General features: G+C 40.0%; 2 protein-coding genes and 1 long non-coding RNA gene across 10 annotated transcripts; 2 read left to right on the top strand and 1 right to left on the bottom strand.

The window, feature by feature from the left end:
• LOC110396717 lies at positions 70,709-90,648 on the top strand. Of its 6 annotated transcripts, XR_002437196.1 has the most exons (8): positions 70,709-71,043; positions 71,126-71,243; positions 78,155-78,293; positions 81,941-82,061; positions 85,790-86,067; positions 86,668-89,442; positions 89,542-89,617; positions 90,565-90,648. It is a non-coding gene; the product is annotated as an uncharacterized LOC110396717 (long non-coding RNA). The 6 variants fall into 6 exon arrangements; XR_002437194.1 differs by having other exon boundaries at positions 70,709-70,836; positions 86,668-89,617; XR_002437197.1 differs by lacking the exon at positions 86,668-89,442.
• Positions 91,929-114,604, top strand: HSF2 (heat shock transcription factor 2). Of its 3 annotated transcripts, none has more exons than XM_021390240.1 (13): positions 91,929-92,274; positions 95,517-95,625; positions 95,863-95,990; positions 96,768-96,892; positions 100,228-100,303; positions 101,565-101,626; positions 101,736-101,820; positions 102,667-102,836; positions 104,025-104,294; positions 104,767-104,872; positions 109,941-109,994; positions 113,203-113,287; positions 113,645-114,604. In XM_021390240.1, exons 1-13 carry the CDS (start codon positions 92,044-92,046, stop codon positions 113,932-113,934), a joined length of 1,791 nt encoding a protein of 596 aa, XP_021245915.1. In that variant the 5' UTR covers positions 91,929-92,043; the 3' UTR covers positions 113,935-114,604. The 3 variants fall into 3 exon arrangements, with proteins under 3 accessions (XP_021245915.1, XP_021245916.1, XP_021245917.1); XM_021390242.1 differs by lacking the exon at positions 91,929-92,274 and adding an exon at positions 92,584-92,731; XM_021390241.1 differs by lacking the exon at positions 109,941-109,994 and having other exon boundaries at positions 91,931-92,274.
• SERINC1 (serine incorporator 1) lies at positions 115,748-132,519 on the bottom strand. The gene is made up of 10 exons (XM_021390243.1): positions 132,370-132,519; positions 125,879-126,040; positions 124,738-124,931; positions 122,145-122,224; positions 121,835-121,972; positions 119,875-120,044; positions 119,659-119,749; positions 118,365-118,506; positions 118,024-118,254; positions 115,748-117,332 (listed from the first exon to the last, which is right to left on the bottom strand). The coding sequence occupies exons 1-10, from the start codon at positions 132,406-132,408 to the stop codon at positions 117,194-117,196; spliced, it is 1,386 nt and encodes a 461-aa protein (XP_021245918.1). The 5' UTR covers positions 132,409-132,519; the 3' UTR covers positions 115,748-117,193.

The following is a 144,179-nucleotide window of genomic DNA, read 5'->3' as shown; positions in this document are numbered from 1 at the left end:
TCTGTTCCATGATCTTTCCAGGCACAGAGGTGAGACTCACCAGCCTGTAGTTCCCCGAGTCCTTCTTGCTCCCTTTCTTATAAATGGGAGCGACGTGACCCTTTCTCCAGTCACCCAAGACCTCGTTTGACAGCTACGACTTTTCAGATATGATGGAGAGCAGCTCAGCAACCACCTCAGCCAGCTCCTTCAGAACCTTGGGATGCATGTCATCTAGCCCCGTAGACTTGTACGCATTCAGCCTCATGAAGCCATCTCTGACTTGCTCTGCCCCTACAGTCGCGGGGGATTTACTCCCCCAGTCCCCACCTAGAGGTTTAGGGATGCAGAGTTCAGAGACATATAGGAATCCTGGCTGCCAGTGAAGACCAAGGCAAAGAATACATTCAGTACTTCAGCCCTCTCCACATTTGTTGAAGCCAGATCTCCTTTTACATTTACCAAAGGAGGTACACTCACTTTGGTCTGTCTCTTCTGGCCAATGTACTTTTAGAATGTCTTATTGTTTTTAACATCCCTCGTCAAGTTCAGTTCTACCTGTGCTGTAGCTTTCCTGATCCCACATCTGCAAGTCCGGATAGCATCCCTGTATTCTTTCCAGGTGACATGCACATGCCCTTGTTTCCAAAGCTTATGTGTACCTTTCTTTGCCCTCAGTTTGCCCAGCAGGTCTTTGCTAAGCCATGCTAGTTTCCTGCCTCCTCTGCCCACTTTCTTATTCAGAGGGACGGAGAGCTCTTGTGCTCTCTGAAAGGCATCCTTGAAGAGTAGCCAGCTTTCCTCAACATCTTTGTCTCTAAGGACAGCATCCCAGGAGATCTCAGCCAACAATTCCTTAAACAGCCTAAAGTTCGCTCTTCCAAAGTTCAGGGTCCTGACCCCACTCTTTTCCAGGCCCACATTCCTCGAGATCACAAACTCAACCAGGGCATGGTCACTTCAGCAGCCCAGGCTGCCTCCATCCTTAAAGCCTTTAATGATTTCCTTCACACTGGTGAGCAGCAGGTTCAGCAATGCTTCACCTCCGGTCAGCCTGTCCAATACCTGAACCAGAAAGTTACCATCAATGGATTCCAGGAGTCTTCTGGATCTCTTGCAGATCGCTGTGTGGTTTTTCCAACAGATATCTGGATGGTTGAAGTTGCCCACCAGGACAAGACTACTTAATCCTGACCTTGATCTCAGGGAGAGCGTTTTTTTTATTAGAGAGAGGAACACCAGCTTGTTGCAGTGTTTCATGTCCCAGTTTCAAGAAGAATAAAGACATACCATAAAATGCAAGCCCACATCACTTCTGATGAAGAATATGTCTGTTAATAATGCACTTTTGCCTGTTAATTGTTCTGTCTACTAGGTCATTAGTGAGCAGTTTCTCCTAGGAAGCCCAGGTAAAGTAAGGTGATTTATATTTGGACTTCTGCTGTCAAGCTTTTGGACACTAAATGCTTGTAGGAAAATGACAAGGAAAAAATTGCAAAGCTGCATTCATTCCATCTTTTTGAAGAACATATTGTAAACCAAAGAGGGGAAGCAGATATAAGGAGAGAGCTGTATGAGGAAAGCAGGGGAGGGAAAGCTCTGGTAAGCTCCACTAACTGTGGAAAGAGGATGGAAATTAAGATCAATAATTATTAATATAATGACAGTGAGAAACACAACACTATGTTAAGATAACAGGTTTTACCCCCAGCCATGGGTTAAATTGAAGACCAGGTAACCATTTAACCCACATTACCATCACAGAACTCTTTGAAATGCATTTAACAGAACAATGTTTGTTTAATCCCTGTTTCTCTATTTCACATCTTCCATCTTCAATTAACACTTACTGCACTCTACGTTGGAGACATTGGATAATGCTTTCTGTTGTATCACTGGGGTAAAGATGTAGTCCTACAATAGAACATGGTTCAGCACAAGGCAATCATTTTTTATTTTTATTGTGCTGTGAAAAATCAGACTAAATATAGTCAGAATTAACTGAGAGAGGAACCAAGACTTCCAGTGTAGCTTCTTAAATCACAAAGAACCAGATGGGAAAGCTCTTCTAAATAAACAGGAGAGTTCTCACTTTCACTCACTTGACTTGTTTTCTGAAAAGAATAATTACAGCAATAGTCAGGATGCTAAATGTGATGCTCCTCTCACGAAATACTGCAGTGCACAGAGTCATACTACATGGAATCTCTTCGTAAAACATTGCTTTTTATTGTCAGCAATGTTATTGTTTTAAAACAATATTGGAAGCAGTTACATTGTTAACACAGATTGTACTAAGTCTTCAGCCTGAACTTGCACATTTTTATAATAAACACTTGAGGAAAAGAAATAAAAAATAGGCAGGTACACCAAACCTCATAGCATTACTTCCTACCTTGGTTTATGTCTACATTCCTGCTGCTGATTTATACACCAGAACCTGCACAGACTCAATATCTCCACCTCAAACACATCAGAAATACATGTTTTGTAAGGAACAAGTTCATCTTTATCTGGGATCTTCTGAAGTTTTAAGATATACCTCACAACTGCCACTTTGTTATTGTTAAACCCTGGCATGAGCATACATTTAATTTTGTGAGAGTTCTACCTTAACCACAAATCAAATGAGAATGGATAATGGAATTGCATGACTATCTCTAAATGGAAATTTGCTGTGAGATACCAGTAGCATTTAAAAAATGCTTTCACAATCGGCTTATCAGCATTATGAGCTATGTGCCACGAACTCCAAGTACTGAACTGCACGTCATTAAAGTCAATGAAAGTAAAACCCAATCTGAGTGGTTAATTGTGAGGTAAAGGAACAAGAAAGTGAAAGGTACCCTTGATAAGCAAAAATGTTAGTCTAAACAAATGTCCAAGATCCAAAATGGTATAACTTAATTGTCCTACCTAGATTTTCAACAGTTTCAGCACGATACTCTTCTATATATCCATCCAAAAATAGATTTAATTTTGCTCCAGATTTAAATGAGGATCAAACTCAGAGGGACTTGAACTAGATGCAAAATAGGTGCTTATTTTTACTTTGGTGTACCTGTTCATTTCTTTTGCTGGGAAAAAAAAAAAAAAAAAGCATATTCTTAGTATATACATGATAGATTTTTGCTTTTGAATTGAACGTGCCTTGGAACACTAACAGAAAGAGAATCTCTAATTTAAATCCAAATAATGTACTAAAACACCTAAGTTAATATTCTCCTATAAAAAGACCTGAAACATTTCTATTTTCATTGTCACCACGCCCAGGAGGATCTGATGAACACAGTCATTGTTTAACCTGTCTTGAAAGCTCCGTGCTTCTACACAGCTAGTTGTCCCACAGCTGATCTCATTTAACAAGCAATACTACAGAAAAGGTGAGAGATAGATGTTCACAATAAATCTGACAGATCATCAATGAAAGTGAGAGGAAAAGCTGAGGGACTGCATCCTGTTGAAGAAGAAAGTAGTAGAAGTAGTAGTAGCTTCCAACCAGATCACCTGAAGCTGCCAAGCAGCAAAGTTGCTGCTTTCATTCTTGAAAGGCAGGGAAAATCATATGGTAGCTGAAAGCTGCACATCTTCCCTGATATTTCTGTCATTAAGGAGGACTTCATCATCCACAGTGTTTTGTGCATGAATCATGTGAGATGACTAACCTTCGGTATTTTCAGACTTAAGATGGTACTAAATTTGTTTTATTTTGCTTATTTTCTGTTACACGTCACTAGTAGCAGGTTTCATTTGGAAAGATTGAATGTATTCAAATTTTTAAACAAACTAATAAAATCCTTTACTGCTAATGAGTAGGGTGACAATCACAAAACAGGGGCAAATAGGTGCTACCTCAGAGGCTAAATATTCAAGACTGTAACCACTTTATATTGTTTACAGATTGCAAAATCCTTGCAAACTTTGGCTTAAATTAACTATATTTCCATTAGCTTGTGTTCCAAATTAAATTTAGCATAGGAAGCATGAGATTCCACTCAGTTTTAAATGTTTCAGGAAACTCGAGGAGATGAAACTGAGACTGATAGTTAAAATTCTTTCATACTATTCATTTAACCATAGGAAGCTGAATGTTCTGCATGTGTAGTCAGCGTAGATCAGACATATACTATGTAGAGTACCTTCTATTTTCCACTGAGTAAGTTTGTCTGCATGTGTTTATCTTTCTGTGCATATTTATCTTAGAAGTATTTTCACATATCTAAAGATATATAGTGTTGCACACACTTTTATTACATGGAAACTGGGCTTGTATGCTACAGCTAGCTCAATGTACAGATCAAATTAACCGCTAGTTCATTAAAATTCCTGTAAATATGTATCATAGAATCATAGAATGGCCTGGGTTGAAAAGGACCATAATGATCATCTAGTTTCAACCCCCCTGCTAAGTGCAGGGTTGCCAACCATTAGACCAGGCTGCCCAGAGCCACATCCAGCCTGGTCTTGAATGCCTCTAGGGATGGGGCATCCATAACCTCTTTGGGCAACCTGTACCAGTGCATCACCACCCTCTGTGTGAAAAAATTCTTCCTAATATCTAACCTAAATCTCCCCTGTCTCAGTTTAAAACATTTCCCCCTTGTCCTATCACTATCTACCCTCACGAACCCCCTCCTGTTTATACTCTCCCTTCAAGTACTGGAAGGCCACAATGTGGTCTCCCCGGAACCTTCTCTTTTCCAAACTAAACAAGCCCAGTTCCCTCAACCTTTCTTCATAGGAGAGGTGTTCCAGCCCTCTGATCATCTTGGTGGCCCTCCTCTGGACCCGTTCCAAGAGCTCCATGACCTGGTGGCCCCAGGCCTGGACACAGTACTCCAGATGGGGCCTCACAAGAGCTGAGTAGAGGAGGACAATCACCTCCCTCTCCCTGCTGGCCACTCCTCTTTTAATGCAGCCCAGAACATAGTTGGCCTTCCACGCTGCCAGCACACACTGCTGGCCCATGTCCAGCTTCTCATCCATCAGGATGCCCAAGTCCTTCTCCACAGGGATACTCTCAGGTAGATTTTCCCCCAGTTTGTATAAATACCTGGGATTTCCCCAGCCCAAGTGCAGCACCTTGCATTTGGCCTTGTTGAACCTCATTAGGTTCTCATGGGCCCACTTCTCCAGCCTGTCCGGGTCCCTCTGAATGGCATCCCTTCTTTTCATTGTGTCAAACGCACTACTCAGCTTGGTGTCATCAGCAAACTTGCTGAGCGTGCACTCAATTCCACCATCAATGTCATTGATAAAGATGTTATAGAGCACCGGTCCCAAGACAGTCCCCTGGGGGACACCACTCATTACCAGCCTCTACCCTGACACAGAACCGTTAATCACAACCCTTTGGCTGCATCCAGCCAACCAATTATTAATCCACCGAACAGTCCATCCTTCAAATCCATACGTCTCCAATTTAGAGAGAAGGATGTGGTGAGGGACCATGTCAAAGGCTTTGCAGAAGTCCAGGAAGATGACCTCCATCGCCCTTCCCCCATTCACCGATGCCATCACTTCATCATAGAAGGCCATCAGATCGGTCAGGCAAGATCTGCCCTTGGTGAAGCCATGCTGGCTGTCTTGGATCACCTCTTTGTCTCATACGTGCCTTTACATAGCTTCTAGGAGGATCTGTTTCATGATCTTCCCAGGCACAGAGGTGAGGCTCACCAGCTTGTAGTTCCCTGGGTCTTCCTTTCTACCTTTCTTAAAAATGGGAGTAATATTTCCCTTTCTCCAGTCACCGGAGACTTCATGAGACAGCCATGATTTTTCAAATATGATGGGGAGCAGCTCGGCGACCACATCAGCCATCTCTCTCAGAACCCTAGGATGGATATCATCTGGCCCCACAGACTTATAGACATTCAATTGCATGAGGAGATCTCAGACTTGTTCCGCTGTTACAGTGGGATGGAATCCACTTCCTACACCCTCACCTAGAGGTTCAGGGTCCTGACAGTCATGAGGCAAAGCACTCATTGAGTACCTCAACTTTTTCTATGTCTGAGGAAGCCAGCTCTCCATTACCTTTCATAAGAGGGGGAACACTCTCCTTGGCCTGTCTCCTCCTGCATATGTAACTGCAGAACCACTTCTTGTTATCTTTTGCATCCCTCGCCAACTTCAGCTCCGTATGTGCCTTGGCTTTCGTAATCCTATCTCTACACATGCAGACAACAGCCCTGTATTCCTCCCAGGCTACACAACACTGCTTTGACTTCCTATACATTTCCCTCTTTTCCCTCAGTTTAAGCTGAAGATCCTTGCACAGCCACATTGGTTGCCTGCCTCCCCTGCTTGACTTCTTCTGCGGGGGGATGGAGAGCCTTTGTGCTCCAAAATTTGTTCCATGTACCTGGAACAAATTAATTTTTACGGTTCATATCTTTCAACATAGACAATTAGGAAAAACTTACATACTGCACATCACAGAATCACAGAATCGTAGAATCACCAAGGTTGGAAAAGACCTCCCAGATCATCTAGTCCAACCATACACCTACCTCTATTATTTCCCCACTAAACCATGTCCCTCAGTGCAACAACCAAATATTTTTTTAACACCTCCATGGAATGTGACTCAACCACCTCCCTAGGAGGGATTGAGAGAACCTGAGTAGCTTGGGGACAAGTGGGACAGTAGTCCTTCCTTACTGACAAAAGCATTAGTAAGATAGCAGGAGAGAGTCTTGTAAAAAATCTTCTCAGGAGATTCTGGAGCTTACTACTTTCACTTCTGACCCTGGATCCTGTTTCTCCTTGCTCAGTTTTCATCATTAGTTTCTGGCTCTTTACACCCTATTTTCTGGTATCCCTGCTCTACTGTCTTTTCCCAGTTCTGAGCTCCAGCTCTGCCTTCTTGGTGTCTGCTGATGCCAAAAATCACTTTTAATATCAGTATGATGAGATTTGGAGGAACAGTCCTTCCTGGCAGAAACTTCCTATACTTTTACAAAGTCTTCATAATACCTCCCTCAAAGATCAACAGTTCTCCTTGCAGACCTTAGTACAGACATAGCACACGCAGTCCATTTCAACAAACAGGATGGACATTTATTGTATTAAAGGTGTTTTACAAAGTTCCAGTTCTAGATATGATGGGGCTTACTGTTTTTCCACTGGCCTTTTGAAACTGCAGCTATGTTTTTCCTTTGACACAAATATTTATACTTTCTCAAATCCAAGATGAAATACCTTTTTTGGTCAGTGTTAGTAATATTTGATGGCACCAAGGGTGTCCACTGAACAAGCACACACTGCCTTTAAAACAACAGTCTGTCTTATAAACCATCTGAGTCATCAACAGTATCTGCAAGCATTTCTTCCCTTGAAGATATAATTTAACCAGCATGACTCCCCAACCAGGAGAAACAAGAAATATTTTTCAAGTAACTCCCACTTTTGGTTCCACAATGGCTGAAAGTTATTGATATAATAATGGAAGAGAGCAACCAGATGCAGTGCAGAGGACCATGCCTTTGGGAGGCTCTGGCAAGAACAAGCAAAAACAGTGGTTGCATTAGGCCGTGATGTGTTGGCCTTGGGCCCTGTCCAAGCACACCTTGCTGGCCCTCCTAAGAGATTGCTGATCCATGTGGTTGCTCCACCTTCAGGAAGCCTTTCCACATAGGAATGTAGGTTTTTACCCTTAGAAAGTCAAGTTAGCAGAGCCTGTCAAATAAACAAATCTGCCTGCAGCCTCCTGGTGCCAGCACTACATTAAATGTTAGACATAACAACATTTTTCTTCTAGACAGTAAAATGCGCTGTCCCTCACCAGCGCTCAGCAGAACTGGCTGGGTTCCCCACGGTGCTCCCACCCAGCTTGAGCTCCCAGCACACCAAGGAGGCTGGTGTCCCACAGCATTGGGAGGTTGGAGGGAGCACGGAGCCGTGGGCAGCTTCTGCACCCCAGCAAGCTCCCCATTGCCCTCCTGGAGCACTGCCAGCCCCAGGCTGGGCTCAGGAGCTGAGCTTGGCAGGGCATCCACCTAGGTGAGCTATGGTCACAGAGGCACCCAACCCTTAGGCTATTCCTTGTGCCCACACCGCAGGAAAACGAGCAGAGTGGAAAGGCTCTTCTTGATTCTGTGGACTGCAACAATGCTCTGAGCTGGAGTAATTTGGTATCAGAAAGCAGAACCTGCAAACCTTTGCTTTCTTCTTGCTCTCTAGCTTGCAGCAGTGATGTTTTAGAGAGAATTTCTCAGGATATGATCTGCACATTCCTCCCTCTCTGTGCAACAATGAGCTCACTACTGGTATTTAGCATGTAGTATATTGCTTTAAAGTACATAGCAATGGTTATTAGGATAATAATCTCCAAGAAGAGGCATGCTCTTCTCCCTGGCTTATTCAGCCAGATAGATTTCTCTTCAGTGTCAGAAAACACACTTCCTCCAATCTCTCACTGTCATGTCATTTTTTCCAAAAAGAACAAAGAATAATAGGAATTTTCAAGCTCAGTTTTCACTGGAGTGTTATCTGACTTAGCCAAATTGCAGCTTGGCTGGAATATATGCCACCTTTATGGAGTGGGAAGCAAAGCAAATAATGCTGACTCAACTGACTCAAAATTTTTTGGCCCTTCCCACCATCTTGTCTCAGAGGCCCCTGGTCTCCCCCCACACCTGCTCTGCTCTCCCTCCCAAACAGTGGCGATCACGCCAGCTCAGCTCCCCTCTCATAAATGTGGACGAGCTAATGAGCGTTTTGTTGGCTCAGAAAAGCAAGCACTGCTTCAGCTGCACTCAGAGTCACCTAGCTCAAGTCTCTACAATCTTCTGCTCAGTCAGACACAGGCAGTAATTTGTTCAGCTGGTTTTGTGAAAGTGAGATGCCTCTAAAATTGCCAGCCTTTCTGTTCCCTGCAACACTCCAGCTGACCTACTTTGCTAAGCTCCAGGTTATTGTTTTAAATTCTGGAATGAAAAGCTGGTCGGTCAGATCTTGTTCCTTCATCACTTTGTGTTTTTTTTGTACTTTGAGCTCTGCACAGAATGCTGGAGGGACATGTTGCGTTCACATGTTTTGTGTCCTTTCTGTACTTTTCTGAAAGGAGCCTCTTGGCATGCAGAAGGAAAAGCCAAAGGAAAGTGTTGTATTGTTTGGGAAAAAAAATGCTTTTATTTAGTGAACTATTTATCCTTTTTTCCCCTCTGAGTAAAGTTTACTTTTTTGGCTAAATATCACATCATGCAAAAATAGGCATAGAAGCTAACTAACCTGCTTCAGAAATAGTACAGTACATATTAGGGCAGTGCTACTAGCCCTGCCCTGGGCTTTCTAGGTTGTGCAATGTTTTACTGTCCTTATGAGTCCTCACTTTCACAAGGGCAAGTGATTTACCATTTCAATCCTTTTCATCTGTGATCTGCTTTAGACTTTCCAGATCAAATCAGCTGCTTGCTGGTTTGTTTACCACCACTCTGGGTCTCAGATATTCCTAATTTATCCATGGTATACATTGATGACCACAGGATTTGGATCTCAGCTGTCTCTTACGACCAATCTTTCTCATTAAGACATACCCAGGATCTCCTTCTTGAACCAGTGCAAATTCTCAGTACCTAAAATATGTGCAGATTCCTGTGATACTTCGTCTATCCATACATTCCTCTGCAATTCTCATAACAAGTAGGATGTCAGTTTCTACTACTACAAAAGTAGTGGGTTTAAGTTTTCAGTCAAACTGGCTGTCAATAGATTTGGGATCACATCTCAACTTTGCTGTTTTGAAATTTTATGAGGTAGAAACCAAATAGTTATTTTGAAAAAAGTTAAAAGGATGTTTAATTTTCATACTTTTTTTCTCACAATTAACTGTTTTAGTCACACTTAAATGCAAGCATGCCTATGAGTCTACATCTCATGTCTGCCATGTCAAATGCACTATGGACTGCAAAAATCATATGATGTGTACAGTCCAAGATGGTAAGATTAGCTTTGTGTGTAATGAAACAAAATAGTTTGGAACTACTACACACATGTTTCCAGCTAACAAAATAAAGCTGTGCACACTTTTTCCAAGAGAACAGAATTTTTAATAAGTTAATATGAGTAGTTTGACTCAACTTGGCCTTTATTTTCAGTATTTGTGATAAGGCTTTACAGCTTTCTCAATGTCAGTGTTTACTGAAGTCAGCAGAAAATACCTCTGGACCTCAGATTCTTCTTTCCCTGAGTGACCTTCATCCTTCCTTCTGTGTTTTTTTCTGCAACACATTATAAATCACTAGGTGGGCCTGCAACAATTTCTCCCTTCAATTGATAATACAGGTGGAAAAATGCCGCCCAAGCTACCTATGTTCCCATCTTCAACATTTTGTCTGTTGGGTTTCATCTGAGCTGTAGCTATGGCACTTCACTTGCTTGTCCTCCATCTGAGGATAGACAGGAATTGATAATCAGACTGGCATAAATACAGTCTAGATCTGTTCTTAGCTTCTTTGACCTTTTATTGAATGGTCAAGAGAATAAAGTTGCATCTACCAAATATTCCAAGGTTCATTCAAAAAAATGAAATCTTGTACTTTACATTCAGAATAACATTCTTCATAGTCTTATATTTCAGCTAGATATATTTCTTTCCTTGGGAAATTTTCTTTCTTGGGAAATTTTCAGGAGTTAATTACCAAAAATCTGGTATTCTTTCTTTGGTTGTTTTTTTCTGGATATTAGTTCAAAACCAAAATCCTATCATGTTGCCCTCTTTTGTCCCCTTTCACTTTAACTGCAAAATAGCTCTGCCAACCTTAATTTAGTTGCTACATATGTTATGTGATGGAACATCAGTACTCCAGATACCTCTGCAGAAAAATTTCATTGTTATCTTTTAAATGTAAAAACATCCAGGCATTAGAAACAACTATGATCAGAAATAAACAATCTTTTGCCAGTATGCTTTTTGTTTATGTGCACATGTAACTCTCTGTCCAGACATCTTAAATGTTCTCCAGATACTCAACTGCATTTTGTTTTTTTTTAGGGAATGAGGATGCTGTTTTTCAACAAGTCAGTGTATAGTGCTTCCATTTACAAAGAAAGCCTCAAGAATGTAGCTTACTGTCTGAATTTACAGGACACCTGAAATAACAAGTCAAGGTGTAAAAAGATTTTATTTATTTCTACCTATGCTAACTCTGATGATAGTAAGGACATTTTAAATGTCAGTAATACAACTGTTTATCAAAGCATGTAAGAAATGCAGGAATAGCTCATACAGACAGAGCTACTTACTATATTTGAATGATTACCTCTTGCAGTGGATCTTCAATCATGCATTAATTAAGTGGTTGCCAAGAAGTGCTGCAAAAGGGATCTTCTTTTCCAGAACAAGGACACAAAGCTAACAACACTTGTCCAGCAAGTTTTGCTTTTTTCCTAATATTTTTGCAATTTCATAAGTTTTTTCTTAGTATCTAGAAATGAGTAGCTAGAAATTTACACCTTGAAACAGGTTTGCTCACAGTGCTTGTAAAGAAAGATGAGGCATTTCTCTGCCTCAGATTTTCGCTTTATTTGAAGATTTCCCTGCTAAGACATTCCTGTATGAACATTTTTCCTGTGCTATTTTTCACCATTACGTTGTATATGGGGTTGATTAAGTCCACTGACTTTTTTTTTTTTTTTTTACTTTCTGCTCAGTCTTGCCAAAATAAGTGGTTTTAAAAGTCTTTAAAAATTATCTGTTACTGAACCTCAGGCACAAATTGCTGCTACTGGAAAGCTTGAAAATCAAAACATTTTATCTGAGTAAAAATTAGCTTGTACCATACTTTGTTGTCTCTTTGCGAGGTATACTCATTCAAATAATCAGAAGCTGTAGGAAAGAAATGGAAACATCAAGCACCTCCTTGATGCTCTAAATAATGGCAGTTCTCCTGAAACAGAAGGAGCCTGTATGGCAACACTAACAACAATGGGAGGACACCTCTCCAAGAGCTTCAAATACCTCAGGAAAAAATGAAGCACTGCACCTCCAGAGGTTTCCAAATGTTTCCAAAGCATTCAGTATGATTCATCAGGAAGGCAAACCTCATATCTTTATGTTAAACCTATGCAAAACTGCCAAAGCTTTGTGCCAGCAGAACCCTTGGAACAAGGAATAAAACTATATTTTAGTTATGACCAGTCACATTCTGTGGAATATGAAATGAAAGTAAGGTGGGTATGAAGTTTGGCCAGTCCAATTCATAATTCCATGAAGAAATAAATCCAAATAGCTGCCCTATCAATAAAGAGAGAACCATTCCTCTCCAGCAGGTCACAGGGTGGCTGTTGATGGCTGCTGTTCATTTGTTGTGCCCAGTTACAAGCAAATGTGATACCCCACTGATTCCTTTTCTGCAAAAAGGTGGGGAAGTCTGCTGAACGTTTTTAATATCTCATTATTAAAGTTAACTTTGGAGACATAGTGTTTTATAAGCTAATGACTGCGTGCCAGATGAATGATTGCTGTACATGTGTCAGTTAAAGAGTCCAGTGACAGCTCCATATGTGTTCTATAAAGAAATTAGTAAAGCTTGCCCTGATCAAAAACAGAGTGATTGACTCAATATTTCAGGAGCTCAGAAATACAAAGACTGGTTAGAGATCTGAAATAGACTTAAGCAGATTACCTAATACCTACTGCATCAATGTGCATGTCCTCCAGACCATTCTCTGTTTCTGAATGCACAAACTTACCAAATAACTTGAAGATCTCACTGCTCCTGGGTTGCTTTATGACCACCTACCCAAAGGAATTGTCATTGATGGGGACTGTGGGAACGACTGGACAGATCCTCTTCTGCAAGCTTAGCGCAAAAATCTCATTTCTCTGCAGAGGTGAGGGCTTTCTCAAAGAGCAGTATGGCATAGAAGAAAGGTAACTCTCAAAGCAGTGTCCTGTGCACTCAAAGGCAGGTCATTCAGACTTCCCTGTGCACCTCTGCCACTCTCAAAAAAGCAATTTCTGGTGGCAAGTACTTTAGATTAAGAGAATGCATGTATCTTAAGTCCCATTGTATTTCTTCCAACAGAAACTAGAGATTTTACAAAGATGGTATTATGTTTTGGGTCAGCTTTGGGTTAGGTTTTTGAAGTAGAGTAGGAGATAACATTAACTGAAATAGTTTGGTATTAGTTCCAGAGCTAATTCGTTTCCCTCATGTCATCAACTTCAAGAGCTTCAATATGTTATTAATTTCCAGCCACAGAGCATGGCCTTTTTAAGAAATCAGATGATGAAAGAGCCTGTGCATGTTGCTTTTGTTCAACAGCAGACCTGACTTTTATATACTTGAAGACATTTGTACTGAATAATTTATTTTTAGGATTTTCAGACTCTGCTTTTCAAACTACAGTGATCACTTGAAGGTTAATACCTTCTCCATCAACTCCTGAAAACCAATGATTTCTATTCATCTTAGCAGAGAAACGAGAGACCATAGACTGACTGTATGTTCTTCAGCATTACCATGCATAGTGGGTTTAATCAAAAAAAAAATCTGCAATAGCTGCAATCCCTACTGCAAAGCACAAACTCTAAGTTAATTCAAGGTAAGCTTCACAGACATTTAGATTTGATACTGACCAGTCACCATCAACTAGTCAGAACCACCTTCTTTGTATGTATCTTAGCATGAAGCTTCCATCAGTCTTCTGGAAGCCATTTGTCTTCTGCCCACTGGCAGCCAGAAGAAGAAAAAAATATTTCCCCAATCAAAATAAACGAAGAACTAACTAAAAGCCTCTGTGTCCCTAACTGGTGAGAAAACTCAAGCAAGTATTCTCATGTCCTGTGCCTACAGTAGGGCCTACTGAAAAAATGTCCCGAACAAGCATAGAGCAAGATGGAATGGCTCTTTACTGGTCTGTAGCCTGTTTGAACTTAAATTTTTTGAATCATTTTGCATGCATGCTAAATAAGTTGAAGTAATCAATTCTGAAGTGTCACCATGGTTCACTTCATTAATGAAATAAGACTGTGCAGTAGGAGTAACAATGCACAGTTTACCGCCAGTATGTTTCCTAGGCCCACAGTCTAAATAGGCAAGTAATTTCTCTCTGAGGTATTGTTTTACAATGAGCAAAGTATTGCTTTTAAAAATAAAATAAAATAAAATAAAATAAATAGATTCACACTTGACTTCTGTACTTTGCTGGCATATCTTCAAGCATCACATCTTCCATGCCTGTGAAATGAACAGCTGCTACAGCTATAGACTTGTGGCTTGGCTTGTTAAAATTTCATGGAACTGCAACGTTTTTCCAATAATGTCTGTTTCTGTGTTGGTTGATTATGGTTTCTTTTGAGGTACCTCCACATTTTTATGTCCTTCCTTAGTGTCTGGTCTTTCTTTCCATGTATTTACTTAGCTGTGGTGTCTCCTTATTCTGAAAATTGACTTCTCATCCCCTCTCTCTAAGCTGTTCTTATGTATTTTAAAGCAAGTACAGTTGGTGTTTAGGTCTCCAGATTTATGAATTGTTGAGTTCTTTCTGATTCTAGCAACAACTACTCTTCTGTTTCTGCTTTCTGAATTTTAGCAAAGACCAGTCCTCTTCTTCTGACTGCTGAAGAAACAGCAGCAGCAAAGAACTTGGTTGTTCTGTTCCATGTTTACTTTGTGACTTATTTATGGTGGGTTTTTTTTTTTTGCGTGTGTGTGTGTGTGTGCGCGTGTGTGTGGGTGTGTGGGTGTATGTGCGTAATGCTACAGAAGCATTAAAAAGCTCCAAAAAAATGATGGTCCCTGAATTAAAGTGTGCATGAGTGATAGTGTCAGAAGTATGATAAGGGATAAGAAGTAATGTCAAAACACGTAGTAGACAAGTTGCTAAATGACAGAATCATAAAAATAAAGCAAAGGCAGTGGATGAAATCTTGTTTCTGTTAAAACTATGTCATCACATATGAAGCCAGCAGTTCCCTTTTAAGGAGAACAACATCACTAAAGCAATGTGGTAATCAAAACACTAACACAATCCTTAAAATTATTCTAAACAGATACTTTTAGATAAGATATGGAAGTATTAATGCTATTGTACATAGCAGCAGTAAGGTTTTATCTAAAGTACTTAGTACCATTCTGTTTACAAGAAAAAAGTAAACAATTTTAACTTGTTTAGGTGAGCAGAATAATAGCTGAAGGAATATGTGTGCTGCCTGAAATATAAATTACTATGAGGACAGACACAAAGGAGACAACAGTCTCCTTTAGCTATTCAATTGAAGGACAGCGATAGATTGTGAACAAATGAGCAGAAGATGAACAGGACAAACTGTAGGCTAGAAGTCAGAAGAGGCTTCCTAGCCAGCAGAGCAGAGATATTCTGGAACCATAGCGGTAGGACCAAAACTAGACTACCATCAGGGGGAAATGGGATAAATTTATGAGGGTCTTTGCAAAACGAAGCACTGCAACAGCAGATGTAATTTCAGCTCTGATCTAAATACTGGGAGCAATAGGATCACTATTGAGAGCTTTCTTCTTCCCACATGGAAATTTTGCTCTGATGAGCTCTGAATGATTACTAGATGGAGGGGCCACATAACAGACACTTGTTCATAGCGCTGAGCCTAACCCCATGATCAGCTGGGAAACAAAAGTACTCAGTATGTCACAGAAACTGCTCAGTGTTTTAAAGGTTTAGCACCTTCTAAATAAATGATTTCTCTTTTACAGTTTGGTCCTAGCCTGCTGAATAAAAGGTAGTGTTTTTACTGATGTCAGCAACAAAAGGAACAGGACAATTTTTTTAAATAATTACATTCACAATAAATCAAGTGGTTAATTCCCACCATTCATTATTATTTTTAAGCCAGATGCAATGCTTCATTCAAAAAACAGTATTTCTACTTCTGTAAAAATGGCCTGCTTCTAAACTCTGAACTTTCATGAAAAGTTTTAGTGTCATATCTGGGAAGACAGCAGATAGCATGATGCAGATAGCATTTTTGGGGATTTCCTAAGATCTCAAAAAATACTTTAATTGAGCCAGTCACAATGGAAATGAATTGTGATTATCAAAAAGGGCACCCTCTCACACTTTCTATCACTAAAGAATTCATTACCCCAGGAAAAATCATATCAATTATTAATGAATGGCAAAGACAGACAATCATTAATGTGGGCCATACAAGTATTTCAGTTAATTACTAAATTAGTCCTAATTAATTCAGTTACTCCTACCTGAAGTATTGCATAACACCAATAAGGAAATTTAACAGGTATATAAAGGCCTGAACTTCAAAAGTCTGGTCATGTAGAACATCCTTGAAACTGAGAAACCTTGTGCTGAGAATTTTGATTCAGGTCTATCTCTGCTAGTAAAAAAAGGGTGCTGAGCATCAGGATCTGGCAGGAATAGGCTTAGCAGGAGCAGATCTGCTGGTGCACTGGTGCCATATGTATACAACTCTGAGAGGGCTCTCCTTTTCACTACAGGAGGTAAGGATTTTCCCAGAATAGTGTGGGGCAAGTGTGAGGAGGTTGGGAGTTACTAACTGAGAATCACTGACAATATTTCTGGCTTGCTCGCCTCAAGCCAGATAGATAGCAGCACCAATATTTCAAGAAAACCTATCTGTGTAATGATTAATAAGGATATACTAAACACCCCAGAGGCAGAATTGTTTTTGAAAAATGATAAACCATTTCCATAACAATATCTGTAAAATCCTGAAGGCTGTGAGTAGTATAAAGTTCTGTGTATTTACTCAAAGGAAAAAAGATTGTGTTCATAGAAAAACAGTAATTAATAATAAGGGCCAAGGGGGATGGAATATCTGAAAGCCATAGGAAATATTTTTTTAACCTATTAATCATTTAAATTGTCTCTAAGTGATTTCGAAGTAGAACAATGTTTCCCAAACCTGTATTTTTCAGCAGTTTCCATTCATTCTGAAATTCAGTCTTTTTTTTTGTGGAAATACATTTATTTTATTTTTATTTTATTTTGTGACACATATGGACAGAGGACAGAACACTCAAGGTAAAATCAAAAGTTTATCTCATCTAAGAGTGTTACTGACTTAGTTCTCTTCAGCACAGACTGCTGCGGTTTAACCTGGCAGGTAGTTCAGTGCCACACAGTCGTTCTCTCACTCCCCTCATTCCTAGTGGGATGGGGGAGAGAATAAAAATAGTAGAACTTATGGGTTGAGACAAAACTATTTACTAAGATAGGAAGAGGGAAAAACAGGATAATCATTATGACAAATACATATATGAATGTATATAACAAGTAATGCACAAGCAATCCACCAATGGATGCCCAGCTAGCCCCCGAGCAGCAGAAGGAAGTCCGATGAACTTCCTCCCCTTTCAAAACTTTCCTTCCATATGATGTCATATGGTATGGAATATCCCTTTGGCCAGTTTAAGTCAGCTGTCCTAATTCTATCCCCTCCCAGCTCCTTGCTCCTCCCTTCAGCCCCCCACCCCCAGACTGACCCTCACCAAGAAAACCAAAATGTCCTTGGCTTTGTACAGCACTGCTCAGCAAAAATTAGAAACATCAGTTTGTTATCAATGTTGCTTTTCTCCTAAAACCAAAACATAGCATCATACCAGACACTATGAAGAAAATCAACTCTGTCCCCGCTGAAACTAAGGCACAGACTTAGGATACTAGAACTATATGGCACAGAAACTGTAGTGTGCTATAAGGCAATACGTTCACAGGCATGTGGGCACAGTCTGAATAAGACACACAAAACGTATGAGACTCCATATCTGAGGCAAAATGTTTTGTTCCTGTCTTTGGAATCTTCAGTATTCTTCCTTCCTGAAGCAGGGAATGTATCCATACCTCACCTCCCCTCTCCCCTTCCCTCTCTTCCCTTCCCCTAGGTGGACTTTAAAAATATCCTGGTCTACTTCCACTTGCAGGATGAAACCTCTTTTAAAAGTAGTTAGATGGTCAAACGTTCTCCCACATCTATCTTACTTCTTCAATAAGCTACAGCCTAAACAGCTTCACAGTTTTCCATCTTTCCTAGGGTTTCTTCAGCCTCCTTGCACTACCCTTCAACACCTCCACCTTCATATTTCCAGCTCTTCAGGTTTTGGAGCCCTGAGATGTCAACATTCTCATAGTTTCTTTTCTATTGTTTCTTGACAGCTGTGTCTACTTTAATCTTATACAGCATTTCTCAGTCATGTGCTCTATCTGGATATTAAAACACCCATAGAAAACTAGCTTCAGTGGAGTCAAAACCCCCATAAAAAAAAAAAAGGCAAAAGAACAGAGAGAATTATGGGTTACAAGCCCAAAAGACATCATTATACCACCCACATAACCCACTCCTTACCAGCTTCACTCAGTAACTCATGAAATTACCCACTAATTGCTAGTTTAGCAAGAGTGCAACTTCAAGAAGGCTTGGGGCTGCCTTTCATAACTGCAGTTTCCTTCTCCCACAGAGACTTTCATTCTAATCAACACAGAGAAATGAATAAAATTGGTTCATTTCAAGTATATATAGACACATTGGTCTCACAAAGGAGAACACAACAAAATGCTTTTTCACAAATATAATAGCACAATTGCATTTCTAAACGGAAAGAAAAAAAGAAAAAACAACACATTCTTTTCTTGCCTGTAACAATTCTGGACTTATCACTTTGACTTCTGTTAGACTTACCTCATAATTTATTGAAAAGAGAATTCATTCCAGTAATGAATTAAAGTATTCATAAGCACACTGGGATCCTTTAGGCTGAAAGACATTTCCATAAATATAACACATACACTCCCAACAAGACAAACTACTTGGATATATCCAACTATGTGCAGACAGATTTAGATGCAAAACAAACAAATTTAGTAAGCTCCTGTAAGTTAAAAACCAGCACTTCTGTTCCAAACATAGTTTAAGTTGGCATTTTTTCAGTAAAAGGCAGATTACCTTCTGATTTTGTCAAGAACAAGAATGGCTGTTTTCCAAGGAAGTGTTCATCCTAACTGACTCATTCATTTCATCTAAGCAAACTGCTCTGTTTTAAATTTTCACTTTTTTCTCAGTTTCCAGCAAGACTCAGAGTTTGGCTTTAGGTTGATAGGACTGAGCTCGTGACAGTATATACCTAAGCAATTTGCCTGTGCTAAGGATTTTACAGCTCACCAGAACTGAGCACAATGTTAGAGGAAAAGTCTTTGGGGATAGGTAGCTTCTAGAAAGAAGCTTAATCTGACTACTAGCATTGAAGTTAAGGAAATACTGCTAAGGAAGAAAACTTGATGAGTTACAGGACTGTTTTCCACTGTATAAATGTAAGACCATAATTCATGTTAAAGATGTGAACTGATTGTGAGTAATAGTTCTGCTAAAAGTCCAAATGTAAGTGAGCAAAAGAAGTGGTAAGTTTTGGAAAGAAAAAAACTGAGAGAAACCTCTCTTGAAATGCTGTTAATAAAAAGGAGAAAGCTTTAAAGTGGTACCTCTCTGCACTTTTTCCCATTCATTATATGTGCCCAGCAAAGGAAACTCCACTGATAGCATTTTCCGGAACAGTCACTATGCCTGCAAAGACAGGATTGGTAACATACAAGAAAACATGTTTACATGAACATGTTTAAAGAAAATGTTGGAATTAAAAACTTGTTCCTTGAAATAGTCTATTCCTATTCCTCTGTTCCCTACAATATTTGGTCAAGTATGGTTCTTCTATTGATTAAGCTTGCATGACAGCTGAAATGAAATAATCATGAGAAATCCACAAGATCCAGATATACCTATTTGAAGGTTTAAAAAAAAAAAAAAAAAAGGAAGGAAGGAAGAGAGAAAGAAAGGCAGACATGAAACTAAAGATGAAAACCAGAGTATAGAAAGAATTTTTCTATTTCAGGCTCAGCTCAGCCCCAAAAAACTCACCACAGGAACTCTGCTTTTCGGCTTCCTACAAGCTTTGCATGGGACCAATTAGCTTGAAGCATGTGACTCTGCACAGCACAATTCAAATCGCACAAAATGTGGAAGCTGAGAATTAGCTTGCCATTCAGAAGACATATGTTAAAATCTCATGGTTAATTTCTCAGCATTTTTTTCCCCTGTCTGAGGAGGTGCACTGCAAGAAGTTATGTTCAGATACAGTATTTTTAATAATGCAAGTTTTCAGTACCACACACAGAATAGAAGAAATATCAGAGAGTGGACTTTTGGTAGTAAACCAGACAAATTCAGGGTACAGGGTTAATATGAGACAAACTGTAAATGAAATTGTATTCACATAAATCAGACAAGAGTAATGCAGAATCGTACTGTTCCAAAGGAAAATGAGAAACATCTCAAGTAGAGAAATATTCTTCAAATCCTGCATTGTACATTGTTAGGACATCTGGAGATTCTTTGTTCTTTGCAATTCCCAGTTCTCTCCTAAACATCATTATTAAAGTGTCTAATAAAAACTTCTGGCAAGCCCTAAGTATTTTGTAATAGATTGTGCTATCTTATAAGATAATATCTTGTTAGGGTGTGAGGGGATGAAAAACAATATGTGGAAAAACATTCAAATCAGAGAAGTCAATACAAAGCAGAACAAAAGTAGGAAAAGTACTCTTTTTGCTCAGTTGCAGTGTTCAGACAAGCTCCTAGAGGAAATGGCAGGAGCCTCCTTGTGCTGAACAATGCTCCGAAGAATACACTGAGGAAAGAACAATGATGAACTGAGGGAAAGATAAATAGACACTCAGGAAAAACATGTCCAGACCTTACTTTCTGTATTTGTTATTTGATAAAGATCTCCTGAAATATTAGCATCCATGTCTTGGGAAAAAATAATAACAGCAAATAAATGAATAAAAACTGCCTATCAATTCTGCAGATTTGGTAAGTTTTTTAAATGGTCTATGTATTTCAGCTGCTATGTTTCACTCCCTGGTCCTTTAAATCATTTCAACACCAGCATGACTCTGCTGAAACCAGCAGGGTTACATCATAACAGAGTAGAGAAGGAGGCCTACTAGTGTGATTGCTGGTTGCTAGACTGAAGGAAAAACAACGTTGTTTAAGCTTCACATAAGATCTTTTAATCACTACATGGACTAAACTAATCCAAGAGACATCAGGCAATTCCTGTGTTTGGAGGACATCAAGTGAGCTGCATTTATGGTTTCCCAGTCAGGGACATTACTGAACTAAGACAACAAATAGCTTGGACATCACAGCTCTCAAAAGACATTTCTAATCCCACAGATGTAATAAGCAAATTCGTAGAAGGGGAAGCCTGGAAGAGCCATCAGGTCATCTTATCTGCCCTTTCGCACATCCTGTGCCAAAAAATGTCCTCCAGTCTTTGAGGGCTGTAACTTGCATGTCTAAAAAGGCATTCCTCATGCTTTGGTTAAAGCTTGTTTTCTCAGATGATAACCAGATCTGAGGATTCTGACAGATATTCACTATCTCCCTGTGGTTACATTTCTGTTAAAAAATAATATAAAAGAGATTGAGAGAGAGAGAGGCTTTCCAGGAACATCAGTGCTGTACAGAGATAAATCTGGAAAGTGTGCCAAATCACAGACGACATGCCAGCAATCAAGTTAACAAAATGTAGAAAATCTGAAAAATGGCTTCTACCCTTAGCAAGCAATGCTTTGCTGAAGGTGGAGGGCACCAGGCGGCTTCCAGGACTGCAACTGCAAAAATTAGAATCCCGATACAATCCCTGAAGAAACATCTCGCTTGCAAGCTAAGTAATTCTCTGCAGCTGCTCAGGCTCCATGACACCAACTTGTAACTTGTATTTCCCAGGATTAAGTAGTTTGCTGCAGCTGCTGACAGTCATTCGGAGGAACAGCCAGGGCTGAGAGATATTTAAATCTGCAGAAGTACCAGCCTAGGACCTTTCCCCACCATTTAAAATCTGCCTGTAGGGGTTGCATTACTTGAATCAAGTGTTCTTAAAAATCAGCATTTACTGCTCTGCTAAACCCATTATTTCTCTCTATGTATCTAAAGATACTATCTTGTTCCTATTACACAGTGACAACAGATTTTTGTACTTCTTAATTTTTCCAGGCACACTAACTCAAAGTGGCAGAAAGTGCAGCCAAAGACAGAAACATTATTTGATTGCTGATATACTTCCAGTGCCCTGCTCATTACGTGACGGCTTTCTGTTTTGTCTTTTTTCTTTAGGATAAAGACTGTAAAAAGCATCTACCTGTTTAATGGAACTGTTTTCATTTCATAAGCTCAGATGCAGGGAAACTGCATTGCTAACATGGAATATGTGATAGAAAGGCAGGAAATTACCACTCTTCCCACTTGACTGGAACACTCATTGTTACTGAATGCAGGCAAGTCTCTCTCCTTGAGCTTGCACACAATAATTACAGATTGTTGCATAAAGTTGTGTAAATTATTGTGGGAATGGTGACAAGTGGCTTAAAGGAGCTCATATCAGTAGGCAGCTTTAGCAAATCCCTCTCTTCAAGTTCTGGTGATAGCCATGTTACTGTGCTCTATTTGGATTAAGGTATATGAGGCTATATAAAAGCTCAGGTAAGGTTTTGCCAGGTTTGCAGAAAAAATCTGAAAAAATTCTAGGTAATCAACTTGCACAGCACTTTGTAGGAAGTGTCCCACATCATTTTAAAGTGCCATAAAAGAAACTCAACCTAAAATTTGTCATATTTACTTTCTTAAATAAGATGTTTTTAGGAAGGTCTAGAGAAAAATTGCAACCAAAAAAAAATTATACTTGTATTTCACAAACAATTGCATTACTGGCACATATACTCACTTTTGATGCCTCCGACAGGGTGATATGAGCAGGTCTGGCTCTCCTAAAGCATCAGACCTATATGCTGGTCCCTGCCTTGTTATTCCCTGAGAGAAATCCCCCCTGTACAGCCACTGCCAGCTTTTCTTGTGAGACAAAGATGGAGTCAGTGGCTGCCACTACAAGGCCTAGACTTTTATATTTGGCAGATTTGGGAACGGAGAAGGTCTTCAGGATCTTTTCCTGCCCTCCACTGTCCACTCAGATGTGGAAACAGCTGCAGCTGGACAGGTGAGACTATGAATTCTAGAAGATGGCCAATCTTAGTGTCTTTTGGGAACTAATTATGAAGGAACTGGTGACATTTTTAAACACCCCCTTCCAGTTTGTATTTCAGTTTGTGTCCATTGCCCCTTATTCTGGCATTGGACATCATTGAAAAGAGTATGGCTTCATCCTTTTTGCACCCTCCCATCACATTTATAAACATCAGTGAGATAGATCCCCCCCCAAGCTTTCTCTTCTCCAGGCTGAACAGTTGCAGCTTTCTCAGCTCCTCACAGGACATGTTCCCCAGCTCCTTTGTCACCTTGGTGCCCCTTCTCTAGACTCTCTCCAGTAAGTCCAAGCCTCTCTTGTACTGGGGAGCCCAGAATGTGATCCAGAACTCCAGGTGTGGCCTCATCAACCATGAGAAGGGAGTAAGGATCACCTCCCTGGCATCCTTCTTCCTAATTCAAGATGAGGAAGGAAATGCCAAGGGCATTTATTTTCACACAGAGAGAAATAAGCAGTGATGAACACAATGTTATTCAAAAATTGTCCTGATTCCTCCTGTGCATTTCAGCACCCATCTCATCAAAGTGTCTTACAAAAGTCTGCAGTCAAGAGCCTGAGCTTCGCAAAGCCAAGGTAATGCTTATGTACAAAAACCAATTCTATCACTGCGGATTTTGCAGCATGAATGTACTTTGCTGGGAAATGACAGATTCACATGGCAGATCCCATGGGAGAGTATCACTCTCCCTGATAATGCCACCCTGCAGCACAGTTTGAATTGAGCTTTCTTGTTTCTCCTTTTTTTTTTTTTTTTTTTTTTCTTCCTGGAGAACTGGTAAAATTGGAAATTAATAGTAACTATGAAAAAAGTCCTCTTCACCTAAATCTTGAAGAATCTCTTCTGGTTTTTGATGTTGGGTCCGTTTATGGAATTGAAATATTGCACAGTTTTTCTGTTTATTAAGAATTACGGAAAAGAAGTGACATACAAGCACCTCTCAAGAACTATAAAGCCATATAGAAAGTTTTTATGCACTGTATAATTATATTATCACCTGATGATAACCCAACATGTTTTACTAAAAATCCTTGATAAAAACTTCATAAATTGTAATTGTATCTGCAATTTTCTCTAAAAGTTTTCTTATCTTTGCCTACTGCTAGTAGGAGATTACTGACTAATTGACTTCAGAGTGAATTCAATATTCCTTAGTTTACAAAACATACTCTGAAGATTATGTGGGTTTTCAATTGCAAAGGAAAAATATGAGCATGTGATGAAGAGAAGGGCCTGAGGTCCTTCTCCCTGGCATGGAGAGCAAAGGCCTTCATGATAGCTAATAGAAAAAAACGGAAAAAAGAAAAGATAATAGAAAGAAAAAGATTAAATACCTTAAAACCTGAAACATTTTTGGAAATTATGTACTCAAAACCTGTGTATAGATTAACATGCCTAAACTTTCTAGATTTAGAAATTCTAAAGATGTTTCTTGCAATCAGACAAGTATATTGGTTTTCTAAGTAAAAATGAGCTCAGATTGCAATCTGAAAAAGAAACAAATTTGCAGAAGGCTGCTAGCCAGGTGAATGTTTTTGCACATTTCCTGTAATATATATTATATTTTATACCAAAGATTAGAAAGAAAACACTGACAGCTCTTCAGATCATGGCATGTGCAGTATCATTTCACAGCAGGAACTAAAGATGAAAATCTCCAGAGTCAAAGTTCATAGGGAGCTCTAAGGATCCTTCCAGGTGTTTTCATGGAAATTGATACAATAGAGCACAGAGATGAAAGAGCAAATATATATTATTTTAAATCATAGCTGCAGGGCTTAAAGTTAAGCTCAGCAAGTACTAGGAGACCCAGCATGGATTTCAAAGCAAATGTACATCTGAAGAAAGTAATTTTTCATTACAGTCATATTTTACATAGTATTGACTTTCCCCCCCCACACACAGTTTTCTCTTCCTGCACTATCACAATCTTTTCTTCCAATACTTCTTTAAGGAAAAAAAAAAGTCTCCGAAAGTGAAAAAAAACATTTCTTTTTGTCTTTGTGGCCTCTTCATTTGTTGTTTCCTGGCTTTTCAGATATAATTCAGTTTAGAACTTGGTATGGCAACATGCCATGCTCTCCATTTAAAAAAATAATAATAGTGTTGTAATAATAATAACTAATGCAAGATTTCCTATTTCAGATGTGTGTTCGGAAAGAGAGTGAAAAGTCCCAAACACACCTAAGGCCTAAGGTTTAGAGAAGGCAGGATTTTGAAAGCTCCTTCTGTGAGGATATTACTATGAGAGTTCTGTGGTGTTCTGACAGCCACATAAGAAAAATAATACATTATTCTGGATTTTTGAGAGAAAATACTTCATCTTTCACATGCTTACAGTCTGAATCAAGGAGAGTGGAATCTGAGAGCTGCTTGCACCATTTCTCACACTTCTAGACAGATTTATTACACATGCAAAATTCTCCAAACTCACAATACGCAATTTACAGTTGAACAGATAACTGTTATGCTGGGGTTGGTGAACTCTTATTTGTGTATGCAGACAAGGATTTTATAGACAAGCATGTGGAAAAATGTAATGATGGTTCAATTTGATTTCAGGGAGCACTTTATTGATACTTTTGGATAACCCACTCCATCTCTTAGATCACTATGAATACTTCCAAGATCTTGATGCTTTTCATATGGATGGTAGGTAGTATGAGCATGACTATTATGGACCTTTGCATTACACAGAAGAGACATACAGCCCCGAATGCCATTTACAAATAAATACACAAAGTAAGTTGTTGGGCTGTTTTTTGTATTTCTGGGATTTTTTTCCCCAAATTTTAGCTCTTTTTTTTTCTGTTATCAAAAATTGAACAAACAGCATTCATTTCACCTGAATATGTTAACACAATCCAGTCTTTTATTCAGTTACCAGCAGTAACAGCCTCTTTACAACAGTTCCTTGGAATTTATAGATTTTTCCATTCGCAAATAAACTTTTAAAAAGTTGTAAAAAAAAAACCTTTGAATAATTAGGAATTGAATGCCTAAGAAAAACTTCTTTGGAAACACACTGAAGACAGAAACTATGATTTTATTACATTTTCCCCTGGGTTTCTGCTACCCTGGATGCCAGAAACAGAAATATCAGGAAATATCAACTCTACGACAGGGAACACATAGAGCAGTTCTTTCCAATTCCACTTTTATATGAGTTGAGCACTGATATGGGGAGTTTTTATTCATCACAGGTCTCAACATAGAAATAATTTTTTGTGTTCTAATTGAATGCCGGGTGTACTTCCATTACCATATTCTGTTTCAGATATCTGCAAAGCTATGATATACAGAGAATATTATTTGGGTATAAGTAAAGAAGCATATAAAGACATATTGGTTGCCCCCAGATGGATTCATATAGTGTTGTGGCAGATCATAATACTGCACACTGTTCAGCAAATACATCTACTTGGTAAACTCATACAGTCCTGGATGAAGAAACTGTGGGTTAAAAGTAGAATGCACGCTTCAGTTTTAAGAGCAATAGAGACAGTGACATTTTTGATAATGGGAAGCTAGATAGAAAGGAAAATGGAAGAATGAAAAAAAAGCAAGAAATCAGAGACATATTCAGGCACAAACAAGATATTTATCATCATTATCATTGCATACTACAATGTTTCAAATTTCTTAAAAACTTTCTGCTAAAAGACTCTGAAGCACTAGCAGCCTTTTAGGAATTAATGAAGGTGAAAGGCAAGGTCACTGGAAAGAAAATTGAGTCATACTACAATTATGGGATTTAATCAAAGGTCAGGTATTGAATTGGTGATGTGGAAATAAAAGCAGGAAGTTGCCATTTCAACACCCTCACCTCACTGATATACTTCATACAAAAGTTTTGCTACTTTTCATGGACATTCTGGCAGAAACTGAGGAACCTGAAAAGAGAAAAGCAGGAGCACTTGCAAGTTTTTTTTTTTTAAATGTATTCATCTGCCTTGCTCTCTCTATATATACATTTATTTATTTTTTCAGAAACAAGATGAAGAAAAACTACCTGTAAAGATGGCAGCTCCACAGGGGAGTTGGAACTAGATGCTCTTTAAGGTCACTTCCAACCATTCCTAGCCATTCTGTGATTCTGTAATGTTCTTGCTTCAGTGTCAGCTGAACAACTACCTACCATGGAACTTTTAGGCATATTATCAGCATGACCAAAGTAGAATCTACTAAAACAAGAGTTATGTAAAACCACCTCTGTTTCCCTGGGAAATTAACTTCAGAATATATATACAAAAACTGAGGCACAGCTGCACATAGATATAGATCTGTTTTTACATTCAACATCAGTTAAATTATCTTCTGTCTCCCCTAAGTATGTCTCACTGGCCACTTTCCCACTAATGATCCCTTTTATTGGCCTGACCTGAATATAACAAAAAAAAAAGAACAAGTCACATGAACTGAGGCTACTAGTGATACCATGTAACATGAGCACTGTTGCAGCCCTATTTAACACAAAAAAAAACAAGGTCTGTTCAGAGGTAGTGCTGAGCAATCCAACCACATTTGCAATTTCTGCTGACGGGGAGCGCTGCACCACAGTTACCCCATGAGTCTGTTGTGAGCAAGAAAAGCTGTATTCAGCATAGCAGATTGCTGTAGCTGACAGGAAGAGGATCAGTGTCAAGGGTCGAGAATAGAAACCTCAAAATGTACCATATATCTTGGAGGTTCACAGAATCATCACAACTTTTTCAGGATTAAGTGAGCCAGATCAGTTCCTTAATTTACTGTGGTTTGTCAGTCATCATTTTCACATGTGCCATGACTACTCCGTGAAAAGTTACCCATTAGAAAAGCTAACCCCTTTATTAAGGGGCAAGCCTACACCACATATTGTAAAAGAACATGGAACAAACAGAATCTATTTTCAGCTTTTAAATATCTAAATGGCCTCTTGTAATTTTCATTTTAAACAACAAACACAAGGTATTCTCCTTTGTACACTGCCAGGGCAATCTCCAGAAACTTCCCACAGTATATCAAAGACCTATGCTGCACATACTAACGTGTATCTCAATGCACACACACACAGACAAAAAAAAAAAAAAAAATTGTCTTCAAAACTGACACACAGTGGCTGATTTAAACAATCAGTGCTGACTGGGTCCACATTAGAAGATACACCATTATTAGGACAGGTAATATTGACTGCAATTTACACACCCAGGACTCTGGCTGAATCTAGTTTTCTGTTTGCTCCTACAGCAATAAGCTGCCAAACTGTAGTAAGAGACTAACTGGCATATGTGTGAGGTGTCTCACAAGCAGTGCTGCATTCAGCCACCGGTAATATACATCAGCAGATTATATATTCTCAGCTTAATGTGGCTTACTGCTATTTAAATAGGTATCATATGTATAGTTATAATGCTTAACTGCTTTCATAAAGTGTTTGGGGGATCTGTGGGAGGAAAGGTCGTGTGACTTCAGGTTTACTCTCCACAAACAAAAGGCCCATTGCACAGCCACCTGTGATTGCAGGGGCCAGGTTCTGCAACTCAAAGCATTGCTGGGACTTCTGCACACATCTAATAAAACATAATCCCTATTCTCAGCTCCTCTAGAGAATCTAGGGATCCTGTTACTAAAACATAATATAAAGCAGTGGTGGATGGTTTAGCCATAGACCCATATTTTAAGCATATGCAGCTAATGCTTTAAAATTATGCTTCAGAAATCAGCATTGGTTAGGTAGCCAAACTGATCCTCACTGATAATTTAAATAACTTTGGTGAAGTAATGAATTTACATTTATCCTAGCAAATGAGATCAGTGCTGGCCCTTTTAGCAGAGCAGATCCCCACGTGGTGTTATTGTTATTGCTCTGTAATTACTAATGTTTGTTAACGTTCTGGCTGCCTGCAGTTTTAGTCATAATAAGGTGTTGACAACTCTTTACTATCTAAATAATTTGGCTGATCAAGACAAACTACTGATCCACTCATATTCATCTTTACTACTTCTTAGGAAGTGGTGCTTATTTACTGCTGAGTGTAAAACAGTGACGTATCCCTATCAATGACATACCACTGATGTCACACACCACTGAGTTTAAACAATGACATCAGTGGCAACGGCACTGACCAGGGTGTGTGTGGTGTGTCACACAGCAGCAAAAAACAGCTCTGCATAAACATACATCTTTACCTCATCCCTTCTCTCACTTGGATTTTCAAGTTGTAATGATAGAGCTTCATACAATCAGGAATATTTACTGTGGCTTGTCATCCCTGCAAGCTTACCGACAAGGTGTTCTGCTTCAAAAAAAAAATATTTATTTTGGTTACTTGGATCACTGCCTGGACAGGAAACGATGAAACAGATGTCAGGGAGTTGGATGAGTAATCGAATAAATTTGAAGGGTGATTTGAGCTGCTAAGAAGATGATACTTGAGAAGTCAGAAGCACAAAACACTTTCCACTTTCTTTCCTTCTGAACTCAGAGCTTGAAGCACAAGCTGTGTGTGATTCAGCCTTGTCGAGCTGATGAGACCAGTGCAGCTATTGTTGAGATCTATTCAGCCACTGTGAAGGTCTTCAGCAGTACCAGCTCAGAAAGTAATTTTTAAAATAAAATCAAAAATGAAAAGCAGGTAGATACATTGCAGCTAGCTAAACTGTTTCCTGCACTGTTGTGCTATTACAGACTAAGATCTACCCAAGGGGCTGAGAAGCTATTAGCTACCCGGTCTGTCCCCAGCAGCACAGCCTTCGTTCTCACAGCTGTGCAGCTTCCCTCCCCTCTCATTTACAGAGGAGCTGCAGTTGGGGCTGTCCTAGTGCTAAGTGGATGTTGAATCACTATTTATGTTACAGAGATAATGACAGGGTTTCACAGTCCAGATGAGGAGCTTTCCCTCCCAGTACTTGTTGCTGGCCAAATGATGGAGGCACACCTCCTGCTCCCAAAGTCTACAGCATGGACTGGCAGGACAAAAGAAAGGAATGTGTGAGACAATATTGCTCTCTCTCCTCATGAACTGGGAAAGAGAGGCACTCAGAGCTGAATTCCCAAGGAAGGGTTATGAGAGAATGGAGAGCCACCAAAGTCCCAGTCCCTGAGCACTTTGATCACAAAACCATCTTGGAACAGAAGTTTGTAAAATTGACAATTCTTTACCCAGGGGTAGTCGGTCTGGGTTCTCAAGTTGACAAATCATGTGTGATACCTGCAGGAACAGACACAAATGCCTCTGCTGCAAGGTGATGGGGCCACCTCCAGGCCCTCCCATCCTGATAAGCCGAGCAGCCAGAACCCAGAGTAATGGAGGATGCAGTGCAGCAAGAAGGGCATCCCAAATGTACATGCTGCCATGTGGGGTCATAGCAGCTGCCATCCTATAAGAGTGTGCTGGGGAAGTGGTAGCTGCAGTCAGGGGGCTTCTGTGACAGTATTACCACAGCAATAAAATATAAGTAGCAAAAGACTCCGCTACTTTGCTTTTATTACTGTACATTGCAAGTTGCCTGTAGACAACTATTAGTAAATATTCAAGGGATGTTCTATCTCACAGTGAAAACTCGTTGCTCCAGAAAGCAAGCACAGAGCACGTCTCCATTTACTTGGCTAGAAGAGTCTAATGTACAGAGCCTAGACAGTAACAGGATTAATCTACAACACAGCCATAGGCTTAAATTTTGTATTGAAGGAACTTGCTGCCACCTTCAGGCGAAATTGAGGATTAGCAGAACACCAACAGAAATAGAACATATTCTGAAAAACCATAAGTCCGAGGAAAAGGTGAGAAGTAGTAAGTCTCATGATGCTGTATCAGTATTACTTAGTTACATGTTTTTATGATAAAACAGTTATCTTTATGTTGTAAGATGTCAGAATAAATGAAGGGCAAGCTTCCTTCAGAGCTTAACACCTACGGGTTTTTTTCCTCTTCCGTATAATGTTTTTTTCCTCATAAAGAAAGGCTTCCAAAATAATTCAAAATAAGTACATGTAGGTTCTGTGTATTGCTGCTCACTAGTGAGAAGTCTTTCTCCTAAAGTGAAAATCAATAGAAATGAGATTGGGAATTGTAGGTAACTAAACTTTCATTGTTCACATCAGGCTTGGGCTAAAATATGGAGTTTTCTTGCTCATTACAAAGATGGCATGGATTTGTTAATGGCTGTAACTTGAATGAGTAAAATCAATGAGAAGAAAAACATAAAGTAAATTTTCCCTGAAATATTCCTATTTCATAGGAAAATGGCACTCTGTTTTTTTCTTTTCACCTTTACTTCAGAGAAACTCCACAGGTTCCTCTGGTATTTCTATGGACTTCAGGGATCTGGTGGAAACTCAGAGCTATTGAAGCTCAACAAAAGATGCCCCAGGTTCTTCACCTGGGGGTGCAGGTGGCAACAGCTCAGCAGGAGCCAGCAGTGTGCCTGGCAGCCAAGGAACAAACCACATGTTGGGGTGCATTTAACAGAGCCCAGCCAGGTGGTCAAAAGAGGTGATATTCCCACTGCATTTAGCACTGGCGCAGCCTCACCTTGAATGTTCTGTGCAGTTATGGGCTCCAAAATATAAAAAGTATTGTAAAGTCCTTGAAAACAACTGGAGGAGAGCAACAAAACTGGAAACAAGGTTGGAAGGCATGTACTGTGAGGAGAAACTGAGAACACTTAGGCTGCCCAGTCTGGAAAAGAGGAGTCTGAGAGGTGACCTCACTGCTCCCTGCAGCTCCTGAAGGGGGGGAAGCAGAGGGCTCTGCTCCTGGTCACTGATGGCAGGGAGAGAATGGCACAAAGTGCACCATGGAGGGTCAGACAGGCATTGGGAAACAGTTCCTTACCACAAGGGTGGTCAAACACTGGAACAGTCTTCCTAGAGAGGTGGTTGATGTCCTATCTTTGTCAGTGTTCAGGAGGCATTTGGGCAATGCCCTCAATAACATGATGGAACTTTTGTTTAGCCCTGAAGAGGTCAGGTAGTTGTACTGGATGATCTTTGAAGGTCCCTTTGAACTGGATTATTCAATTCTGTGCATGAGGAAGCCCTTATCTCAGCTTTGGGGTTGGAGTGCCCCCCTCTGCCGGACTCTTGACAGTGTGCCTCCACTGGAGTCAGGATCCCAGCACCTCACCAGCCAAAGTATTACAGAGCCATCTGTAAGATGGGCTTCTGAAAAGTGGAGAGGGCATGCAGTAAACTTACTGAAGCCTTAGACTATAGTTACTGTAAGTGTTTGCACAGAGCTGGCATTTGTATATTCACTCTGCACAGGATAGCCCAGAGAACTCTCAGTTGCAGTTCAGGACAGCAGAATGTTTGTCATGTCACAGATATGGCTGTCACTCTGTACAAATCAGACAAAAAAATAAGCAATGAAGGTTGTCCTAGTGGTGTAGATCAAGCAAGCCTCACTGAAAGCCTCAGGTGATCAGCACCTCAGAGTCCACAAGATGGTACTCACAGCACTGTCCAGAAAGGGCCTGCTGCATAAATCCCAACACTGTTCCTGGCAGGCTTCAGAAAATTATACTTAGCTGTAAGGTCAAAGCACAGGGAGCAATCTGTGCCTTCCAAAGAAACATAGCCAAGCATCAATACTGGGTTTCTTCCTGAAAAACAGGACCATGTCTGCAGTCCCGCATGCAATACTTTGCAGAGAACTTTTTATGCAGACATAAATACTTTCATAAAATACATAGTTTTTGTTAGCAGGATTTTTTAATGATGACTTTAACTTGTTCTCAGACTTCAGTTATGCTGAAAAAAGCAGAGCAAAGATCAGGCTGCATGAAAGTCTCCCCCAGTCTTTTTTATCTGCAGGAATACATCAAAGGGCTTCAAGGGGTTTAATAATGGAACTATGACAGCCCAAGGAATAAACAGAATTTGAGTGGACAGTTGCACAGGACTTAGAGCTTAACCTAGGGAGCCTACAACTTACTGAAAGGAGCCAATATTAAAGTAATTATGTATTTAAAACAATTACTATTTATTCTTCAAAGAGTCATACTCAAGTGAAGTAACCCACTTTAAATTATTTCTGGTAATTGCATTGCATCCCCAAATTATATGTCTACATTCTCTTTGAACTAGGCTTTCCAAAAAAACCCTTGTATTTTTGCTAAAGGACTAACCTCCCTCTTGAATGCTTCCTCTCGAACTTATAATTTCCTGCAGTTGTAATATGGGGTGTTAAGCCTGAGTAAATATCTATAATTTTACTTCTTCTATTTAGAACAGAAGTACATTTAATAATGAACAACTGCATATCACAGAAGCATAGAATGGTTTGAGTTGGAAGCAATCTTAACTTACCATTGACTTTTGATAATGTGGGAAATTCTGTGAAAATGTCAGCGCATTCCTGTTAAAATTGTAGTAGTTCACCAACATATAATTGCACATAGCAATATGACTGAATTCAAATTTATGAGGAATCACTGTTTTGTTTCTTAAACATCTTTCGCTTTCCTTCATTTCTCTCTCACTTCTACATGCAATATCTGATTTAAAGTAATTCCCAATATCCATCATTTCTACTGAGGTATGATCACATTATTCTTGTGTAACAGAACCTAAGGAAAAAACTCCACAATCTATATCTTCTGCTCAATGGCCAGGACAATAGTGTCAATTTTACTTCTATTTAACAAAGTTAATGATAGTTTGTGGGGAGATTTCCAGTGCTACGCTTAAGAATATATCTTCCTCATACACACATGCAAAGGTTAATTTCAGCAGCAGAACAGACTCAATACAGACTCTACTCATGGAACAGGGTCATTTGAGGCATCTGATCCATGCCAAGATCTAGCTTACAGCCACCAGCACTGCGAGCAGTACCCACCCTTAACAAGCTGACAGCTGGCTCACGAGCGCAGTCTCAATAGCAATTTCATATTTGCACTGAATGCAGAGATGTTCTAGAGGAAATGGTTTGGCATTCTGAAGATATGACACTCCTTCCAGCCTGCCTTGAATCTACTAGGTCTGCTCATTCTATCTGAAGAGTAACTCCTTTCACTCTCCATGCCTTATTATACTTCCCATTTTCTTTGGTTCTATTTTGGGACCATGTCTAGGCTAGATTTATCTCACATAGCTATGCGCAAGCTTAGCTAGTTGCCTGTTCTAGCTATATCTACTACTATATCAAAAAAAAGAAAGATCAGCATATTTCTGAAGGGAACGTTACCTCTACCTCAGACCCTGTCTGAGGGGAGGGAGACCTGCCCATTGAAGAACAGCTTCCACAGCACAGAAAAGCTCTGAAGCAAGATTAAAGAGACTTATTTTTGTAACATTTTCATTTTTGTTTTCTGAAGCAGAGACACAATTCCTCTGCCTATAGGCAGGTCACAGATGAGTTGCTTAGGCTGGTTCTCTGAAGCTGAGTTCAGCTTCCTGAACATCGGCACTTAGTGAGATTTGAGTTGCCACACAGTATTTCACACATGCTATGACTTTAGCAGAGATGATACAGGACATAGAAGAAACCCACTCCTTTCTGGTGTGGCAGCCAGCAGCCACACTGGATGCCTCATAGCAACCCAAATTATGTAGGTGCTTGCACAGAAGCAACTGAATACAGTCTCTACTGTTCACATATTTAGAGTTATTTATGACTATTCCTATGCTTATCTTCTAAGAGCATCTCTTTCCTATTTAAAGAGTGTGTGATTTCTGTTTTCTGAATAACTAGAACCTGTGAACTGGCCTACAGTAAAAGCACAGTAAGAAGTGTGCACTTCCATTTTACTGTGGGTGAGCCTCCTTATGACATGTGTGTCACGGACGCAGAGTCATCAGGTTTTGCTTCTTGTTATCTCTGGATGGATAACATGTTCTTTTTACCCTGGGTAAAACCCTCAAAATGAGATCTCAGTATTTATTGGACATCTAATCAGCACATTGTATGTTAGTTCTTGGTCTATTACAGAATTTAATGAACATGAATGTAAAGCATAAATATCTGAAGACCTGATAGCACATAGGCCTCTTCATAGAATCAGCTAGGTTGGAAAAGACTTACAAGATCATCCAGTCCAACCATCCACCTACCACCAATAACCCCACTAAACCACATCTCTCAACACAACATCTAAATGTTCCTTGAACACCTCCAGGGACGGTGACTCAACCACCTCCCTGGGCAGCCCATTCCAGTGCCTGACCACTCTTTCAGAAAAGTAGTACTTCCTAATGTCCAGCCTAAATCTCCCCTGGCGCAACTTGAAGCCATTCCCCCTTGTCCTGTCACTAGTTACAAGAGAGAAGAAGCTGACCCCCAGCTCACTACAACTTCCCTTCAGGTAGTTATAGAGAGCAATAAGGTCTCCCCTGAGCCTCCTCTTCTCCAGACTGAACAATCCCAGCTCCCTCAGCCGCTCCTCATAAGGCCTGTGCTCCAGACCCCTCACCAGCTTTGTTGCCCTCCTCTGAACACGCTCCAGGGCCTCAGTGTCTTTCTTGCAGTGAGGGGCCCAAAACTGGACACAGTACTCGAGGTGCGCCCCCACCAGTGCTGAGTACAGAGGGACAATTACTTCCCTACTCCTACTGGCAACACTATTTCTGATACATTCAGTAGCTGTTATGCCCATATGAGGACTCATTTCTTAAAGTAAATTCCTAATTTCAAATGCTTCTAGATCACTTCATTTCCTAAGTTCCTTAGAAATTCCTTCATAAGCATTCTGATTGCCATCTCATTTTTTTAAAATATATTTTAAATTAAGGGAAATTTAAGCAATCCATTAATGTATTCCATAGTACTATTAGCCATGTGATGCCTAAGGCTTTTTCCACAAGTAAGGAAATAAAATATCATTACATTTTCTCAACAGTCTTCTACTCTGATTCACTCTTCTTCTTGAAAGTACTCAGTCATAGAATCATAGAATGGCATGAGTTGGAAGGGACCCCAAGGATCATCAAGTTCCAACCCCCTGCCACAGGCAGGGCCACCAACCTCCAGATCTGGTACTAGACCAGGTTGCCCAGAGTTCTATCCAACCTGGCCTTGAATACCTCCAGAAACAGAGCATCCATAGCCTCTCTGGGCAGCCTGTTCCAGCACCTCACCACTCTCTCTGTGAAGAACTTCCCCCTGACATCCAATCTAAACCTTCCCTCCTTGTTGTCCCCTTATTTCTGCCGGGGGCTAGCGATCTACCCTCGCTAGGGCCATCACAACACAGACACCAATATGAGGATGCAGCAAATGGCATTTATTGGGCTCGTAAAAGCCTTTTAGTACATCTTTGTTAACACTGATAACATCTGTACACGCATCATTCTACCAATCCTGGTTTAGTCACGTATCCTTGTCCAATCATTCTTTATGTCACGCGCTGCGTACGAGATACTGGGTCAGCATGACCTCTCCTGATTGGTGGGTGGGATTGCCCAATGCTTGCTGAGCAACTTGCTGTCGGTGCTTATCCATCCTTCCCAGGAGGACCAGGGGGGCCTTTTGGTCCAAGAAATCCAGTTAGTCCTTGAGGCCCTGGTGGTCCCATGTTTTCCTCAGATAAGTTCCTCCAAGCTGTTTATCGTCTTTCCAAGCACAGTTCGTCCTTGCCCGTTGCAGCATGGGGGGGGCCCTACATCCCGTTATATCTCGAGTCCCCGCCAGCACTTAATACAACATCTCCTTGAGCTTAAAACCATTCCCCCTTGTCCTATCACCATCTACCTGAGTAAAAAGTTGATTCCCCTCCTCTTCATAACCCCCTTTTAAATATTGGAAGGCTGCAATGAAGTCACACCACAGCCTTCTCTTCTCCAGGATGAACAAGCCCAGCTCCCTCAGCCTGTCTTCATAGGGGAGGTGCTCCAGCCCTCTGATCATCTCTGTGGCCCTCCTCTGGGCCCACTCCAACAGCTCAACATCTTTCCTGTATTGGGGGCCCCAGACCTGGACACAGTACTCCAGATGGGGCCTCAGAGGGCAGAGTAGAGAGGGACAATCACCTCCCTGTCCCTATTGGCCCCCTCTCTTCTGATGGAGCCCAGTGTCACCACTGCCTTTATTTTAAGGTAAAAAGATGCAATCCATACTGCCTGAGGAATTATACATGGGGCAGATTGCTCTTCTAATCCATCTTTTAAAGCAGGCTCCTTCTCTTGGTCACCTGGTTTTCTCTCCAGAACGTATCACATCTTCCAGGACTCTCCTGGGTCAAAAATTTCTATCTGGTCAATTGCTGGCTGCTCCAGCAAGGGTGGATGCTCTCCAGCATCCCTCCTACAACCCAGGTTACTCCAGAGCATCCTGGTGGCCAGCTCCAGGCATCCAGGGATAACAGTGGTTCATGCTGGTGAACACATCTTCCTGCTTGAGGTCACTGCTGATCCTAGAACACTGCTACTCTTCCAGCACTTCAGGCTAACTGGCTGTGTCTCGTCAGTTCTCTGTAATTCAAATTCCTCTCAACAACTTCTTGAGGTGAACTTTCCTGTGCTGTTTATAATTCATTTTTTTCCCCACTCTGCCTTTTCTTTCTGCCTTCTGGAAAAGGACACAAGAAAAAAAATATTATTCACTTGATTTTTCTTTCAGCAATACTGTTTTTTATTAGCACCACTTTTTTCCATTAGTCAGACAGTGCCCATTAAAAAAAAAAAATGAACTCAATATTTTCATTTCACAGCAAGAAAGAGTTTTGTGTAGAGTTCAGAGCTAACCTGCTGTGTAGAAAAGATGTGAAGCATCTGTCTGGGTGCCAACAGCACCTAGGCTTCATGGGCTCTCCAACCTGCCCAGGGCCCAGGAATCCATTTCAGCCCCCAGTACCATCAGTCCCTGCAACACAGCTGTGTTGCAGTGGGGCTGGTCTACAGCCATGACCCCACCAGTGGGCCAGGCCACACCATCCTTCTTCCTTGGGATGCAGATGAGACACGAGAGAAGTGAGTGGGCACAGGACACCTTGCAGGTGAGGGCACTTGAAATGCCTTCGAGCTGAGCAACATAAGCAGGACTGCTGCTTCTCCTTTGAAATGATATCACACTGTATTTTCCCCATACTTTCCAGCTTCGGTTGACAGACCGAGATCTGACAGGAATTTCTTTTCCTGTATTTAACTACTGTTATTACCATATTCTGGACAATCAGAGTCCAAAACATAGTCTGCTACTTAAGGAGACAACACTGGTCTACCTAAGAAAAGGCCCACGTAGCTCAGTGTCCCACATCTGATACAGGAAAGCAGTGGAAGGAATAAAGTAATTGTACAAAGATACTTAAACTTACAGCCTGCAAAAACATGTTCCTCAGGACATCATAAGCCAGAAGTTCTATCCTCATATTTGTATTTAATAGCTCTAGGAAAATTTTCTACCATGAATTCATCTAGTTGGTATTTTTGGCTCCCACAGTATTCTGAGTTCCCAGATTAAACTGTACATTGCAAGACATACTTTTGTTTACTTATCTACTGTTATCCTCAGAGTTCACAAAAAGGTAGTTGTTACCTAACAGCACAACTGGGAACTCACAGACAGGATGCAAACTGCCTCCAGCTCGGGCTGCATCAAGGAGAGATAGCACTTATGCCAAGTTTGTGAGATGTGGCAGCTAATAGAGCATCCCATTTCAGAGGAACTCGGTTCTTTTTAAAGAAAGAAATACTGAATTTTCAGACTGAAACATCGATTTTATATTGCACCATAAACCAAAACACTATCTTCCTAACAGAGGAATGAGTATTGCCATGGATGCAGATAGAAACTGGGACATGATATGCAACAGACATAACTGTCATCCTCAAAACTTGATCTCTCCAGTAATATCTCATTATGCACATTGGAGAAGGGAGTAAAGGAGGTCTCTAAAATAACATACATGCAGAAAACCTCTTATGCAAATACATAAGCAGTAGCATACCAAAATAAATTCATAAACAGACTGAAAACTTGCAGACAAGGAAGGCTATAAGAATGAGTAATCTGCAAGAACTCCTTGTGATAATTTTGCTGAAACTGCTATGTTGACAGCAAATAAATGAACTGAAGTCCATATTGTCCCAAGAAATAAGTAACATGCTGGGCCGATGATTTTCATAACGAAGCAGTGAGTAATGTTAAGATCACAGTTTGAGAATAGTTGTGTTGTATCTTTCATTTTATGCATATAAAGATTGTTTTCTTCTAGTATGAAAATGTGAAAATGATTTGGCACTTTAGAGCACCTGTTTATAATTGAGAAATATCATTGCTTCTCTCTGACAGTGCACACTGGGTATATTTTGCTCTAATTATTACTGTTACTTATTCATTAAGTACACTTCAGGCTCATTTCCATAATTGTATATCAAGAAGACATCTGTGTGAGTATCAATATCATGTCAAGTGAGGCTAAGAGTGATTGCAGAGCATACCAACATCCTTTGCAGACAACTACAAAATTGGCACTGTACAGTCAGCTGAAGCAAATGGGATGGCTTCTGCAAACTTCTCTCCTGCCCAAAGAAAAGCAAAGTCAAGGATAAGTATTTATGAGTCTTGAGTTGCACAGTTAAGCATTTCTACTAACATCTTGAGCTGCCTCAACATAAAGCATGCACAAGTGTTCAATCAAGCTTATTTCCTACGTAAAATGAGGTTCAGAACAATGTCCAAAAAGCTTTGCTCCAAGGTCAGTAAGCGATGCCATTCAGTTGCTATCTTTGGATCTAGCATATTTTAAACAAAGCTGACTGTTGCTCTGTGAGGCATATAACAAAACCTTCATCTGAGAGTCACGATGTATATCACAACCTTTGAAGCAATGAGAAGGGAAGGAGTTCCCAGAATTGCTTGCAAATGGGAGAGAATAATGGTTCCTTAGGGGACCACTCTGAGGTTAGGTTGGGAAGCTGGAAGAGCCATTGCCTCCTCAGAATGTTCACATCATAGTACTTGAGTACATTCCTTCCTTCAGTAAAAACTGATTCCTTTGAGAAGCACTTGAAGTATGTATGTAGCACATGCGTAGCACTCAAAAAGTGCAAGCAGACAACCCCTACTTTAAAGTAAGGTAAAGACTGGACATCAGCTTTTTCAGTGCTTAAGAAATTTTAAAAGTTTAAACAAGTTGGGACACAGATTCCTTTCTTAAAAATATTTTTTAAAATCCCAATAGTTTCCACTTAAAGTTATTTTTCTGCAGAATTCTTCTGGGGACAGAAAAAAAAGCATTTTAATAGATATGCATTAAGGGACAAAAAATATGCAGTTTAGTCACTTTGTAATCAACTTATAGACAAGGTAATTTTCACATCTTTATAAGAATTGACTTTTGAAGGAAATGCATTGTGATGACTATGAGTGGAATACAGTTGCATAAGTTGTACAAAGCGCCTTGTGAAAAGTACTTTCACCAGGATGTTCCTGTTGTCCCAACTGAGTGATCTTTTGCCTGTATTTATAAGATGAATTAGAGTGATTTATGAACAGAACTTTTTCTTTCTTTTCTTTGTGTTTGTATGCTCATGTGGTGCCACATTAACTTGACAGGCAAAATGCCAGAGTTAGCTTCTACGGTTCTTAGCAAAAGTTTAATCCTATCATCTAAAACTGATTTACTTGGAACAGCAAACTAGGAGCTAAGAGGTGACACAGGCTTATCAGGGAGCTCCAGGAATCCGGACCTGTGATCCTGCTATTCTTCATTGGGGAATAACAAGTGTTTACCCAAGCAGCTGCCTTCTCACACATTCTGAGACTGCTGTTTGTAACTGTCACACCAGTGAATTTGATTTCCCCAGTCTCTGATGCAGGCAAGCTCATTTTTTCCAGAGCCTGCAATCATAGGTGATTGACTACTTGCCCCTCTCCAGAGCTGACCTTGCCTCCTGTGTGCTTAGGAGGTAGCCAAAGAGATAGCACTCCTCAAACATCAAACTGTATTTGCTGTTCCTTATCCATCTTTTCCCTGGAGGGACAGGTGAGAAAGAATTCATCCATTTGTGCTACTTAGGAGTCCTTGTATCTGTATTCTCATAAGAAGTACAGTAAAATGGGAGCTATTTTGCCTTCTACAAGCCGCTTAAGGCAACTCAGATATATTGGCAATGGAAAACAATACCATGGACGGTAAATATACTGACATGTAACTTTCCCACCAGGTCATATGCTGACTCTCAGATAAGGCATATACAAAGGAACAAGAGTATAAATGAACAGCAACAGCAGTATTTTAGAGATCAAAAAGAGAAAGAAGAGAAAAATGAAACATTCCCTTTTCTCCCCAAACCTATAGAGAGGGAAGAAGCAGAAAGGGAAGGATTTCTGTCACAACCCAGGGAGTGGAGGAGGAATCTAGGAAAAGCTACATAAATGTCATATCTTAATGTCTGTGTACAAGATGATGAACTAGAGAGTTCCAGAAAGAATTTGTCAACATTAATTATCTACTCTGAAGCAGAGCTGCATCCTGGGGAATACATCCAAATGTGACAATTAAAAAAAAATCCATTATTTTAACCACAAACTTAGTTGAAAAGCCACAAATAGGGGCCTAGGTTTTCCCAAGTACTATAATGTAGACTGCAAGCATAGGGCAACACTATTAACTTCATGCCACACAGGAGATAACACATTTTACAATTCTTACAGTAAAAGCAAAATTTAAAAAAAAAAAAAAAAAAGCCTGTTTCTGTACAATAAAGTGTTTTGTATGTTTGTTTGTTTCAAACAGAAAATAATTAAAATATCCAAATATCCATTTGTGAATACTGTGTTGGCATATATTGTGACATGCTTTAATGCCATATTGCTATACTATACCTTTGAGCCATCGAGCAAACCTATTTACTGGCTGCTTCCTGTTTTGGGATTGAAGCAGCTTCAGAGTAAGAAAGAAGCTTCAGACCATTACTTTGAACATGTGGATATTGATTCTTAAACATGTTTCAGAACCACCCACTCCAAGCTGACTGTTCTGTCACAACATAGACCTTAGGAATAGCGCATATCAGACATGGCAGAAGTACCTGCACACAACTTCTTCATGGGAGAGAGGGAAATCAACAACCCTAATGGGTTGAATCCCAGCAGAAGGAAGCTTTAGGGATCTGGAGAGGAGGTGGGCCTTCCTGAAATCGCATCAGGTTAAGCAAGTTGGGATGAAATACTCAAGATCTACCTGAATGCCCTTGAATGAAATACTTGGATAAACTGCCAGATGAACAGAACTACCATTTACTGCTTTGCCTGTAAAAATATTCCATATGCCCAGAGAGAAGTTTGTCAGTAACACCACCTACCTCCAAGTCACTGTTCTGGAAGTTCTTGCCAGTGGAAAACACAAAGCAGATTTTATGAACTGTAACTACACTGCAAGTGTATTCCAGTCTCCTGTCAGTGATAGCACCTCCAAAGACACTATGAACAGCAGTGATGTTGAGAAATTGAGTAGATTATGGATGCGTAATTAAATTCAGTGTCAATAAAAGAGTCATTCAGCTGCAAGGCCAGTCATAACCATTCATTTACACAAGAATACTGAAATCACAACACCCAGAAGTTTGGCAAAAATCACAAACACGTTACTTTGGAATGAGAAGTTTGTAACTGGGTTCAGACACACATGTAATGAAATAACCAAATGACAGAAACCTACTAAGTAAAATAAAAACTAACTAGAGTTCTGCAAAACTAACTGTTCTGTAATAGTTTAGAACTATATTTTGAACTATAGAACAAAATTTAGGAAGCATATTAACTCTTTCATTGATGTTTGTTCTCTGAGAACATACTATAACATACAAAATTATTTGAGAAGTTTCAGGAGAATGAATACTAATACTGCCATGACCAGTATTTACTTATTCTCTATAGTCAGCTACTATGCACAAGTGAGCATATTAATTTCAGACTGATATTATGCTCTTATCTCAGCTGAACAGAATTCAGCCCATGAGTGTATAGCTACCAACCAGATAGATAAACACACAGAGCTACTGCAAGCACATTCTAGATGTCCTAGACACTGATCAATGATCCAAAAACTGAGTAATTAAATCATTTAGCTACCTGAAGCTGCAGTCATACAGCAGTCTGGGAGAGCAATCTTATCACTGTGAGAGGCATCAGCAAGGAAACAGCTACAGGTTATAACTCTGGATCCCTTTCAAAACCTGGATTAGAACACTTCACTCAGAAGCACTGCTTTCACTTAACTTTATCTTACACACTCAGACCTTGAGTGATATGCATAGCAATTAGAGTCCTTTGCAAGATGCATGCATTTCATGATTGCTCTAGCAGTGTGGGTTTTTTTCTGACAATTAGTCAGACTTTCCTAGTGCATTCTCAGTTTTACTTCCATTTCCTTACACAAATGAATCAAATCACTGACAAGTTAGCAGCTCTTTTTACTCATTGTGCTTTGTTTGACTTACTGTATTTTAGCTGGTCTGAGGAAAAGGGCCTTTTGATTTTGTTTCAACCCAGCAAAATTCAAAATTAACCTTCACTAGTTTCTTTTGCTTTCCACAAGCTTTAAGCCTGTTGAAGTCAATATGTACTTTAAAAAGAGACGTAGGTGACCCAGATGCCTTCTTCCAAGCACTTTTCATGAATGCCACACGCTGAAGTTATAGGACTGTCAGATGAATGCTCTTTGAAAGTTTTTGTTCTGAATCTGTAACAAAGCACAGCAATGGCTCATTTCCAGCAACTGCCTATCATATTCCATTCTGACAATTGTTTTCCAGCTACATATACAGCTAGAATCTATGACTTAAACAAGAGGGAAAGAACAAAAAAAGATACTAGAAGATTAATGGTCTTTGGAACTATATCACCACAATCCCAGCTTCAGTCACCACAAACAGAAACACATGAACAAAATCAATATATCATGTTGGCTTAGTGACTGAATATGCTTTCTATAAACTTCAGAAGAATAGCATTAAGCTAACTTAGGCCTCTAAGCACCACCCTGAAAATCAAGCACAGAATATTCAAGAATCTTCTCAGAAACGCCTCTTATGATGCAGAACTTCTTTCCCAATTATTTATTCCCATACAGAGTAAATGTTATTCACTTGAACAAATAATCTTTGCAAACTTGTTTTTGCTTGCATGACTGCACCAGCTGAAATGTCTGAGGGATGCACATTTGCCCCATACATCTAGCACTAACTAGGTCTAACTAACTCTTCCTTGGTGTGCCATCTCTACACCTGATAACTGGCCACATGAGTGCATGAGGGATAAGGGTAAGTTTCATCCTTCTGTTTCAGAGGTAGTTTAAAGTACAAGGAAATACCTGTCATGAAATATGCATACCCATAGTTCACCTCCATCTTGAGGGAAAGAAAGTGAGAAATGAAGAGCCAGTGAGGATGTTCAACAGCCTAAATCAGTCAAACCTACACCACAAATTCTTCGACATCTGAGCTCATATTTACAATTAAAAGCGTGAAAGTTGGTAGAAGGCTCTATCTTCCTTCCTGGTGCAACACTACCTTTGAAAACAGTAACGGTTACATAGTAAACACTGCACAGCGCAGCTGCTCAATCCCAAGCTAAAAAACATTCCCTAGTAAAGGTGATAGCATTGCATTGCTGACTTGAACATACTAGGAAATTCTAAAGTATGTTTTAGTCATTAGAGATTTTTTCTTACATCGAAGAACTCAATCCATAAAAGGCTTCTGAGATACGAGAGTGTTGGTCCTTGGAAACAGTAAAATTGCTTCTGATAAGTTCTTTGCAATACCAGGCAAAGTATCATAAGGAATATCAATAAACATATATGGGAATAAATTAACATACCCAACTGATGATAAGGTTCTAAAAACTGTAAAACACTCCTTCTCACAAAGTAGCCTTCATTCACAAGACCTTTGGAGGCTTGCCCTTAAACGAGCCCAAGGCACCTCCTGGTCACCTGGGAGGCACAGGAGAATTGCTTGCAGCTCTGCTTCCTGGGCTAGCCCCCCCCCCCCCCCCTTCACCAGGTGCTCAGTCATCAATTTAGGCCATGACATAGCAATTCCCTTACAGAGAGAAAAAGAAAACATAATTAGATTGTATGGGAAATCAGAACAATAGATGGACTCATTATTCCCAATTAACCCTGCCCAGGAACTCACACACAAGGTAATCATACACAAACAAATTTGATCGTGGTGACAGAGAATAAAATCCTTGTAAATGTATATTGGTGTCCTGCCTTATACGTCTCCCAGCTATCAGAAATAGTGTTGCCAGTAGGAGTAGGGAAGTAATTGTCCCTCTGTACTCAGCACTGGTGGGGGCGCACCTCGAGTACTGTGTCCAGTTTTGGGCCCCTCACTGCAAGAAAGACACTGAGGCCCTGGAGCGTGTTCAGAGGAGGGCAACAAAGCTGGTGAGGGGTCTGGAGCACAGGCCTTATGAGGAGCGGCTGAGGGAGCTGGGATTGTTCAGTCTGGAGAAGAGGAGGCTCAGGGGAGACCTTATTGCTCTCTATAACTACCTGAAGGGAAGTTGTAGTGAGCTGGGGGTCAGCTTCTTCTCTCTTGTAACTAGTGACAGGACAAGGGGGAATGGCTTCAAGTTGCGCCAGGGGAGATTTAGGCTGGACATTAGGAAGTACTACTTTTCTGAAAGAGTGGTCAGGCACTGGAATGGGCTGCCCAGGGAGGTGGTTGAGTCACCGTCCCTGGAGGTGTTCAAGGAACATTTAGATGTTGTGTTGAGAGATGTGGTTTAGTGGGGTTATTGGTGGTAGGTGGATGGTTGGACTGGATGATCTTGTAAGTCTTTTCCAACCTAGCTAATTGTATGATTCTATGAAAAGTTTTTAAGTTCCACTTGTGATGGCATCTGATGATTCAACAAGAGTTAGTAATTTAAAAGAAAGGAGGTTTTCCTATGATGCAGCAAACTTGCCACAGTGGAAGTATATCCCTTTTTGCTGTGGTATGGTACTTCAATTCTGTTTGCTACTACTATTAGTGCAGAAAGAACAAAAGTAGTGTGTACATGGATACCTTATTTTCCTTTCACCCAAGTAAGATTAAGCAAACTGGAATTAAACTAGATGAAATTTCCATAGATAATTCTTTATCTTTGCATGTGCTACAGCCAGGAATACCTGACAGGCAGCTTCAGATAGTCATGTTGAATTTACACACACTGGCTCACAAAACCAGTATAGCAAGAAGACCACATAAAGAGAAACAGCATTTGATTTTCTTTCTTGTTGGATTTAATTCTCAAAGATTTTCAATGTTTCTGCTGTGTTTGATTTAAAGTTTAAAGATTTCCAGCAGTGGTAACTTTTAATACTTTGCCTGTATGCAATATAGAGGTCGGACTATATGCAATATAGAGGTATATGGATGTTTTATTGACTGCCCTTCTTGAGAAATGATAGAAGAGATTCATATATTGTTTTCAGTCTTAGCTGCCTAGTAAATCATGTACATTTTCCTTGCCCCAGTGCATCTCAGAGTGTTGCCTGCTGCATCTCTCCTCAGACATGGACTGTTGTGGGAGACATCCCTGGAGAGGATATGCTCCAATCTTTCACCCTTGATAATTGCCTGGAAAATGAAGAAGGAAACTAGAGTTTTCAAGAGAGTGCGTGCCTTCATTCTACTTCAACATAAAATTGCCATAGTCTGTAATTGACACACACACAAAAACAACACACACAACAGTTTTCAATAGAGTTACTGCAGTGATTTTTTTTTTTTTACCATCACTGTTTGTTTTCAACATCCTTGTAGTGATTTTTAATAAAAGCAAGGTCATTCGGTAAGATTCAAATTGCGTGCAATGGCTCTGGCTTGCCCTTCTCTATAGAGTAGTTAATTGCCACAAAGCAAAGAACGAAACCTTTGGCCAGTATGCTCAAAATGGTGTTACGCGAAAACTAAGGTAGTGAGAAGACTTTTAAAAAATCTCATTATTATTAAAGTATTATCTATGTTAAAACTTAAGGAAAAGTCACAGTTACATATTGTTTATAGGAACTGTGTAGTGCTGTTTTCCTGGGAAACAAATATTGTATATTTTTTTAATGATGTTTTTATCCTGAAGAATCAATGAATGAAGGAAAGAAGGAATGAAAGTAATCAAAATGGCATTGGAAGTATTTATAGTTTTCTTTTCATTATTCAATTTGTGCTCCCAAATTCATTCTAGTAAAGACTAGAAATTAGTAGATTCGTTCCTATAACAATGAGAGTATTTTCTTCTGTGTATGAAATGGTCATAGCTTAAAATCTGTTACCTTTTTCCTCTTATCCCACTTGTAAAGAAACATTCCTGAATCTCTTGCATGTGGACCAAGAAGGTTTCTTGTATCAGACCTCGAAGATGTCACATTTCCATTAATGAATTATTCTGAGTTATATAAAGGGAAGGAGAAAGAGAGCATATGGTTCCCTTCAAACTTTTATATTTGGAGTCAGACTAACAAAGACCTGGTGAAGTAAAATGAAACACTGTCATATAAAAAGTCTAAAAACCATTTCAAATACCCCTGTAATCATGTTTTGGTACCTGTGTGGTATACAGACAGAAAAGGAATTTTTGTCAGAAACTGAAGAATGTACAGGGATTTTTTTTAGCTTGCCTGCTGTAACTTAAATGTAAATTCTTTATTTCTGAGTAAGACGATAATATCTCACAGACAATTTACTACTACAATCAAAGGATACCAAGTAAGTACACTGACTTGGACTTTTTAGACTGAAAAAGGGGAGATGGGGACACAGATATGATAAGTCATGGTTTTCTTTGGTTCCAGGTACCCTTAAGCAGCAAGTGATAAAAGAAAATGCTGTCTTGGAAAAGCCTAAGCAATCTCCTGGTATGAGAACACTGTAGAATCATAGAATGATTTGGGTTGGAAAGGACCTCAAAGATATCTAGTTCCAGCCCTCCTGAAACAGATAGCATTGTCACCCACTAGATCAGACAGTAGATCAGACTGCCCAGAGCCCTACCCAAACTGGTCTTGACTGTAATTTCATATGTACTGAGCCACTGAGATTTGTGTTACAGACTCCTCAGCTAGTGGAAACGGCAACTTTAATAATGTTTTTTGACAGCTTGTCTCTGTTTAATGCCTTAGATTAAAAGAAAACATACCACAAACAAAAGCTGAAAAGAAACCAGCCCAAATTCCAGCACGTGGCTCCATAACTGGACCCACATGTTCCTCTTGCAGGGCTGGAACCTTTCTCTCTTCCCTTCAGACATCCGCCACTAACCAGCTCTCTGAGGCACAGTCTGGAGTGTCCATGCAGTTCTGCTCCAGTTTCCTCAGGTTTCCCAGTCCATCACCTAATCCTGTGAGTCTCATTCTCTCCAGCTCTAACCCTTGCTCAGTCACTTTGTTCCAAAAAATGTGCCTTTTCCCAGTCCCTCTCCTTTGCTAAATGTCTGCTGGTCTGAATGTCAACTTACAGACATCATCTTTCACTTTCAGATACCTATCCCCAAACCCCCAAACCCAGCATCTTCACAAAATATGCCTTGGCCTCTGTCTTACTTGCCCTTTCTCCTCTGGTTCCCAGCCCAAGTCAGTTTTGTTCTTCTTGTTAATGAGGCTCTTGTCTACTCCTATCAGTTTCATCTCTTCTTTCTCTCTTTCCTACATAATATTTTTCCCTTTTGCATTTAAATCAGGTAATGTCCTTCTGCAGATTTCCTCATTAGGTCAATATAGCCACAGTTTCCCCTCCTAGCCATATGAACTAGCTGGGGGAATACTTTTTCCCCCAAATCAAACTTTTAATGAGGGAATACTAATCCAATATAATTCAGAACAGTAGTGTGCAGCATTTTTATGCCCTAACATTGAACCTCTGGGTAGGCTACTGCTTTTTGCTCCTTTTGTTGCTGTTTTTGGTCTCAAACAGCCTTTATTCTTGTTTTGCATGTGTCACCAACCATGTGTCTTTTTGGGCCACTGCTCAAGAGGCTCATGCTTTCTGCTTTTGTAAAATTTCCTCAAGTTCTGCTGGTACTGACTGGTAACAGCCAAGGCTCCAGCAATGGATTTGGAGACCCCGTGTATCTTGGAAGGCTTGAAATTGGTTTCCTCCAGGACCTTCACCATGTTTCAACCTCTGCTCATCCTGTTGTGTCATCTCCTCTCCATTCTTCCTGTGCAGACTAAAGGCCATGATCTTTGCCATGATGCTGGAAGCAGCAAGGCTCCAAGCACAAAAGGCAGAAGCCACATGAGAGCAGGACTCAACTCAAGTCTGGGTTCACCTCATCAAGCTCACGTTCTCTCTGCCTGTGATACCTGCTCACCTCCCAGCAGGTGAGGAGATGCAGTATAATCAGTGACCACATAAATATAGAGATTTCAGAGTGCTGCAAATGTGAACATAAGCAGAGATTTTGACTTCATTAAATGCATTTTCCCAAATCATATTCTCAATAGTAGCCAAAATACTTTGATGGCATTTTCTACACATGCACACATAGCAGCAGTCCGCCACTGGCATACAGTTTAATAAAATTTTCCAAGTTGTAGAGTCTCATCTGATGGGCAATTATTGACTTTAGCAGTTGCATCTATAGTAAAATCAGCTGCCAAATATTTTTTGCTAATTTTTTTCAAAAGATATGTAGTTTGTCACACATAAACTAAATTACACTGAAATGGATGTTATTAGACAACTAACAGCCCTGCATATCTAGTTAGCTATTGAGAAATCATCACTTTAGACAAAAGTAAAGTGGAGGTTCATAAGATAGCAAAGGTAGAGACTTCTTAGATTGTCCAGCAGGCCACCCATGCATTACACTTTCCTATTATGAGATATTTAGGTTTATTTTTTCCACCAACCACACAGCTAAAAGAGACCACACTTCCCTGCTATCTCTGCAGGTCTCCCTATTCAGGGAAAGGATGCGGGAGGCTGAGAGGAAGAAGCAGTGATACATGTGTAGGTCTAGGGCTGCAGCTGGGACTGTATGAATGCACGTCATCCCTTTTCCTGCTCTGGGGAGTTTCCCAGAATAGAAGGATGCTCTATGACTCCAGAACAGACTTTTCAGCTAACCGAGCTTCTAAAAATTGGCTCTGCTGAGAGGAGTGACACATACCACTGACTGCCAAAACTCCCAGAGAGGACTCTCTCTTCACATTAGAGACAGTTCACTATCCAAACATTTTTCAGGAAAAAAAAAAAAAAAAGAAAGAACATTTTCTGGGGTGAGAGGGTTGTTTAATGAGTATTCTTAGTGACCAAATCTTCACCACTAATCTCTCTCACTGTGGTTTTAATCTAATAAAAACTAAATCAAGAATTAATCTTTGTTTTATCATATGGTTCAAAATTGCTAAAGGTCATGAACTATGCACAGCTAAAATACTTCACTGCAAGGGAAAATATCATCACAGATATTTCACAACAAGCTGGAGGATTTTCTTCCTTTTTTTTTTCCCTCTTACTCCAGGTTATTAGAAAATAGGAAACTGTTAAGAGGAACATGAAAGCAGCAGCCAGGACATTCTGTTCACTTGTCCTTTATAATCTTTTTCCTGTAATGCTAGTGTGATAATTGATATCCATTATTTTCATATTTCTGCTTGCAATTCTGTATATATTGATCATATTAATCTGGTCTTCATTAAAAAAAAAAACAACAATAACAACAAAAACAAAACCCTGTATTTGATAAGCTCCAAGGCAGAGAGTCTTCTTTGCCACCAGTGATTTTGCAGATTTATGTTCTTGGGTTGTAGGCCAATTAAAAACACTGAAAAAGTAAAGTCCTATCCAGAGAAGATGAATGACGCATAATAAAATGAACAAGTAAAGTGTATTAATTGACACAGCCACAGAAACACTGAATTGCCATTCCACTGAATTTCCATTACCACCAGTTCCAGTCTGGAACTATGGAGTTGCAGAGTGTATATATACGCAGGTATATAATTGCAATGTTACAAGAATGTTCTAAAATTCTGTCCCACATCACATTTGCAAAGTAAGCCTTGCAAAGAAGACCTTTTCCACAACTTTCTACAGGATTATCAACTTGCCTATATGAATTCTGTCTAAAATATTTAAGATTCCAGAATTATAGAATATTAAGAGAACACAAGAAAGAATACAAAAAGATATAAAATCAAAGTTGATTTTGAATGTCTTTACTTTTTCACTTATGCGTTGCATTCCATCTTTAATTACAAGAGCATAAAGTGATAGATCTGTGTTGCACTCTTTTGCAATTAACCGCACATGGATAATCTATTTCAGTATGCATATTGCTTCATATATGCCATGCTAGACCGCAAATCTATTTATATGAAATGTAAGTATAAATTGCATTTACACAATATGCTATAAATTAAGGATAACAATAAGAAAAGTAGTAAATATCTGCTAGCATATTAGGCCAAAAAAATATTCAGCCAAGAGTTGTTCAGATGGAAAGTTATATTCTTTTATTTAAGGTTTGCACATAATTTAATTAAACTGATACAAAAAGCAATGCAAATGTTCATTTCAGTTTACATAAAGCTTATCTGTCTTTGGCTTATATCAATTAGGAATGTGCTGAAGCCTAAAAAGAGTTTGAACTTATGTGAAAGAAAGTTTAGCCCTTACGTTGTTCACTCCTTGTTCCTTCCTTCCTGCAAAGCAAACTTTGCATAATGAGCTTTATAGCCAACCTCCTTATTCTACAAAATAACATTTAAGTTTTTGCTGTATGATGTGGTATATACTTGAATACATATATACGGGAAAATACAGGAATACATGAAAAAAAAAGCATGCATTTTCTAATTACTGTTCAGTAAATTCAGAGTGAGGAATGCAAAAAGGTACATAAGAAGCATAGATCCTAAAAAATTCATTTGACTTTAAAATTGCAGTACAGTTGACAATCCAATTTATTTCTTGTAACATGGGTACAAGCTATAACACAACTTGTTAGATCTCTAATAACACCAGATGACTGCAAAGCACTATATACTCTATAATCTGCTGTCATTTTCAGCTACCTCAGATTTTAAAGTTGTGTATTGAAATAACAAATTTTGAAATACAATCTGTAGAAATCCACATAACAACGGAGAAAATAAGTGAAAAAGTTTAAACTTGTCTAAAATGCGAACAATTCATGACAGGTTCCTATATTCGTGCTATCTGCATTTCAAAAATTAATAAATATGCACAGATACATACATATCATATACCCATCTAAATAGCATGACAGAAGAATTCAAAAGAATGCTGTACAAACTTCCATCTACATACAAAAAGGGGGAGAAATGCTGTGCAAGGTTAAAACCTTCTTTACTAGCTAGTATATTTTAAATGAAGAGTTAAGCTTAATTAATCCTTAGCTTTTAAAATGTCTTTTGCTGGTTAAACAAAATACTGACTTCATACAATTTTATTTGCTATTCTTTTGAAAACCCAGCTTCCAGTTGAGATTTTCAGTGAGGAAGTAGAAAAAGTATAATAGGCTGATTTAGAAATGAATTCTGATTTATTGCTCTGTTAAGCATGCAAATACACTGCCTAAAGCCTTCCCCTTCTAGCCCTACCCCTCCTAGGAAAACATGTAGAGTCAAATTTATGCAGGCTAGCACAATCAGAGGATTTTGCTCTCTACCAAAAAAGAGGTTGTGGCGAGGTGAGAGTTGGCCCCTTCATCCAGGTAAAAGCTATAGGAGACAGAATGGCCTCAAGTTGTGCCAGGAGGGGTTCACGTTGGATATTGGGATGAATTTCTTCTCAGAAGGAGTGAAGATGTAATTGGAACAGGCTGCCCAGGGAGGTGGTAGAGTCACTGTCCCTGAAGGTGTTTAAGGAAAGGCCAGATGGGGTACTTAGGGGCATGGCTTAGTGGCCAATATTGGTGGTAGGTGGACAGTTGGACTAGATGGTCTTAGAGGTCTTTTCCAACCTTAATCATTCTGTGATTGTATGATTCTAAAATATATATTCTTAAGGGTCATTCTCATTTGCGAAATACCATGAAGCACTGTCTTAGGAAGAAACTTGTCTGGAGCAAATAAATAGGAAGGGAGAAAAACAAAACAAAAAAACCCACCATATATTCCCAGAGCAAATACATTTGTCTATTAACACTCCCTATTAATGCCAGATATTCTTTCAAGCTTTCTGTCCATCCAGCAGGACAGTTTTGCAATTCTGGCTTTGTGATATCCATCTCGGTAAGAACTGAAGCAAATCTGATATCACACAGCTGAAAATCAAAACTTTAATCAAGGTCTACTATAGAAAGTCTCACTGTAACTCCAAGAGTGGACTCTTGTAATAACAACAGGAGTGGTTTGATATTTAACAAGTCTTTACAACTTCACATCTATGCTGCCTGAAGGTCACTGAGCTGTCATTCAGATTCAAATCTGAATCCAGAAATCCCACAAGCTCAGCACTAATAGCACTGAATGCTCAAGTTCTCCTCCTGCTTACTTCTGAGATACAGAGTGGATATCTGAATAAGGATCTAGGCAGAAATCTCTGCCTGTGGCTACAGAACAGCCAAATAAAGAAAAGTACTGTAATTGTAATGAAAGTGCAATGAGCTCAGATTTAAAACGTGAGAAAATTATATGCAAAGAAGTTTTTAAAAATGGTGGTTGTACCAGCTCAGATTTCTTTTGTGTTAGATATCACAACTGAAATAGAAAAGGAAATACCGGTGAAATAATTAGCAACACTTTTTCCTTATATGCTAATTAGAGAAACTAAGAAGGCACTTTTCAAACAAAGGGACACTGCTGCCTAGCAGTTGTGGCATAGAACTGAAACCATTTTTGTTTGTGGTCATAAAAATATCTCACTGCAGAGTTATCAACTCTAGTGCCCTGTCAAAATTCAAATTTGAATAACTATGATATTCTGTATTCCTGAAATGTTGTTTCCTTCAAGCAGTACCATGGAATACCTATCCTAAAATGCTGCAGTGCTGCTCTTAGTTCTTAAACTTTTCTTTATCAGTTCCTTCACTTTAATGATGTATAGGCTACAGTTAAAAATGTTAATAAGTCTTAATATTATAAGAGCATTTTCTTACAAACTGTCCTCCAGAGTCATCTCCCAAAACAGCACCAAAATCTATGATAAAAATTGCCAGATTTGGATGCCCCAGGAAGGGGTTGGGGCTGCAGTCATTCATCTGCTGCAAGTCCCTCACTCAAGCCCTGGCAAATCTGATCATGAAAATCCAACACAAGGTCGGCACTAGAATTTTCCAAGTACCTCATGATCTTTCTAGATAACATGAACTATATATAGCATAATTTGTACTATAGGACTTGGTGTTCAAGATAGACCAGAAGCTACAAGCTACATTTCCTTTATTTTTACCTTTGATAGCAGTGGTGTGAGTGCAGACATTTCCCACTGCAGTATGAACAAACTTTTATTGGTGCTGTTTTTAGAGAACAGTCTCAAAAACGTTCATGGCACAGGCAATCAGCTTATGCTGCTGACTTCGGCCTTGCTGCCACCCACAGAGCTTCTCAGGCTGTTGTTACATTACTAGGAGAGCAGGAATAACTGAGAAGGTTGCACAGATGAACATCTGCCAGATCCAAAACCAACCACAGACTCCGATAAGCATTCACTCTGCATTTTACTGTTTGCATTGTATTTTCCTTCTGCTGCACTGTTGAGAGATAATTGTGTTTGTATTTGTCCTAATGATGTGATTATGTGTTGCATTTGCCCTTTTCATGTGATGTTGAAGGAGCTAATGGCATCCCCTAGGGATTAAACAAAACAGCAAGCAAATCTCAAACCAATGTGGCTACTTCTTCTCTGGGAATAAATATATCCAAGAGAGAAGGGCAAAAAAAATGAAAAAGGCCAGGCATCCTATTGCAACTAGTGGAAATAACTGGATTTTGTGCATGTGGGATCTGGTTAAGAGAGCTTTGGACAGTGGAAAGATTCTGATTTTTCCTACTTTTTTTTTTTTAAAACAGTTTAGATGTTTATTTAGATAATATAACAGCAATGTTTTGAAAAATGGAAATTCTCTAATTTCACTCGCTATATCTCCAAATCCTAACTGTTTATTATGGATTTTCATCTGAGAAAGCATTGTATAAAAAACAATACTCTTCCTTAATTTGGGAGTCTTAAGATCAAATCAAAATCTGCATTAAATAATATTGACTCAATACTCCCTTTTCTTTCCCATAGCAGGTGAATTAGAATCTATATTTTTATAATAAAGGATAATGTAAGTGCCAATTAAAAGGATTTTCTTTGGCTTGCCTTCACATCAAGGCAATACTGCATAACTGAACAGCTTCACAACTGAGGGTTTTAAGGTTTTTTTAATTAACAGCTATTCTATTTTTTTATTTTTTCAAGTGAACGGAAATTGACCTGCATTGTCTCTTTAGTCAGTCCAGCTCAGAATCAAAGAGCAAGTTAATTATAACCATTTAAAACTTAACAGTTGAAGCCTTTTGATGTAATATCACATTCATTTCTAATTAACTGTACGTATGTCTTGCTGATTTATCCAATAACTCTTGAGAGCTGACAGCATAAAACATTAATAAAAGCACGAACAATTCAGGATGAAGATTAGACAATCTTTATATAAGAAGGAGCAGAAGGTGACAGGGAACAAAACTGACTATAGGAGAAAATCTGTGTCTAAATGCTTTCCCTAATGGTCTTTAATACACAGCTTCTGCTGCATAGAGGCTTAGTGTCTTGAGAGTCAGGAATGGCTTTTTTAGTTTTACAGGTAAGAACAAAATACAAGTACCATTATGTTTCAGATTTTCCAATGACCTACTGTGTAATGTTTCAATTTTTTCAAGCATAGACATTTTCCTTCTGTGTCTGTTGACATCCCACGTCCTAGAACCTGGACATCATAAGCAGTGAAAGTCACCCCAGTGTCCCACTAGAACAAACAGAAGTCAAGGAGATATAGTGATTGCACAGATAACCCTCTCCCCATGACACTGTTCCCTCTGGTGACCAGATTCACTGGGCATAGAGTTTGAGTTGGGTCGTGAGCTTTGCAATAAGAACCCAGCAAGGTGCTAGCAGAATTTGAGATCTTAATTTTATTTTTCTGGCAATGAAGCCTCACTGTTTCTTAGTTCATAGTGTATATCATTATCATCATTATTCTTGTTTAACACCCTTACTTCCCTAGATAGCTCATCTCACAAAAAGACTTCAGAACATAGTCCTAAATGTAATTAGCATTCCATATGGCTCTGAAAATGGCAATGATAAAAATAGCAGGGCTCAGAAAAAGAACCAAAGTCACGGTGTGTCTGCTTTCTTCAGAGCTGTTTCTATCGTCCAGCAGATAGATTTGTGCTGTGTTTTGGGTTTTTTGTTTTTGTTTTGTTTTGTTTTTTAAATCTGGTGTGAAAGGAGCTGGTTGATTCTCCACTCTGCTTCTTCAGCTTTGTAGCTCGTATCAGGTTATGTGAACAGCAAATTGAGCATTTTCCTCAGAGCTCTGCACACTGGACACACCTGACTATGGTAGAGGAACATAAATGGAGCATGATCTCTCTGTTCACAGTAGGCAAAATCCAGTAAAGGTCTTCTTTGCCAACAGTGGTAACCATAAATCAGGGTAAGAATGATTGCCATGTGGGGGAATATAGAAACAAAAAACAAATGGCTGGAAACCCTTTTGGAAGAGTGGATGAAAATCTGAGGAAGGATGCTGGAAAGACCAAGCCATGAAAAGCAGGGGGAAAAGAAACTGTGTGGGTTTGGTTTTTGTTTTGTTTTGTTTTGTTTTTTAAATTATAATTTAAATGTTATTTGGATACTACTGTGTAGGAAAGTTTACAAGACATAGCCCTGAAGAAGATCCAGGAAAACTGAAAAAAAGTTGTGAATCTGCATTATTTCAAGGGATATATTTTATTATGGGCTATATTGTTACTTTGGGAAGGAAGAAATTGAGTTACTTACTGGATAATTAGAGGAGTCATGAAAAGAAGCAAGACTGAGGTAACAGTAGGCATTGTTGGAGGAAATCTGCATGTTACAATATTTTCTTGTACGAAAGTATGACACATCATGATTCACATTACTGCACACTCTGCTCTGAAGTCCATTGAAATCAGTGAATAGGAGCAAAGAAATGCGAATCATTTAATGTATGTTTTCCATACTTTTCCTCAAGAAAAGGCCTTTCTGTATTTATCATTATTCATTGTATACATTTTCATTTATTATTGTTCATTGTACTCAGTAGATAGGTACAGCATTTTGTTTTCACTTCACTAGATTTTTTGCCCACTGAAAATTGTAACCAGTAAGCTTATTCTTGCCAAAGTCTGGGAGGAATCAGACAGAAGGACTTCTGTTGCATAATTCTGTATCCAGTTAGACTTAAAATAAAAGCCTATAATTGACCACAGAAATTAGTTTTGTCCTCATAAAATCTTTCCAAAAAATACTGAAAGGAAATTATGTTGCTGAGAATATATTGTATTCGAATGTTTTTGTTTAGCTTCTCAGCCAGCTAGCTGTCATGAAAATACTTTTATATTTACAACGTTTCTCAGCATGAATGATCGCAAAAAGTTTTTGGTGTTGTTTCTGTTTTTTTCTTAAGTGGGAAAATATTCAGCACTAAAATGCAGCCCCTTTGGATAGAAGTAGGCAGACAGCCGAACAGATGGGATTTGAAAAGGCCATGCAACTATAAAATGAAGTAAATTATGGCAAGTGTTTATGAAACAAAGCTATGTATCAAAAGAGTGACCAGAAAAAAATTCAGTATCCATAAACTGTTTCTATTTTTATGGTCTCCACTGACTGAGGTGTGCACGCTGAAGCAAAACTTAATAGATATTCACCTGAGAAACTAGAAGCTTTTGGTCTAGGGTTCTGGGATATATGAAACCAAATTTATCAGCATTTAAGGTCTCGTTGGTTTTGGCCTAACCAGATGTAAGTTGAACTTGGGAAAAATTCAAGTGTAATTCTCCTACTACTTGTAGTGCAAGAAATTGCTATAATTTAGCAGCGTATTGGCCATTTCCTCTGTATAGCTGTACTAGGTATCTGGCAAATGCATGGCATAATTTAGCTTTCATGGGTCTAAGCAAGCACACTAATGACTCAGTCTGCAGGACTTTGAGGTACTGTCCACTCCTTCAGCTCCAACAACAGCAGCCAAAATACTTACTCTTCAGGTATGCCTTCATAGACACAACTAGTTTAATTTTGTTCTTGCTTCCAGTGGATTTAAGTTGTCAGTGGAACTGGTCTTCTGAACATGAGTAGGAAAGCAGTTCCTATGATTTATAATATTCAGGCTTAGCCCAGTCAGCCTTAAAGGGCTGGCATCAATCATCTGTGAAACGTGATGGCCAGTTTACTGGGGAAGTAAAAGCTCAAAAACTAAACTAAAAACTAAAACCTTGCAAACACTGTGTGAAATCTCATTCAGCCTTTCACAACCAAAACCAAGCAGAGGTCATCAGCTAGCATGATCAGGAAATTTCTGCACAAAAATAAGTTCTACGCAGAAATTCAGAAACTACACATTATGAAAACCTGAAAGATCCATGATGACAGAAACTGAACATTCAAAACAAAAGAAACTTGTATTGGAAAGGAGTTATCCAGACAGTCTTTATATTTAATGAATGTGAAATCTCCAGTCTATGCAAAAAGAGCTATGGGATGCTCTTTTAAAACTCCTAGTCTTTTCAAGCCAATAAAAGACAAAGCTGGGAAAAGAAGTCTAGAGTCCAAACATCTGCTATTGCACCCTGTCATGTAATTCTCCTCAGAAATGCAATCTGAAGCAGTGTAGTTTGTGGTCTGTGTTGCTTGCACTACCAGGTTATTCCAGAGCATCAGGCTCACACAGTTGGAGGCCTGCTTCTCAATTCCTTCTTTGTCTAAGTGTAGTTGTGGCCTATCAACACTCACTTGTTTCTCCAGAAACTTTATCACTTATCTTAAACATTCTTCTCCCTTCTTAATATTACTGCCCTGAAGTCTTCATGGGCAACAGAAACATCCCCTGTCATCCTTTCTCTTCCTGAGCAAACTGATGCTAACTTTTTGTCTTTGAACAGTTACAATACATGTCACAATGTCTTCTTGAAGACAAAAAAACCACAACATTTCAAAACAGAGTGGAAAACCAAGTAAGTCAGATAAGTCCATCAGAGTCTAATACACCATATTGGGTGTAGGTGACAAGGTTTTTCTAGTGGCATAGCCACAGCACTGGCCTCTGTGAGATGAGGCCAGGGCCTGCCTGTGGTCCACCAGATGGTTCCAGTGGACCCACCACAAGACACAACCGAGCCCAGCTGCCAAGCTGGTGACACCTCTGTGAAGGTATATTTAGGAAAGGGCACAAATCACTGGAGAAAGAAGAGGGAACACAGAAACAGACGGAGAACCAGAAGATGAGGAGAGAATTGAGGCAAACAGCAAATGGAGTCAGGAGAACAGGGTCAGGAGAAGAGGAGATAGGTGCTCCATAGCAGAGGAGACACTCCTGAAGGAGAAGCAACCTGTAGGAGACCTACACTTGAGTGCAGGCAAAATGTGAGAAGAAAGGAGCAGCAGAGAGAAACTGCTCTGTCTTGACTGCAAATGCCTCATGTGCTGCTTGCTGCCTCACTGAAATGACAACAGAGGGAAGGAGAGGAGTCTTGGCAGAAGGAGAGAAGCTGGGCCTGGGAACAGACAGGTGTTTTAAGTGTTTCTCTTTTTTTGTGTGTTTCCCAACACTCGAATTAGCACTCAAAATATTAATATTAACTGGTAAAGAATTAAATTAATTAAATTAAATTAATTAAATTAATTGGTAAAGAATTTCCCTGACTTTATGTCAACCCTCAGTCTCCTCATTCTCAATATTTTCTTCCCTCTGTGCTGCTGCCAGTGCAATGTGCAAGCAGCTGTGGGTGTTTGACTGTGCGGTAAGGTCAACCCACCACCTATAATAGAGATGCATTTCTGAGGTAAAACAAATTTCTCAGACTCTCTGTCAGAAAATCCAGTTGAACTTCTAAATATTTCAACTTCAGATTCTTGCTTATACTTGCTTGTAAAGAGCCTGAAGAGAAAAGTAAAGTAAATACAGAGGACTCCCAGCAACCAGGATTCATTAAAGTCTCTGTTTTGGTCTCTGAACACTATATGCCTATCAAGAGAGACTCCTTACCTGAAAGCTTATAAATAGCAGTGGAAACAAATGAAAGGTCAGAAAACAGAAGAATGCATAAGTACAAAATTCTTGTACAAAATTGTAAGCAGAAAATGTCAAAGCTAGCAATACTTCTCAAGACTGACTCCTGATGAAGTATGTATCAGATCAAAGACACCACAGATCAAAAAGATCTGGTAGATAAGACAAGAAAAAGCAAAGCTTGCAATCCTGAGAATAAGAAAGTGGAAGATAAGGTGGTGGGGGAGAGGGGAGAATAGCCTCAAAATAATATTCATATAAGTTAGATGTTTTCAGATCTTTCAGATCTGCTTGGCCTTACAGAGCTCATTCTAAGATGCCAGAAGAACAGGCCGCTGCAGTATTTTACTGGATCTCTGAGAATTCTTGATGGAATGGGGAGGCATCAGAAGCTTAGAAAATAAAAAATAGTGCTGAAAGGGTGAAGCCAACTTAACTTTAATTGTTTCTGAAATCAAGCAAAAAATTGATATTAATTCAGTATCTAGAAGAAAAGAGGAGCACAAATATGTAAAGAACACATTGTTTCAACCCATTCTAATCTCCTTCTGGGGCAATATAATATCTGATTTTAGCAAAACCTATGTTTCCTACTTGTTGCTACTAAACATAATCTAAATTGAATGTCTATAGGATGGAAGAGAATTGGCAGATAGCCATATCTATATTTTCTAGTGAGACACTGTAAGAATGGAAAGATGTAGTGACTGAAGTTCTGTAAGGGTCTTCCAGGGATGCAGTAGGTTCAGTATTTACATCAACCATCTGAGTGTTGGAGTATGGAGCACGCTTACTACAAATACCAGTAACACAATGCTGGAAGGGATTGCAGTCATGTTAGAGGACAAAAAAAAAAAACAAAGTGATCAAATGCAAAAAATAATTTATTCTTTATAAAGAATCACAGGCTAAACACAAGTTAACAACATCATGCTGTTGCAGTAATTAAAAAAAAAAAAAAGTAACATACTAGACTTCTAATTAGGATCACAAATTGCAAGATTTATAAAGGGCTCCTTCTGTTCTGTCCAACATCAATAAGATCTCTGGTATAAAGTGCAGCTCTCAACCATAACTCAAGGAAGATGCAGAACAACCAGGCAATGTGGAGCAGAGTAACAAGAACAATGAGAGGGTTAGAAAAGACCCTCGGCTAGGGAAGACAGACAAAATCAGAAGAGAAACTGAAATAAACAGGAAAGGATTATTTTATTCTCTAGTGTCATTTTAGATGCTCTAATGAATCCCACTTGGTCTCATAGATGCTATTGCCTTTCCAGGATAACATCCTTTAGACTTGTTCCATACTCACTAAGCCTCCAGAGACGGCACAGGGCATCTAACATGTCAGTAGGCTCCTTTGACAACAGTCTCCTATGTGAGAGAAGATGACGGATGTAAATTATGCTGCGGGCAAGAGACCTCAAGGCTAAGTTACTACTGGGCAGCATGCTTCCTCCATGAGCTCCCCTCACATTTGGAAATTACTCATTTCATCAAAAAGTCATACGTCTGAAATAAATTAGATGACTTAAACTCTGGAAATATTTATTTCCTTCCATCCTCCACAAGGAGAGAGCAACTAAGGCAAGTGTAGATGTGTGTATTGTATATATCTAAAATTATATGAGATTAATTTTCCTCCATTGTACAAATATTAACTCCTAGGTCACTCAGTATTTTCAATCCATCACAAATAATGGTCTTGATGTAAGAAATACAGATTGAAGTTCTGTGACCAGTGCTAAAAAGGTCAGACCGTAAATCCCCTGTTTATTCTTACAACCTACTCTTTATAAGCTATACCTATCTTCCGGAACAGTATTCCAAGAAACTTCTTGAACTCTGATAAGAATCACCATTACACTCTACAGAAGTAATAAATAATGAAAATAGCATACCTGCTGTGAAGGTAGTATAATTTCTCGAAACCAAAGAAAGGAAAATTTTACCTGGTTATTCATTCAGCAGAGAAGCCAACAACTGCACTTTAATACAGTTATGCCTGGTATTTTATCTGTATATTGTGTTTTAAGTCTCATTGTGAAAAACATTCAACAAGATCAAATGAAGACCATATTTCAGTAAAAAGGAAAATGTTCTCTGTCTCTGAAAATGAAGAAATTCATCCACAGTAATTGGCCATCCACCTAGCAGAAATAATTCAAAGTATTTCCAATTGGTACCTTTCAGCTTCATCTTTGTTTTGAGGGAGGGGGAAGAACACAGAAAAGAAAGCAAACCATTTTTTCTCTGCAGAAATTTGGTTTCAGCTTCCTCATATCTCTTGTTTGCTTTGTTTCAGATAGTGTACACAAGGAAGAATGGTGAGACCATTGCTGTGACTTCTTTCTCATCATCTTGTAATCCAAGGAAGTAAAACTAATACACCCAGTAAACACAAACTTCTACTGGCAAGGACTTCTTCAAAGACATAAGTTCCTAAAGTAGTCCATATAAAAATCTAATTATCTGTGACCCTCATTGGGTGATAAAATAATCACCTTTATTTTCAGAAGACTTTCTCTGCCATTTAGCAGTAAAGCATTTCTGTAATGTACTGCACTACGGACTTGCACTGGATGAAGAAGCTGTGCATGTCTGCAAGCTACCAAATGGCTTTGTCCTCTACCCTTTGATTCCTTGAGTCTTTAGTAGGCTTACTTATGGAGAAAATAAATAGCTATTTATGTTTCTGCTGCTTCAGTTTCTGGCATGTTAAATGGTGAAGTTTATAATATTTTTTACGATCCTTGCAGCATAGATATACGGAGAGGATACAAGCAGAGAAGTTTAGTGATACGGAATGGATTATGCAAGCAAACTCCTGACGATTGTGCAGTAAAAAATTTAGGATCTTCTAGCTTTTCAGAACCTAACTTGCATTATGCATTTCCACTCTACATAAGCTGATTCAACACCATCCATTATGCAATGTGGTATTCAAAGATAACTTGTGCCTAAACCAGAAAATAGCTGAAATATTCACACTAGTGTTTACAAAGTTTATGTCATACTATGGAAAATTTCACGTACAAATAACTGTCCATACTAGCTTCTGTCCTTTATTTATATTTCTTGGATATCTATGGATCTGAACACAGTCTCAAAGTAGGTACCATTTTCAATATTCTGACTGTGCATAGCTCAGTGTGAAACTGTATAATATGCAATGGTAATTTAAATAAAACTGATTTAACTCCTGTGGATTCTCTCTCATTCACCTGCTCATGTCTCCAACGAGTCTGGCCAGGGTCACTTTGGTGGCAGAGAGGACAAGGGACACAGGCTATTGAGTATTCATCACATCACTTGTCGTAGACTGCTAACCACATGCTGTTTTTCTGCTGCGCTTTTTTTACTCTTTAGGGCTTGACAGGAACGGCAACGTTTTCTTTCCCACTGTATAACACCTCTTATTAACTGTCAGGTAACATAGCTGATTTTCTCATTGTTCTTTTGACTCCTTTTCTGCATGTAGTCTGTCCTTTATCTTAGCCTGTCCTTTGTTTACCTGGTCCAGATGTCTTGAGAAGATGGAATTAAAGGTGCTGTGATCTTTGCCAGCTGGTAATCTGGGAGCCATCAATACAGGAAATTCTTTTATCCCTTTTTCTTTCTTTTTTTTTTTTCTGTTGTTGTTTTAGTCTTCTGGTACTTTTACATCTAGACACTTATACCAGTCTTAACACATCATTAGAAATCTCTACATTCTTAATGCTGTAAACCAGTAGGAAAAGGTAATAATAAGTAATCTCATTAGCCCTCTCCTTGTTTATGCATAAAACAGCAGACCAAAACCCTTTCCTCACTTGAATGCATAATTCAAAGAATACACAACAGTCATATATATATATATATATATATATATAGAGAGAGAGAGAGAGAGAGAGAATGACAGGGTCAAAATAAGAGTTAAAATTCTGATCCATTTCATACACAGAAATTCTGACATAAAGTAGAAGGCATAGAAGTGTTTATTCTGAAATTTTCAACACAATCACTTACTGAATAGTAATTCCAAATCCAGGATTAAAAAAAAAAAGCAATTAATTTTTTCATAACAGCCACTGCCACTAATTGTAATGAAACCAGATGTAAGATGAACTCCATCACTTGCTTGATGCAACAAAGCAGCATAACACAACCACACACATCCAACAAACTCAGAACACACTGGCTAATTTTACTATTTCTAACTCTCTGCTACAGAAAATGCAATGAGCATAGTCTTGAATGGTGCATTTTCTTCCTGTGGCTCATAATTTATCGCATCTCACAGTGGTCAAGTGGATTAGGAGGAGTTTCCTTCCTCCTATATATCAGATCAATAGCCATTTTCAAAGACAACAGATCAATGATGGACAAATGTTCTACTATAAAGTAAGAAATCTTATGAGGCTTTGTCCTGTACTCTATTCATTCCTTCTGAAATGTGCATTTGTTTGGCCCCTATGGCTTACTTACAATGCTTGTAACTGACACAAGGGATACAGGCTACCCTTTGTAGAATACTATGAGCAAAACAGGAAATCAAAGGAATAGAGGAAACACAGGCATTAAGAAACTCTTTTTTTTTTTTTAATCTAAGATTTAAACCTTGTCTAAAACCCATCCTAGTACTAAAACTTGAATCAGGAACAGTTATATGGTCTTCAAATACACACTCTTTGGACTCCTTATTTCTCATACAGATGAGTATCTCTGGTTACTTGAAATGACAGCTGGCATTCATGTGGAAGGAAGGAGTTTCTTTTTTCACTGTTGCTTCATTGTATATACAAAAACTTTGTTCTTAGATATGATGTGACTTGACATAAAGTGAGGCAACAGTAAAAAGAATTTTTAAAGGTTTCTTTCAGCTCGGGTGATTCCTGTCAATTTACAAAACCACAACAGACCAAAATGTTTTATGAATAGTTAGCAGGTTAATTACCCATAAGCAGTGAGTAATCTGTATTACCTATGTGGTTAGCTCACCACACTGAAACACATGCTGACTGCATGTCTGTGTTGCCTTACAAATTAAAGGATCAACCCTGAAAGGCACTGTCTGTCCTCAAGTCCTACTGTTGCTCCAACAACACACAACATCTAATCCAAAAGATATTCCAAAGGGATGACAAGTGTTTGATGTATTTCAGACTGGATCACCTAGAACATTGTACTTTAGAAAATAAAACAGTCAAGTAAGGCAAAGAAAAAAGAAGAAGTAATTGAAACACATCAGAGCAAAATTAAATATTTCTTGTTATGGTTATAATATTTTCCTTTGTCATCTATTCAGCATTCATGAAATGACAAGAATCATCTGTCTGAGCTGGGACAAACATTACTGTAGGAGTGGCCATTGCTGCTGACAGTATGCATGTCTTCTTGACCTATCCCTAGTGAAACCTGGAGAAATTTCTCAATTCACCCAGAGAAATATTCCCAGAGCTCCCCTCAGCTCTCTTTAGTGCATGTCTGTAGTTTCCAGTCATACAAAGACTTCCATATGCAATCTGTAGGTCAGCAAATTTGGCTGCCCTTTATTAAATAGACCCTTCTGACTAAATTTGGAGAAATCTGTGGAGTTTTACCATAAGTCATGGTGAAACCAAGCTTCTCCCCTGCCACCACAGTACTTTCAAGTTCCAGAAGTACTTCTAAGGGAGAGACCATTCAGTGTTTACCCTGATCTTACACAGATATACCATAGCACTACACCAAGATGTATGCCAGGAAGGGAGCAGGTTCTCAGACTGTCCCTGCTGCTCTCAATCTCAAGATACAGAGGACGAAGTGCTTCTTGAGTTGCTAGATGGAGTGAGCTTAAGGCCCATTCTTATCACCCAGTGCTTCCTCTCTCTGCAGGTTATGCAGCCCACCTCATCTCATAAATGAGACACTACTTTGAATATATTTCCTTTAAATTTAATAAAGCATTGAGGTGAGCTACAGGAAAACATATCTCTGGGCTATGTCTCAACTGAAAATTAAAACTGTAGAATCATAGAATCATTTAGGTTGGAAAACGCCTTGAAGATCACCAAGTCCAACCATCAACCTGACCCACTAAGTCCCATCACTACGCCACGTCCCTTAATGCCACATTCACACATCACTTAAATGCATCCAAGGATGTGGAATCCACCGCTTCCCTGAGCAGCCTGTTCCAGAACTTGATCATCCTCTCCATGAAAAAATTCTTCCTAATATCCAATCTAAACTTGCCTTGGTGCTACTTGAGTCTGCTTCCTCATGTTCTATCACTTGAGAAAAGAGACCCACATCCTCCTTACTACAACCTCCTTTCAAGTAGATGTAGAGAGGGATGAGGTCTCCCTTCACTTTCCTCAGACACTCTTCATAATTTGTTTCCTAGTCCTTTCACCAGCTTTCTTTCTCTTCTCTGAACACAGTCGAGCAACAACTCAAATCAACATCCTTTTTGTAGTGAGGGTCCCCAAACTGAACACATTATTAAAGATGTGGCCTCACCAGTGCCACATACAGGGAGACAATCACTCCCCCAGTCCTGCTGGCCACGTTATTTCTGATGCAGGCCAGATGCTAAAAATAAAACTACCAGTCAGCAACAGTGATTCAGAAGTGATTTTCCACTTTTTGGTATCCAAAAGCTATTAGCAAGCATCAGAATGCTGAGCAATCTAGGCTGCCAAGTCAGACTGTATGAATGCGGCAGGAGGCAGCAAAATTATCATGAACTACAATCCAAAGGCAACATGGCTTGATGAATAATAATCTTATATTTCATATTAAAGAACATATATTGTTTACAATAGGCATAAAATAGTTCTGCCTCCTCCTATTTTCTGCAAACTGTGCATAAATATCTTTCAGTAGAAAGTTTGGGTTTCCTTTTTTCACAAAATAAACAAAAAAAACTCAGTTGAAAGCTTCCAAGAGCTTTCTTTTACAAAGTCCTAGATAACTGTTAGTAGGCAGGGCTAAGATTCCAGTGCTATGGATCCTACATGAAAATTACTACATGCTACACATAGGTAAAATAAAAATTGCAAGCTGTAGTATATTATAACCTTAGTCATTAGATTAGTGGTTGTTTAAGACAGTGCCCCAAATGCTGAGCAAACTAATATCCAACATGCCACAATTTTTTTATTCAACATTTGCTTAAAGACGATTTTTCAACCCCATTTCTGAAATGATTATCTTCTGTGGGTGTGCATAAGACCTTTAAATATTATTTGAACATAGATTTATTGGTGATTCATTTACCAGAAATTGTGTGAATTCTTCTTAGCTGCAAATCATCAGTATGGGGTCTGTTGAATAAATATGACTCCCTCTGCTCAAAAGCTGTGCACAAAATGTTTTCACTGTTACTTAAAGTTTCTTAAAACTGCCATTTTGATCATTGGAATAACGTTAGCACCACCAAGAGGCACACATTATAACGACACTTATCCAGATCTGTCATTTGAAAGTGTCTGGTTCAAACCTTTAGTTTCAGGATGTTCCCTTTAGTCTATGGTTTTGAGGGTTATTTCGAATATAAAGTTATACTCCAATGCCTTTAACCAACAGGAAATTTTTATTGCAAAATAAAAATGTTCTTTTTGCTTATATGTAGCCTCAAAATGGACAAAATCTCTTCAGCAATCAAAGAACAGTCAAATAGCACCACTTGGTATTGTTTTACTATTTAAATCAAATGAACTCCTATGAAAACTGTAATCATTGTATACCTGATTTTGAACATAGATGTTCATATCTGTGAAGTGAGCTCATTCTCATTCCCTTAAGAATATTCCCACATGTAACCAGCATCAGGATCTCTTTGAGGATTAGAAATATTTTGCCTCCACCTTCTTCTCGGCCTAAATCATGCCAATCATGACTTCTAGTCATACTGTATTTGTGTAGGTCTTTCATTTCCTACAGATGAGCTCTAATTTTATAGAGAACTTTTGCAGCTGATGCCCCAAGACATGACCTTGTGTTTCACATTATTATTTTCCTAATTTCTATCACTTCAGTGTCAAGACTATCTTATCTTTCTAGTAGAATTATTCAATTCTTCATCCTCTTGAAAAAGTTTTGAAACTTATTTCGTCAGAAGTGTTTAGTCATTCACAGATGACTAAAAGGTTTATGTTGTCACCTCTGAATAGTTTCCTACCTTTCTGAAAATGTACTCTTTTGAAGATAAGACCTTAAATACTTGTTTATTTAGTGTATTTTACGTCAGCTAAAAAAAAAATCATAGTTACCATATTCAGCTTTCCGGTAGCGTCCTAACTGCCTATTAAAAACTTTATAATAAAATACATTATTATTCTTAGCTCAGAGACCCTTCAGTGAAGAACTTCATTAACTTTCATACTTTAGCTTTCACTAGGAGCAACTGTGTCCCACTGATATCAATATAATTTGTTCTTCAACCCATACTGGGAAAATAAATCCAGACATCATGACTAACCACAATTTTTTTTTTTTAATAATATTAGGTACTTAAGATACACCTAACCAAACAAGACTTAAAGCACATAGCAGATGCTTAACATGCTATGATAAAGCTTCTTTTATTTTTTTTCTACAAAGACAACTGAAACCTAATTTAGTTCTTTTCCTCTTTCTTTAAAATCTTCATCTCAGCATTATGCAGTCCTTCTTCCTGACTTCTTCTAGTGGTATCATTTTGTGTGTCACAATTCAAGGCATTATTACTGCTCTTCCATCATTCTATTTCAAGCCCAGGTTTGTATCTTGCTGCAATTATTTCTAGCCTTTTGCATCTATTTTTTTCTAATCTCATCCAACATCCTCATTTGGATTAGGTATAAACTCTTTCTATGCATGTATGACTGCTAGCAGTGTAATTTTCTTTTTCCTTGCTCTTCCTAATAGATACTTACAGGTATGTAGCTTAAGTCTACCGTGTATCCCTTTGATATCTGAATGCCTCACATATTCACACAAGACAGGTATTCCTCAAGCACCTCTGTCTCAACCTTTGTGCACTAGTATCTTCCTGTACAGGCTGAGAAAGCACATATAATACAGCTAAATATTTACTGTGGATTACAGAAAGTATTCATTCCTTTTAAATAAACATGAGAATGTGATATTTGGGTTCCTAATTCCGAGAAAATTAATTCACAGCAGCACAAAAGTTATGTAGGCACACCACACTCTTGTCCTTCATCAGCAGCACATCCATCAGCTTAGCTTCATATATACAGAATATGTATCCCAATTTCCAGATAATCATAGAAACATTGAATAATAGAATATCCTGACTTGGAAAGGATCCACAGTGATCACCAAATCCAGTTCCTGGCTCCACAAAGCACCACCCAAAATTCAAACCCTATGAGAGCACTGTCCAAATGCTCCTTGAACTCCAGCAGCATGGGGTCCTGCCCACTGCCCTGGGGAACCTGTTCCATGCTCATCACCTTCCAGTGCAGAACCTTTCCCTAACTCCCAACCTGACCCTCCCCTGACACAGCTCCATGCTGTTCCTTTGGGCCCTGTTGCTGTCTCCAGAGACCAGAGCTCAGCGCTGCCCCTCCGCTCCCTGTGAGGAGCTGCAGCCGCCATGAGGCCTCCCCTCAGCTCCTCTGCTCTGGGCTAACCAAACCAAGAGACCTTAGCTGCTCCTCACAAACATTGCCCTCCAGACTCTTCAACATTTTTTGAGCCCTCCTTTGGACGTTCTCTGATAGTTTTATGTCCTTCTTATGTTGTGGCACCCAAACCTGCACCCAGTGCTCGAGGTGAGGCCACAAAGCACAGAGAGGACAACCCTTCCCCTTGCCTGGTAGCAATGCTGGGCCTGGTGCACCCCAAGGTACAACTGGCACTTTGGGCTGCCAGGGCACACTGCTGGCTCATGTTCAACTTGCTGTCAACCAGAACCCCCATATCCTCAGGGATAAAGCTTAAGGATTTTATATTCTGATTGCTACTTGCAGGTATTCTGCCATATGGAAATGTGTAAAATATGAAAACAGCAGCAACACATACCATTTAGCATGTACAGTTCTCTTGCTGGTTAGACTGGGTAGCCCTCTTCCTAGCACAGAGGTTGTGACACCATAGCTAACAAATGTCTTATTCTTAATACACCCATGGTAAGTTACTATTAACTTCACCACACAGCAACAGACAGAAAGGCATGAGTCAGGCAGGTTGCACACAGGAAGAGACAGAAAATAGGCGGGGCTAACCATATAGCAATGCTGTGAGCCCCCCCAGTCACAGAAGCTGCACAAGAAGAGCACAGTACCAATTAAAACGAACTGCCAGCAGGAGGAAAATATTAGAGGTTTCTTAAAGAACTGGAATACTGAAGGCATTTGAGCAACAGCATGCAGCTGCGCGCAGGCAGCAAAGCTCACACACGTACTAAGGTCGAAGTCTCTATACCGTCTTGGTTAAGGGCACGATTTTCACTTGCCTGCACTTTCGCCCCGACTCAGCATATCTGCTTTCTCCGCCCCCCACTGGAGTGGGAAGTATTTGTTAGCGCTCTTCTGTGCGGCTCCTTTGGGTGTGTATGCCGCGGGAGGCCGCTGCGGGGCGCTCCCCGCTGGGTAGAGCAGAGCAGAGCGGGCGCCGCGCCGGAGCTGGGGCAGCGTCGGGCTGTGTCCGGGCGTAGCTGTAGGATCCCTGGATCGAAGGGGTGGTTGCAGTGAGTGACTGGGGCAGTGCGGGGGAAGGAGGTGACCGCATCCCGGGTAACATCTGCCGTAGAGCACGGGGGAAGAAGAGCTAGGGCTTCGCCTCTCTGCCCTGCTCCCAGTGCAGCTGCTGGCTCTGCCTGCCGGGGGAGCGAGCCGAGCTGCGCGGGTGGCTCTTGCCCTGCGAGGGTCTGAAGCGTGGTCACGCTGGGGCAGATGTAAGTGTTAGTGATGAAATGTGCCAATTAATAGAGTTTTTGCCTTTCTCATTCTGATTTTTTTTTCTTTTTTGTCTTTCAGAGCTTCCTTAAGGTCAGCGGTATTACGGTTATTGTGGCTGATCAGTCGTGCTGGCGTTCACGGAAAACAGCTGATCATGGTAACAGCTGGTCCTGCACCTTTGTGAAGTCTGCACAAAGTGCGTTTATTTCAGTGTCATCTGGAGAGGGATAGGGCCCTTCAAGTCAGGTGTAGCATAGCTTGACTGCACCCCAAGTGAGTAGGAGTTGAAGGGGAAAGTAGTGATTGGAGGAAGAGTAGGAATTCATGGAGAAGTTGCTTTACAAGATGTGTCAAGAACAGTGAATTCTGGTTGAATGTGTGGTTTGGGTCACTTGCAGGATAAAGAGGCATTGTATGCTTGTGAGACAGTTCTTGTTGTGTAGGACTTGAGCACTGTGATAAATGGGCAGCCTCCACCGAGAGTCTGCTTGCTTTGAGTCTTTAGATTCTTCTCTTTGTTAGTTTTTTAAATCTTGCGTACTGACAGGTGTTATTTGGATGTCAGTGAAGGAGATTATCTTGGTTTATGTGGTTAGACTGTGTGGTTTTTGTTTGGTAACTTTCAGAATTATCACTCTGAGTAAGTCAGGCTGGTTAAATGTGGCGCTTGTTCTTTATCATCATCCTTACTTCTTTGTCTTTATAGATTTGTGTATACTGTGAGAAAAAAAGAGTTACAAGTCCTTCCTTTCTTCCTCCTTTCCCACTGATGGAGTCTTCTTTGACCAAGGGGCAATGCAGTGCTGCCTTTAAGTTACTCTGATTTCAGAAAACAGACCATGTGATGACAAAAGTATGGTGTAGGTTTGAATAATACTAAGTGTCCAATTAAATCAAGGGAAATTAGACATTTCAATTCTAAAAGAGTTGTGAGAAAACAATTTTTTATTCATTTCTAAGATGATATGGTTCTGAAATTCTGTAAGTCGTTAAAAGATTTTAAGCTTTTTTTTAAAAGTTATTTTTGTGGATTATTCTGTAACTGAAATATATTAGGGTTCCTCAATGTCTGTTATAAATTAGTGGTGCTTACAAGTTCTTGTCTGATGTGGTGTTGTGGTAGTTTCAGTACAGCATGTAAATATGGAACTAATATGACACGTATTGAACATTATAATCCATAACAGATCCACAGGATAAACGTTAATTCTCTCTTTAAAGAGAGCATGGAAAGTTACCCAAATGTCCTTTTAGTATTGGCATCTATCTGAATCTTTAGTGCATCTGTATCTTTTGTCCATCACTCTTTGTCTTCTGTGTGTGGATTGTTGGTTTTGGTTTATTGGATTTTGTTGGTGATGTTTATTTTTGTTGGTTTTTTTTCTTCTGAAGAGCATCTCTTAGAAATGACCTTAAGAGACTTTAGAGCATACCCTTAGTTTGAGAAGTACTCATTTTGGTCTTAAGGCTTGACCTGTGTACGTAGCAATCAGATTACAGTACTTCTTTTCCTATGGAAAAATAAGATTAACAGTTTATATTTAAATATATTATATATATATATATTATATATTATATATATTTATATTTAAATTAATAAATTGGGCTGGTGAATCCTCACCTAGAGTACTGCGTCCAGATGAGGAGTCTTCAGTACAGGAAAGATGTGACCCTGTTGGAGTGTGTCCAAAGGAAGGCTGCAAAAATGATCTAAGGGATGGAACATCTCCCCTGCAAGGAGAGGCTGAGAGAGCTGGGGCTGTTCAGCCTGGAGAGGAGGAGGCTCTGGGGACACCTGATAGTGGCCTTTCAGTATCTAAAGGGCAGGGGCACTATAAGAAAGAAGGGAATGGCACCTTTAGTAGAATCTGTTGTGACAGGACAAGGGGAAATGGTTTCAAACTGAAAGATGGGAGATTTAGACCAGATATAAGGAAGAAGTTTTTTTACAGTAAGAATAGCGAGGTACTGGAACAGGTTGCCCAGGGAGGTGGTGGAATCCCTGTCTTCGGAGACATTCAAGGTCAGGCTGGACCGAGCTTTGAGCAACCTGATCTAGCTGTTGGTGCCCCTGTTTAGTGCAGGGGAGTTGGATTAGATGACCTTTACGGGTCCATTCCAACTCAAATGATTCTATGATTCTGTATCTACTTGCTAATTTATTAATGTGATATAGAGCACTTTTGCATCTGAGAAGATCTGCCTTATCAATTCTCTGAATTTGTTTTTGTTTTAACTACGTTTTTGGCTTGGTGTTCCCCTTCCTAAAGATTGTAAGTTTATTTTGTGAGCACTCATCAGAGTTTCTTTCCACTTTAGTTTTTCTAAAAAAACTCTTCGTTGATTAGAGTGCAATTTAGAAGCATCTCCATAAATTTGTAAGCTGCTACTCAAACCAGCAGAACTGTTCTAATTAACTTCTTTTCTGACAGTTACGTTCAAAGTGGTGCCATAGTGGCATTCTATTTTCTTTTTTCCACAAATTGTCTGAGTAATTGAGCTATCTCTTCTGAGTGGAAAAAAATGTTCTCAGTACTGTGGCAAGTTTCATATCAACATTTTTAATCATTCTAAGACAGGAAAACTCATCTTTGTGAGTTTTTTGCATTCAACTGCTTCTGTCATTAATTTTTATATTCATCTTAACATATGAAGTAATTTTTCCTGTTACATTTCAAAATCGATTGGCAGCCCTTAGAAATGATTATAAAAATTCTAACTGCAAAAATATTCTATACTTTCTGAAAAAAGAAGATATTGTGTAGGAGTGAGGAAAAAGAATGTAGGTGTCTGTTTACATTGCCTAATATAAGCTTGTCTGATTATGGTAGAGTATAATTGTCGAGTGTTCCACTTTCAATTTCTGTAACATTTTCTTCCTCTTATTTTCTTTTACTATCAAATAATAATATCCTGTAACTTTTCTTTGCTGTGAACGTGCTGTCCTTCTTAGTTCCTCAGTTGTGGGTTTAGTTTTTCTTGGCTAGAGGAAGGGAGTATAAGAGTTTTGAAGTGTTGGATTACTTAGACTTATGCTGAAGAACTTAGATATTAGAGACTTTATGCTTCTAATAGTTTCTCAGTGGATATGAAGATGAGTAGCTCAGTTGACGTGAAGTTGATCTGGGCAGTAGCTACTTACAGAAACTGAGAATATAGCCATAAGTTTTTTTTGAAGGTGATGCTTTTGAAGGTGTGGTGAAGGCTTCTTGTTTGTTTGTTTAAATGACTTTAGAGTTTTGTCCAAACTTGAAAACTACAATTATCATTTATACTTCAGAGTATTACCAAGGGCTGTCAAATTCTGAAGGGGAGATTTTCTTCTCTCTTTCACCTCCTCTCACCACCAATTGGAATCAGCTTCAGTTTGTTTGTGGTTTGGTTTGCTTTTGGTCTTCGTGTGGTTTTCGTGGTTTTTGTTTTTTTTTCTTCCAGAAGGTTGCAAGAACCTTGGCCACGTCCAGTTCTAACAGCCAAATATATTTTTGTCCTTGCTAACGCAAGTCTTGATTCTTCTGTTTGTCCTTCTTATTTAGACAAAGAGATGCTACAATTCAACTTTTGAGTTTTTTCATTTCAGATTATTTTCCTAAAGTTTTGCAATATGAGAAGCTTTGCAAAGCAAGAACTTGCTTTGGTTTTGGCAAATGCCAATACCACTCCTCTATGAAAAGGAGAGTTGCTGTCAAAAAGGAAAGCAATTTTATCTTACATATTCAACTAATATCCTTACTTTGTTCATTGTTTTTAAATATTATACTTCCATGTGGTCTTAGGAAAGCTTAGAGAGATGGATGGATGTGTTCTAGTCTTGCTCTCTGACTAGTCGCAGTCATCTCCTACAGTATGAGAGACCCTTACCAGACACTAGTAAATGGAGATTGCCATTTATTCCTATTAACGGTTATTCTGGTTGCTGTCAAGCATGCCTGTGGCTTCTGTATTCTGAAGTATTTGGAATGTAGTACAGGAAAACTTTTCAAGATGAGCAACCTAATGTAACATCAGTTTAAAAATGCCAAATGCTTTTTGAAGAGCTATGTCTGATGTGCAGCTGTGTTATGAGAATACATCTTAAGCAGAGGCTTAAATCCTTTATTGTGAAAGAAAGCCGGGAAACTTGAAATACCTAACTTGTTCTAGTATGACTTGATGCTTTTCTGAGAAGTCTTGGCAATGAAAGCCAAGGAACCAGTTGAAAACTGCTATCTCACTGAGACCTTTTCAGCGTATTTGAATACTTCTTTAAAGAGCCAACTGCTAAAGCTAATTCAGGCTGAAAAGGTGACTAGCTTAGACTTTCTTTCTCTAAGTGAAGTACCACCTCTTTCCATCTATTCAGGATGTGTTGCTACTTAGCTTATGTTGGCTCTTCTCTCTAAGAGAAACACAGCTCCTCTAATACAGGAACTTCTTTTAATAAATACTGATGTTTAAAAAAAAAAAAAGTTTTGTTTTCCCAGTTTCCTGGGAAATCCTTCCTGTTTCTGCTGCCTTTTTCCTTCGCATTGCATTTCAGTCTTAAACAGGTAGGATACCACTCCCTCAATCTAAGTAATTCCCTGAATGTGCTGTCATGTCACCCTGTATCTGAGAGCTTTCTGCTTGTTAGGCATAGTTGTTATTTTGTTGTCGTTATTTTTGTTTTTTTTGTCTCCTAATGATATTTCAGTGAGGTCATGCAACAGTTTTGAGAGATGTGTTATATTGAAAAGTTGTCACTGTACATGACTCATACTAAACCAGTATCCTGATCATCACTATCATCTCTTCCCAGAGACTGTACATGGTATAATAATACATATTGGACAGGGTTTGTGAAGGGAGGTAATCATCTTTTATTAGACTGGCTTATAATGGGACAGGGTGCCAGGCAAGCTTTAGACCACACAGTGACCTCAAGGGTTTATGACATGCATCAGATCTTTTTTCCAGCTCCATTAGACTAATAAAAGGTATTACATCTCCATGGAAACACTGCCTTATTGCAGTCTTGGTAATAGAAGGCTAGGAACCTTAAAGGTCATTCATGCTTTGTATACAAGCATGTATAATTTATCAGAATATTTGTCGCATTTTGTTTTGCTTTAACTTAACTGTTTTCACAAGCAGACGAATACTTCATGGGATAGCCTTTATTGCTGTCCTTTATTTACCAAGTGAAGGATACTACGAAATTGTTGATGATGCCTATTTTATGCAGGGTGTATTTCCTACTTGAGATAAGTAACTAAACTGAAAAGCAATTTAACTGGTGTGTTAGGTAGGTGGTTAGGTTAGGTGGTGTATTGTATCAATAATGATTTCTTAGCTTTCTATATTCTATCTCCTTAGATCTTCTCTGTTTTCATGAAGATATATTTTACTTCATGATAAAGGAAGCTTCAGATAATTAATTTGAAGAGTTTAGTGTTAGTTACAGAACTTTTTTTTTTTCTGCCAATGTTGAGCAGTACTGAGAGCTTCCTGTGAGCTTTCAGTGGAAAAAAAGATCATTTATAAGGAAGCTCCTCATACTAAGCATAAGCAAGTGAGGCATCAACAGGTCTGAGGCAGTGATTAAACGCATCTACTGAGTGATGCCAATAAAAAATTTTAGATAATTTAAAGTCATGTGATTATGTCCACTTCTCAGTGACAGAGGTACGGGAGTATACTGGTGTCAGTATGCGAATGTGGACTGTAGGGACTTCTAAGAAATATTATGGTTTAAGTGAATAAGAACATCAGTTCTTGTGTGGAATTCTTTGCTTATATCTTTAAGTAGCCATTCTATAATTCTAGGAAAAGACTTAGGTTGGAAGGGACCTTAAAGATCATCTGGTTCCAGCCCCCCCCCACCCCTGCCATGGGTGAGAGAGAGAGGGGAAAAGAAAAAAAAAATCTTTCCTAGATATAGTCCAAACCCACACTCTTTTAATTTAAAACCATTACCCCTTGTCCTATAATGACATCCCCTAATAAAGAGTTCCTCCCCATCTTTCCCAGAAGTCCGTTTTAGATACTGGAAGGCCACAAGGAGGCCTCCCTGGAGCCTTCTCCAGAGTGAAGAAGCCCAGCTCCCTTAACATTTCTTCGTAGGAGAGGTGCTCCAGCCTTCTCATCATCTTTGTGGACTCCTCTAAACTTGCTCCAACAGCTGCACGTCCTGGTGCTGGGGGACCTGGAGCTGAACACAGTACTCCAGATGGTGTCTGGCAAGAGAGGAGTGGAGGGGGAGAGTTGTTTCCCTCACCCTGCTGGCCACATGTTTTTATGTTTTTTATGTAGCCAAAGATACAATCGGCTTTCTGAGCTACAAGCAGTCATTGCCAGCCAGCTCATGTCTAGCAGTACACCTAGTATCATTGCTCATTATTAACTATTGACTGGTAAAAGCCTGTTATTAGAGCTCTTGTTATTTTTTTTCTAGACTACGTACAGTCCTGTAGCCAAACTGTGGGCCTACAAAAGGAAAAAAAAAAAAAAAGATGGTAAAACTTAACTTTCTAGAAACAGCTGACTCAGATGTTTTTCCTATGCTGATTAGTACTATTAAAATGTTATTTTCTATAGATGTCTCTTGGAATTCTAGTCTCTTCATCCGATACAGTCCAGAAAACACCTCCTCTCTTGATACTGAATTAAAATAATATTTTCATGTTTTGATAATTGTATTCCCTTTGCAAAATACACTCAGGAAGAGATAATGACTACTTGAAAGGCCTTTTGGTTAGATATCATAGATTTTTCCCCATAGTTACATAGTTTAAATTTAATCCTACTATGCAAGTACCTTTTTTTTTAAAAAAAAAAAAAAAAATTTTGTAGTATGTGAGGTCCATCTAAATCAACTTCAAGCTTTCTTCTGAATGGAACTCCTGGAAAACTGTTACAGTTCTTGTAGTTAGCAGTTTTAAGCTTGTTTTTACTATGTGTTAAAGTGCTTTCCTTGCCCCCCCACCCCCCTTGTCACTGTGCCCAAGGCCTAGTGCATACAGTGAAGTGCAGGGACCTCATTAGAACTAATAACAACCAAGGTTTTCCCACTAGTGTTCAGACATACTGTTCAACAGAACCAATTCTAAGTTGTATGACAATGAGTCAATCATCTTACCCCATAAATAGCAAGCAGCTTCAGAACCCCTTGGAGAGTTCTTCTTCCAGGCAGCTGGCTGCAACTAAAATCTCGCCTTGAGTGGGGACACCTCTCCAGGTGCACAGAAATTCACCTGGAATGTGGTGACACCTTGCTGACAGATCCTTGGTAAGTGATTTATTGTTTTTAAGCTATACTAGCTTTGCTAAGATCTGATCCTAGATTCATTATGCACCCCCTACCCTCTGTATTGCAAATAAACAAGGATATCTAGCCGTTTTGAATCTTGTTAAGTAACTGTTACCATTGTTCAAATTACCATCTTACATGTATTGATATAAATAGATATATTCCTGCCTTACTCTTATGAATGGAGTGTGCAATGCTTTAGTCTCCTTCCATGACATTAGGTACATTTTGCAAGTCCCTTGAAAGTAATTAATGTTCACACATTTTTGAGGCACTGGTTGAAAATGGCTGGTTTTAAACTCTTGTAAAGCTTTTCATGTTTCTTTATCTGTTCTTCTTAGTCAGTTACTGCAAACCTCAGGAGCTACTACCAATTAGATTGGTAGTAATAATTCTAGCTTTTAAGAGACCACGTTATTTAAGCTTTGGGGAAAATTCTGCTGACAGAGGTTAGTGAAACAGGAGAGAGGGAGTTCATCTCTCTCAAGGAGAAGACACTCCTGTTACTGCTGTCTTCACTTTTAGTTACAAGACTGTCACTCAACAATACTGGAAAAAAATATATAAACTTGTATACGAATTTATATATAAAAATAAATATAGAAGTATGTATACATGTGGGTTTTTTTTAACTCTAGTTGGTTAGTCCAGAAGGACTGGCTCAATTTGAATTTAGGGAAAATGGGTATTGCAGGGAAAAAATGAGTGAAAAGGGTATAATAGCTGTAAACTTAAAATTCTACCATATAACACATACTCTCTAATGAGCTCTATGATTTACTTAGATGTGTACCAGGAAAGGCAAGAAGAAAGCAAAATCAGGAATTCTGTTGTGAAAATCTTTGTACTGTAAGGAAAATTATGTCACTATTATTATTATCTTCTTTCTAGTATGGAAGCTTTATGTAGATGCTGATCTCTTCTTTTGTGCATGCAGGCTTTTTGTTTTTTTTATCATAAGAAGTTAAAGGTAGATGTTTAGAAAGCCAAAGTATCGCTTGATCAGTAGGAAACCAAAGGTGCCACAAAGTTAAATAGCTATGGCTCTCTGGTAGAGCCATAGCCACTACTTGTCTTTTTGAGTTTTAAGACTTAACACTATTTCTTGTCATGCTATGATGATACAAAGCCAATGTTGCAGATGCCTTAAATGACTTCTTCTGGGCTTCAGGTAGCACAGGAATCTCCAATCCAATGGTCTGCTAAAGAACTGCTCACAAAGAACCCAGTGAACCATTATCTCTTACTAATAGCTCTTCCTAGAGTAATTGGTGTTGTAGAGCATGTACTTGTTCAGTCTTGGCTGGAGCTACAGTCAGTCTACACTTAAGTTCATAGTTTATATATAGATGTTAGATGGTATATTAATGAGCTCAGTAGTTAGTCGCTACTGTTCAGCACATCCCAAGGGAGGTTGTTCTCTGTATACTTGCAGATTTTTCATTTTCCCTTGAGTTCTGTCTCATTAATAGTTTACCTTTGTAATCACCACCACTTTTCATAGTCTTAAAATAACACTGATACAGACAATGAAACTCTTGCAGTGTTCTTTTTTCATATTACCAATGTAAGATTTAAATAGTCTTATGCACAAACAGTAAGGAATGTATGCAGCTGACTAGTTAGTAACTCTTGATATCTTGCTGTATGAGATCTGCATAGTATTAATGCAGTTTTGGGGTAGTCAACATTTAAAAATAAAAAGTAAAAAAAAAAAAGCTTAATCAGATAATGTCTAAAATACCACAGAGCATAACAGACATCAAACTGATTGAAAAAAGTGAGTTTTTCATAACATTCTCAAATTGTTTTGTTTGACAGTAATTGTTAACATCTACATGTGGTTACTTTAATGTTCGTATGAAATCTGAGTATTTCTAAGCATTCAACTTAATATCATAAGAATAATTGTTCATTTACTGTATATTGTTGTTTAACTTGACAGGCAGCTTAGCACCATACAGTTGTTTGCTTACTCCCTGCTCCTAGTGGGATGTAGGAGAGAATCGAAGGTGGGGAAAAACCAAAGTAGAACTCATGGGTTGACATGAAAATTACTTACTAAGACAGAAAAGGAAGAGAAAAATAATAGTCATGATAAATACATATATATAATGGTATATCATATCATTACTATTATATATCTCATTACTTTATGTATATTTAGAAAACAAATGATACACAATGCAATTGCTCACCACCTGTTGACTGATGCTCACCCTGTCCCTGAGCAGCAGCTGCTCCTCCCAGCCAGCTCCGTAATTTTATAGTTCTACATGATGTCATACAGTGTGGAATGTCCTCTTATCCAGTCTGGTTCAGCAGTCATGATTTCATTTCCTCATAGTTCCTTGTGCACCCCCAGTACCCCTTGCTGGCAGGGCAGTAGGAGAAGCTGAAATGTCCTTGGATCTGTACAGCACTGCTCAGCAACAGCTAAAACACTGGTGCATTATCAGCACTGTTTTTTTTCCTCTCCTGAAGCCAAAACATAGCATCATACCAGACACTATGAAGAAGACCAATTCTGTCGCAGCTGAAACCAGGATGCTAAAAAAATTCTATCAGTGGATTGACATGGGGTTTTGAGGACATGACCGGGCGGAGTGGTGAATAATATTATCTTGTCCAAGCTTTAACAGGAAATGGGAGACTAGATGATCATTCAAGTCTCTTCTAGCCTGGACTGCTTTAGGATTCTGAAGTTGTGCAGAGTTGAAATGACATTTCTTGAGACCAGGAACCTCTAAGCACTAGAAAAATATTTTAGTATCATTAGCACAATAATGTCAGCATATGGGAATGGTGGACTTAGCTTTTTATTAGGCTACTTGGGAAAATATTAATTTCTTGGACTTGAATACTTGTATTTAGTGCTGCTCTTTAATGCTTTACCTGAAATACTGAGGAAAAATCCTGCATAACTTGAGTTTAATCTTTAACATAAGTGTTATATGGGGTTGTAAGCAAGGATAGAATGTACTTAAAGAAAACTTCCTTTTGCAATTCTTGGGATTGTAACCTGGGATCATGCAATTGTATACTGAATTCTAAAGTATCAGATCTGTTTTCTGGATTAGCTTGAAAAGCTTTATTCAGTGAAAACAATTCCCTAACAGTTGCTGAGAAGTGAAGATTAACAGTCTAATAACAAAAATTGGGTTCAGTGCAGTGGTTATGATGACAGTGTCACAAATCCTTTTCTTTTGAGTAGGAATTTCCATAAATCCAGTGTATCAAATTTCTGAATCTGGAAATAGTGTATTAGGAGTCCTATTCTTAGTCCTTATTGATGCTCATCTTTTGATGTAGTCCACCAGTTTCTTACCAATGACTGAAGTATAATGTCTTCATACCTTGCAATATCTACACTGAGAGAAAGCAAGCTCCTGTAGCTTGCTACAGGAGATCTATCCGTTCTGTTGTCCCGTTCGCAATATTGAAGCAAGGCCATCTTAGCACTTTGTGTTGCTGCTAACTATTCTCATTTCCTTGTTTGTGCCTGTAGCAGTTGTCTCTTCACGTTATTTGAACAATCTAAACTTAACTTGAATAATTTCTCATGTAATAAACTAAATAGTATTGAATAAATCACTGAGTTGCTTTGGTTTTATTTTGTTCTCCAGGCTTGGGAAAATCACTGAATGCTAAGAAAATTTATCTTCTGGAATGAAGAGGAATGCGGAGTTTTTCTGCTTTGAATCAGCTATACTTCTTCCAAATAGTTCAGTACTTATGACCCTTCAGGTAAAATCTGCCAAACCTAAACAACGGGTCTTTTATTTAAAATCTACCTTTCCATAATATATGTCACTGATAAAAACATTCTTAAGTGTGTTTTTGCTGATGTTAGGTCACTTGGAAGGCTAAACTGCAGAATGGTGATTTGCCGAGACTTTTTAATGTGGGTTAAATCTCTTGCATTTCCCTCCCTGTTTTCTGGTGGGCTGCAGTTAGAACTGTTGAGCAAAGGTGTCCTATTTTGATTCTCTACTTCAATGACTTTGATACAAAGGAGAAGACTAAAGTTTATTGGCAGACCTCTGTTTTGACACCAATAGGAAAGAAGAAAAACTATAGAAAATGTAGTGATTGCTTTCATGTGTATATTCCTACTTGTTACTGTAGTAATGAATGAGCACTTCAGCAAGGCTGAGATTGGGTTTTGCTGTCAGTCCTGAAGCTGCCATCATTTTATGAACTGGAAGAACAAATTAAGATTTGCCCAAGGATGTGGTGTCATTAAATTAAGAGTTCTTCACCCAGGCCAGTGTTGCACTCAGTAGGTCCTGTCTGTTGTGTGGCAATTTGAAGTATTTCTATTGCCTAACAGATTTTCTTCTCCTATGGCGCTTTAGCCTTCCCCGTGGTCAGAAGGTCGTAAATGGATGCGTTCTAAAAAATAATCCAGTTGTGACTGCCACCTTCAGTTTGAAAGCATGGAAAAATAAAATTATTCAAGTGCTCACTATTTGCTTGCATACAAGCTATGTTCTTAGACCTAAGTTGCCTGTAGTTTCCAAACTATTGAAGTTACTTGAGAATTACCCAAGGTGAAATTACTTTGCTTTGTGATAATGGAGGATTTTACAAGCAATTACTTTAGTGAAGAGCTCCATTTTTTTTTTTTTTTTTACTGCTTCTGTTGCACAGCTTGAGAGGGAATGTGTGTCTACATTGTAGTGTTAATGCAGGTGTTAAAATAGAACTTTCAGCATAGGCAGATACTACAGTTGCAGTGCAAGGCCAGTAATTTAAGTCATGGTCCGTGTACAAACTGAAATTTGTTTTACCAGTTGAAATACAACTTTTCTGGCATGGGTAATAACTTTGTTCAAAAGGGTAACTCTTTAACTAGTCATATTACAAACATTAGAATACGTTTGTGTAAAATGAAAGAAACTAGATTGTTAGATATAAACAAACAAGTGAGTTTTTACAGTGAATCACATGACTGGCAGAGGTAACTGACAAGTCAAATTTTTTTAGTAGGTCTGAACTTCTAGCATCGCTAGTGTTATTGGAACATATCTGAATAATACTATTTGCTGTTGCAGCATATGGTGTGCTAATGCTTTCTTTTTATTTTTAGTATGCCAGAACCATGTGTTCCTTCCTACAGCATGAGCTGGCTTTCCTTGTTCACATTCCTTGCAGTCCATCTGTCTATAAATGTTTTTAAGAATACACGGAATGATGATGCAAAGATACTAATGTGTTAAGTCATTAACAATAAAAATCAAAACAGGAAAATTTGTGGTGTATTTGGCCCAAACATGTTCCAACACTGCCTCCAAAATCAGGCAAGTTCCAGTTTTTAACTAAAACTTACATATAAACTTTTCATCTAAAATGAGCATTTATCATATGTTGAAAGCATCTTCAGGAGCAAACCTGAAATTTTTTTTTCCTGTAGAATGCCTAGTATATTGTGGAAGGGAAATGATAACAGTTTGAGGCAGTGTGAAACTGAGGGAATGCAGTGTAAAATCAGTCCTGTGTGACTTAAGAAGAATCTAAGTGTCTTGCTTTGTTCTGTTTTTGCAAGTCATTGTGAACTGAAGGAGGCTAGAAAAAGATGCATCCCATTTGAGATAGTAATTTATATATTCTGACAGGTGGGTGGTTTTCACTGGATAATCCTGGTTCAAAATGAAACATTATTTTTGGAAGTGGTAGAATAAGCCTGTAGTTGAGAAGTAGCAGTGGTTGCAACCTTTTCCTGCATTATCTCAGTGGTTACTGATCTGAAAATATAAACAAGCTTAGAGGTGTCTGTAACTCCACACCTGGAGCACTGTGTCCAGTTCTGGGCCCTTATTCAAGGGAGACATGGACATAATGGTAAGAGCCCGCTGTAGTGCCACAAAGATGATGAAGGGACTGGAGTGTTTCTCCTGTAAGAAGTGGCTGAAAGAGCTGGGACTGTTCAGCCTGGGTGTCATCCAAAATCTGGGAAGGAAACTTTCTAATCCCAATGTGTTGTTAGAAAGCAGCATTCCTTTATTCCTCACGATATTTACCAGGTGACTTGACAAATCAAGCGTGCTCTTAGTGTTTGGGTTTTGCATTTAAACAGTTAAGATATATGTATGCAATACATTTGCATGCATATTTTTTCTTTTCCAAAAACTTTATTAATACATGCTAATGTCCTTCTGGGCATGCATGGTAGGGGTGTCCGGTGGTCCTAGACCACCTACTTCCTCCTCATCTTACCATCATCAGCTTCATCGCGGTGACTTTTGGCCGACCTTTAGGTATTTTTCCTCAGTTTGGCAAATTTCCATTTCTTGTTAAGCCATAATGAGTGACTTTCTATCTTGGTGCACTATAACCCAGAACAATATATGTGAAATTCAAGAAAAAAGTTCTTGCACCTGGCGGATGCAAAGACAAAAGTAGTCTATTGTGACTTCAGTGCTTCTGTGAAGCCAGATAGTTGAGAGAAACAAGGCTGTTCACACGTCAAGCAAACCGAAGCTGGAAAATTTTACTGCTAAACTTATGAAACTAATATACTGATCCCTATTGCTAAACCAGCCTCTGTTGTGGGGAAGAAGAGGCTCAGGGAGAATGTCATCAGTGCTTACACATACCTGAAGGGAGGGTACAGAGAAGACAGAGCCAGGCTCTTTTCAGTGATGCCCAGTGCCAGAACACAAGAGGTTCTCCCTGAGCATCACGGAGCAGTTCTGTGCTGCCCAGGTGAATGAGCACTGGCACAGGTTGCCCAGAGAGGTTGTAGAGTCTTCGTCCTGGGACATCTTGAAAATTCATCTGGATGGTGTCCTGGGCACCTGTTATAGGTGGCCCTCCTTGAGTGGAGTAGGGGTGACCAGATATCCTCCAGAGGTCCCTTCCAACCTCAACTATTCTGTGACTCACAAGTTGTGATTTTAGCAGTGGACTCTTTAGGATTATTGAGGATACTTCAGAGTAATGGTTGCTCTGGGAGAGCCTTGCACTAAAACTGCAGTTAAGCAAGAATCTAAGATCTTGTAATCTGGCAGTGGGGAAAACTGGTGACAGAGCTAGATATAGTGATTTTTTTTTTTTTTCCATTTATTTCCATGCCAGTGATCTGACAAATTGCCCTAGCAAGCTTTCTCTTTAGAGAAGAGATGAAATAGTAAATAGAATTGGCCTGGCATTCAGTGTCTTGTCAGCTCATGATGGCTCTTGCTGTTTGCAGTGTAAATCCTTTTGCCTAATTGCTGATCCTTCATTTCACGTATGCAGCAACAATTTCTTAATTTTGTATTTATTTTCTGTTGTCAGTATGTGGCATGCTTCATTTGATAAATCTTGCGTAAACAATTGTTCATAGCTATATCTCTGTAGTCTTTGCCAGTTCCAGGTCAGTATCTGAATCGTAGATCAGCATACACCCACAATCTTGAATGTAGTTAAAAATTTTGTAACCTGTGTTTTCTAACACTGAGTGATTTTACTTTGTTTTTTTTTTTCCCCAGGGTAGAAAAGGTTTTGAAGTGAGACTTTTGTGCTGTGTGTCAGCTTTAAACAGCTTTAAACTTGTAAATGGCCGTATTGTTCTCATCGGCAGCTGGTCTGGGGTGAGCAGAAACTACCATATAACTGGCATAAATCTAGATTCCATCAAGAAAGAAGTAAGCAGAACCAATGCTGTTTCTATCCGGAACTGGGTGAAGGCAGACAATAAGTCAGAACCCTTCAGCACTCAGATGAGCACTGTATCCAGGCTTGGGTCTTTGGCAGAGTGCTCAGGACAGTAAGTCTTATGCACAATGTGTCATTCTGGCATATCTGTATCTAAGTGTGGTTAATTCACCATTATTTTTTTCCGAAAAGCATGTCTATCTTACTGTTTCTGTACACCCTTCCTCCGTGATGCACCCTTTTCTTCAAATCCTCAGGCTAGCCCTTAAATGTAACGTTGTCCAGTTCGTGTGAGTTATCTCAAATGAGCATTCAAAAGATTAGGCTCAGATTAAAATCCCACTGATTCTATGCTTTAAGTAGTAGAATGACTCAAAATGTCTTTGTCAGATGTCTTTAAGCTCTCCAGCTGTCCTGTTAGTGAACATGAGTCAGAAGCTGGAGTTCTATCACTAATACTCACTGAACCTGGAAGTCTTAACTGTTAAACTGTTAAGATAATTTATTTGGCAGTTTAAGGATGTGGACTGATGGATTCCCGAGGTGACAGCAGCCTTTCTGGAACGCTGCCTTTTTTTTTTTTTTTTTTTGAGAAGAGAGAGTCTCTCAGTCCTTTGTTTTCTTCTACACAGTGAAAATGATATTTTCTGAAAGAACTGAGCTGACTGTGGGCTGACAGTGTTTTTGTTTGTTTTTTTTTAAAAAAAAAAAGCGTTCATGGAAATTCCTCAGACTGGTTGTGTGTGAATGTTTTGTACGCTTCCTATGCAGAAACAAGAAATGGATCCCTTCCCCAAAATGCCACAACTTACAGCACTTGATACAGAAGGTATCTCTCTAGTTCGGGGCTGCTCTGTAATGTTTCATTTCTGAGAGATGAGTGGTTTTATAAATGTAACAGAACATGACAATACCTGGGACCTCTTATTAATCCTTGGATTTGTTTGCTTGTTTCCTTTTGAACTTCTGGCCAGCTTCTTGTTCCATCTGTTGCTGACTTACAGCCTGTATGTCTGATCTTTGTGGCCTCCCCTGCCTTTGAGTGTTTGAAAGAAGAGCTCTGCACTTAGCAGTCACCTAGCGACCATGTATACAATACAAGAGTGTTTTTTCTCTTTTTCAAGTTACAACATCTTGGTTTAGCCATAGTTGTGAGCTGCTATTGAGTGTCAGGTTATAGATGAAATTTTTCCTTCTTCCAGTGCAAATCCACAGACCTAACGGCAGCCTTTTGTACATTTAAAACAAAATAGCAATAGATTTGACCTCTCGTAATTTTATGTCTGTAGGTACAGAAAAGCAGTGTTCTTCTGTATTTCATTGCTGGTTACCCTGGCTGCATTTGAGTACATCTGTGTTTTGTTATGGTTTTAACCGCTGCATAGCGTTAGAACTATCACACAATGATTTCATTTTACTTCCATGCTAACTCCTACAGGCTTCAATAGAAATGCACACAAGAAGCAGGATTTAGTGCTAGCTTTACAACGTATTTAATTGTACTCTTAAATATACAGCTTTTACAATAGTAATCAGGAGATTTTCAATTGTTTTTGAAGACTTCTGAAGCTAGTAGTGAGGAACAGTTATGAAAAGAAACTGGTCTGTGTAATTAAGATAATTAAGCCTGAAATCACCCTTTATATTCAGGGTGAGAATAAAGCTGCAATAAAAGTTCACTAACTAAGAAAATGCATCTTGACAAACTCAGGCTTTTGAGAAGTTGGGGAAATTAGCAAGCTAAAAGCATAGAAAATACTGGAGTGTAAATGTTCTCTAGAAATATGATCTATGGGATTGCATGAATCTCTTATCTTTCTGGCCTCAAAACAGATGCAACTTCACTAGAAATAGTAGGAGAGATGTATGTAAGAAACTGGGAGTAAAGCAACACGCCAGTGGCATTTTGAGATCGGGCAAGGTTGCACTCCACAGGCAGAAGTCAGATGTTTTCCACAACTTCACATGTTTTCTAACGCTAGCGTGGCAGATTTAGTGTGTTGGGATTTAATTATGATGCGATGCTTGATTTTTAGTGTTGGAAAAAATCTGAATTGGTGTAGAAGTATGGCTTTCAGAACTGAAACTATGCATTCTGTTATCACACAACTAACCTCTATGTTTACATTTTCTTTCTGGAATGCATCCATTCAATAAGGATTGAGTACTCAGACATCATAGTAAAAGATGTGAAAATGAAGAACATCTAGTAAGAAGCTGAACTGTGTTCTTCTGCATGCTATTTATTTACATTAAAAGATATCTTATAATGCAAGGCTGTTTTATTTCCTGTTGACACATTTCAATCTGGCACTTCTCTGTTGGTTAACAAAATACCAAGCACCTGGAAAAGGGCTTAGCCTAGTTTTCATTCTACAGTTTAAATCAGATGAAAAGCAAGAATCATCTTGCTTTTATTGCATTCTGCCTTTCCTCATAAATCCATTGCTGGAAGGAGAGAAACCTGAAGGTATTTGTTCTAACTCATGCTTCCGTAGCTGCTCACTTTTGACTACTACACCATTCCCTCCGCTGGAATGATGCAACTGCTTTTGCATGAGAATTACTTGAACTGGATTATAGAACTGATCCAAGTTAAATATGTGTTCTCCTCCCTAAGATGCTTACAGAACAGATTGTTTATAACCTCTTTAATCCAATTTACCTTCATTTAATAGTTATTGGAGAATGCTGCAGGAGATGGCACAGTGGAGAGGGAATGGAAGGGACTGAGTAACATAAGGGGGTAGGGAGAGAAAAATGCTTATCAATCCTACAGCCATTTGGAAATTGCTCAGTATTCCCTGTACAGTTTTGAAGGAACAGTAGCTAGCTGAAGAGAACTAGAAGACAGCTGTTTCTGAACAGTAACATGGGGGTAAGTCGTCTTATTTTTTTTCTAGGTGGAAAGAGGAAAAAAATTGTTATTTATGAGACTTCTTCAATGATATAACTAGTAAATGTGCAGGTGGAATGTCCTCATGGTTGTATGTGTGTGTGACTGGCTTTAAAAACAAACAACAACAAAAAAACTTAAAATACAGCTGGCTACATCCTGAGACTTGTTCCTCAGTGCTGAGTGGAGAACCTTAATGAAAATGAAAGAAATCTTAATCTGTTATTTGTAATGTCCCTGAAGAAGGTGACAGTGGGATCTGATTGCAGCTCTTCCTATACATTGCCCCCCCCTTAGCCTCTAGGTAAACCTCCAGTTGCTGGCTTTGTCTTGTTTTTTAACATGTATTCTCAGTGTAATAGCCAGTTTTTTTTTGTGTGGAAGAACGTGTAGCCTAGCAAGGAACAACACTGATAGCAATTTCAAAAACAGCTTGATTACATTTTGCTAACTAAACAAAGATGATGACAGTGCAATTGCAGTTGGAGCATAGATAGTATTTCAGTTTCATTTGACCAGCAGTGTGTGGTTGCTACAGCAGTAATTTTAACCAAACTGGAAAGGAAGAAGAAGAATCCTATGAAAACTACAGTGAGTCACTACTTTCTCTAGCATCTCTCACAATACAGAAAAACTAGCCATTTCAGTTACATTTCTGGACATTAATTTTCTTTTGCCTTAAACGTATAGAAACTTGAACAGGCAAGGAACAAGAGTGGATTAGACACGGATACAGAAAACAACAGTTCTACTCATTCAGATTCAGGTAAATCAGTGTGAGATTAACCACTTCAGTTTGTTTTATTTTTCGTCTTGAAGCTTTCTCAGTCTAAACCAGCTGAAGGGGGTTGTGAAATGGCCATTAGTGGAGTGGGAATGACACACAACACTCCACAACCACAGAGCAGGTGGTTGTTGCCTGTTCAAATCATTTCTCTAGTCTTTAAGAGGCAGACTAATTTAATATAATTTATTACTTAATTTTATAACTTATTAAGAACATTTCACATACATGGTTAAACATGCTTGCTGGCACTTTGTGAAGAGCTTCTCCTCTGCTTTTGGGAAGAGTAAAGCAACGGAAGCCCTGTTCTTCCTTGAAAGCTTCCAGAAGCTTCAGTAAAGATTATTAGCTTTGCAGGAAGCCCTGAAGATGAAATAATCTGGCCTGAATTTGGAACTTGCTCTTACCATTGTATGTTAAGAACTGGTTTTGCCTCAGATTTTTGATCTCATTTTTAAACTTCAATGGCTTCAAGCATTTTTTTTCAAGCATTTTTTTTAATAAGCTGATTGCACTTAATTGCTTGCTATCTTAGCTTGTTTTAAACACACCATTTTTTCAGCATGCAACTTTAACTCATAATAAAATCATAATAATCTTTTAAGGTGTAGTGAGCATTTTCATGGAGTCTAGAAGATCCTGTCCAACTGGGAAAAGCCTGAAACAAGTACTCCTTACGCATAAGTAAAGAAGAAATGAATACAATTTCTGTGCTGTTCTTACAGCAAGACATGTTGAAGGGTTACTAATTACTATGACTGTAGGTCTGAATTTTTCTTTTTAAAAATAACAAAAGCTGCTGATCATGAAAGGAAATGAATTTCTCACTTATAACAGTTATTTAATTGTTAAACTTCCTGTCAGTCTTTATTTTAACATAGTCCATTAGATTTCCTGGGTGCTGAGTATGCCATCTGCTTTTCCTGCAGGGTATGCGGAGAAAGAAAACGAATCATGTGGCTATATTTATTTTAAAAAAAAAAAAAAAAAAAAAGGACTTGAATCAACTGCATGCGGACAGCATAAAACCGAGAAGATACTCACTTGGAAGAGCAACCTCTTAAGCTCTCTGAGATTTTGTCTACCTTGTCTACTCTAACCAGTTGCATCATCAAAACAAAAATCTCAAAGGCCGTGCCAGGTTCAAGGAGGATTAACTCAAAGCTAAGCCTCTTAGGAACACTTTTAATCAGATCCTAATATGTGCAGAGTTTGGTCTCCTAGGAAGACACTCTTACTTAAATGGTGTAATGCCTTGTTTTAAAACTAGGAGGCTTGGATCAAATTTGGCTCTGAAGTGCTGTGCATAGCGTTTTATACTACAGGTGTTTGAGGAGAGTCTACTTGTGCCCTTTGTTACATGTTCCAGGGGCAGTGTATGTGCAAGCTCAGTCACTGCCTTCACTGTGATCAGTATAGGCAAATAATTAAAATAACTGAATTTGAAACATGATAGTGTGTCTGAGAGTTAACGTAGCCAAGAAAGACATGGTTGTTATCGTAGCAACAGTGCAACAACCTTTGAATGTCATGTACTGCAGCCACAAAAAGAAGAGTATTGCCTTGAAGCCTGTTGCCTTACCTTTGCTCCCATGTCATTTTCAGTTGCTTGTTTTGTACTGTGTTACTTGTCTTTAGGAAGATCTGTAGGCTAGCGTGTGGGAAGTTGACTCGAGATCTGGTGTAAGAGGAATTGATGCAGGCTGCTGCTATAGCCCTGTTGAACTATTCTGTGGGTACCACTGAGGTGCAAAAAAATCAGTAATGAGAGAAGATAGATAAGTTCATAATAATAAAGCATTGCTATATGAGAGTTATTCTTTGTGACATCTGTTTTTAAGTATACGTGAAAGTATCCTGTGGGGCAAGATTCCATCTCAAAGCTGAGATATCTGTTGCCAAAATTCACTTAAGAGAGGGCAGGACTGCTGAGGGGCTTGCCCACTGCTCTGCCGTGAGAGGAAGAGACTGATGCTGTTGAGATTCTAAGTATACGTGATGTCAAAATAAAGAGCAAGCTATATGAGTAGATACCCAGCTTTATTGCACTGACTTCCAGCCCGCTTTGGAAGCAAGGTCTGGCGACAGTGCGCTCTCCTCTTGCCGCGCCCCTTCGCCCGCTGACCCCGCCCCTGCGGCTCTCCCCGCCCCGCCCCCGGAGCAGCAGCCGAGGACTCATTGGCTCCCGCCCTCCCCTTATTTGCATAGGGAGTCGTGTCCGCCTCAGGCCCCGCCCCTCACGGGTGTGCGGCCGTGTGCGCGCTGTTGTGGCACGTGAGGGCGGTGCACGTGGGGCCGTTATGTAAAACACGGGGTGCGAAGGGGCGGGGAGGCACCTGAGCGCTGCGCAGGCGCGCCGGCCGCTGGCGGCCGCGCATGCGGGACAGCTCTGTGCGCAAGCGCGCAGGATGAGGGGCGGGGCCGAGTGGAACTGGTTCCCCTCCTCCCGCGCCCCTCCCCCGGTCAGACGGCGGAGGTCTCGAGCGACAATGAAGCAGGAGCCACAGCAGCAGCAGCAGCAGCAGCAGGCGCCGGCCCAGCAGCCGCCCCCCGCCGGCGCGGGGGTGCCGGCCTTCCTCAGCAAGCTGTGGGCGCTAGTGGGCGAGGCGCCCAGCAACCAGCTTATCACCTGGAGCCAGGTGCGGCGGCGCGAGCCCCGGCCGTTGGTCGCCCGGCCTCGGCCGCGTGCCCCGCGGCTGCGGGGGACCGCTCCCCTCCGGCCGCGGCGGAGCGGGTTCGGGGGCAGCGGGGGCCGGGCGGGTAGCCGGGACCTTAGGGCGGGCATAGGGCCTCGGGGGGACGGCGTGGGGCGGGAAATCCGGGCACGGCCGGGCGGGCCCTCAGCGGGGAGAGCGACCCCGGCGCGGTTATCCGGGGACCGCGTGCGGCTGGAAGTGACGAGCGTGGGTGGCAGCCCGGGGCCTGGGCCCTGCCGCCGGCTGCGGAGCCTGCCGGGGCGCGGCTGGGGCGGGGATCTGCCGCGGGGCACGGGCTGGGGCAGCGGCACGGCGGGCGCTGAGCGCTGACAACGAGCGGCACCTTCCGCCGCGGCTCCGTGTGACGCGAGGAGTTGTGTAACGGCTGTAAATCGTGCAGGTAAAGAGCAGCGGGAAGACGGGAGAACGGCGTATTTACATCTCTCCCTGCGAGCGGCCCGCTCCTCCATCGCGGGCGGCCACGTGGGGTAGCAGTTGCCGCGCTCGGGCTGCGCCTGCCGCGGCCACCTGCACGCGGTGTAACTGCGGGGCTGCCCCGCGCCCTGCCCCGTAGCGGCCTTTGTTCCGGCGGCCCGGATGTGTACCGCACCTTCAGTGGACGGAGCCGGGCAGGCATCACCACTGAGGAAAGTCCCTCAGTGCCCGTCGGGTGAGGGCGCGGGACGGGAGTTGGGCTGCTGCTACTTCCAGTCATCTGATGTCGTGGAACCTGTAGTTACCATTCTGATGTGCGTCTGCTTTGGATCGATCCTTTCAGCTGAATAAAAGGAGAACTTGAGGAGGATGTCCTTTCCTTTTGAATCCCTTGTACGAAAATGCAGGCTGCTGTGGTGAATAATAAAAAAGTGTTATCAGATTGCAGAGTTTAGAAGTATCTTCAAGTGTTGCAAGGCAGGAAGTATCTGCCTGCTTGCATGCATTGAAGGGGCTGGTAAGTTTAGTGCAGTGGACATCGTTAACTTGTGATAAATGCTAAACAGTTTGTTTTAATAATGACTTCATTTTTTCTTTTTCTTAAATGACTTACCCGTAACTTATTCTAAAAAAAAAAAAAAATCCCATTCTCACACAGTGCGGGTGTCTTCAAGTGCTGTTTAGATAACAGCTTTCAGCTGAGTTCAGCTCACGTGGTGGTTCAAGACCCTGTAAAACGTTTTATTGAGAGCTGAGTTACCAGTAGCTTCAGCTTTATGGAGAAGTTAACAGGTTGCTCAAAGAAGTTGTGGATGCCCAGTCCCTGGAGGTGTTCAAAGCCAGATTGGATTGGACCCTGGGCAGCCTTATCTAGTGGGTGCCAACCCTCCCCGGAGCAGGGAGTTGGAACTAGATGATCTTTAAGGTCCCCTCCAACTTAAGCCATGATATGATTGTATGCTGTCTACACTCCAGCAGCTTTTCTTATGTGTTTTTTTTTTTTCCTCCTCTGAAAGGGAGGTGCTGAGAGCAGTGTGAAGTGTTGTCTAGCCTTTTTTGCTGCCTCACGCTTATGGATACTTCCCAAATTCATAGTTTGTGTTTATCTCGACTAAGTACACCAGGGATATTGTTTGGTACCTTTGTGTTATTTCCTCAGTTAAAAATAAAGGTTGAGTTTGAGATTCAGTAAGGCAGTTTGTGGAAGGAAGATATACTGACTTTGGCAGTTTCTGTACGGAGGAAGGCATTGGGAGCCCTTCTTATACAAATCTTGGCATATTTGAAAAATATGCTGCCTCAGGTGTAACAGTGAAGGAAGAGTGCTGTTATTGTGACATTTCATTGTTTTCTGTGCAAATCCATATCTGTAAGGATAGACACTGAAGCAAAACAGCCAAATTTTGTCTTCCTGCCTGTATATCTTAGTGGAGGCATGGGTAGCAGGAGTAACAAATGAAGTATGTAGAAAATTGTTGTATGCTGCTGTCAGTAACAGCAGGACTTGAGAACCATGTTCAGGTACACAGTGCTTCACTAGGTTAAAGCTGGGCCTTAGTGTCTGTTTCTAGCATTGATGTAAGCGACTGTCGTGGCAGCAAGGAACAATGGAAGTATCTCCCTAATTTTCTGCAATAGGTTTGAAATTTTTCAGAGTGGTAATGAAGTTAGGTGCTGTACAAATGCTGTCTGTTGGCATTACAGGTCACTGTAGCACCATTTAAGTACCTTCAGCTGGTGAGTTAGGTTAAATTAAAATAATCTGTTCTCACCCTTTTGCTTCCCATTTTTTTTACACTGCCTGTTTCTCAGCAGAAGATAGGCATACATTACTGGGAAGTTGGGAGGTTTTCGTTTGTCAGAAGTGAATTCCGAGGCCAGCAATCTTCACGTGGTTTCATGGTTGGTTCTTGAAGCTTCTTTCTTGGGGACCATGCAGCTGGGGGTTGGAAACAAGTGGGGCTCCTTGAACTTAAGGGCTTCTGAGAAGATGGAGCATAAATGCTGGCATTTGACAAAGATGATAGGTGAGGTGAGAGTACTGTGGATAGATTACAGATAAAACCTCTGCCACTTTGAAGCCTCTAATTCCTATTCTGCCAATTACTTGTCCTTTAGTTAATGGAGCAGGATTATTGAAGAGCAAAGAACAGAGGCTTCTATTTGTCTTGGTCTGCGGATGTAATTCAAGGATCAGTTTACTGGGTAAAAGATCGATCCTTTCAGAGTTGGCACGCAGGAGGAGGGAGTTATCATCTTGAGTGCTTCTTGGTAATTCTGAAATTTGGTGGACAGGCTCAGCTTTTTGACATCTCCATCTTGTCTGTGAGTCTTAACAAACTAGTCATACTTTAATGCTGGGTAGAAGAGATTTCAGCCATGACTTGATTTTGTTTTGTATTTTTTTGACCTTGCACAATCTCTCTTTGAAGCTCACACTTAGAGTATTGATGGTTTTGTGCTGTAGTGAAACTGGTGCTTGTTGGTAAACTTGTCGTTAATTAATTTCTTGAGGAAGTGTGGAGAGAAATAATGGAAATGTTCTCCTTTAGATATGGATGGCAATGCAAATTGGTAATTCTCTGTTGCTTTGCAACTGTGGTTATACACTTTTGTTGTGGAAAACTGCAGGCAAGCAGATCAGTTACGTGCTGCATGCACAAAGGAAACATTCCTATGCGGTGATTAATTCTGCAGGCCCAGAGTGTGTTTTACTATGGTCCTAAGTAGCTTTATGTCTCTCATTTTAGAATGGCCAGAGTTTCTTGGTGTTGGATGAACAGAGATTTGCAAAGGAGATTCTGCCTAAGTACTTCAAGCACAACAACATGGCAAGCTTTGTCAGACAGTTAAACATGTGTAAGTTCTCACTGTTTTTTTTTTGTTTGTTTGTTTCTGTCACAATTAAAGATCCTGTATGTGTTTAGTTATGTGTTATTTCCTTTCGAACAGTTCCTCTGTGTTTTCGCATCTAGAGTACTGTCTCATCCTCAAAACTGATAAAAGGATAGTTGGAACAATATAGTTTGAATTCCTTAGTGTGAGTTATGAGAGATTAGTTTTTTCTCTTTCTTGTTTTTTTTTTTTTTTTTAAAGATGGCTTCCGTAAAGTTGTCCATGTTGATTCTGGGATTGTCAAACTGGAGCGAGATGGTCTAGTAGAGTTTCAGCACCCATATTTTAAGCAGGGTCGAGAGGACTTGTTGGAACACATTAAAAGGAAGGTTAGTGAAAACTCAGTATATAAACCAATTTTAGTAATTGTTAATGAATAGCAAAGTTCATTGCTAGTTTTGATTGTGGCATTGTAAGTCCAAGTAAGCTTGGAGTTTAGATCTCTCATATATATTCTGATTTATTTAAAGTTATGATGCGGGCTTTGACTAGGCTGCTTTATCTAATTATTTTCCTGTTACAGTAAGTTTGACAGGCAGCGAAAATAAGTTGTGCAAATAGAAGGCTTAACAAATGTGTGTTAAGAGTGCAGAACATGCTTTAGCTTCACCATTGCTAATGTAAGAATTTACTTTTTGTGTAGATTGTTTCAGAACATAGCTACTGCAAGAAGTAAACTTCCCACCCAGGAGGGCAGGAAGCAAACATATAAACATGTTTGTTATGCTGCTATTACATTTCTGAAGTTTGCTCTGTTACTGAGAATCAGGTGACTAAGAAGATAGTTATCAAATAGAAATGCAATAACTACGGTGAAAGAGATGTGCTTGTTAGCACTGGGTTAATGTGAAGCAGTTAAGATGTAGAGCGCTGAGTACTATGTCTGAAGAATCTGAATATACACAAATGCTTACAATAACTAAGGCTGATACGGCGTCTGTTGTAAGAAGTCTCTCTGTTTCTGTATTTCTGTATTTGATGCATGGATTGTTACTGATTTTAACTCAGTTATCAGCACTAGAAAAGTTGTACTTGATCTTCAAAAGAAAACAATAATTAACAATGAATAAAGGGAAGTGTTGTTTCTGGATTCTCATCTCTTAAAGGTTTCTTCTTCAAGACCTGAAGAAAACAAGATAAGCCAGGAGGATCTCTCCAAAATAATAAGTAGTGCTCAGAAAGTGGAGATTAAACAAGAGACTATTGAATCTCGGTTGTCTGCCCTCAAAAGGTAAATGCCTTGTCAACAACTGATCCCTAAAATTGAGTAATTCTGATAATAGATATTGGAGAACAAATATGACATAAATGTAAGACCTAATTTTGACTTCTTAGTGTCTAACTTGAACTGTTGTTGTAGGAAGATAAATTTCAGTAAAAGATTTGCATTAAAACTGAATGTTTAAATGTGACTAAAAGTAATAGGCAAAATTGATATTTGAAGAACTGTATTTAGTACTAATTCCTTAATTAATGCTGCTGAGGTGGACTATTCAACTAAGTTCTTAGCATATGCCAAATAAGCGTAGCGGCTGTGTTTAGTCTGAGGTAGTTTGATTTTTGCAAATTACTTATTATACTTTCATACTACAATTAATGTTTTTACTTGTTGCTCTTTTATTTTCCTATTGTTGTCTTCATTCCCTCAGTGCTGAAATTACAGAACAGTTAACACTTATGAAAATGTTTGGAAATCTAACTTAGAAATTCATTAGTTACAACCCCAGATGCATAGAATCTAAAATCCAAATACAATTTGAGTATTTTCAGAATATTATTATTGCCTGTTTAGTAATTATGTTTTATTGCTAACAATATGAGCAGTGTGTGTCAGGAATATCTGAGTGTGTAGATAGAGTGTGTAGATGAAGACAGGACGTAGAGGGATAAGCTCTTGCACTGTACGTCACAGTACCTCAGTGGTAACTATCTCTAGGACTTCAAATTGGGAAAATAATTGCTTGCCTCTGTGGCAGAGGTAACTAGTAAGTTCAAGTTTTGAAAAGTAAATGGTTTCATTCAGCTGGCATCTTCAATTCTAATTACTGAAGTTTCAAAGGCATACTTATTTTGACTAGGAAGGGTCTTTGTTAGAAACCGGCCAGTCTAGATTAAAAAGGCTCGTATTCACTCGATTGGGTTGTATATGAATTTGGGTTGGAAGAAACCTCAGGAGGCCATCAGGTTCAAACCAGGCTGAGCAGGGCTGACTGGCTGAAATGACCTCTGGTTTCTGATGTCTGGACAATTTGTAAAGATGAAATGATAGAATGTTCAGCCTTATGTTCAGCCTTTGACATCTAAGTTGTTGTTCAGTGAGTTTTAAATGATTTAAATAAAATTGGATCTAAGTCAGAAGACCCAGTCTTAGGAAGTGTGTTCCTAAAGCTAGTGGGAAGATGGAGAAAGTTCGTAATCCCTGACTGGTGTTGTCGAATTTGTGATGGAACTGTCTTTAAACTGTTGGACATTTTAATCCTCAAACTGCTACTAAGCTGCATCTTACTGCGTATCAACAGCTGTTTATGAAAACTGAGCTTAAAGTTCGCTAAAAACATGAAACACTAGTGGAGAGATTTTCATCCTTTTTTGGCATACATCTTGAAAATTAAACTATGAAAAAGGGAATGGTGGTATGTTGTCTTTCCTTATGTACTGAAGGTTTTGATATTTGTTACCTACTGATGAATATGCTTTATGCTGTTGGAAACAACAAGGGTCACTTTACAGCAGTTTTTGTGCTGTTTCAGTTCAGGACTCTTGTGAGTACTGGAAGCAGCCAAGGTTTGTGAAATGGCAGTGTTTATGAAAGCTACTATCTCTGCTGTGCTCATCACCTAATGTGCCCCTTTACTGGAGTTTCTTAAAGTCAATTGTTACAATCTACAGCTGTGTGTAAGACTTGAACTTGTTCTATAAAGATCTGTTCAAGGTGGATGTACAGTTTCTGATAGATGGCTTCCCTCTAGCAAGAAGTGTGTGAGTGAGGGCAAAGAGGCTTAATATAAATGACGAACTGCAATATTTACTACAGGACACTATTTTCAACCTAGTCACCACCATTAGCTATACATTTTTGCTAATGAAAAACAAGTGCCTGCATGCTGTGCTCATAAAAATCTACCAGCAGAAGTGACCCACTGTTTCACAGCTGCTATTCTCTTGTAATTGCTAGGAAGATGTTGGCCACACACTGTCCATCTTTCATCAGCCTGAACAGATGGAAGTCACGTGGCACCAAATCCCGACTATGTGGTGGGTGTGGTAGGACAGTGCAGCCAAGGTTGGCAGTGTGCTCCACTGTCTTCAGACTGTTAAGGAGCCTGGAGTTACCGTGTTGCAGGAAGTTGCCTTCTCTGGCCTGACTCTGGAAGTTTGAGCCTTCAGCTTTATCAGCGTCTTGATGCATCAGTCAGAATTGATGGCTTGTCCAAGTTCCTGGAAATCAGGAAGGATTGCCCTTTTTCTATCCCAAAAGAGAGTGCACATCACTTTATCGGCTGAGAGATGTCTTGAGCTTTTTCTTTGATGTTATATTCACGCATTGCCACTTCATGGACAGCCATTTTGACTTCAGCTCTTAATGGTGACACTAAGTCTCATCAGTAGTAACGATGTGATCCAAGAAATTGTCACCTTCAGCCTCGTATTGGTTCAAAAGGTCCTGACAATCTTTCATACAGTATTCTTTCTGTTCCTGTGTGAGCATTCATGGGACCCACTTGGCACAAACTTCGAGATAGTCCGGTGTTGCCACCATTGTTTCCAGTGCATTGACGCTCATACTCAGTTCCTTGGTTGTGGTCAGCCAGTTCACATGGATGAGCTGATGGATGGAGGTGCTCTTCATTACCCAATGTGACAGCTGTGCATGGCCATCCAGAACACGACTTGTCTGTGATGTCCCTGTCACCACCGCTGAAATGCACCACCCACCACCTCACTGTGCTCACATCCACTGTTTGGTCTCCATCTAAACATTCTGCAAGTGTCAGTGAATGTCAGTGGGTGCCATTTTTTCCGCATGAAAGAATTCAGTCACACCCCATTGCTTCATATGCATTTCCATATCAGATGCCGTTTTGTCAGACTGCCCCCTTCTGCTGCCACTTGTTGCACAGCAACAAAATGTAACGGAATATTGGTGGGAAGGTTCAGCATCTGCTGCCATACTACCAACATCCACCTCTGACATTGTGGGTCAATGTAATAAAATAGGAAGCATTGGTTTCAGAGCAACTCTCCTAGAATGAAAAGAAGGTAGCTTTGTTATGTGAAAGGGCACATAATATCTAATTCCAAAATGCTGAATTTGTAGTAAAATGTAGTAAGTAATGCCTAACTTAGGGAAAAAATGTTTTGTGGAGGCTGGAAGTTCTCTTCAGGATATTTGTTGTGTTTGGTTCTCCGTTTTATAATTATTTGCAAGGATTGCTAAATGATTTTTTTCTTTGTCGTACAATCTATTTCAGAGGGCTTTAATGAAACTAATTACTCCTTAACAAAAATTACTAATATGAATACTTTAAAATTTAGTTTGATTTTTAAATTATCCTTTTCAAACAGGGAGAATGAATCTCTTTGGAGGGAAGTGGCAGAACTGAGAGCAAAACACCTGAAACAACAGCAAGTTATTCGGAAGGTAGGGCTTCATTTAAACACCATCAGTGGGTGCTTCTGAACTAGGAATATTCTGTCTTACTGTCTTGGTATCAGCTGGGATAGAGCTGATCTTCTTCATAATGTCTGATATGATGCTATATTTTGGCTTCAGGAGAAAAACAATGCTGATAACACACTGATGTTTTAGTTGTTGCTGAGCAGTGCGGTACAGAGTCAAGGACATTTCAGCTTTTCCTACTGCCCTGCCAGCAAGGGAGATTGGGTATGCACAAGGAGCTGTGGGAGGACAGAACCAGGACAGGTGACCCAGACTGGCCAAAGGGACATCCTGTACCGTATGGCATCATGCAAAACTGTAAAACTGGGGCAGTTGGCTGGGAGGAGCAGCTGCTGATCAGGAACTGGCTGGATGTTGGTTGGAGCGTAGTGAGCAATTGCGTTGTGCATCACTTACTTTGTAAATACATACATATGTATGTAGATGTGTATATATTTTTATTGTTACTGTTTTTCCTTTTCTGTCTATATTGGAAATTCTTTCCACTTAAAACTAACATGGTATTTCTAATGTTATCAGAACAATAGGTTATTGAATAGGACTCACTGATACCGCATTAGCTTAGTTTGACACTCAGATTTGTGATCTGCCAAAACTGGTGTAAATTCAAAGAGTTTGCAGATTCTTATTTTTTTAACATATATTTATATTATAGTAATACTATAAGCAGCAGATAATTACTCTTTCTTTCTTTCAGGTTGTTCAGGCCAGATACATTCATTTAATTCTTAAATTTAAAACATACAGGAAGATAGACTGAGATTTCAAAGGGAAAGGCAGCTGATGAATACTGTCAACTGTATGGGTCCTTTTTTCTGAATTTATCAAAAAAAGCCTTTCACTAGGCCACAGTATTTATAGATACAGGTTACGTATACAGTCAACTTCCTTACATTGCTTATGAGAATTTTTCTAGTTGTAGAATTTACTGAATTTTTTTCTGTATGCCAAATGATGTGTACAAATTTATTCTTACTGCTTGCTGTGTGAAAAAGCCTTTCTCAGATTGAGTCCCTTCTTTTATTACCAGTAATATTTTCTGATCTACCTTGCTTTTTAACTCTTTGAACAGTTCTACATGAAAGTTAGTACACACAATAAGTGTTCCATTGTTTATGTGTAGATTTTATTATTGCAGTCTTCTGCTTTGGAAATACCTTGGTGCTTTGAGAGAAGCAATTATAGAGCAATGTAACTAAAAATAGTATTCTTTTCTTCATAGATTGTACAATTTATTGTTACCTTGGTGCAGAATAACCAACTAGTGAGCCTAAAACGGAAGAGGTAAGTATGGTCTTGAAAAGTTGCTATCCAGTCAATACACTGACATTTTTTCTTGAATAAAACAAAAGAATTAGTTCCTAGATGGCTTTCTTCCTTTGCTTTGATTTAGGCCTCTTCTTCTCAACACTAACGGACCTACAAAGTCGAATGTGTTTCAGCAAATTGTGAAAGAACCAGCAGACAATAACCATCATGTAAGTTTTATTTTATGCGTACAGTTTGTTGTGGTGAAGGGAGGAGTGGAGAGGGCCAGACAGATCATGTCTTTCTTACTAGGGATAAAAATATTAATAGCTTTCAACTTTTAGAAGTGGTATGCCACGCTTCCTTCAGAAGCAAGTGTGTTGATAATTAGCGATCATTTTTCAATATAAGCACGTAAAAGCCACTTGCCTATGTGTTAAATACAGCATCATGGGAAAATACTGATAGCAGTTTCTTTTAATAGTAGTGCTATTAAGGACATGTATGTTATGTTGTTGTCTTCTTGAGTTAGGAGGCACAGTACGTGAACAGGAATCCACCTGCAAGGCAGCACCTGGCTCTGCAGAATCATGTGAAGTTCTTGTGCTGCTTGAATGTGTCACACCACTAAAAGATATCTTCTGCTGTCCAAATAATTCTGGGTGGAGAAATTATTAGAATGAGTGCTCAAGCTTGGGACTAGAATTAATAGCTTTATAATGAAGTATAAATGACTGGTCACGACTAACAGTAACTTTTCTAGTATTTTTAGTTCATCTGTAGTTTTGTCTTTGTAGCTTTTTGTTGCTTTGGTTGTCTGACATTGCTAGTACTTTTTGAATACCTTCATTACTTGCCAGACATTTTTTCCGTAACTGCTCTTTTACAGCTTGCTCATTTATTTATATATGTGTATATATTTCTATTCAATGTAGGTCTGTACAAACCTATTGTAGTCTCCAAGTTATAGGAAAACGACATCTTTAGAATTGCAGTATTGAAATATACTGTGATACCTGTCAGAATGCTGAAGCTAATTGTCCTTCTGTCCTCTCATTCTTCAAAATGATTCTTAGGTACCTCTCAACAGAACTGAGGGCTTAAAACAAAGAGAACAAATTTCAGATGACATCATTATTTATGATGTTACTGAGGATGTGGCTGATGAGGAAAATACCATGGTTGATGAAGAAAATGCTCCCATTACACCAGAGACAAATGAAGACACCACTTCAGATTCTTCCAAGTAAGAAGTCTTTAGAAGTCTACGTAGAAAGTGGCTTTCAATGCTGAGTAGTATGCAGTAATTCAGGTGCCTGGAGTACTCTTGCATGTATAAGAGCATGATCTCCGAATTCATGCTAGATTTCCTCTGGATTTGTTCCATGTAGTTAATTGGCTGTGGGAGTTTTAATATGTTGATAGAAACTAGTGAAAAGTAATCTGTATTATTACACTCTTGTTATATGTGCTGTTTGTCCGAAAACAGAATAAATTGTGTACTTACTTTTGGTTGTGAATACAGATAGCTATTCAATTTCAGGAACTTCGGGTTCTTTTTTTGTTTTGATTTGGGTTTTTTTTTGTAGTCCCAAGTGTTTTGTGACTGCATTCTATCTTTTTATACTTAGCACTATAGAAGTAGTTCTTCTTTTACCTATGAGCACTTCAAACTTGGTTCAGAGATTAAGATACAACTCTGTTCCTTAGTTGCATGGTATTGATAGGACCTATATTATGCAGCAAGGAATAAAATTTAGAGATTACTATCTTATACTTGAACTGGCACCATTATGCTTGTTGAACTGATGTCTGGGAGAGCATTCTCTGATAGAAAATTTTAATTGAGATAAGGTTGCAGTAGGCAGCACAACTACTCAAGGGTTAAGAAAACCATGAAAATATGGAGGATAGCAAATTAAAATAGTTTTTCCTGGTTTTTAGGTTACCTTCCTTGTATACATAACAAGCTTAATTAACTAACACTGTTGACTGAGATCATTTGTTTTATGGCTAATCCAGAGTTAAATTGTGTTCCACCACAAAGTTGCAAAGTACTTGTGGTCTGTCTTGTGTGGTGGTCTTACATGCTTTGTCCTACTTCATGCATCGTTCACACTTATGTGCAAGCTTATACTTGTTCCAATGCAAAAACATCAGAGTTCTTATGTGTTCATAATAGTTGCTGTTGTGATCTAGCACAACAGTGTTTACTAGCTGAGCTGCATTAACTCTATTATAGAGTGTTACTATGCCATACCAGTGGAAAATAGATATGTTTAGAATATCTGGCTGTATTTCCTATGAAAGTGCAGTAGGAAAATTAATTTCCGTATTTTAGCTTGGCTGAAATGGAAAGTAACTAAACCTATGGAATAGTACAAATTTAAATGAGTGTATGAAATATTCATAATTCATTTGTCTCATTTTACAGCTGCAGTCGTTCTCCTGATATTGTAATTGTGGAAGACGATAATGAGGAGGAATACGCCCCTGTAATTCAAGGGGATAAAAGCACAGAACCCGTTGCTGTCTCAGCTAACGATCCCCTGAGCCCAGTCAGTGACAGCACAAGTCCGCTCATGTCAAGCGCTGTACAGCTGAATAACCAGTCAACTTTAACTGCAGAAGACCCGGTCTCAATGATGGATTCCATACTCAATGAAAATGGAGTAATTTCACAGAATATAAATCTTCTTGGAAAGTTAGTAGCCTGTTTTTTAAGTATCAGAAATAATTGTTTGAAGTCAAAAGAACTGAATAGCAACTCCTGTTGAGAACTTGTTGGGTTTATTCTGGTAATGTAATTTGACAGTGTAATGTTGTAGATAACGCCATTTAAACTGACGTTGATGTCAGGATTTATCTGCAGGGTTCTTGCAGGTGGATTGGATTCCATTAGAACAAGTGAGATGCAGTTGTGTTTCTGCTCATGATAGTCGTAGTTTGACATCAGTGTGATTTCTCTTTTGGAGTACCTGTCTTCCATGCTTGGCTCCTCCTCTATAGAGTAAGGTTTAAGTCTTTCCCAGTTTATTTTTAATGAAAAACAGTCATCATAGTTCTGGTGAAAATTTTTAGGTGATATAGTACATCTGTGTAAAACTTAATTGTGATTTCTTTTTTCTTCCTTCTGTTAATAGATGTAGTACTACAATATTGTTTTTGTCTTCCAGGGTTGAACTTCTGGATTATCTTGACAGTATCGACTGCAGTTTAGAGGACTTCCAGGCCATGTTATCAGGACGACAGTTCAGCATAGATCCAGATCTGCTGTTTGATGTAATTTTCATAGAATCATAGAATGGCTTGGGTTAGAAGGGTCCTTGAACATGATCACGTTCCAGCCCCACTGGGTGTCGACAAGGTTATCATCCAGTAGATCAGGCTGTCCAGGGCCCCGTCCAATCTGGTCTTGAATGCCTCCAGTTCCAGTGCCTCATGACCCCTTGAGTAAAAACTTTCCTAATATCTAATCAAAATCTCCCATTTTTTAGATTAAAACCTTTTCCCCTTGTCCTGTCTCTATAAAGCTATGTAGAAAAATTAGTCTCCCTTCTGTTTATTATAGAGTTCTTTTTAAGTATTGAAAAACTACAAAGGGGCTTCCTTGGAGCCTTCTGTTTTCCAGACTGAACAAGTCCAACTCTCTCCACCTTTGTAGGAGAGGTGCTCTGGGCCTCTGATAGTCTTTGTGGCCCTCCTCTGAACCTTTTCCACCAGTTCCATGTTCTTCTTGTCCTGGGGGCCCTAGGCCTTTATGCAGTACTCTCAGTGATGCAGACCAGAGTGGTACAGTCATGTCCATTGCCCTGCTAACCACCCCTCTTTCGATTCGGCTCAGGATACAGTTGGTCTTCTAGGGTATAAGCGCACTCTGGCTCCTGTTAAGCTTCTCGTCCACCAGAACCCCCAAGTCCTTCTTGGCAGGGCTGCTCTGAAAGATTTTTCTTCCAGTGTGTTCGCATCTGGGATTGCCCTGACCCAAGTGCAACACCTTACACTTGGCCTTGTTGAATCTCATTAAGTTCTAGTGGGCCCATTTCTCAAGCTTGTCCAAGCCTCTTTGGATGGCATCATTTCCTTCTGTTACATTGACTGCACCGCTCAGCTCTGCTATCAGCAAACTTGCTGAAGGTGAGTTCTATTCCACTGCCTGGGTCATTGATAAAGATATTGAAGAGCACTAGTCCCAGCTGCTCTTTGTGACCAGTCTCTGTCTGAACCATAACCCTATGGCTGCAGCCATTCAACCAATTCCTTATCCAGCCTTGAAATCATTCTCACTCCAATTTTGAGATAAGGATGTGGTGTGGCCTTGCAGAAGTCCAGATAGATGACATCAGTTTCTCTGCCTCTGTCTACTGATGCCATCACAGAAGGCCACCAGATTGGTCGGATCTGCCCTTGGTGAAGATATGCTGGCTGCTTTCAATCACCTCCTTGTCTCACATGTACCTTAATATAGCTTCCAGGAGATTCTTTTCCGTGATCTTAGGCTCAGACATGAAGCTGACCAGCCTGTAGTTTCCCAGGTCGTCTTTTCTCCCTTTCTTAAAAATGGGAGTGATGTTTTCCTTTTTCCAGTCCAGGACCCTGGGATGCATGTCATCCAGCCCCACAGACTTGAACACATTCACTCTCATCAAGTGGTCTCTGACTACCTCTTTGCTTACAGTTGGAGGTGTTTTTCTCCTGCCATCTCCTGTTCAGGGACATGAGATGTGGGAAGCCTGATTGGCAGTAAAGACCAAGGCAAAGAACTTAATGATCTTTTCCATGTCTGTCATAGCCAGTTCTCCCTTCTCATTTATCAGAGGGGCTATGCTCTCCTTGGCCTTTCTCTTCTGATCAATGTATCTGTAGGACATCTTTGTTATTTTTCATATCCCTTGCCCAGTTCAGTTCCATGTATACCTTGGCTTTCTTTATCCCATCTCTGCACATCCAGATGACATCACTGTATTCTTCCATGTCCCCGCTTCCACCTGTGCATTTCTTTCTTACCTATCAGTTTAACCAACAGGTTCTTCAGCCATGCAGGTTTCCTGCCTGTTCTGCTTAATTTCTTAAGCTGGGGGATGAAGAGCGCTTGTGCTCTCAGAAGGGTGCCCTTAAAGAGCTGGCTGCTCTGCTCTTTTGTCCCTAAGGATAGCTTCCCAGGGGATCTCATCCCCTTGAACAGGCAGTATGTGGTAGACCTTGGCAGTCACATACCCTTTATCATTCCTGTCCCTGATTTTTACCCACAAGCTCTTGACCTGATCATGACTATTTTTTAGAGGCAGCTCTTCATGGTCTATTAATTTCTTAACAGAGAGGGCAACTCTTCCACCTCTCCTGCCCTGCCCATCTCTTCTAAAAAGCTTATAGCTCTCAGTCATAGCATTCCAGGTGTGTGATTTGTCCTACCATATTTCCCCGATAGCAATTACATGATCATTTTTTAACTGCATTGTTATTTCTCTTTCTTGTTTCCCATGCTATGTATATAGGTGTAGAGGCACTTCATCTGGGCTGTCAGCCACGTTACCTTCTTAGAAGAGCCCTCATGGTTGTCTTTGGGACAAATCTGAGGTTTTCTTGTGCTGCATCCTAAAGTGATAGAATTCCCTGGCTCTTCTCTGTCACTCAGAAGTACATCCCCTCCCCCAGTCAAATTTAGTTTCAAGCTCTCCTAATCAGCCCAGGCAGTTTACTGCACAGAACGTTCTTGCTGCACTTGGTCAGTTGCATCTGACATTAGCTCTATTCCTGATCCCTTCAACATCCTCCCAAAGGACATAAAATCTCTTTCGGTGTTTTGTAATATCTTTGTTGCAGCCCCATATGACCCAGCTCGAGGGATCGGGAGCAGATAGTAGTTCTCTGGCTTTATCAGACTTAGGAGCCTCTTGATGTTGTGAATGTGGGCCCCTGGTAACATCAAGCTTGTTTGGAGAGATTATCTGCATGGCAAATGAGTGCCTCAGTGCCTCTCAGTAAGGGATCCTAAATTGCTAACACACCTTTTGTTTTGGTGGCACTGGTTCTGTCTTGGGTCCTTGGTGGGACAGCCACATTAAGTTGGTCCATTCCTGGGTCTGAACCCTTCCCCATGCCTTCCCCTCTTTCCAACCCCAGAGCCTTGTATCTGTTGCGTAGGGGCACTTTGGGGGCAAGGTGAAGACTCCTTCTATAACTGAAGTTGAGGGTCCAGTTTCCCTCATTTTGCATGAGGGAAACTGTCTCCTCCAGTTTGGAAGCTAGCTTAGCTTCTTCTCCTTGCAGGGACTTAAGACAGGGTTGTTGACCTGCATGTGTCACTGAACAATACCATGCATCAGTTTCTCCATTTCCTACCTGGTGATTTCCTCACGCAGCCTGGTGGCTTGCACCCATGACACCAGTCTCTTGCCTCAGGCCCTTGGGGGACTGTCAGATTCTGGAACTGAAGGTCTGGGCAGCTGTGTTGCTCCGTGGGAAGTCTGTCTGGGTGCATGTGTTAGCCCAAGGTGGTTGTGGTCCGTGAGTGTGGGTTTCTGCCTCAGCCTGACTGTTGGCAGCAGGTGGTCATCGTGTTTGTTTCAACAGAGTGCTGCTCCTTGCTGCTCTAAGAGAGTGCACAGCCTGCTGCCCTCCCTTTGCCAACTGCTGTGCAGTGTCCTAACTGACGTGCCACGTACTGGTTGCTCGTGCTTCCAGGGGACTCACTCATATTGGGGGTGTTAATGCTGCTGCTCCTGGCCCTGCCCATGCATCCTCAGCCACTCTCAAATGAAAACTGGCAGCCCCAGGTGGCTCTCACCTTGTACTGGGGTCTCCACTATTTCAGGACTCCTTTGCACGCCATGATCCCCTGCTCTGCTGCAGAACGTACCAGCACTGAAGCTGATTGCCATGGAAAATGATCTAAATTTTCTGTTTATTTCAATATTTTTACTATTTTGGTAATATATTAACTTGTGTGGATTGTTACTGTTTAAAATGGACAATACTTTTTTTTCTGTTTAAAAAAGGAAAGTTTTAAATATTTGTGTATATGTGTATCTGGGGCATTGGTAAAACTGTAATGCACAACTGCCCCGTGCATGCTGTAGTGATGACATTGATTTAAACTTTTGATTGAATAATGGCTTTTTTAGTGAAATAATGCTTGTATTTGTTGCTGCATGAACTCAGATACTGATTAGATGAATAATCTTTCTTTGAAATAGCCTAGCACATTATCTGTCATCTTCTCAGTAAGCTTGTGCTAAAAAGGCTCTTTTGTTTTACAAGTTTCTCTGACATTTCAAGTTATTTCTTGGGAATATTTGTATGTTCTTAATTTCAGGTTCATGTCAAGTAGAGTGATTTGGTTGGAAGGGACCTGTGCGGGTCACCTAGTCCAACCCTCTTGCTCAGAGGCCGACATGAAAGTTATATCTTGTTGCTCTGGGCCTTGTCAACACAAAGTCTGAACTCTCCAAAGGGAGATTGCACAGTCTGCTTGGGTGCCTGCTCTACTGCTCTGCTCTCTGTGAAGAATTTTCTTATGTCAGTCACGTTTTTTTTTTCTGCTGCAGCATGAAACTCACATCTTGTCCTATATCCAGTTCTGTGGAATTTGTCATCTCAGTAACACTTCTTTATTAGTAGTAGAAAAGTGCACTTACTACCCTTGTCTGTCCTCTACAGACAAACTAAGCCATGCTCCATCAGCCCATTGTATGTCTCATGCCCCCTAACCATCCCTCCAGACTCTCTAGTTTGAACATTCTCATACTGGGAAACCTAAAACTGGTCACTCCCTGCAGCATGGTCATGCTGCTGGCTCTTGGGGTTTTGTCTAGCAGGATTCCAATCTCTGAGGAGCTATTCCCTGTCCGTTTGGTCACTAACTTGGGTTGGTGCATGGGGTTATTGTGTCCTTGATACATTTGTCTGTTGAACTTGACAGAGTAACTGTTAGCCCACTTCTCCAGCTTGCTGAGATCCCTTTTAACACCAGCTCTGCTCTCCCATGTATTGTTGACTCTTTCCAGTTTGGTGTTTCTTGAAAACTTGTTCAGAGTTTGTTCCTCATTACTGTACACAGAATTCTCCATGGAGAAAATTAAGAATGAATTGGTATTTCTAAGACTGCAGCAAACAATGTTACTCCAAGTTAGACGTGCTTATAGTTGTTTTCTTTGTGACTGAAGTTTGTGATTCCAAAGTAAACTCCAAACATTTTCTTTGCAAAAGTGGTAACTGCCTGTAAATAAACTTGAGTTGTGATTGGGGGTGCAAACATAGTTCAGGGATTATTCTCACACAGATGTGACATTCTTGTATTTTTAATAGGACATTGAGATACCTAAAGCTTGATATGTTTTGTCTTATTCAGCTTTTTACAAGCTCCGTGCAGATGAATCCCACAGATCATATCCCTAATACCAAAGTAAGTCTTAAAACCATTGCTCAGTGTACTCGGTAGTTGAGAGATGCAAACTTTTTTCATCCTTTACTTTTTTCTTTACGGGTATAATAGCACTTTTTTACATTCTTTTACTTTCAAGACTTTCGTAAGGATAGGAGAGCTGCAGGTGAATTCATCCTGTTTGTTAGCCTTTAAATTGGAAGGAGTAATTAGGAGCAAATAATGTCATTTAGAGCTGTCAGGCCAACACCTGCGATTATTACTAGTCTTTTTTGTATCCTCTCAAATTGTAGAATTTGCAAACATATATACTTTGTCAGAAAGTTTTCATCTGTGCTTCCTGGTGGGAAACATTAGAACGAGCAGCAGAGCAACACGCTAGTTCCTAGAGTTTGTCCTGTTCATTTGTGAGCGTTAGTTCTTGTTTGAGTAAGTCTGTTTCCATTTCTCGTTTTTCTCTGCCAGGCTGTTAGTTCAAGTAATGGATACCAGTGCCTCCTTTCACAGAATCGTAGGAGCTGGAAGGGGCTCCTGGAGACCCCCTCTGCTAAAGCAGGTTCCCTAGAGTAGATTGCACAAGAAAATGTCCAGGTGGGCTTTGAATATCTCCAGAGAAGGCTCCACAACCTCTCTGGGCAGCCTCAAAGTAAAGAAGTTCTTTCTCATATTCAGATGGAACTTACTGTGTTCCAGTTTCTACCTGTTGTCTCTTGTCCTGTTACTGGGCATCACTGAAAAGGGCCTGGCTCCATCCTCTTGACACTTAACCTTTAAATATTTATATATGTGTTGTTAAGGTCCCCTCTCCTCCAGGCTAAACAGTCCCAGGTCTCTCAGCCTTTCCTCATGAGATGCTCCAGGCCTTTAATCATCCTTATAACCCTGTGCTGGACTTTCTAGAAGTTCCTTGTCTTGAACTGAGAAGCCCAGAACTGGACACTGTACTCCAGATACGGCCTCATCAGGGCAGACTAAAGGGAGAGAACGTCCCTTCTGGCCACACTCTTTTGATGTACCCCAGGATACCATTGGACTTAATATTGACGTGAGCATGGCTCATGGCCAACCTGTTGTCCACCAGGACACCCAGGTAGTTTTCCACAGAGCTTCTCTCCAGCAGAGAAAGCTGCTAACCTGTGCTGGTGTGTGCAGTTACATCTCCCCAGATGGAGGAGTCTATGCTTGCCCTTGTTGAACCTCAAGAGGTTCCTCTCTACCCAAGTGTACTGCAGCCTTTTCAGGTCTCGCTGAATGGCAGCACAGCCTTCTGGTGTGTCAGCCACTTCTCCCAGCTTCGTACCATCAACAAACTTGCTGAGGGTACATTCTATCCCTTTATTTAGGTCACTGATGAAGATGTCAAGACCAAACCCAGTACCGATTTCTGGGGAACAGTGCTAGCAACGGTTCCCCAACTAGACTGCTGCTGATCACAAGCAGTTCTCAGTCCACTCTTGTTTCCCACACTCTCCAGGCTTACCTGTGAGGGTGTTACCGGGAGACAGTTATCAGAAGCCTTACTGAAGTCAAAGTACACAACATCCACTGTTAGCTACTCAGCCAGTCATGTCACCATAGGAGACTACCACATTGACCAAGCATGATTTCCCCTCGGTGAGCCCATGCTGTCTACTGATAACGTTCATTTCTTCCACTTGCTTGGAGATGGCATCCAAAATAAGATCCTCCTCAACTAAGAGGAATTATCCCTTTCTCCAGACTCTCGTACTGCTAGGGTCTAGGACTGCTGAGGGCCAGGCGTAGCAGTAAAGACCGAAGCAAAGTTGTTCAGTAACTGTATTTTCAGTGTCCTCTGTTTACCAGGGCACCCACCTCATTCAACAGCAGGTCCACATTTTTCCTAGTCTTCCTTTTGCTGTTGACATACTTAAAGAAGCTCTTGTTGTCCTTAACCTTCCTCACTAGATTTAATTCCAAGTGGGCCTTAGTCTTCTACATTGCATACCTGCGTGCCCTTAAAACATTCCGATGTACCTTCCAAGTGGTCAGACCCTTTTTCCACATTCTGTAACCTTTCATCTTCCATTTGCGTTTTTCCACGAGCTTCTTCCTCATCCATGCAGATCTCCTGCTGCTTTTACCCAACTTCTTACTCTCAGGGATGCAGTGATCTTGAGCTTGGAAGAAGCGGAGCTTGAATGTCATCAGATTCTTTTGGGCCCCCTCACCTTCCAATGCTCTAACCCACAGGATGCCTTCAAGTAGGTCCTTTAAGAGGTCTACTGAAGGCTGGGATTGCAATCCTAATTATTACACTGTTTTTTACACACAAGATCTGAATTCCACTGCCTTATGCTCACTGCAGCCAAGGCTGCTCCCAGTCTTCATGTTCCCAACCAGACATTCTTTGTAAGAACAAGGTCCAGCACTGCACCTCTCTGCTCCTCCACCACTTGTGTTAGAATCATCAGTGCTCTGCAGGAACCTGGACTGTATGCGCCTGGCCCTGTTGCTTTTCCAGCAAGTATCATGGTGATTGAAGTCTCACCAGGAGAACAAGTGCCTGTGACTGTGAGGCTCTTTTCAGCTCTCTGTAGAAAGCTTCATCAAATTCCTCCAGCTGATCAGGTGGCCTACAGTGAACAGCTACAATGATGTAGCCCATATTAGCACGCCTCTTCATCCTTAACCATAAGCTTTCATTCATCATTCAGCCCTAGGCAGAGAATAATACATTCCGGTTGCTCTCATATAAAGAGCAACTCCACCACATCCCCTTGCTGGCCTGTCTTTTCTGAAAAGTGCATAGGCATCCATGAGCTGTCCTGCACGTTCTTTGTGATCATGATGAGATTGTGACCCTGTGACTGCACGCATGTATCTAGTTCTTCCTGTTTATTCCTCATGCTGTGTGGCCTAGTATATGGGCACATCAGAGAAGAAAAGGGGAGCAGAGAATGTTGGTTTCTCTAGAAGGATGCAAGAGGATCCCCTATAACTATACACACCCTTGATGTGGCTGGCCTTCTGTCTCATGTCGTGGGAGGCAGCTCAGGAACATTTGTCATTGTTCTGGTTGGCCTGGCTTACTCTCCAGTCAGTTGCAGCGTTGGGTGCTCTTTTGGACCTGTTCCCCAAGTCCTTCAGTTTAAAGCCGGCTTTCACAAATACTTTTTTAAAATAGTTGGTGAGCTAAGTTCTAGTGTCATCGCAATTGGATTAAAGAGGCTTCGAGAGCATGCTTTTTAGATTTAACTTTATTTTCTAGATGGAGACAAAGGGAATAGAAACTACCAAGAATAATGCTGGTCCAGCTGCTTCACAGGAAACACAAGTTTCTAAGCCTAAATCAGGTTAGTTGTAATAAATGTGTTTTTGAAACGGTTCAGGAGTTGAGCAAGTATTGTTCTCAAAGCCGTCTCAATTATTTATTTTGTTGTTGTTATCAGCATGAGACAAATGTAGGCAAGCAAAAAAATTTAATATGTCTGCTTTTAAGGTTGCTTAATGGCACTGTATGAAACCGATGTTTTGTAGGAGAATCTGAGTAACTTCATGTAATACTTCTTTAAAACAAGCATACAACTTAAAAAAAAAATCTTAATAATTTTTTAATGAATTGTATGAGGCGTTGCTTTTTTTCTTCCTCCTTCTACATTTAGAATGGCATGTCATCTGATAACACATGGGGATTTTTTTTTTTTCCTTAGATAAACAACTCATACAGTATACTGCATTTCCACTGCTTGCATTCCTTGATGGGAACCCAGGCTCCACTGTTGAGAGTGGGAGTTCCGCAACCGAAATTCCTTCCGCTGTGGACAAACCCCTGGAGGTGGATGAGCTCCTGGAGAGCAGCCTGGATCCCGAACCCACTCAGAGCAAGCTGGTGCGCTTGGAGCCGCTAACAGAGGCAGAAGCGAGTGAAGCCACGCTGTTCTATTTATGTGAACTTGCCCCAGCACCCATGGACACAGACATGCCATTCTTGGATAACTAATGTAATGGGGACTATGTACATAGTCATGAAGAGGAACTATTTATTTAGAATATTGTTTGGTATGAGTTTTTTGTAAATCACTGTTTTATGTAACCAGATACCGTGGAATCTATAATACCTTTACTATCCTACAGGCAATTGTTCAGCTACAGTTAGACAAGCTCTTAGACATGGTTGGCAATACCAAGTTGGACTGTTACAATACTGCTGTCAAATGCTTGGTATACCTACACATATCTCTAAATACCTGAGGTAACCAAACACTTGTTAAGAGTAAGCTTTGATTTATGGTTTCTTCCACTTCTGGTCTTACATATGATGATGATGAAAACTAGTAGTGTATGGTTAGGGAGCACTGACTTTCTGTATCTTTTTTTTTTTTTTTCTATTTTCTACAACATTTTGTTTAATAAAGGTAAGGCTTTTTTGGGGTGGGGGGGACCAGGACCTGATGTTAGGCTTTTTTTTTCCCTGCTTGAACTGGGAACAAAGTGCCTGTACCTTGCTAAATCTTGGTTCTGCCTTACTTTCACTTCAGTGGAAGTGCTTATACATAGCACAAACTGGGGAAGAAGTTCTTTACAGCCACCAGGCCCCTTGACTGCATGAGTACTTTAACTTGGACCATCTACTCTGATCAAATAAATGTTACGTAAGTAAGTAAGTGTGACCGCTTAAGAGTTGTCTCTTATTCCATGTGCCAAGCGGATGTGAATTTAACAGCCTGTGTTTTCCTTGCTTTAACTGTGCCAATTTTTTTTTTCTATACATATTTATTGGAAAAGGGGCTCTATCTGCTAATCTTGAAATTGGCGATCTATAACATCCCAACAGCAGTAGAAAAGCTAGTAGCCAATGTAGCAAACCAATTTATTTTACTGGTATACAACATATTTCTTTCCTCCTTTGGTTCCTTAGAGACAGCTGCTGCAGAGCCCACTTGTTCCTTTCAACACAAGCACTCTACCCACATTGAAAATGTGTGCGTTTACTGTAAGACTTCTGTGCTTACTCAAGTGAAGTTACTCCATCTTTATTATAGAGCTGAACAGTAAGGAGGGTATATATATGACCACTGTAGGTGACAAGATGGTGTTAAAATAATCAGTTGATTTCACTGAGCACTTGATTTAGTATAAGAAGTTAAACTGTAACTGAAGATCCTTTTTGCCCTCAGCGCTATAGTGACAGGTTTATCAGAAGCTTTCAGGGTAAGATGTCTCAGGAAAGGGATAAACTAATAAACTGTTTATCGAGACTTCAGCAGGAGAAGCACCTTCGTGACACTAGAAGCATATTAAAACTTTTGTGTTTGTCTTTTTAAAGGCATAGTCTGGCCTCTTAAGAGCAGCTGAATTTATGCTGCCACAACTGACTCCTCACCTTCCTCTTTCAGTGACGGACCAGTTAGTTGCATGTACAGGCACCACAGTGAAACACAAGTTAATTCTTTTATCGGGAACTACTGTATTAAAAAGGGCATTAAGGTGTTTTACCTAAGCATTAAAAAAATGCAATGTGTCTCGAATTATGCTTTTGCCCTGTTGATTAAGTAGGAGTGCAGTTACATGTGTAAACCATTTTAGTGTTTCAAGTGAGATGGGTGCAAAGGGCACAGAGTCCCTTTGAGAAACTTCACCCAGGCTTACGTGTAATGCAAAGAGCCTGAGCTGACACAGGACTATTTTGCAGCATTGTCAGTTTTTACTTATCAGCTGCCAAATACTTGAAAAGATCCAGGGAATGTAAGATTCAAACACTACACGAACCATACACTAGCCACAAGTTTCGTAGTAGTCTGAGACATCAAGAGTAATCACAAAGCTTCATCCAAATTTATTTATTAAGGTAACAACATATTCCAAATTACTGCAAGCCTGTACTAATCCTTTCATTACCATCTCAAGTTTGAATGACATGTCATACTTCTGCAATAAATGTCAGTATCGAGTTATAATAAAAGCTTAGAAAAGAATTAGCAACAAGTAACAGTATAAACATCACAGTAACAGATCATCATGACATCTTCTAAATGCTCTAGGGTACCTCCCGACCAGACAGCTCAAGTCTCAGGTCATAGCAAGTAAAGGAAAGACATAAATAATGCAGCTTATGTACTTCAATTACAAAGCAGCTAGCACAAAAGCATTTAATTTTTCATAACTGCACAAAACTATACAGTATTTCAGTCAATCAGATCTAATGTTTTACCTTTTGTCTAGAACTACCTTTGAGGCTCAGCTCCATCTCTGGCAATGGACAGCAAAATACCCAAATTGAAATGTAGAGCCTCGGGTCTCAGTTAATGCGAGCCTCCCCTAGTTACTGCAGTTTCAATGCTTCTTTTCTTCTGCTTCTATCTGAATCATTATACCACAAAAATTCCTCTCAAGGGCCAACAGTGTTCACCACTCGGCTCCTTGCAAAGTCTGTGATTGTAACTTTGCCAAGAAAGTGGCACACAAAACAGCAATAAATTAAAGCACAGCTATCCCACTTAAACTACCTTTAAAAAAAAATGTAGATGCATATTGTAAACAGGTGTCTTAAAAAACATGCTTCTGAGCATCTGCTACCAGGATATTTTTTCCCCAGTCCTGTCTGCAATGGGACATATCAGACACAACAGCACACAGGAAGATGTCAGCCTCTCCACAACTTCAGGTGCAAGTTTCCACATTTAACATTTGTGCTAAAGGTACTGTGCTGCCCTTAATACAAGGTCAGGCTTTTAGTGCCAACATGACGCAGGACATGTTGTTGCAAGTACTAACATGCACAATTTTGAGTCTAACAACGCTAACCCAAGATTACTTTGGAATCAAGGCAACACGGATTATCAAAGGCAGCCCCTCCTTCCCTTGCGAAGTCTGATCTAATACTGTTTTGTTATATTAATTCACACTTGCACGTTTTTCCCCCCCCAGAGAACTGTTTAGTACAATTGAGGGGTGGGGAGAAAAAAAACACTTCCAAAAGGCCTTGATGTTCTATCTAATGCTCCCAAAGCACTAGATCTAGGAATAATCCTATGAAAACTGTCATCGTAGCAATTCTCACTTAGCTCAGCTAGAAAGAGCCATTTAGTGAAGTGACAAAAAGACATGATTCAAGGTGATCATGCAGAGTAAAGCAGGGTATATGCTACATGGATAGCACGCGCGCACATATTTACAACTACACTATAATCCTGAATACTGTTTGTTTCAAAGACATGGTGAGCCTAACACCATCTTCCCTGGAGAGCAATAAAGCTCCCTTAGTCGAAGTCACGATTTGTAAGAACCAGCGGAGCAACCAGAGTCCACACATACAACACAATGCCAATCCAGCTGGAAGATATCTTCACCCAGACAGACGGCCATTTGCTGGTCATTGTCTCATAAGTAGAATCCGGACTGTTGAAAGAAGACAAAAAGATGATTTGCAATTTTTGTTGTAATTCAGCAGTTGTGTAGTAAGCCACTATTCAACATTTTGCACAGTAAATTATTTTCACGTCAGCTCAAGACCTCCTTGTTACTTCCCCCAATTAGCTCACACCAATCTATATGAAAATGCCATTTGCAAGTTGTGGAAAACAACAGCAGCCCAAAAAGTACTGAGTAAGAGAATCCGTCAAGAAGCAGAAATAACAAAGCACATCTGCAGAAAGAGGAACTGGATAGCATTTACGCTACTGGTAATGCATTTTACCTTGTGAAAAGACACAATCAGGACAATTAACAATCTTGATATCACATTGATTTAAGCAGAGCCATGAATCAAACCAAGAACAAGACTATCTATTAAGGGTTACTTTAGAAGAAAACACCTTTCTAGTTTTGTTGGTACAAGCAGTTCATCGAAAAAATTACTAGCTTTAATTTATTTTGAATTCTGAATAGCATCTGCTCAAGCTGTTAACGTAACATTAGTAAGTGTTATACAATACAACTACAATTCATTTCACATGGGTCTAACAGTACACTTCGCTAGGGAGTTCAGAGCCACATTCCTTATAGCACATCAGTTTGTGCCTGTTCGACTAGCTCAACTCAGCATCTTGCTCGCAGATTGTTTGTGCATTGTACTATGAAATGTAGATACCTGTACCAGTTGGTAAGTGTCATCATGATATACAGTGATGCCAGGAAAAGCATAAAATGGAAGAAGGAGTAGCTGTAAGTAACTCCATCCCTTTCATTATCTATGGCACGGTGAACATCATCTCCATCATCAAGGGAGCCGTCATTCCTGGGCATTCCATCCTCTATCAGAGTTGATTCATCACTGGTCAGCATCAGCTTGTTAACCTGGCTGTTATTGGATGTTCGGATGCTGTATTTGACAGGAAAGGATGCGGTACCATTACCCAAATGAATATCATTTATTATCTGACAATCAGAAGTAATACAAGTCAATGGGATTTTTTTTTAAAGCTATCTTACCTTGAGTAGAGAACACACAGCAAAAACAAAATCAGTCCTACAATTCCTTGTGCATCCCACCACTGCACCACTTGACCTTGGGTTGGAATGGTGGTGGTATTGTAACCAATGATGCTCAGCAAGCTCGGGTTACAGCGCCTATCTGTGAGGGAAATTACATTAAAACTTACACAAAACAAAAGCTGAACAAATATTTAAAAGTGTATTCCCATTCAAAATGTAGAGCAATAACAAGAAACTCTGTGACCATTACTGTTTTGAAGCATAAAACAATCATAGAATGGCCTGGGTTGAAAAGGACCATAACGATCATCTAATTTCAACCCCCCTGCTTAGTGCAAGTGTGCCAGCCACTAGACCAGGCTGCCCACAGCCACGTCCAGCCTGGGCTTGAATGCCTCCAGGGACTGGGCATCCACAACCTCCTTGGGCAATCTGTTCCAGTGCGTCACCACCCTCTGTGTGAAAAAGGTTTAATTTTAGCCTACAGAATCTCTAAAGCAGGCCAATGACAGTACAAAAATTACACAAATTTAAAATCCTTTATCTGCCCTGAGATACGTATCAAGTGCTTTACTGTTTCATCTCATATAACCAGAAGCAACCAAATAAAAGTTCTCTGCCTATTAAATCAAATACATTCTACTGCTAGAAACCACGTTTACCAACCATATAGTCTACAGATTAGGTATCAGAGTCATCTCCAAGTTAGAAAGAATGCTACAAAGTTACCAACATTTCCCAACTTACAGCATCCACACACAACACGTAGATGAAACAGCAGAAAGTGGACTACTTTTCCATAATTAGTTCAGTCGTTACATTACAGAGATTGCATCTCTGCTGTTACACAGGAGCACAGAAGACTGCCTACAATTAAGATTAAAAGGCAACTTCCAGGCCAGAGACAATTTAAAGCACTGAAATCAATATTTGGTAGTTCATTTTTCACCAGTGAAATTGCTGAATGTCTTTTTTTTTTTTTTTTCTAAAGACATCTGGTTGTTTTCAGGCAAGAAGCGTTACAACATTACTACACTGAAATAATTCCTCCATTAGGAAAAGTATCATCAATAACATCTCCAATACCAAGCAAGAAACTTAAAACCTGGAATGGAGATATCTTTGAAAAAACTATTTCTTTAGGGTTATTGCAGGAAATGAGAGCTGTGGGAGAAACCTGTGCCTGTACACATTACAGTACCTCATTCCAATGTTGCCTTGCAAATAGGTGAAGATAGAATTTACAGTTCAACCATTTACCTAAAAAGCCACAAACTGCTGCTACAATTACCTGGTTCATTGGTCATAGCTGACCAAGTCAAATACATCGTATAGATGGTAATCACAGAAGACTGCAGCAAACCAGATCTTGGCTGAGATTCCTGTATGAAGTAGTCATGAGACAGCAGTTAGGTAACCCAAAAGTCTCAAGCATGATTATATCATAGGTTTCTGGTCATGAAAAATAACACAGAAAACTAAGAAAATAACAGAATTAAAACTATACCTGAATCCTTGGCAGAATTGACATTACAGAAGCACCAATACACAGTAGCATATTAACACTGATGAATGTCTTGTTTTCAGAACAACCTTCTGGATGAGTGTAATAAACATAAAACAAGACGACAGCTACTAGAGACAGTAGATAATTGACAGCCGTAGCTGACAGCAGAGCTGTGAAGAAAGAGAAACAGAGTTTAAGTGATTAGAAATACAGCATGTTAAAATTGAAATAATACTGTATGATCATCAGGTTTTGGGTAATTTAAACAGAATTAGAGAGTAGCCCTGGGCTCTGAAAAGTTCAAGTAAATAAATCTCTCTAACATGAGGTGTTAAAAAGAACATCTAAAAAAAAAATAAATCGGAAGCCCAAAGCTGTACTTCATTTTCCAGTGCTTTAACAGCAACCAAGCAGACTAAGAATGAAGGAATACAGTTCTGCTGCATACACTTAGGGTAAAGGCTTGTGGAGAAGAAACTGGAGCACTACTTCTCCAACAGAAGGAAAAACAAAATCTCGAAATTACATCTTATTAAGAACATCAAAGAACAAAGTAGCCACTGCGCACAGACAGGCTGAACTGTCTCTTGACAAGACTGAATTACCACATTTGAAATTGCTTTATTAAAATTAACAAATAATTTCTCCAGTGAGATTCCTTGTACTCTCCTTTACTATCTTGGTCTTTCACTCAACATCTGCCTACATTAGGCTAACGTGGCAAGGTTTTGGCAGTGGGGGGCTGCAGGGGTGACCTCTGTGAGCGGAGCCCAGCAGCTGCCCCACGTCGGATCAGAGCCAGCTCCAGCTGCTCCAAAAGGGACCCGCCACTGGGCAGACCTGAGCCACAAGCAATGCTGGTTGTGCCTCTGAGAGAGCTAACTGAAGGAAGGAAGGAACTGCTGCGCAGGAGGCCGCAGCTCATGGAGAGCCCCTGTAGGAGCAGGTCTCAGGCATGGAGCCCACTGACAGAAGCTCACAGTGGTGCAGGAGGTCTGGGTGAGCTGCTGCCTGTAGCGCCCTGTACTGGAGCAGTTCCTGAAAGGCAGATCCCATAGTACAGAGCCATGTTGGAGCAGTGATTGAAGAGCTGCAGCTCATGGGTAATCTATGCAGGATCAGATCAGGAAGGACAATACCCCACAGGAGGGACCCAATGTGGAACAGGGACAGAGTGACCATGAAGGAGAAGCAGAGACACAGCATTATAGGCTGACCACAGCCCCTGCTCCCCTGCACCACTCAGTGCAGGTGGTAGAAGAGAGGGGATGAGGGTGTGGAGGGGAAGGTGGTTTAGTTCTCATTGCTCTAGTCTGTTAGTAATGGACAATAAATTACATTTATCTCCTTATGGTGTGCCTATTTTGCCTGTGATGGCAATTTGTGGGTGATCTCGGTCTTAATCTCAGTTTTTGAGACCTTTACCGTCATATTTTGTATCCCCCTTCTTTTGAGGAGAGGGAGTGAGAGGGCAATGTGGTGGAGTTTAACTTCCTGTCAGGATGAAACAACCCCTATACCCTCAAAGAATGACCAATAGGCAGGCATAAAGAAAAGCTTACTGAATTTGCACTCAATATGAAACCAGTTTATTTTTAATCAGTGCTAAGGAGTAACAAAGCCTGTGCTTGTGGCTGAAAGAAAAAAAAAAAGTAAAAAAAACCCAAGAATCTAACCTATGATTGCCCCTTCTCTGTTATATACTGATTCCCTGTGCCTGGGGACTAGATTTCAGCACTCAGCAGCAGTTTCCTCTTCTCCTGCTCCCCGTTCCCACTCTCCATTTTTAACTTAGTATCAGAGGAACAGTGTGACAACTGAGTTGAATCACACTACAGCAAATTGATACACAATGCACAAAGTAGCTCTTCTGCTTTCTGGTAAAATACATTACTGTGGTGAATAACATATCCAATATAATACACAATGAAATGTAAAAGTTCTTGCTGCAATACAATACCTGCATACCAGCATCTTGAGTTTCCTTCCTCCATTTTTTCAACCCAAGATTCATTCCAGGAGTGAGCAAAGTCAATAAGCAAGACCAGCTGAATAAGAATAAAGCAGAATGCTCCAGACATACCTACATAAAACCACACTATAAAGAAAAATAAAAGCAGTTCAGGGCCACTGATAATTTACCATCTTGTCAAACATAGATAAAGGTCTACAGTTATGCAGCCACAAAAACTGTAAGCTATCAGAACACAATTTAATTTTAAAACTGCTATCGCTGTACCATAATCAAGCAGAAGGCAACATTCTCTTACCAGTAGTAAAAGGTCCCTCTGGGATGAAGAAGGCTCCAACACTAATTGCAAGTGCTGTTGCAAACTTAAAGAACCAGAATCTAGAGAATTAAAGGAAAAAAATAAAAAGGTAAGAAAAAGTCTGACAACTACTAAGCCTTATCTGCTTCACAAGAACTCAGAGTAACACAAAACACACATTCCTAGAGGGCAAGGTGGTTGTTTTGTTGTTGTTGTTGTTTTTTTTTTTAATTCACTCATTCTTGTTTCTTTAGAAGATAGAAGAATTTTATCTACCCAAGATTGTTTTTTCCTCCAGTAAATGTTGCTAAACCATGCTAGACTCAGAGAGTTCAACACTAACTTCCCATAGATATCTCCCTGATGTATGAAGCTGGGATGGAATGTAATTGTGACATACATACTCAAGGACAAACAAAACAGATCAGATGTCGCCTAGAGGGGAGACAGGGAAATATTTTCCACCAATGATTCACCACACATCTTAAATACAGACAGTTCAAACATCCCACATAGTCAACTTCAAATAAAAAAATTACACCAAACATAAGAAGATGCAGACTTTTTTTTCTTATCAGAATGACATGAGCTCCAAATATAAGCATGATAGCATCTACATGTACTTCAAAACTGAATATAGCACAAGGACATTTACCACACTCCCACAGTTGAAACAGCTGCAGGCTCTTCACATTTTCTATCCCTTCCTATCTTTTTTGCAAACTACTTTTCACCACTACTTGATCATAATAACCAGAATTAAATTTCTTCAGATGAGAACTGCTCAGAGAATTTCAGTTGGGCAGAGTGAAGTGAAGATGAAAGAAGTGCAGACTATAGGAAAACATGAATTCACTGGGATATGAAAAAAAGCATGTATGAAAGCTGAACTCCGAAAATTTCTTGTATAACGCACCTCACTAGAACTAGTTTTAAAATCCACACAGAATTATTTGAATGTCTTTATAAAAACAGGTTCAATTTTGTGAAAAGTTCATCTCCAATTCCACGCCTTTTTAAGGGCTCTTAACACTTCATCCACGCACAATTTGTAGGACAGCTAAAAATAATACTTCACATAAATAACACCTACAGTTGCTATTCTTCTGAGCAAGTGAGTAACAATCCTCTGAAAATCCTCTGAATACATTATAATTATGTTTATTTTGTTTTCCTGGTAAGAAAACAGCAAGAAGCCATTGTGACTGCTGTTAGGACAGCAAAGAAAGTCAGTGTTGGCACTGGATCCCATCTACTAGGTCTGACTTGCTTACAAGCATGAAAAAGTTAGTACATATACGTGGGAAAACCTAATATTCTGAATATTTCAAATCGCTAACAGAATGATAACACTGCAAAGTATTACTGAAGATGCATACAACTTCAAAAATCAAAACACACAGTTTCATAAAGCTATCTGTAAAGTACATTATTGAAGCAGCCGCCTGTTGCAGAAGTGCTGACAGTAGCATCATTAAATATTTTACCAGTAATGGTTAAAGAATATAATTTTTCCTTTCATCCTAGTGCTGACACTACATTGGCTAAGAAGAGTAAACTTCTGTGGGTTGTATAGGAAGTACCAAAAATTTGTATCAGATACTGCAACTCCAGACAAGCAGATGTGGAAGATCCCAGACACATAAGAAATGGTCTTCCGTAAGAAGATTCTACACCATATATCATGTATTTTATTAAAAAAAAAACTCCTTCAAAGCATTCACAACGTACCTAATCTATTTGCTTTTTGCTTTTGAAAGGTATGTTTTAACAGAGTTATCTGTGACAGTACTGGAAAGATTTAGGGGATACTCATGAGCAAAGCAAAGGATAGAGAGACTGAACAGAGTCATTGCTTCTAATGCATTTTTAACAGTAGAATATGCAGACTTTTTCTTTTCTTTACACCTAAACAAAGAAAAGAACTAAAGCCATATTCTGCTTCGTCTTGTTTTCTTTTCACCTTCAAATTTAAAAAGTTACATTAAAGTTACACCTAACCTGGAAAAGAAAGCATTGCTTGAGACAATTTGCAAGCTAAAATTCCAGTACTACGTTCAGCCTGATCAGAGAAGAAAACTGAAGAAAGACAACAGGGAGATAAATGTTATGTTATGTATCTATATAACTATATTTAAAGTCAACAACAAACATCAAAGATAAGTGGAATTGAATTCCTAGAGAACAGATGAGGCTCTTAAATCTTTCTGAATATGAAAAACATCTCAGTACTAGAATGGTACCATTATTCATTTCTGAATTACATCATCTTTGGACAAAAGAATCTCTACTCTTGGGAAATGTATAGACGGTTTATCCAGTGTCATAGCTAAGGCTCTAAAATCTGACAGCCACATGTATCTTTTTCTTTCACAAAAGTTAATCTGCCCTGAGAACTCTACTAACTTTGAATGCCCTCTATAGCAATAACACTCCTCTCTAACTACTAAGAAATTATTTTGCTCGTGGAACAGTACATTTGACCAGCGTGCTAAGCTGCAGGCTACATTTCCACAGTAGCTGCATCTCACAAACAACTTCCCATGAAGCCTGCAATTAAGCGCCCATCTCTGTTCCCATTTCTGTATCTTACCCATTGTGGACTGCCGCTCTTGGATCATTGCTGCTCTTCACTTTGATCATCAGCAAGGAGAAGAGAAGAAAGAACATTGCCATACCAAAGCACACACGGTACACTGCTTTGTAACCAACCAACACATCGCAATTCACATGGCCGTGAACACCAGGAATAGTTGTTCCCATCCCTCCATCGCAAAATCCAGGAATCTGTGACAGACACAAGATACTTCAGTGATTTGTAAGAAGCTTCCTGTGAGAAAATGTGGGTTAGCAATTTCTTACTATACTATTCATTAATATTGTAAGACTATGCAACTACAAACTTAGCTATAAGATACGATACTGCAGCGCTGTATAGTTAAAGCTGAAACCAGATTATTAAATGCATTCAAGGGGAATGAAATAATATAAATGAAATGAAATATTCTGAAATAAACATCTACAGACAACATTTGGGGACAAAGAGGGGGAAAAATGGAAAGCATGCCTAACAGAAGTTACTATTTTCTTTTTTTCTGGGAAATAAAGAGAACAAGACAACAAAATGAAGACTAACAGAACCACGGAGCGCGCAACCTAAGCTCAGCAAAAGCTATAAACTCCCCTGCAATTCAAAATTCAAATTATCCCTCCCTTAAGTTCATGCGCTACCTTCGTATAACTAAGACTGTAAAATCTCCCACGAACTTCCTACCACCCTTTGCAAAAAATATTCTTGCTATACTTTTGCAGTGCAAATAAAATTTTAACTAGTGCAGCATAACAAACTAGAAATCTTAAGACTGTGTTCATTTCTCACTCATATTCTTATTAATAGCAATCAAAATCAACTGAGAACTACAAACACAGGCATTTCAGTAACATACAACTTAAATCTCTACAAACATAAATTAAGTTTTCCCGTTTGGTAAAAGACTCTTCTTATCCAAGCTATTAAAGTGCAACTTCATTTCTAAATAGAGCTATTGATGTACACAGCGGTTCTTCCAAGAGTCCTCTGTTTACCTGACCTATGATCAAACCGATAGTGATTGTGAAGCACAAGTGGCAGAAACATTACGTATTTCTGAACAAAATCCACGCTTTTGGGATATCATATACCATTACCTCTGACATTTGTTCTACCAAACATGTTAGCAAAGAAGTAACCTGACCTTCTTCAGCTGCTCTTCCATTCCTGGAATTAACATCACACAGGCCACGCTCACGCCCAGAAGCAAGAAGAACGCATAGATCAGCCTAGTGATGGTGGAGTTGTTCCCACTGGGGCAGCATCTGCAGAGCAGGCACGGGGCACTTCCACACAAACATGGTATCTGATGGAGAGAAGGAAAGTAAAACAAACTCTTTGAAAGCTTTGCACTCCTAGGTTTCAGTCAGTCTGTGTAGATTATCAGAAGTGATGATGGAAACTCACTTGTCAGTAGGGTAGGCTAAGTAGCTGCAACATATTACAGAGCCTCCTTACAAGTCCTAGTGTGTTTCCTCATGCACAACTGTACAGTGAAATTACTTCTATAACAAAAGTAATCACTGATCCATTCAGCCTGGATTCATGCTTACTTGTTCTCTTGAAATGTATTACATTTTTCAGCTAATTAAGATTCAAGGATTGTTGTTGCCTAGCAAAAACATCCTCCCCTGCACAGCTGCAGAGATAAAACATATACCCCATTGAAAAAAAAACAACAACGTTGAGTGCGGTGCCATCTAGGTATGCCTTCAGCATTTAGAGTTGGGCTGCAATCCTTACTGAGGCCATAAACATTAGTGCAGCACAAACAATAGGAAAAACAGCCTAAAGCTTAGGCTGTTATTTCTTGCATTTTTAGCAGCTACTCACATTTGGGTATCATGTAATTCTCTGTTAGCTGCAACGTAAGACAAGTTACAAACAGCACAAATAGTACAACGACAGTATATATTATCAGCTCTACCAAATATGAACAGCAGAAGCAGGAAGAAGCATGCTACAGCTGTATATAGCGTGAAAGAACAAGGACAATTTACTTGCATTCAGTGAGTTTTGTTTTTAAGCAAAGCACTATAGGAAGAAGGGTGCAGATTCACAAAAACTGTACTTCACCCCTGAGCAATGCTCTGCCACTTGTTGAGAGACAATTCGGAGAGCAAAGAAGGCAAGGGTCCACAGGTAAACGTAAGACAGAAGATTAAATCAAAACTTTTTGCAGTTCATTTTCCCCCATTTACAAATGAATTGTTTTATGTAAAAATAAAATAAAATTAAATTTTAAAAAGGCATGGGAAACTCTACTGAGTAGTTACAGCTAAGTTTTGAAGGCCATATACTATTCAGTTACAGTAAAATTTACCAATGTAAGATTCTAGTGTGTCCCCTCCTACAGTTGCCTTCATTACACAGGACCTGCTCTGTTTGTACTACAGCAGAACACGGAACCTCTTACAAAGGCACCGAACTGTGGCAAAACTCAGCTTCTTCCTTAGCACGTCTTCAGGTACACCTCTACTTGTGCTAAAAAACACAAGCATTCATCATCACACAAGGGACACCCAGACACAGGCATGTGACCAATACACATCAATCGGCCAGGATGATGAGCGTGTGTCAGAGTTCTTAATACTTAGTCATCTGGCAAACAAAACACCAGTGGCCTGCCCTGCTGGAAGGTGCCAGCACATCGGCGGGCAGCCAGAAGGCTTCTGGCAGGCCCCTGGGATGCCCTTGGGAATAGGCTCTGATTTTCTGTCTTGGCAGTTTCAACCAGAGCCACATGCTGGGCCCGCAACTTGGGTCTTTTAAATAATTCCCTTTTATTCTTTTTCCATATGTTCTTTTGCAAGGCTGGAAGAGCCAAGAATTTTCACTCTACTATGCTAAAGAACTGTTTCCAAATTAACAAACTTCATTAATTTTGCCTTGCTAAAAAAAGAAAACTAGGCCATTCTCATTACAGCTAATCCAATACGTACGAGACTGTATATCACCCTGTTTGACTTCTTCCTCCTCAACTTAGTACCACTGCAACACAATGTATAGGGAGATGCTGACTGCAAGCAACTACATCAGGGATATCTACGCTTAGTAAGCATGACACCAAGCTGAGCGGTGCAGTCGATACATTGGAAGGAAGGGAAGCCATCCAGAGGGACCTGGACAGGCTGGACAAGTGGGCCCACGAGAACCTAATGAGGTTCAACAAGGCCAAGTGCAGGGTGCTGCACTTGGGTCGGGGCAATCCCAGGTATTTATACAACCTGGGGGAAGAGGTACTTGAAAGCAGCCCTGCGGAAAGGGACTTGGGGGTCCTGGTGGACGAGAGGCTGGACATGAGCCAGCAGTGTGCGCTGGCAGCCCGGAGGGCCAACTATGTTCTGGGCTGCATTAAAAGAGGAGTGGTCAGCAGGGAGAGGGAGGTGGTGGTCCCCCTCTACTCGGCTCTCGTGAGGCCCCATCTGGAGTACTGTGTCCAGGCCTGGGGCCCCCAGCACAAGAAGGACGTGGAGCTGTTGGAACGAGTGCAGAGGAGGGCGACCAAGATGATCAGAGGGCTGGAGCACCTCTCCTATGAGGAAAGGTTGAGGGAACTGGGCTTGTTCAGTTTGGAGAAGAGAAGGCTCCGGGGAGACCTCATTGTGGTCTTCCAATACTTGAAGGGAGCGTATAAACAGGAGGGGGATCGATTGTTTGTGAGGGTGGATAGTTATAGGACAAGGGGGAATGGTTTTAAGCTGAGACAGGGGAGATTTAGGTTAGATATTAGGAGGAAGTTTTTCACACAGAGGGTGGTGACGCACTGGAACAGGTTGCCCAGGGAGGTTGTGGATGCCCCATCCCTGGAGGCCAGACTCCAAGGCCAGACTGGACATGGCTCTGGGCGGCCTGGTCTAGTGGTTGGCGACCCTGCACTTGGCAGGGGGGTTGAGACTCGATGATCTTTGAGGTCCTTTTCAACCCAAGCCATTCTATGATTCTATGATTCTATAAGAAACAAATGACAAGCATTTGCTTAGGATGTATCAGGACTTTTTAGAGTATTGCTGCATTTATGCTATTTTCTCACCACAAATTTTCTACTCAAAACATTACTTTTTTGACTAGCTCTGTCTGTATTAATATTTTTAAATATATTCTTGACTAAAAGCTTGAATGTGCCAGGGCAGGACACAAGTCTAGGTTCATCTGCTGTGGAAAACTTGGTGCAAGGACTACAGGCATAAAAGTAAACTTACCTGGATTATTAAACAATTATTGTTTATTAAATGCTAAGAAAATGAAGAAGCTTCCTCCTGAGTGTTAGAAAGGGAACACACAAAAATGCATGTATCCTGGATGTTTCTACAGACTTACAGGAGCTGAAAGGAAAATCGCTGCATCCACCTCACTAGGTAAAAATGTGCCTCAACTGAGACTGTAACAATATGCCTCATTCGACTTTAACTGTCTGAGTAACTACATCAGCTTTTAAAACACCTTGCCCTGAATAACTCATTCTCACAAGCAGTAATGATAAGCATATCTCTGAACAAGAGTCATCTCCTGATACTACTAATGCACATTACCTACTTCTACAGAAAGCCACATTACAGACCGAGTCCCTCTTTCTTCTGAGGAGATTATATATATTATTTTATTGGAATTATACATACTGTTGTTAAAAACATTTCTAACAAGTAGTAGATTCCAAGCAGAACAGGGAGCAAGAAGCAATCTGCCCACAGAATTCAGTTTACCAGCTGAAGAGACAGTTTCTGCAGATTTCTTTCCTCCTGTAGTCAGAGCTCGTCTCCTAAAAAATACCACAGTACAAATAGCAAGGTACTACTGCATAAATCAAAGCTTAAAAATATCTCCTCAGGTGAAGCTCAGCTTACTCACAGATGCAAAGAGCTACTCTGCAATTAGCTTCTAGCTTGTTTTCATAAGGGAAAGAGGATAACAATTACTGAATCATGACAGCAAAGATCTATTGACATCCAATAACTTTCAGACCTACTGACCAACTAATACTCTTGAATATTTCTGAGAAAAATAAGCAGCTCAGTGGCGTTCACTGAGGCAAAGTAAGAAAGATGTCCAACAGACCTACCCTAAAAGCAGCCAGCTGGGCAGACAAGGTAATTCACACCTGCCAAACTAGTCACTTCATTCTGTAGGACAGTGGAAATTACAGGAGGAACGCAAAGACGAATATTGCAGGACACAGGAAAAAGAAAACAAATCCACTGAAAGTTAACTGTTACTGCTCCTGATGCACAAAGAGTAGGTTTTTAATATCGCATGTAATCTTCTTACTAGGGTAAAGACTACGTGACTATATACTGAATTCCGGGTCTGCAAAACCACTAAGCCACTGGGCCTAGCTGAGTTTTAGCTATATCATCCTTACAGTCCAATCAAGACCAATTTAATCACAACTTCTGTCTTGACAGAGAATATTAAAGTGTGCAGAGCAGCAGTAGAACTATTTCAGAAAGCAGTGCAATACAAACAAGACACAGCAGAGTAAAAACATCAGGACTGACTGATCGTTCTAGGCCACTGGGATCAGAAACCTGGTGAGTTGACAGTGCTCCTTAAGGCTTCTCCCCACCCCCAGTTCATCCTTGCTCTTAAAGACTGCCTGCACAGCATCACAGTACCACACCGTGCACTCATAAGAAGAAGCAACCATGCAAAATAATCCCAAAGAAATAAAGGATGCCAAAGTCAGTTACTCAGAAGAGCTCTGCACGGCACAACGCCTGGCCTTGCAAAGTAATGTGAGCAGCACTGTCTCCCCAGGCAGAAGAGGAGCAGCTATCCTGGCTGGCAGAGCCTGCACCAGCAAACTCCATGACATCTGGCTCCCCCGAGGCCCCCCTCCGCAGCTCCCTCTTCTTTAAGAGCCATGAACTCTTTATACAGACGCATTCTTAGTGACTGGAGATGCAGACAGACTCCAGCTGTACAAATTGCTGAACAGACTTTAAGTACTGATTAGCTGTGGTTTTAACTTGTAAAGAAAATCAATACTTTGAAGGCATCAGGAAAGAAAAAAAAAAAAAGGATTTGTTTTGGGCACTTTAAAGGATGGGCTTTGCCCACAGTAAATCTAACTTAGTCAAGATTCCACTACTAGGCAAGTCATTGCACTTAAAAGACCATTACATGATCTTGAAACATTTCTCTCAGAAATTAACACTAAAAACCAAGAGCAAGTACACAGGATTCTTCATGCAGTACAAACACCAATTAGCAAAAAGACTGTTTATTCACTTGAAAATGCAACATGTATTAACTCAGGTATTTTCGTTAAACTAGTTATGGCATTACTTAGTATTTGACAACAATTAAAAATGTTAAACTAACTATATTCAGCTAGTAATTAAAGCCTACCTGGCTTAATCCATTAAGTGGTGCTTAAAATGTTAATTAAAGCAATATGAACACTAGCAGCACCTCTTCAGCAAAATATTTTCAGTGTTCTAGCAGCTTATTTACATGTATATCAGCCTGGAAGCTTATTTCATACCCATTAATTTACAGTCTCTATGATGATTTAACTGAATTTATACAGGAGATTAAGGAATTAAGTTATCATCATTCTACACATCACTCTAGCAGAAAAAAAATGAACTTCATATGTTTTGATAAACTACAGTGCAAACATAGGAGCTTGAATCTATATGAGGCTTTGTTAGACTATTAAGTTAGCTGTACGAGTTTCTGTTTAAACACATGCAACTTCATTTTCTCTAAACATAGTACAGTCTTCTTGGTATGAAAAAATCAGTTTTTCACAATCCCACTGACATTTTTATCCCAAATGTACAGAGATTCATAATACACATGATTGTGAACATCTGCACAAGGCCTAGATTTAGAAAAACGTATCACTTAAAGGCAAAACAGCAATGCGTTAACTGGGAAGAAGACTGCCACGCAGGATCTTTACTGATTTTCGTGTTTCCCTCCACAGTGCTAACAGTTTTAAGCCCACCTTCAGCTATTGTTTCCAAGCATTTAGAAGAAGCACTGAGCAACGCTGAGCACGGCGGTGACATCATCACAGACTGCTGAGCAACGAGAAAAAGATGCCCTGACAAGACAAAGATGCTACAAAGGGCGGAGCTGCTCAAGACAAAGCCGTAAGAAAGACGCACTAAATACAATCACCAGGAGCAGGGAAACGCTCAAGTTTTGTTTTTCCCAAAGCACAGAGCAAAATTCATCAATACTGAATGACATTTTGACTGCTTTATAGGGTTACGACTGGGAGAGGGTTTCAGAGGACCCGTAACGCCTCCCGCCCGACAGCCTAAGAAAAAAGCAGCGAGCAGGCGGTCTGCCTGTGTACCAAGCTTCCCTCCACTCCACGTATTCCGAGGGGGGGGGGGGGGGGGGAGCACGGAGAAGCCGGAGAAGGGGCTCAGGGCCGCGGGCGAGGACGTGCCCAGGACAGGAGGAGCGAGAGGCCGCGGCCGCCCACAGAAGGTCGGTGGGCAGCAGAGAGGGCCGCAGCCTCCCCACAACCAGCGACCCGGACGGGCGGCCCCACGGCCGCCCCCACCCCTGGGAGACAAAGGCCCGGGGAAGCGGGGGCCGCTCCGGGCCTGCAGCAGGAGAGGAGGACAGGGAAGAAGACAGGAGGAGAGAGCCACCGCGCCGCCCGGCCCACCTTACCCAGCTCGCCATGGAGCAGAGGCCCAGGACGCTGCCCATGGTGGGCGGCGGACTCGGGCTCCGTCTCCGCCAAGATGGACGCGCACCCCCGGCTGCGCTGTTTACTCCTCGCCGCAGCACTTCCGGCTGCTCAGGAGGCCGTGCAGCGTCACTTCCGGAGGGCGGCAGGGGGCGGCTTGAGGGTCGCTGGCCGCCTTCTTGGGAATTCGGGGCTTGTGTGCAACGTGCGCAGTTGGTTTTTCCCCTTTCCGTCTGCTGTCCGCCCGTATTGCGGGTTTAGAGGTGCTGTTGCGCGGGTCTGTAAGATATCCTGAATGCGGTGGGGCCGGGTGTGCCCTGCGGTAAGAAGAAGCCCAGCTGTGGCTCCGCAGGCTGCTGGTAAGACCCCGCTGTCACCGCGGCCCTGCCTCAGCCGGGGTTAGCGTGTACTGGGTGTTGGGAGTGAAAAGGCTGCGGGGATGCAGCCGCCACTGGGTGACATCGCAAATGCATCCACTGAGCAGGGTGGCTATAGTGGGTAGGCTGTGATTTGGTGTAAGGTTTCTATCCACAGCACAATCCCACAATTGCAGACCTAATTTAAGCCACCCACCTGCAACAAGCCTCTGGCCTCTGTACAGGAATCGATTTCACTGTTTGCTATGTGCTAAACTGTGGCTCATGCCACTGGTGAGTGCTGGTCATGTCCTCACAGGACAACCTCTGGCTTTATCCACAGGTAAAGCCAAGTAGCTTTGCCTGTATGAACATCACAATTTGTTTTACCTCCCCAAATGCATTCACCTCTGCTTCTTCCTTCCTTCCCTATATGCTCCTAAACCTGAGTATACCTGAAAACAGAAATGTAGCCCAGAGTTGGTAAATTAAGCCTCCTCCATAGAAGTTGCTAGTGCTTGGTTTATTGTTTCCAAGCACATACCACAATTATTTAATGAGTTAGAGCTGGGCAGACATAGTCAATGTCTCACTTACCCGAGTAATACTTCCAGGTAGGCTACGTTCCATGATTCTGTAAGATTTTCATCATACCAAATTTATTAGCAACTGTATTAATTTCACTGGTACTAATAAGAACTTCAGAAACGAAAAATGGTTTATAAAATAGTGGGATGATCAGGAAATAGAAAATGTAAATTTTAACATTATAGGTAATATTAGTTAGCTCTTATGCAAAACCATCTCATCTGTCCAGTGTGTTTTAATATTCAAACATCTTTTCCCTGACCTCTGTCTTCTACCTCCTCTACCCAAGCAGCAAAGGGGAATTGGGAATGGGGGCTGTCATCAGTCCACAGGATGCTGTCCTTCCTGAACTAATCCTGCATGAGTTCTCATGGGCTGCAGCTCTCCAAGCACTGTTCCAACATGACTGTACCACAAGGCCCATCCTTCAGGAACTACTCTAGCATAGGGCCATACCAGCAGCAGCTCCCTCAGACCTCCTGCTTGTCGCTTCTTGTCCTGTTGCTGGCACCACAGAAAACAGCCTGGCCCCATCCTGTTGATACCCTCCATTACCATACTTGTATGCATTAATAAGGTCCTCTCTCAGTCTTCTCCAGCTCTCTCAGCCTTCCCTCATAGGAGAGATGCTTTCAGCCCCCTAATTATCTCTGCCAGAGGCACAACCAGCATTGCTCATGGCTCAGCTATGGCCAGCGGCATTTCCCTTTTGAAGCTGGCTGGAGGTGGCTCTGATCTGACATGGGGCAGCCACCGGGCTCTATTCATAGAAGCCACCCCTGCAGCCCCCTGCTACCAAAACCTTGCCATGGAAGCCTAATAGAGCATCACTATTATTTTCCTCCTTTCCTCCTTTCCTCCTTTCCTCCTTTCCTCCTTTCCTCCTTTCCTCCTTTCCTCCCTTCCTCCCTTCCTCCCTTCCTCCCTTCCTCCCTTCCTCCCTTCCTCCCTTCCTCCCTTCCTCCCTTCCTCCCTTCCTCCCTTCCTCCCNCCTTCCTCCCTTCCTCCCTTCCTCCCTTCCTTCCTTCCTTCTTCAGTATTCCTGCAGTCTGTACTCTTATTACAGAAACCTCTGACAGCCCAGACAGTTTCTATGCAGACCAACCTTATGTCTTTTATTTCAAAATATTAAATCACATCATTGTTCTCCGATTACTTCATTATTTCTGTTGTCTTATTTGTAGTATCTACTGTGAAAAGATAGTGAAGCATTATGTACACTTCAGTAAACCAAGTCTTCCTTCATCACAAATCTTTTCCAAGAAATTGCGTGAGAGCAATCTGCTACAGGAATTTATCTTCTGGAATCTATCTTCAAGTGAAATGCAGCTTGCCTGGCAGCTATTAATCATACTTTGAAATCTTGGTTGTGTAGAAACTAGCAGTTTCTCAAAATTGTTCTTCAGGAATTTGAACAGCTCTATTTTGGCTGTTCATATGCTGCTATGGAAATAACTAGAATTTTGTTTACCTTCAGCAATGATGATAAGTACTTTCTTTTGTGCTGGAGCTTAAGTATTTACTATCACTCCATATGCCAGAGCCCTCTTGCAGCATTTCTGTGTTTTAGTCGTTTCTTTATTTTCATTGCAGTGTTTGCGTTTTATTTGGTTTGAAGAGGGATAGAATCCATCATTCTCAGAAATCTGCCTCATATTGCTTTCCACTGTGATCTGTTTCCCTATGGACTTCTTGAGCTTGTATAGATATGAGAACCATAGCAGCCCGTTATTTGAGTAGCTCTCTGAAAATGTTTAGAAAATAACAGGACTCAAATAGTTTATCACTTTTTTTTTCCTTTTCTCATTTTTGTTAGAGCTTTCTGTCAGACGCATTTTGGAAAATGAGTTTGGAATCTTCCAGACCAGAAACCACCAATCTATCCCATGGTCTCCATCAACTCCCTCAGTGAGCACCAGCTCTGCGGATTCCAAAGCTGCATTGTGGGGAGATCACAGCCATGGCCACACACGCTTCAACCTGCAGCAGAAAAGTCTTGGTTAGCATTTTGTCTGAGGAGTAAACAGCGCTCAGTTCCTCAGACCGCTGAGAGGAACGTGAGCTATACAGAAGATACAATAGACAGGTTTATATTTTAGGCAAGGCTTTTCCAAGACCATAATTTTATGTTAAAGGTGTTGAAGATGTAGGGACTCCAAATACACAGTAACACAAGTGTAATCTAGGACAGGTGAGAGAGCTTTATGGACATCGATTGTAGCGAGAGCATGTTCAGACAGCGACTCCCTTCTGCCCCCCCTTTCTCTGCCCAGGGATTGCAGAGCCCAGCTCTATATGCTGCTTCAGGAAAAAAAAAAAAATAGGAGAAGAAAAGCAGTGATAGCAAGGTTAACAAGGCCAGGAGCCCGGCCTGGGAGGGATGGACTTCTTCCATAGCAGTTAATGCCACAGTGCTAGGAAAGAATTGACCAGTGAAGATGAGAAAATATCCAAGCAGAAAAGGCGAACGTGCAGGAGAATAAAAGATAAATAAAAATGGACGGTAGAAGTAACGGAGCCTCCCTCATCTTTGTGCTATCATCGCATCACATGAAGCATCAGCGTAAAACTGAGAAGGAACAGCCTCCGGAGCTGAGGGAGGGCGCGGGGGGCACGCTTCTGTCCCTGAGGCGCGCCGCCCCTAGGGGGCACTGCGACTCCGGAGTGGAGGTGGCGCCCGGCTGCGGCGCGCGGCGTGTGCATGGCAACCGGAGCGGCCTGGGGCGGGCTCAGCGCGGCGGGATGAACGAGGGCCTGCTGCGGGGTGTGAGCGCTGCCCTCCGTGTTCACTGTAAGCTCCATTTAAGTGAAAGCTACAAAAATCGGGATTTTGCCCCCTCAGTCCTTTAAATCAAATAGCAGTAATTTCTGTGATAACAGATGAAGATATCCAGGCTTACATCTGTTGCGAGAGAGAAGTGGAACACAAAAGAATTTGCATTAAGCACGAGCATAACTTCCTTGCTTTTGGAAGACTGTGCGAAGGCCTGCACAGGCGAGATCTGAAGTGACCTGAGCTCAGAGGCCATGATTTCTAGGGACTGGAACAGATGTAAATCCAATTATGAGTAAAAAAATAGGGCTATGGAATAAATATTTCTCTTTATTCTCCTCTTACAAGTTGTTCTCGTATTCTATCAGACATTTATGTATATCAAAATCTTGTGTTGCAGTGGATTTAAATGGGGAATCATTATTATATGCTTCTATAAAATTAGTCATCTTCAAAAGATATTACTGAATAGAAACTGGTAAACAACATCCTTTTTTTTTTTTTTTTGTAAATAAAGAAGGATTTAATCCTTCTTCGGGAAAGACTGAATAATATGGGGTGGTTCTGTACAGCTGCTGTCACAAAGCAAAGAACAAAACCCATCAGACTGTACAGATTGCTGTCTCTCCACTCATGACAACAGGAGGTAAAATGACGGCTGGGCACAGACATTACAAGTAGGGGAGGAGGAAAACTAATTTCTACCTCTGTTATTTTCTGCTTGCAAAAAAAAAAAAAAAAAAGCTCTTCAAGTGTAAATTAACAAGACAGCTCCACATCATGACATAATGCTTTATCTTCTTAACAAAAAAAGACAGGAACATTTGTAATAGAACACCTTTAATTTGAGCAGCATAGTATGATTCAGTGTTTTAAAATAATGAGCATCTTGTGCACTGCTGCTAGCATTGTGCCTTTTACCATTGTGTGACATCTGCACTTGCAGCCCAAAATTGACAATTTTCAGTCTATTCCCATCTTTCCCAATGATCCAATGATGGGAATCTTTGAATTCATATTATTCATACTGAGGACAAATCTAAAGAGTTCTGTGGAATTCATCAAGGAATTATTTCTTCCTGTTATTTTTTGTTAGTTGGATCCATTTGCATTCTTCAAAATCATCCTATCATGTGTACTGGAGAACTCTAGTGAGGGTCTGAGATGATCTAAGGACACAGAACTGGCACCACATTTGGTTGGCTCTGTTTGCAAGCCTCGGTGATCAGAGACATGGTCACATAGGGTTCACAGGAGCTTTCAGCTTTCAGTGCAAGTTGGAGGGATCTAGGCTTGCCTGGATACACGCTGCCAGGCTGCAGTTTCTCTGATGCCCCGTCCTCTGCCTATGCACAACCACTAATCAACATCCTAACAAGAACAGAGAGCTCAAATGCTTTGAAAGCTGTGCATCTTTCATGTATCACAAGAGATTATGTTTTTGGCATATAGAGGCTGTCAGTCAGAAGCTTTATTTGAAATGTATCTTGCAGTTTAGCAACATGAACTGCTTCTCCTTCAATGGAGCGTCAGGCTGTTCTGGCACAAGGCTGTGAATTCTTCTGTGGCTCCAACCTTGTCCATGCTCCTGCATTCCTGTGGGGAGGAAGGGGACCCAGCTTCAGTCTTGCTCCTGCCCCCAGGCTTTGCAAAGTGAATATGGCATCTCAGATTGAAATTTTTTTTGTTGTTGTTCTTTTCTGCATGTAACACTGAGAGTCTATGGTTTTTGGTGAAGGCAAGCAACCACCAGCTGTGTTGACAGCACTGAGGAGCTGGTACATCTTCTTATGTACTGGCATGTGCGAAGCTTCCGAACTGTCAGTTCTACACCTTCCAGCTGGCTGGAGAATAGCAGAGGAGGTGCGTGGCAACGTGTTTCTCTTCACTGGATTTTTTTTTCCCTTCTTATAGGTTTCTTCATCTTTTATTCTGAGTGGATTTAGTAAAAACTAGTTCAGTACTGTAAGCCATGCTGTCACCATCTATGTTTATGTGTGTAAATTATCCAATGAGGTGCAGCCATTAACAGTTTTTGTTGTTTCTCATTTTCCATGTAGATGTGTGTATATATAAATATGTACTGGTGCATTTACATATTTGCATGTTGCACACAAGTATATGATGTATATACGTATATGCAAACACATGGACAAAGAAATACACATATGTATTTCTATATTAATATGTTTCTTGAAATGAACTGCATTGGATCTTCATGTGATAGCAGCGCTTCAAATGAATTTGTTGGCACCTCACTTTTCATTTCAACACTGTAGATACACCGCCATTAGTTTTTTACTTATTTCTGTTAATAATGGCAAATTTGAAGGCAAATTCTTTTCCTGAATTTTTTATAAATCCCTCTTAAATTGTGAGTGAAATCTACTTCTGGGCCAAAAACTTTAACTGGCACAGGGTCGCCTGTCTTGGTTGAATTTAATGGAGATATGTGTCCTACTATTAATTAAAAAGGTGATGATTTTTCTATATGCAGTAGGCAGCACGTATAATTATGCACCCTGTAACATTTTTGTTAATTGCTTCTCTTTTGACTAATGCATGTAACTACTGTCTCATCTAAAAATAGGTCTAGGAAAGTAGTTATTCTTAGCTCAGGATTAATAGGCAAGTTTTAAATGAGACAGTTTAATTCTAAATGACCTCAGAATTTTGTACTTCATTCTTAAGGCCTATATTAGAAGAAGATAGTGGTCTAGTCAGCATCTGCCTAATCTGTTTCCTAGATGGCAGTATCTGGGGCCAGATGATAATTGGAGCAAGCTTTTTTCAGTAACCCTTAAAATACATATATATTTATAAACCCAAATTGTTACAGGAGGCTGATATTATTTTTTCAGATAAAATAATTTATTCTTTAATTTTGATGATTATTTTGTATCTGTGGGGATGTTATTGGAGCTATACTGATACACACCAGCTGTTAGTAATCTGTGTTATTAATGACCATCCTTTCATTTTTCAAGTCAAGGGGGACATATTACCCTCAGTTACGTACTCCCACTAAGCGCAAATTTTGCCAGTGAGGAGTAGCAATACTCTAATCTTAAAATATGAGGAAGTAGAACTGTACGATTTTAATATTTGCTCCATAAAAACTCTTACCTGTTGCAGTAACAAGAAAACAGCAGCTGAGGACCCCTCTGCAGACAGGAATGATATTTCAGGCACTATGGCTAATTTTGAAGAAATTAATAACATTGGTGGGATCAGATGCTGTTCACTGGCTATTTTAAACAAATTAAACTACAGATTTTCTGAACCACTAACTGTTATTTTAAGTGGTTCTGGTGGTTCTCCCAGAAGACAGAAGACAACAAATCTGATACCAATTTTTTCCAAAGGCTCCAGAAGCACCTGTACAGCTCAGTCTATGGGGAACACAGGCTTCACAAATCTAATAGCATTCTTTTAAAAAGTTAGTGAGCATATGAATAAGGGTGATTGGGCTTATACAGTGTACCTGGATTTTTAAAATGCCTCACACAAGGTCCTCAGGAAGAGCTGTCAAAGAAACTAATCAGTCATGAAATGACAAAAGAGGCTCTTTTTTCGATTAATAGCTACTAGTGAGATCTTTCAAGGGCTATTAAATATAATTGTCCAGTTGCAACCTCTATTCAGGAAGTCCTTAAAATGGCAATTGCTGGAACTGGGCTGGCAAAGCTATCACCACCTGCTCATCCTTCACTTATGCTCTTTCCTGAAGCATTTGTTATTGGCCTCTATCAAGAACATAATGCTGGGCAAGGAGAATTTTCCTCTGACCTAGAGCAGCCTTTCTGATATTCTTAGCTAAGTACAGAAATTTACACTGAGGAAAAAAAAAAGTATATTTTGCTCTTTTAAGTGATAAAAGGTCTCTTCTTTATGTAATATAATACTTTTATTTAAAAACAGAGCAACAGTTTTCACATCAGTAACTTCTTTTATGAAGGGTATCAAACTTACAGCGTTCAAGCCCTTATTGTCCTTTTCTTTATTTTAATTGTTGCAGTACAGTGTTGGAGGCAATGCAGAAATACATAATTCGTGTAGGTTTTAGAACATTTTGGAGAAAAGAACATTGCTTCTGCAGACCAATGAGTTGTTCTCCTCTGCAGAGCTGTGGGAGTTCTGTCAGGAACAGGAGATGGCCAGAATGACTTGTGTGCTTGACATGGCTGGCCTTGGGTAACTGGCGCAGCTAAAAGCACTGAAGTAGTGAACACAAGGAAGGGTTGGACAGCAGCATGAACTCTGCATTGATAACAACTTGTGAGAATGTAGGAGTTTAAGAGACAACAATACTGTTCAAGTCAACTTCTGTAAAAGCAAGCATTCTACCTTTTCTTATATATTATTTCCCAGTGAGACTACATACAGTGATGAGCTCTGATGTAAATGAAAGCATTCTTCTTCCCTAAACAATACTTTTAGGAGGAAAGATTTATGCCTGTATTCTAAACAGAAAAACTGACCTCTCAATCTGTCAAGCTGTCAGTATGATCTCTTGGCAAGCCATAATCGTTCACTTTTATTTTTTGGAGTTGGACAAATTGCCTGGAAGTATAACTCAAAAGTAAAAGAGACCTTGTATATACTTGTCAATGCATTCAAAGAAGTAAATCAGTGTTTATTTTCAGAGTGTTGAACCAGCCTTTAAAGAGAGAAAAATATCATTTTCAGAGACAAAAGCCCAAATAAGTAAGTCCTCTGCAGTCCCATTAGCTTCAGCTGAACTTGCTGATTCTCTGAACTTTTCATCTAGCAGATCACATGGGCCACCCAGAAATCATGCCTAATTTTAGGTCCTTGTTTAAAAAAAAAACATGAAAGAAAGCCTTGAGCAAGAATTAATTTTTAACAATTGGATTTTTGAGATGGGCAACTTATTTTGGAGAATCCAAAGTTACACCAATGTAATACTATGAAAGAAAAAAAAAAAACATGCTTAGCAACATAAATGTAATTCTGTGATATTTCTTCTCTGGCTTGACAGACTGGTTTGAAGAACAGCATTTTTCACTGCTAAATCTGAGTTTCATCATTCATGCTGTTCTGCACTGAAGCAATAGCATTGGAATAGCTGCTTTATAATAATGGCAGAAAAGCCACAGGCTAGAGGAAGCATTCAGAAGCATTAGTGTTTCTGAGATTGCTTTGGAATATTTTCAGCATTAATTTCCTCTTTATGCATATGAAATTAACTAAGCATAGCAAGGTTTTGTTTCATACATCTGGTTCACTATACTGCATGGGTAAGTTTGTTACCATGAAAAACACAGGAATCAAAGTCATTTTCCTTATTTATGTAATAGAGACTTTCTTCATTTAGTCTCACAACTTATTTCAAGTTGCTTAAGGGCTGTTGAAGGACCAGAGCAGAACCTTTTTAGTTTGGAGACACCCCAAGCCCAGCAGATCAGTGGGTGGAACTCACGGCTAGTCTGACAATTGCTATAAAATCTGGATCGTTGTGGTACGTCCCTCTTTCATGATCCATCCAACCAACAAGCTCACAAGGGCACACAAGTTTGGTGGTGTCTCACGTAGTAAATTGTGACCTATGACCACCTCTGATGGTCAAGCGTTGACCCAGAAGACATTATCAAGAAAGATATAAGTAAGTACTAGAAGGAGGTATGAAATGTAAATATATTCCAAGCATTTACTTCAATAAAAATAAACTGTATTTGTTGACTTCTGAGTTGCTGAGGTCTACTGGATAAGGCTGTGGCCAATCTATATGGCTTCAAAGGTACAGCTTTCTGTTTTAACAACAAGATGCCATTCTTTTGGGGCACTAATACTTCTCTTTCACTTTTTTTAAACCCTTTTTTGTCTTTAGACTGTGTTGTCTGCTGGTGATGATTGGCACTATGCTTTTCAACAGCCTCTTACCACTTCTAGAATGCCCCTTGGCCCCTTTGTTTTGAGGGAAAGTGATTCGGCAAAAGGTGACCGAGTTGCAAATAGCATTTGCTTGTGTCCATGAAGTGAAACTGTTTTAGGTGAGAGGTCTAATAAAAGGCAAAGAGATTTCCTGCCAGCAGTTAGCAATGAATCAGAGTTTGGTGACAAAGATGTCATACATGCCTTCCCACCTGGTATCTAGACAAGGAGAACCAGATCCAGGCTACTCAACAGCAGAGGAAGACTTTTTCAGCTTTGGTGCTCCAAAAAAAGAATAAAATGTAAGTTGTCTTTTTTTTTTTTGGATAGAAGTTGAGAGAGCAGGTGTGAAAGATGTCAGGGTGGTTTCAGGGTGGATGTTAACTGAGAGAGGTCCACGTACTGTTGGACTGAATGGTCCTGGGGGTGTATTAAAGGTCACTATCCAGTGCCCATTAACTTGGCTGAATTAGAGGCCAAGAAAATCTCTCATTTATCTCATGCAAAGGGAAGGCCACTCAAAAGCTTTCTTAATGCTTTCTTAAATTACATGCTTCAGATTAACATCTAGTTCCCTAAGCTTCCCTAAGAAGTCAGTGAGAAGATGATAGTTAATCCACTGCTGTTTTTCTCATTGGCTTAAAGAGGAGTCAGAGGGGAGAGGGCTTTAAGCTCTGATAAACTCTGACAAGACTCAGAGCTTCAGGGTAGCACTGAGATGTGTTTCAGGAGGTGATGAGCTCTTTCTTGTGTGTATTTCGTAGTACAAATAATGGAGAATTAGAGTGGAGAGCAGCCAGAAGAGTTGGGTCAGGTAGAATGAACCAAGACCTGTTCATTCAATCAGACATAGCCTATGTTTATAGTAAAACATAGGCATTAGCTCAAAAGAAATATGTTAAATCCACAATGAGTTTTTTTAAATACGATTTTTATCAGTTGAATTTACAATGATAGATTCTTAACATTAAATGCTTAGCTAGTGACACATGCTATGGTACATCCCAAGTAACTTTCCTACCATTCAATTTAGTAACAAGCACTTTCTCATAAGTGGTACAAATGCTGATTCTTGCTGAAAGACAGGAAAGAAAACTTAGATGAAATATGAATATATAATCAATACAGAGGTTGAACCACCTACAACAAGAACATACATCTAACAACCCTGCCCAATCTGGCTTCATTTAGTTTTGTATGTTTGGTACTGTATATGTTATTTTCAGCTTCTGATACTTGTAGCATTTCCTTACTATCTGGTAAACATGTAAAAGCAAAATAATAAAAAGTTTTATGCACACTCAAACCTCCCTGAATCTCCTGAAAACTGAGGAAAACTCTGTGGTAGTTATATGTTGCCGCAACCATTTTTTTATTTCTGAATAAGATATTTTCGTACTTTTTCTTCAGATATGAGGCTATACTCTAATAAGTACTAAAAGGTTTGGAAAATATTTTTCCTTATGTTCCAATTAAAAGGTTTTTTTTTCATCTCTCATAGGTGAAAACTTATTTATAGGAGCAGTCCTATTACATTTAGAAGCACATTCAAACGAGTAAATATTGCATAAACTTCTAAATAACAGCAAATGAATTTTCCAATGACTCCCTCAGATTTTTATTGATTTGTAAGGCCAGCCATCTGCACACTGCAAACTAATCTTTTTTATAAGGGATGTTTAGAGGAAACATATACTTCAGGGATTATGAGTATGGAAAAAAAAACAGCCTGTGTATCTTTTACATAGCGATGACTTTAAGTTTATGCAAGCTCTATACTGCAGCTGTCATAGCAGGAACTTCATATTAAGTTTAAATTACGGAAGGACCACATGTATCATTTCTGGAATCATCAAACTTTGTGTGATTTGTTAAATCTGTTCTTACAATAATGGAAAGACTGCAAACAAAGACACTGCTGTGGCATTCCAGTGATGTATGATTAAGTTGGAGATGCACCCATCCATTGGCTCTGTATGAAGATATCATTTCTACTTGGTACCATCTGACGACATCCAACTTTTATTTGAATATTTTTATTGAAATTGTTTTGGTAGTTTTGGTTTGACTTTTCACATTTTAATTACCAGCAGGGGAAAAATATTTCAGTTCTACTTCCTAAAAGCTCATCTGTTTTCCCAGTCCTTCACTGACAATCTCTGTCAGCTAGATTCTTGCT

This window comes from Numida meleagris, chromosome 3 (assembly GCF_002078875.1).
Source record: "Numida meleagris isolate 19003 breed g44 Domestic line chromosome 3, NumMel1.0, whole genome shotgun sequence".
Taxonomy (NCBI): domain Eukaryota; kingdom Metazoa; phylum Chordata; class Aves; order Galliformes; family Numididae; genus Numida; species Numida meleagris.
This window is presented reverse-complemented; position numbering and strand designations above follow the sequence as displayed.

Excerpts from the sequence above, each read along its gene's own strand:
- SERINC1 (XM_021390243.1), bottom strand. The coding sequence starts at position 132,408 with ATGGGCAGCGTCCTGGGCCTCTGCTCCATGGCGAGCTGG. Across the intron at positions 126,041-132,369 it reads TCTGCTCCATGGCGAGCTGG|ATACCATGTTTGTGTGGAAG; the intron begins GTAAGGTGGGCC and ends TCTCTCCATCAG. Across the intron at positions 120,045-121,834 it reads CTCAAGATGCTGGTATGCAG|CTCTGCTGTCAGCTACGGCT; the intron begins GTATTGTATTGC and ends CTTTCTTCACAG.
- HSF2 (XM_021390240.1), top strand. The coding sequence starts at position 92,044 with ATGAGGGGCGGGGCCGAGTGGAACTGGTTCCCCTCCTCCCGCGCCCCT. Across the intron at positions 95,991-96,767 it reads TGGAACACATTAAAAGGAAG|GTTTCTTCTTCAAGACCTGA; the intron begins GTTAGTGAAAAC and ends CATCTCTTAAAG. Across the intron at positions 104,873-109,940 it reads ATCCAGATCTGCTGTTTGAT|CTTTTTACAAGCTCCGTGCA; the intron begins GTAATTTTCATA and ends TGTCTTATTCAG.